We start from the raw sequence: 144179 nt of genomic DNA, 5'->3' as shown, positions 1-144179 counted from the left end.
CATTGAGACGCTGTCTACAATGTAAACTTTTGACATATTTAATTTAAAAATGTACAAAGACAAAATATTTAAAGTTAAAACTGATCATCTTAATTGTGATCATCACCATCACCTTTTATTTTAACAACGCTGAGTAAGCATGTAGGAACAGAGGACAGTAATTGTTTAAGTTTTGAAATTCTTTTCCATACTTGCTTGATTTATGAATTCAGTTGCGTAGCAGTCCAAGGCATTCGTTGTCATATTTTGCGCTTCATTATGCACCACACAGCTTCAATAGGAGACAGGTCTGGCTTTTGAACTTTGCACTGGTAACAATCTGGATGGTCCCCGGAGGACATGACTTTCCTACTTTGCATCAGAGTGAACAAAACAGCGCCGTGAACAGAGAAAAGTTCACACAATTTTTGGATGCTGTTGATATATTCACTTTACAGGATAGAGTCTTAACTTGGGTTTGTAGATGCAGTGTCCCTTAATTCTTTGCAATTCTGCATGAAGAAACATTGGGCCTCATTCACGAACCGTTCTTAAGAACAAATTTGTTCTAAAGTCCTACTTACGAAGATTTTACGAAGATTGTGGCATTTGTGAATTTTTTTCTTATCCAGGATTTTTCTTAGGTAAGAACAAATCCTACGAACACTCAGGAGTACTCTTAAGCACATTTCAGTGCTGACATGTTGGCATGGTTGTGTTGTCTTCTTTTGTTAAGATCAATAAAATACATTACAGTGAAATTTCCGTCATATTTATTTATTAATTTCATTTTTTTTTTTTCATTTTTCATTTTAATTCAATTAAATGTGCCAACGCTTTAACATGAATCAAGTAAATTGGAAATCATGCCGTCAATTAGTGATACCACCCTATTTATAGGTGGCATTTCTCAATCCACGGCCTACAAAACAATGGCATATATATTGCTGCTGCAGGAGGGCTCTGTCCGTTCTGGTTCTGTTGCAAATTGGCTGTGCAGGGCTTCATATGTGATAAAAATAAATAAATAAATAAAATCAAGCCAAGGTTGCAACCCCTCAGTCCAATACTAAAGACATATTTTGAGCTTACACACTATGGTAAACTCCCGCCTTACAGGGCACACGTTTCAAATATATATATACGGTATTATTCCACTGCTAAATATAATTTTCCTCCTCCGAGTGATCTCCTGCAGCAGAACTTCTAGTTCTGAACTGCTAAAGTTTTTTTTTTTCTTTTTACCTGTGCTCCAACGGATTTACACTTTGCTTTAGGCATTCTGTTGCTGTTTCCTCTCTGTGGCGGCCCTACAGTCCATTTTATGGGCCCTTTTATGGGCATTAATGGGCGGCTACCTATGCTAATTCTATGTTAATTAGACTCACCTGGCACGAGCACTCAATTTACGCGGAGATGGCATTCATCAATTTAAGAACACGGCTGGGAACAATTCAGCGGCTTAAGAAGACGTTGATGAATCTGACGTAGGGTCTTCTTAGAAATCTTCTTAAGAAGGACTTAAGAAAGAATCTAAGAAGATTCTTAAGAAGATATTGGTGAATGAGGCCCATTGTTTTCAATTTGGTTTTTTTTAAATTGGTGAACCATCCTTGCTTGTGGACAACTAGCATTTCAAGGAAGAAGTTGATGAAGGTTAAAACATAAATATATATTTTTTTTTTTATTTAGTATATGTCAAAAAGAATTAGCAAATTAGCAAATTCTGTTTTATTGACATCTCACACAGTGTCACAACTTTTTAGAATCAGAGTTGTATTTTTTTTTTTTGTCCTTTACATTTTTTTACTTAAATAAGCCGATTTATATTTGTAGAAAGTTGTGAGGATGGAGCATTAAGTCGTTTAATTTTACTCATTAAGCAGTTGACTCTCTTCATGCTTCCTACTCTCCACTGCTTGTTTAATTGTCACTGCAAAACCTCACCTTAGTCTGTGATTTGCCGTAAGTCAGTTTATTATAAGGGAGTAAGATAGCCTGCTACAATGGTTTAAATGGCAACAGTACACATAAAAATGGCCACCACTCTGATCATCCTGCCAAGATGATTTTAATGCGAATGTCTATTCTACGCTTATTTTACTTGTACATGCACAGAACTCATCTCAGTCTGGATCTGACAGAGGCTGAAATGTCTCCGGCTAAATGTTTCCTCTCATGGAGAAAATAGATGTGGAAAGGTACGTACATACATACATACATACATACACACGTACATATATGAGCAATATCATAGCCATCATAGAAATGGAATGCACTGAAAAAGCACTGTGTGGTGTAATTTTACTGTGGTATGGATTTGAATGATGTCTCTCAGCAAAGTGATTTAAAACATCTGATGTTTTTGTGGAATTTCAAGAGTCATTATAGATACTTTAGTTTTGCAGCTCACATATTTACTATAATTCTGTACTACTGAATCTTTTCATTAATCAAACTACTCGAAGAGATAATATATTTCCGATGTTTCTCATATCTCGGTGTGTAGCTTCACTTCTAGAGAAACAAATCCATGTTGAAGCAGTTGCTGGACTATTTCACAACATCATTTCAGTTAAAAATTCCACTGCAGTATTTTCCAATATATGAGGGCTTTATGACCTCAAGAATTGTTTTTCCTCATGGATAAAAGAGAAAGTGTTGAACGCTGCAATTTCTCAAAGGAATGACTTCTTGCCTTGCTTTAGTTGAGTTTGTTTTAAAAAAATAAACAAGCTTGATATGTTTTGTGTGGCACTTCAGGTATGTAGTATATTGGTTGTGGATATTATATCAGAGAACAACTGTAAATCTAATTTTTGTATTGTATAATGTACTGTGTTGGCAGGTATTGCATTCTAAACTTGTGCCTTGATAGTACTGTTTCATTAAAATGTTAATAAAGACACGTTTAAAAAAGATACATGCGTTGATTTAATTATTTTGCTTGGTTGAAACAATGTTAAACATTTGTTTGACTGCAAAATGCTTCAGATTTAAAAGACTTTTCAGCACTTATTGTGTCCTTATATTTAAAAAAATCTTGTTTATTTGATAAAAGCGTAGATCTATCATCAATCATAACTAAATCACTTGAAAAATAAACTGTGAATTGGACTTTTTATTGTTTATCATTAATTTTCTGTGTAATTCCTGACCTATGATAATTTTAATCCCCTTGCTTTATCTCTCTCCTTACTCTTCCTCATCTCCTTTATCTTCTTCTTCTTCTTCTTCTTCTTCTTCTTTTCCTCAGGAGGGTAGTGGTCCATGCTGAAAGCTGCCATGTTACCTAGCAGGTTGTTCAGCCTTCCTCCCTCAGCCAGGCATGTGCAGACACACACACACACACTCACACACACACTCACAGTAGCAATTATGGCAATCAGCAAGCCGACCCAATTAGTGTTTCCTGCTTGTTAAGCCCTAGGGGTTGGCTGCCCGACCACCTCACTTTGCATAACTTAATCTGCAATGACAGGGTGTGACACCCAGACTTCTGACCCTACCAGCAGCTTGTGTGTGTGTGTGTGTGTGTGTGTGTGTGTGTGTGTACGTGTCTGGGAGTGTATGTGTGAGAGCCCACTAGTTGTCCAACCCATGTGTGGTTACAATTTATATTCACCAAATTGCTCCCAGGCTGAGCCGGCCTCAGCCCGGCCTGTGAGTTCTGGATCCAGGGGAGGAGCACTCTATCTGGGAGTGATTCTGGAGCTGCCTCCCTTCTCCTGTGGGTTTCTCCTCTGTCTGAGCTGGTTAAAGACTGATCGACAACTCTGTTAATATGCAGCTTGTGAGGAGACGCAAAACATGGTCATTTCTGCGGTTGATACACATCAGCTGCGCACACACACACACACACACACACACAGAAGCCGTAGTCATCCAGTGGGTGTAGGTAGAAACTGAAGAAGAAAAAACTCCTACTGCCATGTTCAAACTCAGCTCCTCGAAGCAAGTGCCACGATAGTAAAATTTGTTTCATGGTCAAACACTTGTGCTGTTATGAAGTGTACCAGAGGCCCTCCCCTTCTCAGTGAGTAGTTGCCCCGTGACACATGTTGCTAGGCATTAAACCTGACAGAAACCATGGTTACTGAACACAAAAGAACTATTGTGGAGGTGTGTTTGATCTCAGTTTGTGTGTGTGCGTGTGTGTGTGTTTGAACTCAGTGTGAACTGCATGGAGTCTGCGGAAGCTTTCTGCGAGGGGAACAAAAGCACAGCGGAGTGTGTGAGTGTGGCCATCACCCTGATTGCCAAGAGAAGGAAGCAAAACAACAACTTATATCTCCTTCAGCTCTCCGAGTTCCTCTCCGCGCCCTCCTTTTTAATTCTCTGTTTTGCTTTCTTTCGTGCCTTGACTAATTGTTTTTTGTTGTTTTTTTTTTCTTCTTCTTGAGTTCAAAACTGGCAGAAGCGAGGAAAAGCGTAGCGGGGTGTGTTTTGTAGTATCTCTCTGGTGCCTATTCCATTAAAGGCAGACTGATAAACAGGCTAGGATAATTAAAGGGGAGTGATAAATAGTGCTGCCTTAATTAAAGGGGAGTGATGAGGACACGTGTCGAAATGTTTTGTTAGCGGGCCGACGGACAGATGAAGGAGGAGAGTAATTGCTTTGGATTAATTATTTGGATACGGGCGGCGAGAGGGTACACACATCTCTTGAGGGCTCTTTCAGGATGGAGGGATGGAGAGGAGGGGGAGATGAGGAAGAGCGGAGAGAGGAAGGCTGGTTTCAAGGAAACATCCATCTCTCTTCACGCCAAAAGCAGCACAACAAGAACATCATCCATGAAGGAGAGACAAGGGGAGAAAATCTGAATTTATGTCATGTTTACTTTGGTGTTTTCATCTTTATTCATCTAGGGAAAGTTGTCTAAGGGACTCTGTTCCAGCAATGCCTTTCTTCTCATTTATACAAGCACACGCTTTCACACCTGGAAGCTGCCCAGTACAACCACATGCTTCAACTGGTGTCTACCGAGCAGCAGTCAGAGGTGAAACTCTTCACCAGAGGAGAAGTTTCTTTCACTTTTCCTTTCCAAGTTTTCTCTGAATGTGGAAAATCTCACTGCTGTCTCTGCAAACTGGGTTAAACTTTCAATCGAAATTGCTGCAATGAGGTTCTATAAATACTGTTCAGGGTAATTGAAGTGCACGGCTAGAACGGCAAATCTAAAATGTAATGGATCATAAAATAATATCTAATGCAAGCTGGGAAAGCTAGAGCTTGACTGATACAGGATTTTTGATGTCGATATTCATGTTTGAGAGTTCTGATATTGATCAGGGGTGTCACGTTATACTGGTATGGACGATAATCGTGTTTTGTCAATAATACAAATGTTAGTGTTGTGTTACCAATTCAGCACATCTTAGATCATTTCTGTTTATGTCAACATCATTTCTGTTTCTGTTTATGGGCAACACGGTTGCCCATAAAGTTGGAATAAAACATTTTTCCCATGAAATGATTGTGACAATGTGATTTATTATATTTATATTATTATTAATGACAAAGTTTATATCTTCTCAAAACTTTCTTAATCAATCTTTACCAAACATATCACAATGACAATGAAACCACAATTAACAGAAGATTGTGTCAACTTGATGGGTGACTGTGAAGTAGGGCTGGGCAATATATTGAAAAAATAAATCAATATTTTTAAATGTGATATGGAATAAGACCATATCGCATATATCGATATAGTTAAAAGTTCTTTCTTTATATATAAATGCTGCCCTTAGGGTTTGTCATATTTAATTACATTACATTACATTATTACATTACATGTCATTTAGCTGACGCTTTTGTCCGAAGCGACTTACAATAAGTGCAATCAACCTGATGGTACTAGACATAGACCACAGGAATCAAGTAAGTACATAACTTTAAGAGCCAACTGTCATCACTATAGGAGTGCTATATGTTAAAGAAGAAAAGAATACAAAAGAAGAAGAAGAAGTAGAGCAATTTTTTTTTAAAATATATATTAATATATTACTTAACCGAGGTATTGTTGGAAGAGGAAGGTCTTCAGCTGGCTTCTGGTTTATGGTATAGTACTTTCTTTAGTTTTGCTTTCTGTTTTGCTGTGGTTTTCTGCTATATGTATGGTTTTCTGCTAAGTTTTATAGTTTTCAAGTTAGTTGTTTGTTTGCCTGCCTGAGTTAGCTGTTATTGCCCTCTTAAAAGCCTTTTGTCTCTGGTTTCAAGGGGTGTGGTTCTTAATGCCTATATAATTACTGCTATATAATTATATATATATATATATATATATATATATATATATATATATATATATATATATATATATATATAATAGTTCTTTTGTAATGTTCATTATTCTTTTCTTCTTTTATTAAAATGTGCACTTTATGGAGCTTGGATTTTTTTTAAAAGGTACTCCTGTTGATACACAGTATTTATGTTCACTTAAATAAACGGTTTCAATAAAACAACTTGTGACATGTCATATTTAGCTTTGGCCTTGATTTGGCCTTGATAACCACGTAGTGATAAATCAGATATTGTGACAGCCCTAATATAAATATATCTTAGTCGATATTGATAATCTATATGCAACATATAACACAAATAAACATTTTTGATTGATGGTTGACGGTTATCATCCACTGAGCCCAACATCATGAAAAGTAACACCATAAAGTATCAGTTCTGATCTGTCAACAGAAATCGAGTCCCCCAAATCAAGTTTGAATGATTTCAAAATAAAAGTGATTTGAACAAATTCAAGCTTTTACATAATTTGAATCCTCTATTATGTTATTTTGTGCACAAATGATTTAATCTGTTTGAATAAGTCATGCAGTCCCAGAGTCTGATATGCCTTTACAGATGTGCAGCGATAGCCTACAGGGACAAAGATGCATGATTACATGATGAATTATTTTTATTTTTCTTATTCTAGTAATTTTTTCTGATAGTGATGAAGGTGATGAGAAAGATGATACAAGAGAACTCAATATTTTCATAAAACAATATACTGGTCCAGTCAGATTTTCAGGAGTCAATTAAAGATCATAACCATAAAGACACTACAGGTGAATGGGGTAAACATCTTAACTAATAAATATTGCAATTAAAACTTCCCCAGATGATTACTAAGGGACAATATTTTTTTTGTATCACAATTTTTCAGAAATTTTCTGTTGAAATATGTAAATTTCTTTTAAAATCTGTGCTATTTTGTATTTCTAGAACAGAAATGATGAACATTGGGGAAAAAATGGTTTCAAATTGGTTTTGTTTACTTATTGGAAACAAAGTTTTTTATAGAGGGAATTTTGGATATCTCTTTTTATTACACTATAAATAGGAAAATACAATCACGAGCCATAAAAAAATACACCGACCTTCACCACTTTTTAGGAATAAATTGGTCTATAAATCAAGCTGAGAATGATATATGACCAAAGCCCTCTGTAAAAACTTCAGAATATAGAGAGGAATGAAACAGGAAAGTTTGCACATAAGTGCAACTTAAGAGGAGACTTCTGCCTCAGAGCAGACAAAAAGATAGAAAAGGAACGGTCTTTAAAAATATGTATTGGAATGTTCACTAGATTTTAAGGCACTACAGGTGAGGGTAAAAAAAAATATATTAAGACGATATTTTTTTGTGTTAGAAGCTTACTGAAACCAGTATTGGAAATTGCTGCGATACTGCCGAAAATGCTGGCATCGGTATCGGCGAGTACTGGAGTATGGACCCGGACCCCCAGATTTAGTTCAGTTGCTGTTGCACTACTGTTTTGTATACTGTTTTATTTAAAAATAAATGTAAAAATAAATGGCTTGAATCTTCTGTATTTATTCATCTTTTACAAAGTTTTTAACCTGAGCCAGGCCTTACCACAATGATAATCATATCACAGTCATGCAGGTGTAGTATAATATTTTTATTTAAACATACTGGTCTCTTTACTAGCCCAACGAGTTATTTCACCTAAGTGGAAGGACACAGCTCCTCCTTCCTATTCACATTGGCTCAGAGACATGATATCCTGCATGAATTTAGAAAAGATTAGATACACTATTCGGGGATCAGAGAATAAATTCTACAAAATATGGCGCCCCTTCTTGGTATTTTATGAGAAACCTTCAACAATAATTTCTGAGTAGCCCCGCCCCCCCTCCCCTCTTTTATTTAATTTTATTTATTTTTTTTATTTGTTAAAGATTTATTTTTAGTATTATTATTTATTTATTCTCCTCAATTCATATTTTTTATTATTATATATTTCTCCTTTCTCTCTAAGCATTGTTGTTAATTAATTTGTTTTCTTTATTCTGTCTATTTACAATCTTTTGCCAGTGGCTGTATATGTATGTCTATGTTCGGATGTTTGGTCGAGTTGTGTCATGGGTATATGTTGTACAAAAAAATCTAAAATCTTCTCCCTGTACAGTGATTGTTTTATACATACTTTGTCATCAATAAAAAGACCATTGAAAGAAAAAAAGAAACATACTGGTATCGGATCAGTACTCAGTATTGGCCCATACCCACAGCACAAGTATCGGAATCGATATCGGGAGGGAAAAATGTCATCGGAACATCTCTAGTTAAAATATGCAAATGAGGCATTATTTGACAAGTAATCTACAGACACAAATAGACAAAATGTAGTTAAATACAACACCAAAATGTGTGTTTTGGATGTTTTATTTCCACAAAAAAACCTGTTAAGAAGGCAAAAAAAACAAGATAAACACTGCTAATCACTCATTCAGCATTATGAATGGCTTGGGGGAATTAGGTTTAATGTAATTGTTTAGACAAATAGGGATCTATTCATGTTTATTTTGCCTGCCGTTTTCAATATGCCTTTTAATACTCGTTAAGCACTTCTGTGTTGATTCATTTTCTTTTGGGGGAAGACAGACTAGAATTTCTGAAAGGCTCTTCCGAAAAAATGTTGTTATTTCTGTGTGTAATTTGTCCATGTGCACACTCAAAGTTCTCCCTAACCAAGCCCAGAAGTCAAGCATGCGTGACCTCTCCTCACAGCAGTGTGTATGTGCATCCCATTGAAAGGCTTCACTTCACCATTTCCTTTTTAGCAGCAGCAGCCGGGGCACTAACGCCTCAAATGTACAGCACATACACACACACAGTTCACCATGCATACACTCACACACAAAAAGTCTACCTAACCTCTCCACCTCCAGACTCTTCGTGTGTGTGTGAGTGTGTGTGTGTGTGTGTGTGTGCAGCTAGTGTGTGAGCAGGTAGGACCATCTGTGGTGTAGATCACAGCCAGATGTCCTGGGCTCCGCCACCAGCCAGATCACCTTACATAAATACTTTACCATGTGAGGGAATCATTTAGCCATATTAATTGACGGTAAACTTGCCCTGGAATGAAGGCCCCAGACTCCTGCAGACACACACACACACACACACACACAGATACACAGACACACAGACACACAGACACACATACACACACACAGTCCTGCATCACAGGTGGGTTCCTTCACTCACAGGAGCAGCGAGTGGGTAACCAGTGGTAACCGGACTCTGATCAAAAGGAAGATTGACATAAATAAAGAGCCTGCAGGAATGCATTGTGCAAACAAAATATGAGCTGGGCCCCAAAACATTCCCTGGAGGGGAGGGCAGAGGGGGAGGAGGAGGAGGAGGAGTAGAGGGAGGGTGGGAGGGAGAGAGAGAAGGGGGGGCAGCTGAGGAGTTTTCTTTTTTATTCCCTCTTGCACTCAGCTCTCCTGTCTTTCATTCTGGTACTTCCCGACATGTGTCTCAGAACTCAAAGGTAGATTAAAGAGCGGGCCAGGTGAAAATAGCAGGAAAAAAGGAGCAAGGAAGGTAGATGTGGTAGATGTTAAATTCTGGCAGGAGCAAGGCCCATCAAATTTAAACTTGAGAGATTAAAAACATGGACTTCAGGGCATAGCGGACTAGGTTTCTCCCCTCTAGTGACAGTCTTGTGTTTTGCCACCTATTGTTGTCACTTCTAAACAAGACCAAACCTTCTTTAGCGGGGGAGTGATATTTAATCCCTGCTTACTGGTCCTTTGATATGTTAGCCTTCACCCATGGGCCTCTAAGGTTTGTGTACACAGATTGACACACACACACAGACACACACACACGTGTGTATATGCACACACAACAAAAACCTGTCTGGGGGACTTCCATGCAGCTTCTGGTGTCTGTTTGTATCCATGTAAGGCTTTAAATCTAGAGGGGAAAACAAAGTGGCATAGCCCACAAAGAGGTACACACACAGTACTGTACACATGGCCGTAACACTACCATAAGAGGAGTTTACAGCTGGCACTGCAGGGTCACTTCAACCAGTACTGGGACATTTTTAGGTTTTCTTTCCAAAACAGAACCAGAGACTGTATCACTAAAAAGAGTGTTGCTAAAATCAGCCGCCTACGCACACAAACAGAAACACACACACAGAGACATTACCGTTCACTTTAAACAAAACTTTGTGCAAGTGTTCTCTCCTGGGTCACGACATAATGAGGATTAAAATAAACTTTCTGGTCTACAGTTTTGTTTCGGTGAGTACTTGTGTATGCTGTAAGAGTGTGTGTTTCTCAGTTTTCCTGTGTGTGTTTGTTTCCACATCCCAAAGCATCCGGGGACCAGTTGACGAGGAGAAGAGAGACATAATAGAAGGTGGGAATGGATAAAAGGCAAAACAACAATAGAGAGATCACAACATCTCCCTTGACAGTAGGTTGCAACCTCAGCTCTGTGGGGAAAACACACACTAACACACTCACTTTCAAATGCTCAGCAGAGATATTGCGCTCTCAACGGGGACTGAGAGGGCAAACTGAGCGCATGTTCAGCCTGAAATTTGACTGTATGTTTGTGTTTGGGGGATTTATGTGTGTGCGTGCCCCACAGCAAGGTGTCCCATCCCTCCAGGTGGGGTGAGGGTGTTGAGGGGCAAGGGGGGAGACGGCAGATCCCGCTGGCAACGCTCTGGGTGCTGCTGTTCCCACGGAAATCAAGGAGGCAGAGGACAGGTGACGGAGGAAGGAGAGAGAGGAAAATATGGAAAAGAATGTAAGGTAAGGAAAAAAAGGTGGAGCTGGGATCCTCCTCTCCTCCTTTCCCTCCCCTCACCCCCTGCCCTCTGCGCAGGCCGCTCATGGAAGAAAAACAACTTTGATGGAGAAAGAAAGCACGAGGCAGGAAAGGGCTGAATGAAAGGAAAGAAAAACAAGGAAAGGTAAATCTAATTACAGAGGCCAGATATGGCAGCAACGTTAGTTAACACTGAGACAATAAACACCGCTCCCATGCAACCACACTCTGTGTGTGTGTATGAGTGTGTGTTTTCATGTGAGTGATAGGGACCAGAGAGGGCAACAGGGAAAGACGAGCCAATGTTTGTTTGTACATGGCTGTTTCTCAGGCCCTTGACACTGGCATTCCACAGCGCCACACACACACACACACACACACACACACAAACGTACACGTTGACATTTCATAACCAGTGGAGGTCAGATCCCAGCACACACCCTGTGGCTAACTTAAGTCCCCGCTGCTGCACATGGGCCCCAAACAGACACGCAAACACATCGACCTTATTATATACCTTATTTCTTGAATGACTTTCACCAATAATGTTTGTAGCTCGTGGTGATAGTGAGAAAACTATGAGCCTGCCAACAGGCTGGCCTTGAGATGCAGCAAAGAGCATCAGTGGAGAAGATCTAAAGGGTTTGAATTGATGCTACACTGAGTACAATGAGTAAATGCTGTCTTTACATATTATTCATCCATTCATTCATTATCCTTAACCACTTATCTGAACTCAGGTTGCAGGAGGCTGGAGCTGATCCCAGCTGACACTGGGTGGACAGAGGAGGGGTGCACCCTGGACAGGTCACCAGACTATCGCAGGGCTGACATACAGTTGCATCTCAATGCATTAGAATATGATGGGAAAGTCCACTTCCAGTAGTTCAAGTCAAATAGCCCCAACCAAGTATTGAGTATTGAGACACAGAATTTTAGGTCTTCGTTAAATGTAAGCTATAATCATTATAATTAGAAGAAATTAAATAAATTAAGACATGACATTTTTCATTCTGTGTGTAATGGATCTTAATAATATGTTATTTCCCCCTTTTGAATTGAATTACTGACCTGAATAAACTTTTCTATGATATTCTAATTTATTGAGATGCACCTGTAGAGACAACCATCACACTCTCATTCACTCCTACGGGCAATTTAGAGTCATCCATTAAACCTAAGGCCCCGTTCACACGAGGACGGTCTGAACAGAAGACGCAAAAGTGGCGTCGCGTCTTCACTTTTTATTCCTCGTTTAGACGAGCATTTTCGGGAGGAAATCTGTGTGCATACGGTGACGCAAAAGTGTGTGAAATTCGATTGTATACATGCCAGGCAGCATCACTTAAAGCGATAAGAGCATCTTTGGGCATGCAGAAGTTTTCACGCCACACATTTTCATCAGCTTCTCCTTCCACAAAGTTCTCCACCATCACTAGATCTCCCAGGTCTCGTTCACAGCCGTCTGGCTCGCCTCCGACGAATTGCTGCATCCAGAATGTGATGGAGGTAATTCCAGATCCTTCTCTGTTCACTAATACTATCTGTACATATCCTGTACATTTGGTGGAAAGACTCCTGTAAGTTTATTAGAGCTGCCAGAGCAGCTTGAAGGTCCGACGCATGGAAATAATACCACGTTTGTTTATTTTCCTGTACTGGAGCATGTATGTGACGTAAACACGTACGTGACGTGAGCAGATCTGAGCAGAGTTTTGCGCCTTGGCCGTGTAGACGGACACGCTACAGAGGAGTGGATTTAACTTTTCCACTTTATAAGGTGGTTTCAGATTTTTGCGTCCTTTACCCCTCCAAAACGCCGTCACCGTCTAAACGAAAGGCACTTCCGATAAAATATTTTGTCGTTTTCACCCGTGAGCGTCCTCGTGTAAACGGGGCCTAAGTTGCATGTCTTTGGACTGTTGGAGGACCCGGAGAGAACCCACGCTGACACGGGGAGAACATGCAAACTCCACACATAAGGCCGGAGTCGCACTTTGTCTCTGTGCCTAATCAATCCCTGGCAATCTGCCGCACATGTCCAGACATCTAACATTCATAACGTCTGAGCGGGACACCTGATCATGTGGCTACTGCTCAAAAACTTTCCACCTCCGTGAGAAAAATAATTCCTCTATAGGGTTGAGGAACTAAGTGGAAGGAAAAGTGACACCATTCTGGGATGGACTGTAAACCACTCTATGACAAGAAGAGACTATTAAAATGTCACATTATTAGGTGTGTGTTCCACTAATAATCAGAATTAAAATATGCCTCATGTAACCATCTCCATTCAAAGACTGGCCTGATAAGAAGAAATTTTCCATTAGGTTTAGCGGAGAGGTGTAAACCATTTATCCATTAATTAGGAAAATATCAACACCTAATAACCATTAAAACGCTTAATACAATGATTTCTCTTTGGTTGTGTTCTCTCTGTGTATGTTCGCTCCACGTTGGGGTAACATTAGGTGACTGACTGTGGCTGATACAACTTTTATATGAGCTGCTGAGATTGCTGCTTAAAGGGAAACTTATCTGATTATTAATCACCTTAAAATATCCAGATGAGCGGGGAGCTTCGGGCACAGTGTAACAGAGCCAGTTGAAAATTGGCAGTTTCCCTTTGATTTAGAAAGAATAGCAGAAATGCAAATATTGCTGCCTGGACACAATATGGGATTAAAAAATGTATTAACTGGTCTCATTCTAAAATCCATGTAATATAACAAATTTCCTTAATACAATTGCAAAAAAATTATCTCTTCTTCTGTAATGTTTCCAGCAGATTAGACACTTGGCACAAGTCAAAATACAGGTCCTCAGTGTCCCAATTAGGGTTTTATAATCATTATTTTAGATGCAGATGTAACAGAATGTCCCAAATTGCAGTTTAATTTACAGTAATGTTTAATGTATTTGTTGGTGGGAGAGTCCAAGTGAGAACAGTTTATACATTTTGAAAGATGTGGTTATTGCAAGCATTTTGTGTAAAAGCAATAGAAAGTGACCCACAGTTTAGTCCACATTGACTTATGTTGTGCTGACTGTGTAAGGCATGGGTCTCAAACTCGCGGCCCGCAGGCCAATTGGGGCCCTCAAGACGATATTTTGTGGCCCTCACCTTGATATGTAAGTTTAATGTGCGTTTTATTTAAATGGCACTTTACCGTGTTGTGTGTGGAAGGTCCCTTTATTGTGCAAGCTGGAGCTTTGTTTCACTTGTTTCTATGACGGCGTTAACAAAAAGAAAGGGTTTTTTTTGGTAATTTTGTGTCTTTTTGGTAATTTTGTGTCTTTTTTTTTTTTAGCAATTTTGTGTCTTTTTGGTAATTTTGTATCTTTTGTAAGTAATTTAGTTTTTTTCTGTCATTTTGTGTCTTTTTTTGTCATTTTGTGTCTTTTTTTGGTCATTTTGATACTGCCTCCAGCGGCCCCCAGGTAATTTGAGTTTGAGACCCCTGGTGTAAGGTGAACCCAGCATTGATAAATGTGTGTTTCCAACTTAAAGTATAAAGCTGTAATTAACACAGCTTTTAAACGTGACATTTCCCCATTGGTGCCCACTCTGCCTGCACAATGCTGCATGTCATCTGTTTCCCTCCTGCTCACACTCATTCCTCCCTTTAATGCGTGGATGTGTTCACAGCAGGTCTTACTCAGTAACACCTGCCTGCTATGTGAATGTATGTGAGTGTGTGTGTGTGTGTGTGTGTGTCAGACATAGGGACCCCCAGTCTAACCTAAACACTTGTGAGAGGAGCTTTTTATACAGCCAGACATTCAAAACAAACCTCTGCCTCGGCCACTATCTGTCTATGCAGACGAGTGAGGCATTTTAAAAAGGTGCTTTTACCACACATCAGAAATTGAATGCTTCACAGACTTGGTGATCTACTCTGCGCGCACTCACACACACGCACACACAGTCCACCAAACCCTGGTAACCCATCCGGGAGGTCAAAATGAGGAGGGGGAGGTGGGTAACATACCGTTGTATTAGTGCACTTTTACCGTGGATGAGGAATGGCCATAAAAGGTAAAACCATCCTGCTCGGACCTGCTTACTGTAAACAAGCAGAGAGGAAAGTGGATCGGGTGAGAGATGCCGTCTGGAGGGGTGCAGAAAATGAAGAAAGCAGCGAGGAGAGGAGAGGTGGAGAGGGAGGGTGAAGGGTGGCAGAGGAGTGAGGAGGCCAGAGTCTGAAATTGTGTTCACTACGCAGATAAAGATATTGTTTGAAGTGATAACTTAAGTTTATACTTTCCCCCAAATATAAAATGTTTTATAAAATGTGCTATTGTAAATAATCAATTATTATCTTTTTCACTTTACGCCAATCTCATTTACATACTGTATCTTTAATCATTCTGTAAGCACCATTTCCTCCCTTACTGTTACAGAAACTGTCATAAAGATCAACATCTGGAGGCAAAAACATAGAAATAAACCAAACACAATAAGGAGAAAAACCTAAACCTTTCTCTGTTGTAGGTTACCTACAAGCTTATCTGTTTTTTTTTTCTTGTTCAAAGCAACAAGAAGCTTTGCTTTTAATATATACATTCCAATAAAGTTCACTCCTTTGCACAGAAAAGATCAAAGAGAAGGTGCTAGTGGTCATTTTGAATGACATTGAATTTGTCTGCGGTCTCCACAAGAGCAGTTAAAGATTTTGAATACAGTAAGATTATCGTCAACGTCCTAAAATAATAGCCTATATCATTTTTTTTAACAAAAAATATTTTATTTTTTTGCCTAAATCATCCCCTCATGATGCTAAAAATATATTTAATAAAATATGCTTTTATGTAAATATAAAACCATTATTTTTAAGAGGGTGTTGTTATTTTAATCAACTTTTTTGCTGTTATATAACTGTAGGATTAATTTATTCAGACCCTCTACAGAGATTTTAATACTGTATATGAATGTACAATGGGTTTTTTTGTTATTGTTTTATGCATAAAACTATCACAAGCCTGCTTACAAGACACCTTTTCAGGCCTTTATTGCCAAAATCAGAGTTCTATGAAAAAAAAATATATAGTTTTACATAAATGCTAATTTCATTAATTTATTAAAAATCTGCTTCTCACCAAAGATCTCCTGCACGTGTGTCCATGTTCAAATCTCTCATCAAAACTCACATTTCAGAGCTTTTAATGTGTGATTATTGTGGAGTGTTTTATGTATATATATATTTTTATATATACATCTTGTTGTTTTCTGGGATCATTTTAACTCATATAAAGTGTCTTTGAGTACACTGAAGGGTATAGTAAATAAAATGTATTAGATGTAATTAATTCATTTGAGACACACTATTTTGTGATGTTGTAGATTTTGGGTAGATTTTCTTCCAAAACTAACTCATTCAACTACCAAGTCCTCCAATTTCTCATTTCAGATGTGAGCATGTTATTTCGTGCTCTCAGAGAGAAAGCTTTGGTGAAAAAGCAAAAATCCTGTCTTCCAAACATTCCTTTAAGATTGCTCTGCTTCTGCAAGTAGTGCGTGTGTGCGTGTGTGCGTGCGTGCGTGCGTGCGTGCGTGCGTGCGTGCGTGCGTGTTGATCAAATGTGTCTGCCGTGTAGGACGTTAGCTGCAGCTTCAGATTACTACAGCAACACCTTCCAGTTACTGGCCGCAGCACATGGCCATAACCATGGAGAACAAAAACTTAACATGTGTCCATACTTAATTTGATTTTTTTTTTCTCTCACTCAGAAATACACAATCTGTTTCTCACGCACACATGCACCAAACAATGTATCATATTATATTTGAAAATCACTAACCTTTCTAACTTTAATTTACACAACACTATATATTATTTTAACTGTTGTTTTCACCACGAGTAGTTTATCACAAAATGTGAACATTACACTTAAAAAAAAGTAAAGTAACAGATTTAATTTTTTTGGGAACAAGGTTAATTTTTCTAAGCTTTTACACGGAAAATGAAAGCATCAGCCAATCACGTTGTGTTGCATACTTATAATGAGGATTATAATTCAACAATATGGAGGCTTGGTAGTCTGAACTAGGGCTGGGCGATATGGACCAAAAGTCATATCCCGATATATTTTTGGCTGATTATCAATATACAATATATATCCCAATATTTTTATTGCAAAGTGAGAGTGTTCAGTCAAAGTCAAAGCCAAATATGACATGTCACAAGTAGTTTTATTGAAACCATTTATGTAAGTGATCATACATACTGTATAACAGGAGTACCTTTTTTAAAAAAATCAAAGCTCCATAAAGTGCACATTTTAATAATAAAATATCTTAAATAAAAATAGCCTATGAAATAAAATAGGCCAATCTTTTTCTAAAATAAATATATTTATATGAGAAAAGAATAACAAACATTATAAAAGAACTAAATAGGACAAACCCTAGTAAGGGCAGCATTTATATATAAAGAAATATATTATATATATATATATAGAAATATATATATAACTATATCTATATATATGCGATATGGTCTAATTCCATATCGCATTTAAAAATATATTGATTTATTTTTTATATCGATATATCGCCCAGCCTTAGTCTAAGCCATGATGAATAAACTTTGTTCATCCTTGCCAAAAGCACCAGATCCACTCTTTCCATTCTAACCTTTCACAATAAAAGCCCTGGACATATACACTGTATAATTGTTTACCAAAGGGAACTTAAGAGTTTTTTGATAAAGGGGAACTGAATAAAATAAATAACAGTTCACCTCAGACAGACTGCCAGACGCTGCAGGGTCGGTCTTCTGTCTGCGAACCTAATTTGAGCCTTATAACAAGTGCTGCAACAGTTACACATTTGCATCACTGCCAATTGTTTTGATGCGAAATATTCTCTGACACTTGGCATATTTGTATTGTTTTTTCCGTCACACCAGCGGCGTGCAAAGGCTTTAAGTCTGTGTGTGTTTGCCCCTCCATTTATTTTGTATTATTTTCCAAAAACCATACTGAGAAGTGCTGTGACTGGAAATGTATCAACACCTGTAAAGGATTCTTCCTCAGAGTATGTTTTTACTTGTGTTGAGAGACAGAAAGACAGGTTGACTCAGGGTGAGGTGGGGTTGTGGGGTGTAAATTTGTGCCTTTGTTCAGTTTCCTAATTCACTTCACAGGCATAATTTCACCAATTTCCCTTCTTTGAATACAAATGAATAGATAGAAAGATAAATAAATAACTCACCCTTCTAATAGTTAAATTGCATTGACCAAAAGCGTCAGATTTTAGAGTAGTAATAGCTTTTAGGGTTGGATTTTTTTTTTTCTGTCTTAGTTTTTTCTCTCTTTTAAAAGACCTGGACTGAAGATTTGTATATGCACAAACACACACATTCACTCACTCACACACACACACACACACACACACACACAGGTTGGCCAGGGGCAATGTAACAATGCAAAGTGGAAAAACATGAGTCGGGCTGTTGAGCGTGGAAAAAAAAGATGTCTTCAAATGAATAGAGTAAACCACTGCAAATGAAGAGATGCATCAAGGTGGAGACGGAAGAATGAGAGATGAATGGAAGCAAAAGGGGGAAACAGGGAGAGGCTTATTTGCGTAATCCCATCGTGGAAATTGACTTTTAAATGCAATATTCAATTCCCGCACTCCTGGAAGCGAGAGAGGGAGAGAGCACTGCTTTTTTGCTTAATAATAATAACAAAATAATGTACTTGAGACATAAAAGCAAATAGAGAAATGAGAATAGGCGAGCTTCGGAGGGTAGAGACACATTTCTGCAGCACACAAACAAAGTGCGACAGTACACGCTAACAAGGCTGAGGGAATTAGTTCCACCTTGGCCTTTCAGGTTTCTAAATCAGAGACAGAAAAACACTCAGGAGTACAACAGTCGCCACAGATATGCAGAATGGATGATGGTGTATGAATATAACCACTTCAGCCATAGATGTTCTGTGTGTTTGGCTGGCCATCCAAAGCTAAAGCTCTGCCAACATCAGCAAACAGGAAGGTGTGTGGAATAAAGCTAAAGTCAAGGTGATGTTAAGGGTCGGCTCCAAAAAATGTCTCTGAGCTGACCAATTATTGCTTATAAAATATTATCAGCTACTGAAAGTTAAACACAATCAGTCTCAGATTACTAATGTTCTTTTCTAAACACTCAGTGAGCGCTGATTATTGTTTAAATAGTGTCTGTATGGTACTGTATAGTTCCTGGTGTTGGACCGTTGCTGTAATGATTCACTTTGTTAATGTTTATTTATATAATCTGTCATAGCTAAAGACCACAAAATATTTTAGTTAATGCAAAAATGATGGGGTGTCGGCGGTAATGTCCACAGCTCACATATCAGTAGAACAGAGCGGAACAACGGTCTGCATGTGTAAAAATGTCCAGAGTTCATGTAAATACCACAGTACAGACATTCAAATGCATATTCCACTGTTAGTGGAGTAGGGGCAGCTGTCATCAGCATGCCTGCTTTCAGCATATATTTAAAAAAGGGTGAAAAAAAGAAAAATTTTATACATTTATGGGGGCAAAGTAAAGGTAATGAGGTCAGAGATGTTAAAGAGGTTAGCGAACGATTGTCCCTTTAGGGCTCAATTCAGATGGAAGCACTTCACCGGTCCCGATTACAGGACTTTTACTTATAGTAATCATTTGAATTATTTCCACATACTATGAATAAATGTGCAGTTACAGAACAGCAATTTAACCTAAAGCCAGTCCATAAAAGTTTTAACAACTGCTTTTCATATGCAGCGTGGCAAAGGTGGAAAAGTCTACCACACAGGTGATTAAAGGAATAAGTCCTGCGAGGCCCGTGGTTTACACTGATTTTGAACAGCTAAGGGGCAGACGACTTTTAGAAAAAAGTTACCACATATACGAGGTTTCCTAAAATAAACACACAGCAACAAACCATCCGTACTTCTGAAAATCATTACAGTCTTAGTGATTGCAATTTAATTCTTCTTTGAATTTGTGGACCATTTGTGTTCAATTTCAAAGTTTACAAATGGACACTGTCAACAGTCCTTTTTATTTTGTTAATTTATTAGAAGTTAATTTGCCCGAGTGTTCGTTAGTGTTCCTTTAGTAGATTTAATAAAATACAGAGAATCATTTCCTTTTTTTTCTCATCCACCCAATAACAAAGGTATGAACCAAATCACAGTCCATTTTTGCGTCTAATCGGACTTCTGTCCTTGTCCCAGTTTATATGCAACTGAGAAAATCCGATAACTGACGGGAACACGTCCTCCTCCTCAACACTAGGTGGCGATGTGCGTTGATACATTAATACAGCCACCTTTCCAGTTGACCTATTAGGTCATAATAAACAAGTAGAGAAAGGCGGGAAACCGGCACTGTCAAACAACAAGAACAACAAGATGGTAGGTGATTTTGAGGGGCAGACAAGAACGACGGATGCTTTTGGAGGGCAACAACAGTAGTCTGTCTTCAGTTCGGCACTTTGTGCTGTCGCTACTGACCGACTACTACGACCGGCTTTCTTGGATGTTTTTGTTCTGGGGTCATAAGCCAGCACAGGGATGGAGGGGGGTGGACATGCGTACATGCGTTGTCTTGTCATACATGACGGCGAAAATCCTCCAATCGCATTATCTGGGTGTCTTAACCGGAGTTAGAGAACTCCGACATCAGTCAGACTAACACGTTTACATGCACTTCAGTTGTCCAGTTATAGTCGGATTAAGGCAATAATTAGTTTTTTTCAAGTGTCATGTAAACGTACTGACAGATGAAAAATCAATGTCTGAACTGGATTGTGCATTTGAAGAATCGTTACACGCCTTCAACCAACACAAAGACGCAGGGGAAAGCATCCTTACTGGGGATTTCCACCGGGCGCGCTACAGCCGCGGAACAGCTCCGCCACGGTTTTGCTCCGTCTTCTGCCCGCCGTCAATTCACACCGGGTGCGTTACAGCCGTGGAACGGCAGTATAGCGAGCCAGCCGTATACACGCGAGATAACGAGAACACGCGATAATCCTGAACATACGGGAGACCGCAAGATCCCGTGATTACCTGTGTGTATAAAGTAAACAACGACAACAAGCAACAGCTTACTTTGCTTCTCTGACGTGGAAGATCTGTTGATCTGACCATATATCCTTATAAAAACAATATGTTATGTCATAACTGATTGTATGCTGTTCCATTTCAACAATCAGTCTCTTGTCGTCCGTGTCGCCGATCCTCTGAGATCCTTTGATTGATTGATTGCTGATCTGGTGCCCCGGTCATAACATAATGTTGATGTGAAGTAGTTTTAGGCTGCATGAACTGCATATTGTGTTTTATTTTGAAAGGGGCGGAAGTGTATTACGTTGATTCTGAGTCGGACTTCCTGTCTGGTGCGATCTGCTCTGTTGAGATTTACGAGGTTTAGCAGCAGCTCGCGGAGAAATAGAATTTCTACCTAATGTTCGCGGAGAGCCGCGGCTGAGACGTTGCTGTAACGTTCCGCAGCGCCCGGTGGAAATGCTCTCATTGATTAGAGCTAATATACAGAGAGGCTTTAGAGATTGAGGTAATTTTTTTACATTTACGTATCTGGACATCACCATTAAAATGCCACCATGAACGCAATTTTTAAAGTAGAGTTCAATCATGTTAGCACTCCTCTTTGTGCCTCTGGACAGGTGCGTGACTGTGCTCTGGCCTCTTGTGGAAGTTTTGGCAGCAGTGACATAGCAGGAATGATTCACATTTATGCCGTCACTGACACAGTTTCTCCTGCTTTCAGGCCAGTATCAGAGTTACAAAAGAGAGAGTACAGAGTACAAATTTGATTTGCAAGTAGTGGTTGGTGGAGATTGTCTTGGTGCATGCTGCTTTACAAATCTTTGGTGAACAAACTGTGTAACAGTCCCAACTTTGTTTCTCAACTTTTTTAGCTGTTTTTAATTTCTCTCTGAGTAGTCTCCTTTTTTTTTTTTTATCTATTCTGTCTATCTCTTCCCACCACTCATCCACACTTATCCCTTCACAACAAAATTTGCCATTTGACACTGTTTGTTTGGCACAATAATACTCATGTAATACAGTCACAGGAGTATGCAGCTCAATTATAAATCAAGGACAGGAACTATTTATTTTATTAAAATGCTTTTTATATTCCCAGGACCACCAACAAGCATTTTTTGTGAAATTTTTATTTTGGTGGTTTGTTAATCTTAACATGAATAGAAGAGACAAAAATAGCACTTATGAACAAAGTTTCTTTTTTTCCAAAAATTGCCATACAAATAACTCCATGGCAATTACTGCTTAGTAGCAAAGATCTCATAAAAAGATAATTGGAATTGGAAAATCCTCTTAAAACTGTATTAATTTGTGTATTTTACATACTAAACACAACTTCCCAATGTCCCTTCCCTTTAGTAATAAAGACCACCAACTCAAAGCACTTTTACACCACAAGATTCACCCATTCATTCACACACTGGTACCAAGGCTGCCCTGCAAGGTGCCAACTGCTCATTAGTAGGTTAAACATTCACACACGGATGGGTAAGCCATCAGGAGCAATTTGGGCTGCAGTGTCTTGCCCAACATGTAGACTGCCATGGGCAAAGACTGAATGAGAAACTGCACTACCATCTGAGCCAAAGCTGAAAACTCAAAATGTATTATGGAAAACAAGCTATAACTGGAACAATGATGTTTCAGAAAAAAAGTTAAACTAAGTGTCCTGCTCACAGATTTCTGAAAACATGTGCAAACTACTTGTTATGGCGTTTTTTTAGATTTTTTTTTTTAGATGGAATGAAAATAGACAATATAAAAACAATGTATTATATTGTCAGCCAATTCTATAAAGCATAACTGAGAAAATAAAGAAGAAGTAGGTAAAAAATAGTTAATTAAACATCATTTTTGTTCAGTTTCAGTCAATTGCTCACTATTTAATAAGGAAGAAAAAAACATCAATAGTTAAAAACAATTCTAAATCAAGTAACATTTTGCATTATATATTGTACAAAAAAAAATTCATAACAGCACATATTAGACAGCATATACAGCGAAACAGATATGCCTTTGATAGGCCAATATCGGTCAATATCAGTCAACCAATTTATCTGTCAAGCTCTAATATTTGCATTTGTAAATATTTTTTACTTACTATACTGACCAAGTTCTCGACAAGCATTCATTCTATGTTTGATTCTGCTTGGCACTCGGCACTGAACAGAGTAGCATCGCTCTCCATTTAATTTCTGTTAAAAAAAACACAGTGGTAGGAACAAACAACATACGAAAAGTTGTTCAGGGCAGATGTCCACTGGAGAGAAGATCTGGAGGAGATAATATTAACCTCTTCCTCTTTACTCTCTTGGTTAAACTGACTCATCTTCATACATGGGCCAGTTTGAGGTTTAGAGACTGCCTAGGAACAACAGCAAAATAAACTGTGGTACAAATATGAGTTGACCAAATTTAGGAGACAAGTTGATTGCTTTATTGAAAAGCATCAAAACGATCCGGTGAAATTCAGGTCTCTCCAAGTATGGTGATTCTTGTGTTTTCAATAAACTCGAAGGATTAAGTGCTCTTTCATGTCATCAAAAAAATCCTCCACCACTAAGGCTCATAGAAATCCTTTCAAAACACAAGGGATAATCACAAAAATGCATTATTAAGTTTGAATCAAGCCTGTTTTCATAGTTGCTAAAAAGTAGTTGATGTGCGATATACAGGGTTTTCAGCCCGTTTCACATAAACAGAACCTCCATCACTGAGGTACCCATTATCTGCAACAATAATTTGCAGTCGACAGTATCAAGAACCTTGGAAGCAAACATTCCTGCCAATCGCCTTTATTAATTGATGAAAACATTAGTTAAAAGAATATTTAAAGGCATGCACATATTCAATAGAAAGGATTAAAACATTCATTTAATTTAATGCATCCTGGTCAATACATGTGACCATCAGAGTCTCTAGAAGTAAAGTTCTTAAGGCTGGTGATGTGCCATGCAAGGGACGCCTTGTATGAACGATGAGATGCTTGACTGGATCTGTTATTGTGATTAAATCTTCAGCGTAGAACAGAATTTATTTTCTTAAGAGTAACATTTGATTCAATAGGTTTGATTCAGTTGAAAGAATGTTTCATTACACCGTTATCCAATCCATGTCCCAAGGGCATGTTGTCAATTCAATCTTGACAGTAATGGATATCAAAGGGTTTTACATCAGTGGGTGTATTTTACGCATGTCTCAGTTAATTAGACATTCTTGGAATTTAACTTGGAAAAAAAGGTGTATCTCTGCACATAAGCTGTTTTGAAACAAATGTAATTTGAATAGATGGCCTGCTGAAAGATATGGCTGGAGAGTTAACACTTAAACACAGGTGCACACTAGGCATCAGCCACTCACACACACACACACACACACACACACAGGTCCCATAGCTCTCGCTGTAATCAGAGTGTTTATACGGAGTGTCAAGAAACCTGGGTTGCTCTGACAAAAAGCACTGGGTGAAATGAGGAATGCCAAGACAACGCAGTAAATGGCGCGGACCTCATCATCCGTCTCTAAACTACACGCAAGTTGTCCGCTGCCGACCACTGACGAGGACTGATAGAGTGAACGGAGACGGGGACAGAGGAGTCAAACAAAGGAGTGAAATATGAAGACAGGAGGAAACAGAGAGCCAAAATAAGAGAGGAGGAAGCAGAGGGATGGAGCACAGGATGAAGCTGACAGATATTAAAACAGCCAAAACGTACCGAGAGAGCTTTCCCTTCCTGAGAGCTAATATACAGAGATTAGTGGGGGGGTGCGGGGAAAGAGAGAGAGAGAGAGAGAGAGAGAGAGGGAGAGAGAACGTCTTTCTTAAGGCTTAAAAAAAAAGAATCTTAAAAAAGACAAACTTCTTTAAACCCTAAACCTGCCTTATCAGGTCAGCCTTCTCTCTTTCAAAATTCCAAAACCAATTTCAAATTCTGATATTAAAAACTTCTCCTGCCTTCTAAAGTGGCATTCAACAGTGAAAACACATGATTTACTCACTGTTGAGTACATTCTAGGATGATATTGCTGCTATTAAAATAGGCAAACGTATAAATCATTGCGCTGCTATTGCAGTAAAATCCCTTTTTAAGCTGCTGTGAAAATAAGGCCTCTTTCACCCTACCTCCAGCCAACAAATAAAGGTGTAATTGATGTTCAGTGAGTTGCCAGTTAGAGGTTGTTTTATGTCTCGGAGGAATGGTCATGGCAGTGGAATCTCACTGACTATTTTGTTGTGTAAGCCTCGTGGGGGACTCAAGGTAAATTTGAGACAAGCTGAAAACGTATCTTTTTTTTCCCACTGTCTAGCTCACTGCACACTGTGACACAGATCACATACACACACACACAGACACAGACACAGAAAGGCCCCAAAAACACATACGCAACCCTGGCCTCCTCCAGAATGTGTGGGTGGGAGGAGGGAAGGTGGGGGAAACTAATATTTCTCTTGAGAGAGATTGATGTGATCTGTTCAGCACTTCATTGTTTGAGGACGATTTGAGCGAACAGCCAGTTCTCAGTAGACCTGGCCGTGTGTGTGTGCGCGCGCCTGAATGTCTGTGTGAGTCAACAGCAGACCATGAGCATTAAGGAAAGAAATTGCTCTATTATTTTAGCGACTGCAACAAATCAGTTGGTTCACCTTTGTCCCTCTCAATTGTTGGAGCGAGCATGGACAAACTGAGCCAGCACACGCGGGACTGGCTGCTTGTTCGTGCACTGCATAAGCCTAGCCGAGTGAATAGACCCCTTTCACATCCACAGATAAAGGGATGAAGGGTAATAAAATGTGTATACTTTATTCGCTAATACACTTGAGCTGTCCTTTCATGCGATTCACCCAAGCCCGTCTCCGAGGGAAACAGCAACACGCTCGCACTCACAATGTATTATGAGACAAGCGGACTAAAAATATTACAGAAAAACTTTACTCAGGGTGTTGCTTGAAATGTTTACCCAGAGTGCTGCTATTATGTAATCATAACAGATATCCGCTGTCTAATCAGAATTGGCCGCTCGCCCAGACAACAGTTTGAGAACATCATCACGGATCTAAAATTTCTCCTGATGCTGCTTCTGTGATTCTCTTTGAAATAAAATACCCTTTAGCAACTTAAAAAACAAATTATCATGTAACAATGTCATCAGATCTGGTCCATTGATGGTCTGGAAATGTATTGGAAAGAGTGGATTTAATTATGACAGTGGTTCTTAAACTTTTTCTGTAGACAGTCAGGTCAGGACTCCTGACTCTGGAGCAAAATGTTTCAAATTGATGAGAAAGGTGTTGGTTGCAGTCTTTGTTCGAAATGATGCATTATTCGTAGCCAGCAGAGAGCAAATGATCAGCTCCACATTGTGAATGTCACTGACTTTGGCGTTTTAAAGGGTGAGTTCAGATTCAACAAAACTACACAATAATCCACATAAACTAATCAATCAAGGCAGTGTTAGACCAGCAACGCCTGTGTTCTGACAGGTAAACTTACTGTTTTTGTCAATGGAGTCTGGTGGTTTGGAAGAGAGCACAAATAATAATACCAGTTCCAACCAGAGCAGGGCGTCCCTCTCTACCTTTAAAAAACTCCTGAAGACCCAGCTCTTCAGAGAGCATCTTCTCTCCTAGCACCACACGATAATTCTACTCCTCAAAGAATTGTCACTAGCACTTATTGATGCAGTAATATCTCTTGCACTATACCTTGATTGTTTGTTTTTATTCTTCCTGTAAGTCGCTTTGGATAAAAGCGTCTGCTAAATGACTAAATGTAAATAATGACTTCAGTTCCTCTAACCTTAAACAGGGCTGTCTCACTGGAAGGTGAAGTGGTGAAAAGTTGGGCAGTCCGTGGCCTAGAGGGCTTGTAACTGGAGAGTCACCGGTTCGAATCCCGGTACTGCCAGGTCTAGGACTGAAGTGCCCTTGAGCAAGGCACCTAACCCCCCTGCACAGCTCCCCGGGCGCAGTAATGTGCTGCCCACTGCTCCTTGCATGGTGTGTTCACTTGTGTGTAAAAAAGGATGGGTTAAATGCAGAGGTTGAATTTCCCCATTGTGGGATTAATAAAGTAATCTTCTTCTTCTGAAAACATTTTGTATTTAGCATACATCCAAACAATATTATGATTATTATTATTATTATGGGGATAAACTTTGTATTGCTGCTGCCCCCCTCCACAGCAGTTCATTGCTTTGCTTTCGTGGAGATGCTGTCACCTGCTTCTCCAAACTGGAGGTGTGCAGCCCGCCATCTCCTGCTGGTAATATATTGACGATGAACATACCTTAAACAACCCCACTTCAAAAAATCCAAACTATCCCTTTAATACGTTGAGCTACTGCAAGAGGAAATACCCAGGAGAGGTTCTCATGAAGGGCCAGCTGGCTCCGTTGGCAGGCTCAGCTCTTTATTTCTGACAGAAAACCATGAAGCACGCTGGCTAGTCACCTCTCTGCTGTGTCATTCGTGGCATTGTTCAAAAATGAAAGCAGTTTGATGAATAGGTATCATGGGAGCAGAGGACAGGGGAGAGATGGAGAGAGCAAACATCCCTGTGGTGTGCCTGCACGGAGTGGTTGGCAGGACAGGTCGTACCTGTGCAAACCAGGGAGCAGTCACACCAGCACCCACTTCTGTGAATATTCATTCACTAGAGGTGGGGAAAAATCAATACAGCATAGTATCGCAATATTTTGTGTGGCAATGTTATATCGATTCATGGTTGCCAAGTATCTTTTTTATGTTTCATTCAAAAAATTCCAAGCAGTGAAGCTTAAATTGAGGTTTGAGAAAATGCTGCAGTTGTTGTCGTCCATACATGTTTGATATCAGTAAAGATCAGTTTCACTGAATACTTTGTTGGTCAGTCTGTGGGTTTGACTCTCATTGTGGAGAAATAAAAAGACTGAAGTGAGATGAACAGACAGAGAATTTTCTGTTATTTGACAAACCAATTATTGATTGAATTTAATTTTGTGGACACAAAATGCAGTTAAACAGTTAAATTTACATTTACATTTACATTTAGTCATTTAGCAGACGCTTTTATCCAAAGCGACTTACAGGAAGAGTAAAAAGCAAACAATCAAGGTATAGTGCAATAAGAGCTATTAGTGCTAGTGACAATTCTTTGAGGAGTAGACTTATCATGTGGTCTAGGAGAGAAGATGCTCTTTGAAGAGCTGGGTCTTCAGGAGTTTTTTAAAGGTAGAGAGGGACGCCCCTGCTCTGGTAGGAACTGGTAGTGTGTTCCACCAGCGGGGAACAAGAAGTGCAAAGAGTCTGGATTGCCTTGGACCAACGGGGGGCAGAGCCAGGCGCCGTTCATTGGAAGAGCGCAACGGTCGTGAGGTAGCATATGTCTGAATCAGGGCGTTCAGGTAGGTAGGAGCAGTACCGGAGACAACTTTGTAGGCCAGCATTAGAGATTTGAATTTGATGCGGGCTGCAACAGGTAGCCAGTGGAGCTCAATGAGCAGCGGAGTGACATGTGACCTTTTTGGCTGGTTGTAGACCAGGCGCGCCGCCGCGTTCTGGATCATCTGAAGCGGGTTTTACTGAGCAGACTGGCAGGCCTGTCAGGAGGGCATTACAGTAGTCAAGTTTTGAGATGACAACAGCCTGTGTCAGGAGTTGAGTGGCATGTTGAGTTAGGTATGGTCTGATTTTTCTGATGTTGTAAAGTGCAAAGCGGCATGACCGGGTAACTGAGGCGACATGACTGGAAAAGGTGAGTTGGTCATCAATCATTACCCCTAAGTTTCGCACCACCTTGGTGGGTGAAAGACACAGGGAGTCAATCTTGATGTTGATGTTGTGGTGTATTGTGGGTTTAGCAGGGAGGACCAGCAGTTCAGTTTTTGAAAGGTTCAGCTGGAGGTGATGTGCCTTCATCCAAGTGGCTATGTCTGAGAGGCAGTCAGAGACCCGAGCAGAGACCGATGGGTCATCAGGAGGAAATGACAGATAGAGCTGAGTGTCATCTGCATAGCAGTGATAGGAAAAGCCGTGTGAGCGGAAAACCTCACCCAGAGAGGTGGTGTAGATAGCGAATAGCAGGGGTCCCAGCACTGAGCCCTGGGGAACCCCTGTGGTGAGGCAAGACAAAGTAGACAACTGTCCATGCCAGGATACACTGAATGAGCGTCCTTTGAGGTAGGAATCAAACCAGGACAGAGCCAAGCCAGAGATGCCCATTTTAGAGAGAGTAGAGAGGAGGATGTTGGTATAGGGTCCAATGAGCATGTAGTAGGACGGCTACATGTCAACAGTTTGGATACCTCACTCTCAGAGAGGGGTGTAAAGCCAGAAAAAGAGGTGCTAGCAACTGATTCAGTGCCGCCCAGCTGAGATACAGAAAGACAAGTAGTAGGACTTCTACATGTCACAGTATTAGGAGTCGGGTGGGGGTCAGACAATTGGCTGCTAATTGCTGCAACTTTGCTTGTAAAGAAGGATGCAAATGTGTCTGCGGTGAGGCAGGTAGGAGGAGGAGGAGGCGGAGGGTTGAGTAGTGATTTGAAGGTGGAAAAGAGTTTCCGGGTGTCAGTGACACTGTTGACTTTGTCGTTGTAAAAAGCAGTCTTTGCATCGGTGATGCTGCCTGAGAATGAGGACAATAGTGTCTGATAGTTTATGAGATCGTCGGGAAGTTTGGATTTGAGCCATTTTCTTTCAGCAGCTCTGAGCTTGGTACGCTGTGATCGAAGGGTATCAGTCAACCATAGGTGGGATTGGTTGGGTCGAGCAGGCCTTGTAGATAAAGGACATAGCCTGTTCAGACATGAGTTCAGAGTAGAGCAGAGTGAGTCAGTGGCATCATTAGCCTTCAGAGAGGAGAATGTGCTGAGTGGAGGTAGGGCAGAGGCAACAATAGAGGAGAAGTGGGCTGGGGATAAGTTCCGGAGGTTACGGCGGAACGTAACCATTGGTGCAGGAGCAGAGGGTTGCTCTGGTAGAGTGACATTAAACTGGATAAAAAAGTGATCTGACAGGTGGAGAGGCGTTACCACCAGTGCATCTGTGGCACAGTTACGGATGAGAATTAAGTCAAGGTTCTTGCCAGCTTTGTGAGTAGGAGGACTTTGGACCAGCTGGAGGTCGAATGAATGAATTAACGTCATGAAGTTATTAGAGTCTGGACTGTCGAAGTGGATGTTCATGTCGCCCAGGACAAGCAACGGACAGTCATGATCAGGTATGGTAGAGAGCAGGGTATCTAGCTCATCTGTGAAGCCACCCAGCTGGCCTGGTGGACGGTAAATGACCACAACGTAGGCTTTAACAGGAGCAGTTACTGTTATGGCATGGTATTCGAAAGTGTCATATCTGATGGAATGTAGCAGAGGAGTGAATTTCCATTTATTGGAGATTAGCAGGCCTGTCCCACCTCCTCGCCCAGAAGGACGGGGGGTGTGGGAGAGGGTGTAATTAGTGGAGAGTGCAGCAGGGGTGGCTGTGTTCTCAGGTTTGATCCAGGTCTCAGTGAGAGCAAGGAGCTGAAGAGAAAGGTGATTTGTGTAAGCCGTAATAAAATCGCTTTTGTTTACTGCTGATTGGCAGTTCCACAGGCCCATGGAAAAGGAAGTGACAGTGTGTGAGGACTGTTTGAGAGGCCGAAGGTTAGATAGGTTTCTGCACCTTTTGGCCAGTTTTCTGCGTGGACCGGAGACAACAACAGGAATGGAGTGGCACATATTGTAAGACTGGGAGGGAATAGGACTGGTTCCCGTTGCTCGGTGAACTTGCACAGGTAAACTTGCTTGTCTTAGCCTCGTCCGTCAAGGACGGCTGCCGCTGTTATTATACTGTGATTGGAATTGAATGCGGCTGTTCTCGCATTAAGGCTGATTGTGACAAGCGTAGACCGCCCTCTGCCAGAGCTGTGAATGGTTGGAATTTCCAATTGAAGTGCAAAATTGCTCACACCTGGGGGTTGTTCAGGTAAACTTGCTTGTCTTAGCCTCGTCCGTCTTACCCAAGGACGGCTGCCGCTGACGCTTCCGCTTTAGCAAACGCCCCTGTTATTATACTGTGATTGGAATTGAATGCGGCCGTTCTCGCATTAAGGCTGATCGTGACAAGCGTAGACTGCCCTCTGCCAGAGCTGTGAATAGTTGGAATTTCCAATTGAAGTGCAAAGTTGCTCACACCTGGGGGTTGTTACCAACCCTAGATGGCCACTTAATTGCTCACTTGCCCTCACAGAGATGAATTCTCAGAATTCAGAAAGGAATGCAGATTTTAGGCTGATCACAGCAAATATTCAGAGAGATTCAGACCGCCCCAGCTGAAAAACTCTTACTGCCCCAGTCAGTATAGGTTTTTTAGTGAATTTCTGTATATTTTGCCAGGATATACTTTCACTTCTCTCAGTGCAACGCAACCAGAGGACTTTCGTCCGAATTGGATGGAGAAAACTCTGATATTTTAAATCGCAATATATTGTACATTACATTACATTACATGTCATTTAGCAGACGCTTTTGTCCAAATCGACTTACAATAAGTGCATTCAACTTGTTCAAATTCAAATTCAAATTGTAACGCAATACTCACCATAAGCCAAAATGCTTAAAATCGCAATAATAACGTATCGTGACTCGAGTATCAGGATAACATCGTATTATGGGGCCTCTGCTGATTCCCACCTCTATTATAACATCAAGTGAAAACTTGCTAATAAAAATGTATTCTTAGAGACAATGCAATTTTGGATCAAGCTACGGATCCGCACCTCAGGAACATATTCACATAAAGAAAAAATGCTTCTTAATATCATTGCACCATCATCTTATTTTACAAAATGCACAATAAAAGCGGAGCAGCCTGCTTTACAGTGAAGAAACCTTATTTAAAATCACAAGAAGAAGAATTTTATCTTGTATACAGTTTTGTTGTACCACTCAAAACCTTCATAGACATCACATGGGTTGATTAAAGTTAGGTGGACTGCATTCGAATGAGACAGATGTTCAGGCAGAGGCAAACATGATTCTGGCTCAGCAATCAAGAGCGTTTAGATGTTCAAAGACAAGTGGAGATCAAGTGTAAGCCTGTGTTTAGGCACGCTGCATAATCCACAGGCAGATTGAATGCAACAACATGATGTTTTATGAGACATAATTTAAGATAGCACCTTTGCCTGTTGATTTAATGTGCTAGTGTTAAAGATATAGAATTAGATAGAAGATGTTTGGGACACGTTCCCAAATCACATGCAAGGAATAAAAGCACAAATGTCATTAGAAAATCAACCATGATTTTACAGAAGAAAAATAATGTAGGTATGAGATAGTGACCCTCTCCCCAGAAGCAAACATCCCCAGGAAGAAAACGAGCACTGCATTGCATGGAGGATATATTTAGTTTGTTGTTTCTTTTGTTTTTGCCCCTTTTATTTCTTCTCTTTGTGTAACAAAAGCATGTCTTTATCTTTGTCTTTTATTTTATCACTGCTCATTGTGTGTGATCACAGCAGCACAGCAGTCAAATCTGCTGCTGCAGTGTTTAAGGAACAAAAACCTTCTCGTTCTTGGGTCTCTGTGGCACAGCAACCACTGGATGGGACAACAACATATCAAAGCGCCATTAATTGACAACAAAGAATCCAAGAGGGCATTGTGGGTTTGTTTCTTTTTTACAAAATCAGTAACCAAGACGTGTAAACTGAATAAAGAGTTGTCTTTAAGGTGGTGTGAGGAGAAAAGCAGTTTGCAAGTCAAAGCTGCTGATACAGTAAATAATACGGCAAATACTTGTATGTGTGGGAATGTGTCTGTGACCAATCAGGTTGCATTTCTAGCTTTTGTTATAGTAGACAAGATAATTCTCAAGGAGGCGTAGAGCAGAAGAGGAGCTGCTGTAATTGTTTTCTCTCTGTTTTGACATTAAGACAAGGGGTTGGCGATTTATTTTTTACTTTTAAGTACCTGGTGACACTGTTTTGATAGTCAAATCTAAATCAAAAGCAATATTCTGTCACGATCACTTCACTCTCTGTTCAAGTACGTCAACATTCCCGGTCCAAATTGCAACAGAAACGTCATTTATCTGCACTAAATAGAACTGACGTCAGATTTGTTAGCACTTCGAAAGAATTTGAAAATGTGATGTGTCACTTTCCGTCATTGCCTTCATGAAATGTGCTTACGACGCTTCATAATGCCTTATGAGCAGTACTTCAGGCAAAGTGTTGGTACTTTTGTTCTTTTCTCGGATGTGTCACGATAATGAGAAGCGTCAGGTTCCATCAAGCAGAAGAGGACAGGTCCACATTACAGATGCATACATCACTGCTCTCATTTCAATGTAATAACACCTGTCGGGCCTGATGAGGGGGGAGCCATGATGGCTTAGTCTGAGAGCAAGGAACACACACACACACACACACACACAAAACAATGAAATCAACAGAACACATGTAACAAGCTATATGAGCCACTGAATGACAAACCTATATTTTCTGTTTAAGCTTAATACACATAAACACCAATGGGTGACGTCTCCGAGGCTACATGCACTTTTTACAGCCCATATGGATCCAGCTAGTTATATAATTCATGAAATTAATCCTTCCTTTACGAAGGTTGCAATCTTGAGTTTTTGTTGTTGAAGGGAGGTACTGATTCAACTTTCCAGCCATTGTGGCAGAGGGAGTTTGTGGTGCTTTGAATAGAACTGCACTGATGTGAGAGGTTATTCTCTCTACCTTCATTGATAAATAGTTTGGACATAATATTAGAAAACACCTCTCAATATGATGCAACATAATTTACAGTGACAGAACCATGAACTACAGACTCCAAAATGACCAAAGAATTTAATCAATATCTCTCTAAAATGGGTACAAATAAAAAACTGAACAAAGGTATTACCCTCATGAAGGAAGGCTTTATTGCAGGATTGTTGTATTAGACTGCATGTGTTTAAACTAGATTTACATAATCAACCAAGTCATAAAAGAAACAATGCACATATCAGAGATACATGACTTACACACATTTTTTTGGTATTCTCTTAGCATACGTAAATATATACAGAACTACACATTTAGGCTATACTCTGATGCAGGTACCGGAACAGATCAGTACATATAATTTAAAAGATAGAACAGTAAAAACAATCAAAGACCTAAAGGGTTACATTAGCTGCGTGTATCAAATACATGACATACACACTTATCGATGTGGAAGACACACAATAAATAGCCTACAAGGCCTGCAGTATAATGACTTAAAGCTCGGCTTAAAATACAGAGAACAAAAAAGAAATCCTCACAAGTAACTAGCAGTTTCTACTCAAGCCCATTCACAAATTACACACCATCAACAGGTTACTGATAACCAATATGTAGAACTGGGCCTTGCAAACTCAATCCATAACCCCAGCTTCAATGTCCAGGCTAAATATGACCTTTTCATTTTTCTGAAGCAGTGAAATACACACAGAAAGCCACGGAGAGGACAAAGACAGACAGAGAGAGTGTGTATTTTACTCACGTTTGTTGACGTCAGAGTCGGTTATCCTTTCTGTCATGGAGGTGAATTGTCCATAATGTCCCAGTGCACATGTTGCCCTGATGGTCAGTGTGTTAGTTGACAGGACTCTCCTGCTGCTAGCTAACGCCGGGGCTAATATCATTAGCATTACTCGAAAACAAGATATTGTTGTTTACTTCTTCTTGATACTTATGAGGCCACAGGCTTCACAGTTTACTTCTCTTCCTCCTCCAGCGAATTGTCAGTTTTTGATACCTCTTCAGTTCAAAGGACGTCGTGTCCATCTTCACTTTTCTTTACTCCAGGGGACTTTTTTTTTTTTTTTTTTTTTTAACATTTGACATTGTTTTGACTTTTAATAGCCGTGACAATCCAGGGGGCGCTGTTTCACTTAATTGAGGAGGTTGAGCATCAATGAATAAAGTGCCTGTTACAAAGGAAATTATCAGACTAATTTTCTTTTATTTAACTGATTTTTTTTTTTAAACATATGTTTATTGCACATTTTGTTAATTTACAAACGGTGAACAACATAGAACGAGAAGGCACATACATTAAAACCAACAGCAATAATGATGATGAAAATAAAATTAATGAATAAATAAAACTGGGAAAAAAAACATGGTGGTAGAAAGATAAATGAATGAAAAATTAGTAAATAAATGCCTATATCTATCTATCTATCTATCTATATATATATATAGATATAGATATATAAATATATATATATATATATATATATATATATATATATATATATATATACACACAGAGAGATACATATACATGTCTGTATTGAAGTGATTCTTTATTTTTAAATAGCCGAATATTTTGGCCACTTGGGGCCAATAATAACAGGTTGTTTTTCTTTCAGCAGGGAGAACACAAAATTGACATACCCTTACGCCTATTTACACATCCACAGTTACAGAGCAACACCATCCATGTGGAGTCTTAAATCCACCATTCACTCTTTTTGCTCCGTTTTGATCTCTACCAACTCCTGAGTGAAATATCTGACTCTTAAACTGTTAAATCTGCTAAACCCACTGGACTCGCCAGCTACTCTCTAACTGTGATTGTTTCTGTGGTGACAGAAGTACTCCCAATGTAGAAATATTCTGTTACATGTAGAAGTCCTGAATGCAAAATGTAACTTTAGTAAACGTATACACATCAAATTATAATTTAAGTACCAAAAGTAAAAGTTGTTATTATGCAGAATAGTCCATTTCAGATTAGTTGGATTAGGGATTCTTATTATTGATGCAGTGATGTGTACATCACTTTAATGTTGCAGCTGGTAGAATTGGGGCTAATTTTAATTACTAACACTCAGAGAATAAAGTTAAGATAATAATTTATAATATTTTATTTGGCTGTACATTTTGTATTATAAATCAAAATAAGTTACTGAGATGGAGTAAAAAGTAAAAATGTTCTTCTGTCATGTAGCAAAAAATGGCAACATTCAAGTAAAGCTGGAGTAAATATACTTCATTATTTCCACCACTGTTTTCTAAAGGTCTACTAACTTTTTGTAACTTTTTTCACAGGTTTCAATGTCTCATGGTCTCAATCAACAAATGTACCTGGCTCAGGTGTCATTGCATAACCTGAGTAAGGACCTGAGGTCATGTGTTAAAGAGGTCACATAAAGGAGCATAGATCAAGACATGATAACCAACTGACTGCCCGCCCATTTCCCCTCAATGCTCCAATCACAGCAGAGCAATAATTTGGACAACCTCACACCACTTTACTTTCCACTTCCACTTTTAGGAGACATTGAGCTGAAATGTGTTCAGTGTTGTTGTTACAAACTATTAATGTCAAAATATCACAACAGGAAAAGAGCTGGAACACTTAAGTCATAGATGTTTTTGAAAATGCAACAAATGCAACATACCAGACTGAATCCCACTGTGAAAAGCAAATAAAAAGCAGTCCAGTCACCACCACTTATCCAATGAGTAATTCTTTGGTTTGCCCCTCAATGTATTTCCAGCGCTGGAAATTAAGTTCAATGCCTCTCTATTTTTTCACAAACAAGGGAATGTGGTAAAATAAGTCTCCAACAAGTTAATGGCAAGTTTAATAATGTGCGCACATTTCCAGTGGCAGCGGCTGTCTCTGCCATGTGTTTAAAAAATCATCAAAGTCAAAATCAATGGAACAAACCCTGAGAAAAATAAAACACATATATACTTCATTATTAAGAGATCAGATCTTGCTGTGGTGAGTTGAAGTGAGGCAAATGGAATAAAACAGATTTGGTTTGCTAATGGACTTTGTACTGTGGCACGTTGGTTCATATCAGTCAGTCACTGCTGGCTGCTGTCACAGGGTTTAAGCTTTTAACCAGGCTGTGCACACCAGGAAATAAAAACCCCTACAGAAACATCAGAATCCAGTAAAATGTGTGCAGTACACTCACACCTTTCACACACCTTACACACACATTCACACACACGCACTCTCATATACACAGCAGAAGCAGTAGAACAAGGCATTACCATAAATTCATTAGAGTGGTTCGGCAGTATTTATAAACATGTAGAGATGTTGTTTACAATGTCTGACTGGATGGATTACACTTCTACACAGACAAGTGAAGGAAACACTCCCAATATACACACTGTTTACACTGGGAGAGAGGGAGGAGAGAGAGAGAGAGAGGGGCTAGAGTGCATCGCTCCACAAGCCTTGCTCTGCTCCTGAGTGGCATGTTTTACAGAGCGAAATAAACATCCAATAAAATAAACACCACTCTACTGAGCTCTCCTGCCATGTTCTGTGCCGGGACAACACAGAGAGACTTCTGTGTGCATCTGCCAACACTACATGTGGGCATGTGTACATGTGTTTCCACAGGTGTGAGAGGAGAGGAGAGGAGAGGAGAGGAGATGAGAGGAGAGGAGAGGAGAGGAGAGGAGAGGAGAGGAGAGGAGAGGAGAAAAAAGGGGAGGAGAGGAGAGAAAAGGGGAAGAGAGGAGAGGAGCAGAGACGAGACGAGACGAGAGTGCAAAGAAATACAAATATTTATTTACTTATTTATCAGTTAAGGGGGAATGCAATTAAAACTCCTGTGGATGTGGATTTATTTCAAACAGAATAAAGGAATAGTACACCATTCTGAAAATGCTTATTCATTGCAGAGAGTTAGAGGAGAAGACGGATTCGGAAACAGGTGGAAAAAAGCAAGGCTTGGCTGGGTGCAGTAACTTCCTGGAGACGTCAATGGTTGCCGTCTTGGTGCAACAAGACTCCAGGAAATGACTGTTCCTAAGCAAGAAATACTCTGGCTCATACCACAATGGGCCGTTTTTACACTTTTGTGCATCAAACAAACAAGACATAGTCTCCGTGACATCATCTATAGCATGGGTCTCAAACTCACGGCCCGCGGGCCAATTGCGGCCCTCATCATGATATTTTGTGGCCCCCACCTTGATATGAAAGTTTAATGTGAGTTTTATATGAATGACACTTTACTGTGTTGTGTGTGGAAGGTCCCTTTTATTACTTTTTTGGGGTAATTTTGTCTTTTTTAAATAATTTTGTCTTTTTTAATAATTTTGTGTCTTTTTTGGTAATTGTGTGTCTTTTTTAAGTAATTTAGTTTTTTTCTGTCATTTTGTGTCTTTTTGGTCACTTAGTGTATTTTTTTGGGTCATTTTGTGTATTTTTTTGGTCAATTTGGGTCTTTTTAACGTAATTTTTTAACGTAATGTAGTGCTTTTTCAGTCATTTTGTCTTTTTTTGTAATTTTGTGTCTTTTTTTGGTCATTTTGATACTGCCTCCAGCGGCCCCCAGGTAATTTGAGTTTGAGACCCCTGATCTATAGGTTTCTGAAGAGCAATAATGAAGCTGAGATTGATGACCATTGTCGTCTTAGCTATGATTCACTTCGCCTAACTCCTTGCTAATCCAAAAATCAGCGAAGAGGGAGAGCGTGGTTGAAGCTGAAGGCCAATTGCAGTGGATAGCCACCTGTGACAGCACCTGCCTGTCACTCCAAAACACTTAAATATGTATAACTTGAAGCCTTTCATGTGAGTTATAAAGAAATATATCCCACATATGGCTGTGATTAACCTGAAAATAAACTATATAGAGACCAAAACTGTTTCTGTTTATTTTTGCTGTAAAGCTGGCCATTTTAACATTAGGGTATATGGAGATTGAGTTGCTTTTGTAGCAAGCCCCAAGTCAAGGAATTTTTGGCACTTCTGCTTCAAAGGTTGCAACTTGGAAGAAACATATTTCCCGAAATGTTGAATTATTCCTAACTTGTTTTGCAGGGAAGTATTTCTCATGAACTTTGCTTTTTGTATTCACTCATAATTATATATTGTTATGACATTGTCTTGGTTTGTTGATTTATGTTTTTTGTATGTTTATAACGATTTTTGTTGACTGATTAGTCCAATCAAGGTTATATAAATAGTATCCAACTTCCTCTATGGTTGGTATTTCCCTTTTAAGCCACTGTGTTTTGCCAAACATTACTTTATTTGGATTACTGGTGGTACTGGACTTGACACGGGGTGCAATAAACCATATGAGTGCAAAGGGAGGCAGAAAGGACCTGCAGAAAAAGTGATAAGGGTGTTGATGGAGCAAAAAAGACAAAAAGATTTGGAGATTTGGAGAAGAGAGGATGGATTTATTGCTCTGTGGAGAAGAGTATATAGAGGAGATGTGAGGAGGAGGAAGAAGGGGGGAGGGATGGAGGAGAGGGAAATCAGACAGGTTGGACTATGAGAGCACACACAGACGCACTCTGTTTAATGTCTCGCTGACATTTCTGCTCTCCATCTCCTCCCCACCGACCCTCTCTCGCTGGAGACGAATGGGCAGAGAGGAAAAGCCAGGGGAGAGAGAGCGGAGAAGGAGCACAGACAAGAGTCTGGGAGGAGACGCAACACTCTGCCTGTACTTCACTCAAGGTCACAAGCTCCAGACAAAGTCAGGGGTCAGGGTTCATGGGAGGGCCAGCCAATCAGGGGGTGAGTAAGTCTGGGAGGGATCAGGTTTCACTGCCAGGGAGTCTCCCTGACGGTCCTGAAACTTGCTCTCCCGTCTTTTAAGCCCCCCATTGACCATCTTTTTCTCTTTTTGATAACCCTCTCTCACATTTTCTCCTTTGATTTCTGTGCACACAGCTCTTTCGTGCTTGTAAATGTTGTTAAGAGGTTCTAGATGCACAACAATGTTAGAAAACTGAGCAGCGCTCTCAGAGTTTCTGCAGGGCAGTTTAGAGGCTACCTAATACTTCACTCCCTCGAGTCCTTGAGTAAATTCTTTCTGGATTCCGTCACTCCATTAACCCGTGCAGTCAGGGCTATGTGTGTGTATGTAATGTGCATCATTGAGGCTCTCGTTCACTGTCACTGCTCTGTGTCTGAGTGCTCATTTCATTGCTCTAAACCAAACCATCTGTGTGTTCAATGGCTGGAATGTTCTCCCACACACACACACACATGCGGCAGCTACGTCCACACCTCCCATCCATTGACCCAGCCCTAAATGGTGGTGTCCATATCAACAGATGAAAGATGTTAGCTACCAGCTTTCGTGGCTGACCCTCATAGTTATACATTAGCTCAGTCAGCTACTTAGCTCTGTGCTCTGGAGTAGGTAGAAAGCTGCTGTTCAACTGGGCCCAGTCTTATATCAGACATCTGCAATGAGACAGCGGAAAATTCACAAAATTTTCATGACACTTGCCCTTTTCTGCCCCTTTACTGGTGATCGAGCGTTTTTCCCCAGTAACTGCACTGCTGTTTAGACAGTCCCAGAGTAGTCTGACCGGGCCAGTTGGCTGGAGCCGTGCAGTGCAGTTAGCTACAGGGACAAACAGGCAGCAGTGTGCAGACTCCTGGCCAGGCCTGAGAACACTTCACTAACCTGATCAGCACCAAGACAAATAGAGGGGTGATTGCTTCCCCGTGGCCCATCTGGCTTCTCTTAAAGTGGCGGGAGGGAGAAACAGGGGTGGGCGTATTTGTATGTGTGTGTGTGTGTATGTGTGTGTGCTTTTAAAGGCTGCCACTTTACATAGGGTAGTTCAAAACAGACCACTGACTTGCCGACCAATTACAGCCAATCGGTGCTGTCGGCCCGGCTGCTTTCTCCCGTCAATAAAAACAGTTTTGGTTGGGACTTGCTCAGGCCTCTCTGGACCGCAGCCCGGCTCCAAACAAACGGCTCACTTGGAGTTTTGACATTCCAAAACGGAAGCGGCAGAATTCCAGCGCCGGGGAATAAAGATCTGTGTAATTTAATAGCGGAAACAGAGGGGCAAGTTTAGTCCTGGAGAAGGTGGAATGAGCTGACCATGTAGGTGTGAGTGGGTGTGCGTGGCCACAGGTGGGGAATGGTTTCCATACAGTAGGTGTGTGGCTCCCTTATGTCTTCAGAGTTATTTTTAAGTGTTGGGCTGCAGAGTGATAACCTGTGGCAGCCACCTCAAAACTGAACCACTCAGGACCACCTCAGCTCCAGTGGCTGAAAATGAACTGATGAACCAAAGGCTTCAACCTCAAGGCCAACACTGGGCCAAAGTTGGAGCTGCTCCATGGACTGACTGCTACCCACACCCCCACCTGCTGGCCACAAAAAGAACGACAGCCATATAAACATTAATATCCCAAACAGATCAAGACAATTAACTAAAAGACATGTTTATTCTAATATCAGTGGCAGTTGTATCCTCTCACACATGAATCTGCTGGTCTCTCTTTCCTGCTTTCTGTCTCCTTCTTTCTGTTTCTCTTTCCTTAAGCTAATAGTAAACAGAGATGCTGCGGGCTGGAGCTGTCCAAACAGCAGGACAATAATAACTGTTTGTTGTCACCACGGATACACACTTTGATTACTGCCAACACACACTGGAGCATCTGGCTCCTGTTAACTGTATCCAAGCACCTCACAAAAGTTATGATCAATGTGTGTGTGTGTGTGTGTGTGTGTGTGTGTGTGTGTGTGTGTCTGTGTGTCTGTTTGTCTGTGTGTGTGTGTCTGTGTGTGTGTGTGTGTGTGTGTGTGCGCGCAGGTGCACACGTGTGTGTGTGTCAGATAGACTGATCACTGATACACTCTCAAACCTAAGAGTCCTCCACCTCCTCTCAAACACACGCAACACACACACATGCACGCACACACACACACACACACACGCACACATACAGGTTCATATAGGAAAATGAATGGACACACTCTATAGGAGAGAGGCAGACCTTCACACTGCCACCTGCAAATTACAACACAGCACTTAAAGAGTTAAGATTATTTCATTTCAGTGTGTGCGTGCATGCGTGTGTGCGTACGTGCGTGCATTCATGCATGCGCGTGTGTCAGAATGAGTGAGTTTGCGTATGTACACGCGTGTGCATAGGCGGAGGAATGCCCTTCCCTGTTAGGGAGCAAGGGGCCCAGGAAAGGGGCCTTTAGAGAGGGGCCCAGTGTGTGTGTGTGTGTCTGTGTGTGTGTGTGTGTGTGTGTGTGTGTGAGCCAGTGGGAGCTTAGCAAGGGGCCCTGTGTTTTGTTCTGTTCCACATCAATGGGACGTCAAGCCGGGTTTGGGCCTGACAGCACCCGGATTAAAGGTTTTCTACAGACTCTCTCTACCCCTCCCCCGACACACACACACACACACACACACACACACACACACACACACTCACAAACACACAAACACACACACAATGGGCTGAAAGAACACAGTCCTTAACTCTTGGAGTACTAAATTGTAATTTGCAGGTGGCTACAGGCAGTAGGACAGGCCCTCCCAATAACGAGAAAAGGGGTTAAGAAAAGCTTGTGTCTGCGAGTGTGTGTGCACAAATATATTGTCTGCATGTTTGTGTGTGAACACCACAACAAATGGGCACAAGTAAATCTTACAAGACATCGCTACACTAATATAAAACACAGCAACGTTTTGTTGTTATTAATCTCCCCAGCTGACTTTTCCCTGCTCCAGAAGCTGCTCATTCATACATAATTTGATTTAGGATGCACAAAGAATACATCTGTAGTTGAGTAAGTCTCATTAATAAAACAGAGACTATGGGATTAAATCAGATAAACAGGGTTGGAAAACAGAAACAAGCAACAGAATGTGTGCAACTTATGTATGTTTAAGCATTTTCATGCAGGAGTTGATGGTGCTGACAGGTGAGGTCTTCACAGAACTGCAGACAGACAGTGTAGAAATATAGAAGAAATATCTAAGAATGATGCTTACAAGAAATATAAAAGCACATAAAGGCCTGGCTAACACAAGGACAAATTACAAAACCAGCACCATGAAAAGAAATGTGAAGAGAGGCCAAACACCTTTCAACTCAGTGTGTTGGTATGTGCGTGTGCGTATGTGCATGTATGCGTGTGTGTATGTCTTTGTGTGTTTTGGGCAGGCTTCTGTGAGTGTCTGGTCAGTGATGCGACATTGCACATATTCATTCAGGATGGTCTAATGCAACATGCAAACACACAATCAGTAAATCACATTCATGCATTTTATAGGATCCTAAAATCTCACAGTACACACACACACACACACACACACACACAACACACACACACACACACACACGCACAAATACAAAGTTCAGTCTCTTCATCTGCTGAGTTCACAGAGCAAACAATAGTGATGATGCTTCAGTGGTGGCTATTCAGAGATTTATCACGAAATATGAAACATCCCACCTGAGCATAGTGAGTAATATCAGTTCTATTAAAATGACATTGGTTTGCATTTAAAAAAATTGATACAATACATTGACACTGACCTGAAAGATGGGGTCATAGTTCGACAATTTGCCTGATTTTGCAGTGAATATTAAAAAATCTAAGGGTTCTTTTCTCACTGTCTAATTCTCACAAAAATAAAAATGTCAATTAAACTCAATTCTGATTTAGTTTTCATGGCTACCTGAAAAATTAAGGTTACATCAAAGGTTAAAATGCAGCAGGCTATAGAATTTCACTTTCTCTTTCATTATTTTAACATGTGTTTAAATGTTGTATAGACCTGCCTAAGTTCATATCTTGATAGAGACACTTTATACAACTCTTATGAACATGGGACAAAAAAAAAACGGAAACACTTTGATACGCAGTCAATGGCAGTGTTTTCTTCAAACAAAGATGGTATTTGGAGCAACTTTCTAAGCTCTGCTAGGGGCAGAGAGATGGAGGGAAGAAAGAAGAAGAATAGTCAAGCCTATCAGTGCTCAGGCTAAGAAGCTGCAGCTTTTGCTTTTTTTCCCAGGTGGCTTTGCAGATCCAGCGGTTCATGCCTCAACCGGACATTCAGCTGACAATAAACACGTTTGATGCTGGCTGCTGTTGGGCTGTAAAGTTCCCACTAAACCCCCATGGTCTGGGCGTTGGGGAACACATCCATGCCGACCGTCTCGGATCCCCCATGACTTAATTAGTGCTCTCTGATTCTCCGCATTAGTTTACTGTATGGGAACAACTTTTATCCTTAACTGTAATCAGCTTGCCCAGAAGAATAGAACACAATAAGAAGCCTGTTTGAAGTTTTCTTTGTGTTATCTCGAGCACTTCAACAAAAGCCCAGTGCAGCTTGTCTCAGACTATATCACTGGGCCAGTAGGCAGCCCAGTTGTTGCAAACCTGCACTGGTGCGTATGTATGGCACCTGCAGTTTCGTTTCCCCAGACTATGCATGCAAAAGCAAGTGTTTTTATTATCTCTTAATTATAAAGCTAATGTTCTCAAGCTTATGGGCTCATTAGCTCCTAAAGGATATGTTGTTGTTTTGTTCTTAATTGATTATGCTACATAATAGATTGATTTATTAGAATTATTTAAGAGTTCCAGCAGCCTGGCCGACCAGCCTCATGAAAGTTTCCTCTCTTGATTAAAGAGATTATTCCCAAAATGAATAAATTCAACCATTTATTACCGTTTGCCCTCCTCACCCACTGAAAAAAGGTTTTTGTGATGAATTCTTGAGGTGCCATTAATATGCATAATCAGGCAAAGCTGGACATTAGCCTAGCCTTTTAGGTCTATTATCAGGAGATGACCATGACAGACTGCACAGCTTTTATGAACCCCCTTATATTTCTTATAAGATATTCTGTTATCTGTGATATCCCTCTGATGACCAAGGTGACCGCTAATTTGATGGCGGTCCTCTTGTCCTCGCAAGTATAATAATGACATCTACTAGCAGTATTTAAATGCAAAATTATTTATGTGAAAAGGAAAGTGGTTGAGTCTTTTGAAAATCACTGGTCTCTTTATAAAATAAGCTGCCATAGAATGTTTTTTTTTTGTATTCAGGGAAATCTTTGAAAAAATGTGCAGATCACACAACTTGTCTTTATAAGTGTCAAGATTGTGTTGATTTTTAATTTTAGTCACGATTAAGAAAGAAATGTGTCCTTAAGGGCTTTGGGTCATTCCGAGAAAAAAATCACTACCATGCAAATATAATTATCAATTTATTTCAGTAGTAAATTAGCTGCCTTTCTTCTGATGTAGTTCTGCTGTGCTGTATCCAGTTACCCTGACCGTGCCCTGGTAGTATTAATGCCATTAATGGTACAACTGCACCATCTAGTGTCCAGAAGGAGGAATAGTTTCTGCTGCGCCCGCTCCCTGAACTCTAAAAAAAGAAAATATAATTAGCAGCATTTCTCACAGGAAACCAGCTGTTTTCATTATGCAATACTGATAATAAGTTCCTTATTAATTTCTTGGAAGACCAGAGCATCTCTGATTGTTGCTTAATGAGGCCTACGAGTGTCGTCCAGAAGTAAGCGATTTATCTATTTATTCATTTATAAAACACCAGACAACATCTAAATTTAATCTAGGCCATTCATGTTTTCTGTTAGCATCATTGGTTTGTTTGCATGAATATTTTTGGAACACATATGAATATTTTTAATTAGGATCATCAGGGAAACACACAAATTATTTTTTCTCATCAGTAAGTTAAACATGCATATAGGGCTATGTGTCAGTGATGTTGTCTATAAATTGGATCTTTAATGTAGCAGTCTGGCATTATTTGGTAAATATTGGATATTAAATTGTAAATAAAACATTTTTTTACATTATATTTATTGATTTTTTTTTTTTTTTTACCATTAAAAGAAAATCCAGATATACATACATGGACATTTAAACGAAACATTTCTGCCAAATTGTGTCTGTTCGTACTGTCCACCTCAACCCATTCACTAACCTGAAGCAGGCTTAAATTAATCAAGACCACTGCCTGGTGCAAAGTGCTCAGAATAGATACCTAATATACAGGGCATTGCATTTAGAGTTATCTCTAAAGTAGCTATTAGTGACAGCAAATCTACTATGTTTTTCCATGACAGCTGGATTTTTAGTCAAGTCAAGTCAAGTCAAAGTTTATTTATTGAGCACATTTAAAAACAACCTCAGTTGACCAAAGTGCCGTACAGTTATTAAAATAGAATAAATCATACACAAATAGGTATGAATAAAAACAATGAAAACAATAAAATACTAAAAACAATAAAATAAAATAGAGTAAAATAGTAATAAAATCTCAATCCAAAACAGAGATAAAAAAGAGGCCTTCCCACCAGTGGTAGAATAACTATACAGATCTTTACTTAAGTAAAAGTACTGTGAAATTGCTCCACTACAAGTAAAAGTCCCGCATTCAAACCTTAATCAAGTAAAGGTGTCAGTATCAGATTGTTATACAGTCATGGAAAAACAATATTAGACAATTGTTCTTGTTCATTTTAATGCCTGGTACAACTAAAGGTACATTTGTTTGGACAAATGTAATGATAACAACAAAAATAGCTAATATGAGTTTAATTTAAGAGCTGATATCTAGACAGTTTCCATGGTTACCTTGATAATAACCAAAATCATTAAATGAACAAGGACAAAACATGACATATATTCTAAATATGTTATTGAATTGTTTCTCGTGATGCATTTATGTAAGCAGCGTTTTAATTTTTAGAATGATCATTTCAACTACTTAATTTATTGTTATGAGGTTTAATCTTTTAAATAAAATGTCTAATCTATGTTAAATCTTGACCTGAAATGTAACTAAAGCTGGCAGCTATATGTAGTAAAAAAGTACAAGATTTGCCTCTAAAATGTAATGAAGAAGAAGTATAATTACATGAAATGGAAATACTCAAGTAAAGCACACATACCTCAAAATTTTAATTAAGTACAGTGAGTAAATGTACTTAGTTACATTCCACCACTGCTTCCCGCAGACAGTGTACCAGAGTACCAATATTATCATTACATTTTTCCTTTAAAGCTGGTTTGAAGCTCAAGGTAAAGAAGTGATTTCTTGGGACCAATGATCATGAGTTTCCTCACTATATACAAGTCAGTTTTACTCAAACCTTTGGCAGGTCATTGTTTGAAATCACCATCTGCTTTACCAGGTTTATAATTCTCATTATGTAAGTGGAAATGATAATATGAAGAACTAGGAGAGTTTGGGTACACCCCCTGTATAGACATGTGCCTCATGCACGTCTTACAATGTGTGTTCTGCAAGGCTTATTGGAATAAAGGTGAATGTTTTCTGGATATGAGAATATGGAAATATTTATGAAAGGCTATTATATGTCATTCTGACTTCTAGTTATTAAGCACCAGAAAATGCCTATTTAATTTTAAAATCATTCTGATTTATCCATCCGAATGAACAAATATAAGCAGCTATCTTTTGTTTTCCTTTTTTTTCCTGTTATGTTTTTGTTAAACTCATTTTTCACTCTCATCGTCATTTATTCATTTTTTTTGCAATTTACCAAAAAATGTCTAGTGGTTGTTTTCTTCTTGGCTGAGAAATATCTACGCTTTTCTGTAGTTTTCAAGTGGTGTCCTTCTGACCGTTCCAGAATCAAAACTGAAAACCAAAGGTGACAGGGTTTTCTCCACCAGAGCGCCCTGACTTTGGAATGAGCTGACCGATGAGATAAGGCGCGCAGAGTCAGTAACTTCTTTTAACCCTTTTGTGGTGTTCGGGTCTGTGGGACCCGTTTTAATTTTTTATTAAAAGAAAAATGATACAATTAATTAATTTTTCAAACTGAGACTCACTGACTTTGGCTCATTTTCTGTGAAGAACATATATCAGAATACATATTTAATAACCACACACCATACACCCCCCCTACACATTTCTATTACATATAAGATGTCCGGGTCCACTGGACCCGGGGCTAATAGAAGTGTGGAAATTGATGTTCTGTGTACCACACACACACACACACACGCACCCACACACGCACGCACGCGCGCGCACACACGCACACACACACACACACACACACACACACACACAGCGGGCCTAGACAGGAGGAGGACAGAGTGTAGGTACACAGAACATCAGAGGGTCAAATGTGCGCGAAAATGAGAGCAGACAGTGTTGACAAACAATGTTGCAACCTTGTGTGGGAACCGCGAAGTGTGCGGACCCAAGATGGACAGGAAAACACAATATACATGCATCAAGTGCAAAAAGTATATCTGCAACACACACACACAGTAAAGCTCTGCCCCTCATGTGTTGTATAGGCTAGTGGCTAAAGGCCATGTGTTCAATGGGGCTGATGTGTTGTCTTGACTGATATATTTACTCTGTGTTCATGTGTTCAGCTTGTGTTGTGCATTATCTGTTCAGTATTTTAACATAAAAGTGTTTGATTGTGAGGCATTAAAAGCCACAAAATGCAACGGGTCCATCAGACCCACAAACGCTGGCTGAGTAACAACAATATGAACATTACACAAGGGTTAAATAATTTCTTAAAACCCACTTTTATACACTTACTTTTATGTAATGCTGTCTATCTCACCCCTCTTTTTTACTTCTTCACTTTTTACTTTTTTTAAATTCCTTTTACCTTTTATTTTCTGTGTATCTGAGAATGTCTTGTGATTGTTCCTGCTCTGTCTCTTATTGTTTTTCTTTTAATGTAAGAATTAGTTTTTAGTCTTATGGCATCATTCTCTGTGTAATTAACTGCTCTCAGTCAAAGCACTTTGTAAAATGCTGTTTCGCAATTTCGTCCCGCTACTAGTCCTACAACTTGAAGAGTTGCAGGACAAATTATATATCAAAACGTGCGGTTTTATCGGGATCGGTGTGCTATTACTTTTCTCTACAGAATACGAATTTTTCGCTACTTAAGTCGCGAAAAACTGCCCAAAATTTTGCATTGAAATGAATGGGACGGCTGAAAAAAATGAGCGAAAAAGAACAATAATTTTCGCTACACACACACACACACACAAATGGGCACGTAAGCGCGCACACTCCTCCAGATACACGTTTCACACGAACACACACACACACACACACACACACACACACACACACACACACACACATTTTGAGGTTAAAGGGCATAGTTTGAAATTTCTGAAGAATCTCATCATAGTGTACACACACTGGCAGAGGAAATTGTTTCACTCACTTGTTTCATTCACTGGCAAGAGTTATTATTATTATTTCATGTTTTTATTCATATATAAATCAATATGAAGATTCCTTCCTTTATTTGAAATCATGGAAAAACACCTTCCCCCACTCTTGACCATCTTGAGCAAAGAATCAAGATGTTTGGGTTTGTGTAACCATGATAACCACCATAATCACTCTGCCCTGAATTATATGAAAATGAAAGGCTGACATAATCCCTATTATTTATCAATCATTATTCATCAATGAATTATATCAGAACATCATCTTTTCCCCTTGCAAATCACTACAGTGTCACTACAGTGTGGCATTTAAACCCAGCTGTTTACAGGTTCCCTTTAATCATCTCTTAGGGACATTACACACATTAAGATTAAATAGAAAATAAAATCTCAAGTGTTTATGTAATGTGAAGGGAAACCAGTCTTTTTCCGCAATATACATCTGTTTGGAAAATTGGAAGCTTTATATACAGTATGTATTAATAGTGTCATTGTACCTCACATCCAGCAGAGTGCGCCAGAGTGTTCTCTCTGAGACTTTCCACCACAGCATCAGATGGTTTACTGTCAATGTGATTAATTAGCTGCTGCAGTTGCTATAGTTAAAGTCCCTGAACCAGATGTTTTTACTTATTTTTGGGCAAATTCTCAGGACTGTGTGCACATGTTCATTTAATGCTTGACTGATATCTTCCTCACTCTCCTGTCTTGTTTCACCTGTAAACGCAGGTCAAGTTAGCACATGGAGTCTTGTGAACTCATGTAATTAAAGCAAAGTTGCATCTGAATGCAATGTGCAGAAAGGTGTAATCAGCCACTATTGAAAGCACCTGTGCCAGGTGTGCAGCACCTTTAAGAATACATTTTGAGTGAAACTGGTTTTGTTTTTACGAGTGACTTTTAATTTAGTATAAAGAGATTCATTTGACATAAACTTGTAACTCAGTATCCCGAAAGTGAAGGTTTTATTGTTTGAACGATGATTATTTAATTACATACTCAAGTGTTTTTTCATTAAGCAATACGCTCTCTTTGTTTTACTCATCCCTGAAGCACTATTTTTCATGCCACAACATGAAAAGCACAGGTGGAATGAATAAGCCAAACTGAACAAGGCCATTTCACTTCAACGGTGTTGTCATTAATGTTATTAGCTGCACCTGTTCTTCCTGGCGAGGAAAAGGTTCTCCTGTTTTCTCAATAGGATAAGAGTCTGTGAGCATTGTGTCATTTAAAAAAACAATGTTGAGTAGAGCCTTGTTTTATTGCATCTGCTCCCAACTCGAGGACATCTTATCCTCACTCTTTGTCTCCTCACTTGGCAGCTGTTTATGTAAACCAGTTGCACACCTGCCCCCTTGTAGCTGCTATATGTTCCACACACCTGTCCACCATTCACACACAGCTCACTCACACAGCTGCCATATTAACCCCATACCTGTCTGCCTGGTTTCCTGTTCAGCTCAAAACCAACCCGTGTGTTAATCACTACTAGCACAATTAATTTAAGCCACTGCTTTTATAATGGAAACACAATCAGGCATAATTCTTTCTTAAAGATACTATGTGAAATTTTCAGAAATTTCTTATTATCAATGACATTGCGGCTGTAAAGTGAACTTCCCTGCTACTGCATAACGTTGGTCACATTCCTGTTTGGCCAGGTGGGCTTCAAGTCGCTTCAAGTCAAGTCAAGTCAATTTTATTGATATAGTTCAAAATCACAAATCACAGATTTGCCTCTAAGGGCTTTACAGACTGTACATGGAATGACACCCTCTGTCCCTGGTCCTTGCATCGGGCAGGGAAAAACTCCTAAAAAAAACCCTTTAACAGGGGAAAAAGAAGAAGAAACCTCACGGAGAGCGACAGAGGAGGGATCCGCCTCCCAGGACGGACAGATGTGCAATAGATGTTGTTGTACAGGACAGATAACACTTATTTTACTTGATCAAACTTTTGTGTGTGCTTATCTGGACTTTAGGCCCTTTCCAAATTTCCAGTTTGTACATCTCCACTTGCTCTATTCACCTCCTCTCCTTAAGTCTCAAGAGGAGTAAAGACATTTAACAAAATGAGACATTGTTGCTTCTGAGCTGTCATTTTAATGTGACTTCAATCAAATATGACATGTGGCACAGCTTCATCATTTATCCATTGTCAAGACACTTTTAAACATCACACTTCTACTCTCTGCACTTTAGCAAATGGGACGTCTTTCAGAATTCAGTGCTGAGACTGATTTCTGGGTCACAGGCCGGCAGATCAAGGATCGAGGAGACAAGGAGCCATGAAATCAACAAATTAAATTTGCTATATGTGTTGGTCTCTTTGTTGTGTTGGATGCTGGTCATTTGTTGGCCTTAGCACACTCCTTTTCTAAGCTAACGTTAGCGAGTTCCTTAATAATTTATAAAAGTTAAATAATTTGTACAATTACACTCCAACATTTGCTTTCAAGACGCACACATTTGCATGGGATGATAGTGTTGTTTTCTCTTTCAAGGTAACATAAAATGGTCCAAGAAGGAAGTTTGCAGACTGTTGATGCTGTAGTGAGCTGTAGAGATATTCTATTAATAGAAATGTAAATGTTACATCCTTTGGATTTTCCCGGGAAATCTGATCTAAGTAATTTACATATAAATCATTCTGCTGGCTGTTATGGGTTTGAATGTCTATTCATTTCAAGCACCTCAACTGTCTACGGCCAGTAAAAAGCTTGGGCAATCACAAACTTACACAAACTTAGTAAGTATTCTCTGATTTTGAATTCACAACCAATTGGCAACATTTGATTTCATCTTGATCACACATCACAGTTACTATGAGCTGATTGAATTTATGTACATGTTAGTGTTACTGCGCTGTGCAATGTGAGAACAGCAGATTATTCATCATCATGTCACATGCTTTATTTAGCTACTCGATCATACTGTGTTGCGTATTTGTGTGAGCCAGGGTTGGTGCGACAGGATATGATCTGTTAGACGTGTATTTTCATGTTGTTCCCGTAAGTCTCCACTTGATTAACCAGCCTTGCCTGTCCCTAGGGCCCAGAGGAAGCATATTGGAATTAATTTTCTTTTCTTTTTTTTTGCATACATTCATTATTGAGCAACACCCTGCTGCTCACATTCACTCAGTGTCTTACAAACAATGTCTGTTTCTCCTCTCAGTTCCCTTTTATTGCAGTAATCCATGTAAAGCGGAGTGTGACTTTAAGTGAAACAGCATCCAAACCACAGTTTATCCTGACCCTGACCTTTGGGTCGCTGTGGGGAGGTTTGTGAGGAAGTTATTGAATTTCACAGAAAACAACAGGCCGATCCAGCTCATGAGGTGGAGTGAGATAAAACCCAAACATGGAGCTGATGTTGTGTGGGCTTGATTTGTTATTTGGGCGGATGCTACAATTACATGTGAAAACAGGGCAAGCCACAACTATTTGCTTTATGATTTTTTCTTTCACTACCTAAATTGTCTTGTACATGTCCCAACAGCAGCAGAAAATTCTTGAGGAGGTATGCAGAAACAAATCACCGAACTTCAGTCAGATCCTTTAAAAAAAAGACTTGTTTTCTTGGTGCACATGTGAACGTTGGAGGGCTAAAACAGATCAGAAAATGTTTTTTTTGTTATTGCAGAACGGTCATATCTGACTCCTTACATGTATTTTAGGTTAAAGCTCATTTTATTTTATTTTTTAAGTTAGTCTGTTCTGGCTCTCCATCTCCTCAAGTCCAACTCATGAACTTTTAATGCACCCATAAACATTCTGCTGTTACATTATGAACCTGTTCACCTCCTAAACAAAAGCATCTTCCCTAACCTGTGTGAAAGTGCAGGAGGGCTCATAAATATTCAGCTAAAATGTCTGTCTCCTCAGTGGGAATAGTGGTGGATGAATATTATTAGTCTGCTCAGTGCATCAATGAAACTTCCAATACACTGACAGAATTCACTCCACACCATATCTGCTTGTCAGCTGAACAGTTTTAGCCATTTTTTGTGGTAAACAAAAGAAAACACGCATCTATTTACAACCCAGTAACACGGACAGTCTGGATAATGCAGATTGTAGCATCCAGACAGCTCGCTCCTTTTTGTTGGTAACAGAGAAAACAAAATGATAGACTAAATTTGCAGGATTATCCAGTTTACTAATTATACATGTTCACACAACTCCTCATTTGCTGGGCTGACACAAGCAAAGACTGCATGGTCCAAGCATCAGAATGAGGCTTAAGGAACCGAATGTCCACAAAAGAGATTATGAAAATCTGTTGTACTCTATATTATTCTAAAATTGATTAACGCTATAAATAAATGTTCCTTTAAAAAATACAACAAAATCACCAAAATGTACTTAAAGTAAAAGCACTCATTCTGCACAATGACTCATTTTTCAGTCAGTATATTTTTTTTTTTTTTTTGAACAATGTTTTTATTAATTTTCAATAAGAACATACACAACACATCAACACTCACCACACTAGCCACATAATGAAAAGCAGGCAGACCCCGCTGAACACACATACACAAAAAATAAATTAAATAAAATGAGTAAAATTAAAATAAAATAAAAAAGTGTGTGAATATAAATAACAATTACAACAAATAATAATATATTTAAAAAAAAAAAAAAATTGTTACACTCATTATGCTTACAGATAAATATAATCTACTGTTGCTTGAGAAAGTCCATTAAGGGTGTCCACACCTCTTCGAATTCTTGCACTTTACCCCTAATTACATAGGTTAGCTTTTCTAATGTAACACACATTGCCATTTCTCTAATCCAAGATTGTGTAGAAGATACTTCAGTCTCTCTCCAAGATAATGCAACCATCCTCCTGGCCTGCAGGAGGCCAAAGTTGATCAGAGTCTTACACTTAGAATTAACAGAAAAGCAATCAGGGTATATCCCTAAAATACAAAGTTTTGCTATACAAGGTACCTTAATGCCTGTGATAATTCTTAGAGTGTGGACTACCCTTTTCCAAAAATCTACCAGCTTAGGACATTCCCATACACAATGAATTAAAGAACCTTTCTCAGCCATACATTTCACACATGTATCTGGAATGTCAGGTGACCATTTGTTGAGTTTCTCAGGGGTTATGTATGTCCTCATTAACCACTTGTGTTGTAGCAATTTCATTCGAGTATTAATGGTTTGCGATTGAGCTTTCAAACAAGCTAATGTCCACTCAGCCTCTTCAATATCTTCCTTAATATCTAAACTCCATGCCCTCCTTCTATCATGACTAGATTCCTCATCATGTGATACAAGTGTTTTATATAATGTAGAAATTTGTTGTTTCCCATTCATATGTTTTAACACAATGCCCTCAAGGCAGGACAGTGGTGGCTCGTGTGTAGCCTGGTGCTGCTTTGATGAGATGAAGTGCTTCAATTGTAAGTATTTAAAGAAGTGTTTTTTTGGAATTGAATATTTCAAACAAAGGTCTTTAAATGTTAGTAAAGTGCCCTGAACATATAAGTCTCCAATTTTTTGCACCCCCCTGTCAGCCCAAGCCTGAAAACCACCATCTGCCCTGCCAGGGGCGAACTGCGCATTATCCCAAATAGGTGAAAATTGAGAGATGGGGGGAGTATCACCAATATGTCTTTGAGCCTTAAACCATATATCAACAGAGTTTTTAAGGAAGGGATTTGTTGTTTTTTTTCTTTAAAGTTTTTAAATCTGCTGAATATAAATATAGGCTTATTGGTAGCTTAGATACTGATGCTTGTTCAATATGAACCCATGCTGGAGGAGAGTGTGTGACAAAATAAAACATAGTACTACGCAGCTGAGCGGCCCAGTAATAATACTGTAAACTGGGCATCTGTAATCCACCCCTATCATAAGGCAGATACAATAATCTGAGTCTTAGTCTGGGTTTTCTATTATTCCAGATAAACCTACAAAATGCAGTATTAATTTCTTTAAAAAATGATTTTGGCAGTGGCAATGGGAGTGACTGAAACAAATATAAGAATTTCGGCAAGACAGTCATCTTAATTATGTTGATCCGGCCAATCATTGATATTGGCATTGTTGTCCATTTTTCAAGCAGATCTTGTACCTCTCTCATCAACGGGTCAAAGTTTGCTTTAACAACTGTATTAATTTGGGGGGTAATCTTAATTCCAAGGTAGGTAAAGCCCTCCCTCGCATTAAAAAAGGGTGTACTTATAACTGGATTGGTTCTTTCTTCTTTGTTCAAAAAAAGTATAGATGACTTTGCATTATTAATACTGTATCCAGAAAACTGACCAAATTTATCAATTAAATGTAGTAATGTCTGGACACTGTTTGATAAGTCCGACAAAAAAAGAATCACATCGTCTGCATACAGCGATATCCTATGTTCATGCTCTCCGATTGTTATACCCGACAAATTGGCTTCAGATCTAATGGACATGGCTAAAGGCTCGATGGCCAAAACAAACAATAGTGGGGAGAGAGGACATCCCTGGCGAGTTGACCTCTCTAACGTTAACGGACTTGATAAATTGTTATTCGTCATTACACATGCTGTAGGGTTAGTGTACAATAATTCTATCCATTTCAGAAAATTTCCCCCAAGTCCATATCTTGGTAACAAGTTAAACAAATAAGACCACTCAATTCGATCGAAAGCTTGTCTAGCATCTAGAGATAACAGCGCTGTATCCCTGGTATTATTTTTAAAGTGGATTATGTTGAGAACCCTTCTAATATTATGAAAACCCTGACGACTCTGTACGAACCCATTCTGGTCACTGTGTACTAAAAAGGGGATATACTGATCTAGCCTTTTAGCAAGAACTTTACACAATATTTTTGTGTCTACTCCCATAAGACTGATAGGCCTGTAAGAGGAGCAGTCGGTCGGTGTTTTCCCAGGTTTCAAAATAAGAATTATTGTAGCGAGTCTTAAAGTCGGCGGTAATATACCATCATTAAATGACTCGTTAAACATATTCAAAAGTGGAGTCAACAACTGCTTCTGGAAGATTTTATAAAACTCTATCGGTAGGCCATCAGGCCCTGGAGCTTTGCCTGAGTTGATACTTTTAATGGCCTGCAAAAGCTCTTCCACCGTTATGTCCTTATCCAGGTCCTCTTTAACCTCCTCTGTGAGAGTTTTAAACTGGAGCTGATCAAGAAAGGTATCTCTATAAGTGGGTGTGGGGGAGCATTCTGACGTATACAGTGTCTGATAAAATTCCTTAAATGTATTATTAATATCTTGAGGATCATTTGATATCTCCCCGGATTGAGTAGTTATGCCATTAATGGCTCTTTCAGATTGTGTTTTTTTAATTCTCCAAGCTAACAATTTGCCGGCCTTTTCTCCCTGATCATAAAAGGCCTGGTTCAGCCATCAGTCAGTATATTAATGAAGAATATTGTTTTATTCATTTTGTATCACGTAAGACCATTTTAATGAATTTGGAGCCAATAAAACATGTTGTAGATACTTTGCTATACTACTGGGCAGATTACAGTACAGTACAATATAAGATCATGTGTTTTTCATGTACAAAGAAGAGCATGAACATATTAAGCTTTTTGTGCAGACATTTTTACTCTCGTTTACATAACGACAATTTGTGAGAACTTTTCCAATACCGTCTATAGTGCAATGTGTGTGTGTTATGCCAATTTTGTCCATAAAGGTTATATATACTCTCACCTCACTGGACTGGACTGTTTATCACTCGGCACTCCGATTCATCACTGGTGACAGTTATTCCACCCATCATTGCATCATATACAACAAGGTGGGATGGGCACCTTTATCAGTGAGACGAGACATGCACTGGTTCGTCTTCATTTATAAAGTCTTGATAGGCGACATGCCACCATACCTCAGCTCTTTATTAAACTGGACACAGAGTAATTATCCCACACGCTCTAGTGATTGCTTAATGCTCAGTGTTCCTCGGACAAATACTGAATTTGGAAAAACTGCTTTCAATTTTTCTGCTGCATCTACCTGGAACATCTTACAACATTCACTCAAACTCAACACAATTATAACTATGGGCCAGTTCAAAACTATGATAATCAATAACTCTGCCTTTCACTGTAACTGTTTTTAATGTTTCTGCATGTGTTTTGTCTGTACTGTTTTGTGTTTTCTCTGTACTCTCGACATCATTGCAAATGAGGGGTTCCCCTCAATGATTCCTCGAGAAAATAAATAAAGGATAAATGAAAATGAAATGTGGCCCCAGGATGAGCAGTTGATGAAGGCAGAAGTTAACAAACTGAAATACAGGGCATTCAAGATATTTTGGAAAAAAAAGTTTATTAATTTAACAAGCATACAAAACAACAAATCATTTTTTAAACTACCAATGCAGTTTCAGTGCAATTCCAAAATATACATTTTTCAGCAGGGCATGTTAATCAAAGTTATTCACATCAGAAACAGCCATTTAAATATGTTTTCTTTTTGATTATCATGACAATTGTCCTAGCCAGAGGAAGCTCGCAAGTGATACCTTCTTAAAAGGTAAAACTGTACACATCCAATCTTTAACATACAAAACAAATCACTACATCACAAATAAAATATTAAATACCTGAACAGAAACATAAGTACTGTAGCACAATACAAACCAATGCATTGTAAACAAAGCTTGTAAACAAAAAAGGAAGTATGTGGTTATAGATATTTGGTTTGTGGATTTAATAAATACCTAGCTGATGAACTGTATCCTATCAGTTTACCACATAAACAGTATTTGGTGTGCAAGTGTAGCAGACTGTCAGTTAGAACTTTGAGGTGAAGGACATGAAAATCTAGACAAAGTTTTCTCTATGTGTATTTTTCCCCATACTAAAGGCTATAGCATAGATAAACATAGAGGCCAATAATAATTCAAATTACCCTTTCCTTTATCTATTCCTTCAGGTAAGACATTCTATGTTTGCCAACAGGCAACTCTCATTCACTCAGAGAAGGACTGTTACTTTAAGACAGGATGATAGTATCAGCAGGGCACAGCAGTGAGACAATAACAAGAGCAGAAGGATGGCACTGCCAAAAAAGGACTGACTTGAGTTAAGTCCCTTGTGACTGGAGGATGTTGAAGCTTGTGTCTGGCACAACAGACTGAGGAGAACGCCTGGTCAGTGGGTGATGACCAACTAACGCACAGCATCAACCTCGAGTCCACAGCTTAACAAAGGTTCATTGTCAGCAATCACAGCATCAGTAAGGCCAATAGCATATTGAGGGTTGAGAGTTTTATGGTCAGCTCCACTGATTTAAGATTAATTTCACAACATACTACTTACAAATGGGGAAAAGCTATTCAACAGGGCTCAACACTAACTTTCCAAAAACTGAAAATATGGTTGCCATTTTAGTCACTTTATATTTTGAGCAATTAAGATACAACATAGTTATACGTTAGTCTTGATGACGAAAATGTGACCCAAAAACTGACAATTCCTTTCAATCAGGTTAATCTGATTCTTTGAGTTGAATCAATTTGGATATTTGTATGCAATGTTTATGGGTTATTGAACATTTCACCTCTATTTCTCAACTGTAATGGTCGAGCCCTGTTCAATAAACTGGCCCCAAATTACGTAACTATCTTTTCTAGAGGGGTAGCCAGTCCATAATGATATGTTCCATGATTCTTTGGAGTTTACTTTTTCTTCTCTTCAGGTGCTACAGTTATGTCGCTACATGAAACTATACAGAAATGTTACAAAAACAGCGCATGGACGCAGGAATCTGTTTAGAACTCATGCCTTCATAATTATGCTTTCACATCCAAAGTTATGGTATGTTGCAAAAATGCACCATCTTTTCTATATCATCATCCTCATCTGGGAACGTATTACTTGATTTTAGCTCTCACCAAAAAACTTTAAACCTTAAAATTCAGCTGCTCCAGGCCTTTGTGGAAGCACACCATATGCATAAGTTAGTATGTTAGTATCAGATACTGCTACAGTCAGATTCTTCTGGGTGTTAAGCACATACTGCTTCTGTCAAATGTGTAACAAACACAGTATTAGCATATCAAAACATATCACTGAAAGAATGTCAGATCGTAACGCGAAATCAAATATGCCCTTAAAGCAAGGAACTCATATATTTTTTATATATATATATATATATATTTATATATAATCATTCAATCATTGTGCTATTCTCCAATAAACGAGATTCAAAAAGCACTCAACTTTCAGTCAGCACCCAGCCACACAGAGAGAATATAAGCCTTTAAGACAGAACTCTTATGGGAGTTTTTGCTTATTACAGCATATTCAATGTACAGATTATAACTGCCATTAAAATGAAGGTAGGCGAATTGTGGTCATCTTCTCAGAAAATTGGACTGAACGTAAACAGCTTGAAAAAGCACAGCATTCGCTGATAAGTTCCACCGACTTATCATACTACACCCTCAACTTGTCACGAGGCTGATCCCAAACCATGAGCTCAACGAAGACTCTGTGATTAGAAGTAGAATGCACTAGACCACCCAGTCTAGTTGTCTGTTATTTTCAGTCTACTTCAGCCACATGTTTTTATAGTAGCCCATGCAAATATACAAAGAAGAGAAAAAGAGAGTAAAGAATATGTGTGACGTGTGTGTCTGTGCTTTTAACAGTGAGAAGTGATGAGGAAAGGCATGGTCACAGGTTAAAGGGTAATTTTAACACTGTATTACATAGGGCCAAAACTTTTGCTGCAATGTTCTCTGTGGGTTCTTACTTTGGTGCATGTTGTGTTTCTGGTCACAGCCCTATCAATGATGTCACAGCAGGTGTTCCCGAAGGCAAAACACCTGCTGTGACATCACTGATTGGGGGTGTGTCTAGATGTGCACCATGCAGTTTTCACCCCATGCCGAGCAGTACTGCAGCACTTTTCTGCCCTATTTTATCCAGCATTAAATTACCCCTTTATAACGTCTCTTTTCTCTCTTATCTCAAGCATGGTTTGTACACTCTTCTAGCTCCACCTCAAATGTTGGCGTTCCACTTCTCTCACATTGTCCGTGTCCCTCTCTACCTGATGCACTCCTCCTCTGATGGGCTTTCTGATTCTTCATTCTCACTGTCATCCAGCTCGGGAAGATCACCCCACAGGAGCAGATTCAAACCTGCAGACACATTGGAGAACGACAAGGGTTTTATGAAACGCATTCAACAGGTACAAAACTTCAAAGAATTTCAACTTCATCGAGGGCTGCCTATACTGACCTGTCGCATCAAGTCTGTTGAGAGTAGACACGGCATCACTGTTAAACATCCAGAAATGGCCGTTGTTACAGGAGAGCAGGCAGGGTTTACAGGGGGCCACAACATGATAGCCCACAACATTACCACTGGGAGAGGGAGGGTGAGAGAATAAAGAAGAAACGTGTGTCAGCACTTTACTGGGGGCACTTGTAAAAAGTGCTAACTCCACTAGCTGGTGTCTATTATCTAACAGATGTTTGTTTTTGCCCTGTGTACAACAACAAAGGCCTGGGAATACAAAAGAGGGCCCATAAAGCCTCACTGTAGCACCTAATTCTCCTTTAGGTCAATATCAGAAATGATTAAAAAATGGCAGAATTTCATTTTAACAACAGGTGCACAGAGCTTAAACTATATGTTGACACTTCACACTGTTGGCCACACAACACAAGACTATAAAAGATTTCACTTTGAGCTCTGGGGAATTGCACCATTGATGTCTGATGTTTGATGTTTGATAGGCCAACTGATTATTCAGGATTCATCATATATAAACAGACAACAAAAACAGTTTGGAGTTGCAGCTTTACAGGTGTACTATAAAAACAGCTACATGGGTAGGAACTACTTGTTTGCTGTGCTAACAGAGGTGGCTGGGCTTTTTATCATCAACATCTCACATTAGCAGATGGTTTTTCTAAAGCAAACCCTGCAGGCTATAGAAGAGCTTTACATACCACTTGAGACATGCGATGTCTCTCAGTTTGCATTTGCAGCTTTCAGTAGAGTAGCAGCTGGCCACAAAGTCAACAGTTCTTGGGGGAGGGTGCGTGTAATGAGAAACAAACATAGCCATGAAAGGTTAAAACCAACATTAATTACATATTTTCATGCAACACACTCTTTTAATCATCATTTTGGTACCAATAGTGTGTCCTATTCAAATGAAATGTTTATTATAGAGGAGTTAGCTACGGTACATCTCGTCCTGGCAACAACAACAGACATAAACAAAGGCTAGCAGCACTGCTAACTAGCTTAGCACTTACCTATTGGGAGGTATATCAGTCGAAAAAAGCTCAACCTCGGTGTCTGCAAGGAGCACCGCTTTCATGCCTCTTGTGCACAACAGACTGTCACAAAATATGCAGTTCACCTGGGTCACACACTTGTTTTTGAAATTCGCGTTTGATGTAGACATTGTTGTCTTGCTAAAATGGAAGAACTCTCTCGCTCTTTCTGTCCCCAGATGGCGAATGCAGCAGAAAAACACACGAACCGGCGACTGATGTTGCTCACTATCCGTCCAATTCGGGATAATAATACACGATTGGTCGTTACCTTCGCAAACGTTAACGTTAGCGCGAACGTCCTTGTGCAAACGTTAGCCTTTTCCCAACGACAAAACGGAAGGTAGCTAACGTCAGTTTGATGAACAAACGCACGGAAAATATATATTTCCGCCAAACGATTTCTATATAAAACAAGACAGGGAGCTGTATTTTTGTTTACTAAACGATATCGGCGAAAAGTAGCCTGCTTTACACGGCTGGATCAGCATCCATTCAGATGTAGTTAACAGCTAACTAAATAGCTGTCAGCTTTGTTTACAACTTCCTGGTATTTAACGGCACTTCCTGAACTATCTTTAAAAGACCCTACATCTGATTCTGATTGGATACACTCCATAGTAACCGACGCTATTGGCCACCTTCATTACAAAGTCTGGAATTAATTGGTTCCAAATGCTCATTGGAACGCCCACTTTCAAAATCCTGATAGCTGATTGGTGACCTTGCCTGTCATTCAAAATCCATTTCACCAATCTTGGTGTGGGAAGTAGAGCTGTTGTCCTATAAAATCAGGCCAGATTATGGTTTAGTCTAACCAAAAAAAGTTGGTGCATTAACTATGAGGAGGAGGGTTTCCTTTAAAATAAGCTACCTCTAAATTACACCATTTCATGAAAGAAGTTGTCGTCGAAATGTAAGATAAGGTTAATGAATACCCATTGTAATATGTTCAACGATGAAATAGAGAACCCCCATTTCTTGCTAACAACCTAAAGCTAATTTTAGACTTTTGGGGCTAACGTCAGCTAGCTACATTCCTAGCTAAAGTAACAGATACTTTCCCGTTTTGTTTACAAAATACTCAGTTACGCAGTCACTTAAATTCAACATAAGGACATGTAAGACAAATTGTCTCCTATAAGTCATAAAGTTACTAAAAATAAAAAATAAACTTTACACACCTCGGAATACATTAGCATCACATTGCAACTGGCGAATCATCCTAAATATCGTTTTAAAGTAAAATATATATCATCTGGTCATAAAAGACATGCCTCATGGCGATTGTTACCTAAACTTAAGGGATTGTCTGCAAAAATGTGGTTAAGTACCCGAATGAATACTATCCATGTGTGCATCCATGCCTGTCCTGCGCACTGGGTCTGACCAGCCAGCCCCTCCATCTCCACTCGGTTCCTCCTCTCTCACTTCAGGAGGGGGAAGAGGAGAGCAGTTTAGTTTAGACAGGCGGACTGGCAGCTTCCAGACCCGCTCAGGGTAAATATAGATTTAAAAAAAACTTTTGGAAGTGCTTACTGAAACAATATCACTGTTTGTTTCTTAAGAAGGGAATGAATCTCCTTTCACTTGAAGTTGTTTGCACCATAACCGGTTTTGAGGAGGCGGTGAGGCGCGGCGGCGGATGGGAACATACAGCAACAGCAGCAGCAGCGCCAAACTCACAATGCGCCTGGAGTGAACAGAGGCAGGGAGACAATACAGATCCGCGGTTACACTGAGGAGCTGCAATCTCTCATCTGGGCTCGCTTTTTCCCCTTCAAACCCTATTCCAGAGTGGCATTTCCCCGCCGTCTACTGCTTTTTAGTTTTGATTGATTGAGACAAAATTGACTTCGCTACGAGGGCAAGTGGTTTGATCTCCAAACTCAGCCATGACGTCTCCGGCGAAATTCCGAAAGGACAAGGAGATAGTGGCCGAATATGAAACTCAAGTTAAAGGTAAAACTTTTTAAAAGCGTCTCACGTGTAAATATTTAGCACAAGCTAAAGTGGTGCGCCGTTAAATCTGTGCTTTCTTACCATATTGACTGTTTTCCTTGACTTGGCTGACTGCATGGTTTTCTGTACCCCCTCACCTCTCCTCTCAGGCGTAAAGGGTACGCTTCCCTTTTGTATTTCACCAACCATTTATGAAGGTTAATTTTCGTCACGCGGACGTGGCAGATCAATAATATATCAATGATTGCAAGCATAACTAGAACATCATGATCAGCGTGTCTTTAAGCGTGTGATCGCTCCTATTCAACGCTGCACACAGATGGCCAACAAAGACAGGAGAAAAAAAAAACCCGCTCTGAAATCAGTGTTGTTGTCCAGATGTGGTCTCTATATGGTCTCTAAAGAAAAGCCTATGTGAAGGAGGTGTGTGTGTGTGTATGTGTGCCGTGTACACTACCCAGAGGGCTGGGGTTTCGACATGGAACAAGGCAGGGCGTTTTCTCTCCCTCTCTGTCTCCTGCGTGTCTGTGCTGCTGGTGTGCACTGCCGTCCGTTCATGCTGCAAATGTGTGTGTGTGTGCAACGTGTGTATGTGTGCATGGCTTTAATGTAGATTGCAATTAAATGATCCATTTGTGCAAAGCCTTGTCCATTGATCACAGTTCATTGGTGTCGCCCCTGCCCACGATCAAGGACATGATAGAGCAGCAGGGGTGGGAGAGCAGATTGTAGTGGTTAGAAAGGGGCGTTCAGATGTTAACTGTTTACTGGCTGGTGTATGTATGTATGTGTGTGGGTGGGTGTGTGTTTGTCAGACAATCACGCTGTATTGAGCTGGGCAGTGTCAGTCAGGGCTACAGTGATTGTCTATCACATCTATGGGTTTAAGTTGGTGGTGTAGGAGAGGAAAGGGGGAGAGGGAGGTGGAAGAGAGGGGACAGGATACTGCTCTCCTCATGGACAGCATGTTTCCCTTGCTGCTGCAGTGCAAGATCACCAGATAAAATGGGCTACCACCTTCCTCCTCACCCGCTTCTCATGTCGTTTTGAGAACACACATCCTCTTCCCAGCCTTGTCTCCAAATGTGTCACCTGGTAGCCCTAAAGCTGCTGTCACCTGCAACTGGGATGGCGCAGCAAGTCAGCGGCAAACAAGGTGGTTGCCACAAATCACTATGTTGGAGAACTGATGGTGATATTTAGATGGGTGGCAAGCAAACACTGACATAAAGTGTGGGGTCACCAAAAAGTGCCAAAATGGCAAAAAGGTTTCTTTCTTCCAAAAGATTTTCTTGGGGGTTCAAACTGAGTCGTGTCATATAATTGATGCCAGTTTCATACCTATCAATGATCATTGATTCCCTGGTACCCTGTGTGGAAGCATCTGAATCTATGTTTCACTGCTCCAAATCCTTTCATTTGTAAATCACACAAAAGCTGTCCTGGTGTTTGATTTGGCCACATATTCTTAAAGGTATTTAAACTAATGAGCAGATGAATCCAGTGTAACTCGACTCAGCTCACTGTTTACCACCTCTTATTAGTCACTTCCCCTTGTTTACCTGCGCATCTGCAGACTCCTTTAGCTGTCACCACAGTGACATTAGCGCTGTTGTCTCAGTGTCCCGGTAGACTGTTGTTTATGCTTGGCAGCCTGTGTAAAGGCTTTCCGTCCATGCTGCATTGTGAGGGCTGTCCGCTGTGTTTGTCAGCTTGTGGAACTTAATGTTTGTCCATCGACCCTCTGCATCGATTCCTCCTGTCAGTTACTTCACTGCTCCCTAGCGAACAGCTTTGTTGAGCTACCTCACTCTGTCCACATGCTTTTTCCACTTACCATCTTTTTCTATCTGGAATGAACAGATGAAAGGATAAAGCTGTGCATCCTCATTACTGTTTTGGTGTGGTGTGTGTGTGTGTGTGTGTGTGTGTGTGTTGTGTGTGTGTGTGTGTGTGTGTGTGTGTGTGTGTGTGTGTGTGTGTGTGTGTGTGTGTGTTTTTCCATCTGTGTAGAGGCGTCTACAGGTGCTGTGTGTCTGCTGTGACATTCCCAGCAGTCTGCCTTCTCTGGGAGACACAGACAGTCTGTTATTACCCTGCACTCTGCTGTTAGATATTCCCTAATGAAGGGTATCAAGCAGCAATACATAACGCACCTACACGTCACATCTCGGTCTCACTCTATTTGATAACAAGTGTCTGTCTTGTTTCCCAGAGCTTTAATAGGTCCGCTATTGCAGTCCCCCTAGCCTGTATGCCTCTGAACATGAACATTCTTTTCACTCTGCAGCCATACACTGCAGCATCATGAGGGAAATGAATGTAAATCCTCCCATGGCTTACATTCATACGTCTCTGCAGCAGTGGAGGAAGATGCATGATGCCCATTTTAACAGACACACAGGGGTCTACAAAATAACTGTTGTTGAATGCATTGGTTCTGATTATTTTCAAAACCCTCCCATGACATATTAACTACTATAATTAGCATTTTGTTTGGCCAATGCACCAACAGTTTGGTCATCGATGGAACACTGGTGCAGTGCTATCATACCCTACTGTAGCATACTCTAAGACACACCATGGCATTCATGCTACAGACTCAGGAATTTTTCTTGAGATAATTTAGCCTAGATGTCTGCTGCTCCATATTGCTTCATGTTTTTCAAGTTTGAAAACATGCATCAAGCGCTGACAAATGCTGCTGTTTGATCTTAGAGCGGCATTGCTCAGGAGGCAGAGCGATTTTAATAGTCGAAAGGTTCCTGTGTCAACCCCCGGATCCTGCAGAGAGAGTGTCTAAGTGCCCCAAAGCAAGACACTGAACCCCGACTGCTTGCATGGCAGCCTTTGCCATCAGTGAAGGAATGTTTGTGTGAATGTTGGCATGTGCTATGAGGCACTTTGAGTTGTCGGTAGACTAGAAGATCGCTTTATAAATACAGTCCATTTACCTTTTCACCCAATGTGACCTGTCATTTTTCATGATGTGACTGTTATTTTGTCTACTTTCTGTAACTTTGTGAAGCAATTTCCTACGGTAGGAATGAGATATCATGGACACAGTCATCACACCTTTTGAAAAGCGAGCTAAAGAAAATTGCTTTTATAAGTCGAGCTGCAATACTGCAGAAAATGCTGTTTTCAGCATATTAAACTGCGTGTGTTTGGGTTATTACTGACAAAAAAAGACATCTAAAGACATCACCTTGAACTTTGAGAAACTTGCATTGACATTTCATACACCAAACAGTTAAAAAATAATTGGCACATTAATTGATAAAGAAACTAATCATTAGCTGCAGTCTTGTGCACGCAGACACACACATGTACATCAGTGCTTGAATACCACCATCCTTTTCTCAGCCTGCGTTATTTCCCACAGGCAGAGTGCTGATACTCTTAATATGGGATTCTGGCTGATGCAAGGAATGTTCCTACTGCTCAGGAAGGGTGTGTGTGAGTGTGTGTGTGTGTATAAGAAAGAGTCAGAGTGACTGAGACGCAGAAAGAAAGAGAGAAAGATAGCAGGGAAAAGTGAGCGAGACACTTTTAAAGGGGGATAAGAATGTTCTAACACAGATGTAAATGGTTATACAGAGCAGTGAAATGGAGTTGAGGAATGAGCTTATCACCTAGCACTTGTAGTTCACAGAGCACTTATTCGGAATCAAATCCAGAAAGCTACTTTGCCTTTAGAAAGACTCCAAATCACTCTGAGGTTTGTCACTATTATAGTCAATGCACATCTAGCAGCTATTCCCATCTCTCCAGGATATTTAAATGGAAAGCTTTAATTCAGGAAAAGGGAAACATTTTAGTGGAAAATTAGGGAGTGCTGAGTCTTTAAAAACACTTGACAGATGTTTCATTTTTCATGTACATTTTGGCTCGGTGCTCAAGCATCTGTCAGTTTTACACATCTGGGAATGTTAATAAGTGGCTACCACTGCTGCCACTGATAAAACCTATTGATTGTGGTGGGGTGTTTTTGTTGAGAAATCCAGAGATGGCCAGCTAATTTGATGATGTGCTGAATAACTTTTATTGGTATGCACACAGGCTGTATCTCCAAAACAGATGTAGGCTATTATACTTTTCCAGACTTGCTAATAAACTCATTCAAACTCTGCAGATAGGATTTTTTGATCTGTCTCTCCTGAGGAGGGATGAGAGCCTGTGGCCGTAAACTGAAAACGGTGTGTGTTTGTCTGCCTACGTGTACGTTACTAAGCTGCCTGTTTACAAGGCAGCCAGAGAAACATATGATTTGGGATAAATGGCTGCTTTCACGAGCACACAATAGGAAAGGTGGTGACACAGCAAGAGGTTTGTCTGCAAGCAGTGATTGTGGCGTATGTGGGGCTTCTGCCTGAGTTGAGTATTTCTGTTTGTGTGTGCACTGAGGTTGATTGATGCTTCTGATCAGGATACTGCAGAGGGGTCCTCTGGCATACATTTAAGGAAGGTTCTGTTTTCTTTTCTGTTTTTCATTTATTCACTATGAAAGAGTAAGAGGCAGAAGGAATAGAGACAATGGAGAATGTTATTGTAACTGTGACCTCTTCGATGCAGCTTTCACCTCAGCAAACATCACATGGGTGGACTGATGTGAGAAGACATCTTCAGGCCAATCAATTAGTGGTTGTTTTAGGGCTTTATGTGTGTGTTCTCCTTAACAACCCCTTGTCAATTAGGGCTGGACTGTATTGAGTGAGTCCAGTGATGCACTTACCAACCACAAGAAGTGTGTGTGTGGATGTCTTTCAGAGCGTGGCGGTGAAATGGAAAGAGGGGGGGCTCTTGGATCTGTGTGTTTGTATTGTGAGCTGAATTAAAAACGGCAACAGAGCTTAAAATAATCAGTCAGGAAGGATGTTTGTGTGAAACTGAGGTTCAGGAGTCCGGCCCGAACACACACAGATTTTAAAGGGAGACTGTGTGTGTGAAGCTTCCTGTTTGGGCCCACGGCTTTGTGTCTGGGCAAAGGAATCAACTGCCTTTCACATAACACACACACACACGCTCAATGCTACCGGGCTCGGTGTGTGAGGATTTGTATCACTGCAGTCAGCACTCTTGCTTCTCAGAATAGAAAGGAACTGAGAAATAAAGGTATTTTTTAGGAGTGAAAATCCTCTATTCCCTTTGATGAGTCACAATAGAACAATGTGTTCCATAGCGGGTGTCCCACCATCGTTTTCGGTTTGTGTGTGTGTGTGTGTGTGTGTGTGTGTGTGTGTGTGCACACTGTAGCGACCGCCTTGTGCTGTGTCAGCACCAGACACGACGTGGCTGAAAACACTCATTGATTTTCTGTTCCCTTCTACCTATCCCCCTCCTCATTCTTCAGTATTCGATATGAAAATTTACTACTGGGGCTGCTGCAGCACCTGCGAGAAAACACACAGCATTAAATTTACCAACACTACAAGTGCTGAGCTGGCCTCCTTCAGTGCACACAAGCAGCTTACAAGTCGCTGATTGTGTTATTGCCATTTGGATTGAGATGTCTAAGTCATCCCTCCCTGCATTCTGGATGCAAGCCGTGGCGAAGCGATAAAAGAAGAATGTCTGCTATCATCATATGATATGCAGATGAACCTGTTCTTGTGTAGAACAACACCAGACTAAGACAAACAGCTCATCTGTGCCAGTGACCAAGAGATGAAGGGATAGATTAAGAGAGCTGGAGAATGAATGAAAAATAGGCAGCCGGTGAAGCCAAGTGGGTAAGGTCAGAGTTCAGCTGCTGTTCATTGGGGCCAGATGTTCCAGATGCTCTGATTGGGCAACATATGCTCCGTCTGCACTGGTTGGCTAATCCTACCGGTCTGGCTACCACCCCTTTATGAGGCCTGTAGCACTAAGGCATGTTGGGATTGGTTGAAATCTCCCCTCCCTCTTTTCAGGTGTTCCCATCTTTGATGTAGAAGCAGTGTGTCTAAGGAGTGTGTCTGCATCTGTGTGTTTGTGTGTGTGTGTGTCTTATGAACCTGAATTGAATGCCTAGTCATTGGATTACCTTGTGCCTTGACACCATGTAGCTGAGATTTATTCGTGCCAAACACACACACACATACACACACACACACACACACACACACACGCACACGCACACGCACACACACACACAGCATGGAGGACTTTGTTGTTACCTAGCTGGGATATTTGCATAATGTCAACTGTAGCATTCCACTCAGATAGTTGGTTTCCCGAGCCAGTGTTACTACTCGCCCTTGTTTGTGTGTGCGTGTGTGGGAACAGGGATTGGCAAAATTGCTAAAAGGTTTTATTATGATAAATAATGTGTAATGTAATGTAAAATTGATTCAAGAAGTCTTTCTACAGATAAAATAACAGAATAAAACTGTCTGGCTTTGGATTATGCAATGGATTTAATACTTTGACATGAATCTATTATCTTTATTTAACTGATGTGAAACTCCTTTGGATCCAATATATATTTTATCATTCAAGGGATTATTTAGTTTACAGAAAGAGCCAAGGTTGACACAAAGAAATCAAAGAATATTAGGAAATAATCCTGTTTTATAAACTGGAACCAGACAGTTTTGGGGATATTTGCTTGAAAGATTAACAATTGATTTGTCAAAATTGCTTCTAGTCAATGGAATAATCATAAGAATTTAGAGTAACATGGTGTGAGTAATTGATAAAACAAATTGTAATTTTAAGGGTGAAGAGTTTAATCATCTAATTGATCCAGCTCTATAAGTATATCTGTCTCCATTGCCTAAGCCTGTGTGTGAATGTGTGTGTGACCTGAAGGGGCCTTGACCCCTGTTAGGGTGCCTCATTCAAATTTCTTTATCTGACTGACACACACACACACACACACACACACACACACACACACACACACACACACACACACACACAGCAACAGCAGAGCAACCGGTGTGAGGGTGTAAAAATGTAAAAAGCAGAGCAGTGGTGTGGCCTACCCCCTCACACACACATGCACACACACATTCTGTCCGTCAATCCCAAACTCCCTCTCCCTCTTTTAAATCTTTTTCTTTCTGTCAGCCTACAAAGAAAGAACAATCAGACCATTGTGAAAAGAACTGCTGGTCTTCGACTCAAACTCTCAGTTTTTCTCACTTCTTTCTCCCCCTCTCATTTTCTGTCTCACTCTTTTCCTCTCTGAAAATGATGTTTGTCAGTTGTCATGAAATGTGACACACACTTTCGACACGCCTCCCATGGCAGCTTAAACCAATAATCATCACTTTATGATTTCAGCATATGTGACACACACATATTGTGCGTGCATGCGAGAGCCCCTCACACCGGACACTGACTCACAACCAGCTGAGAGAGAAGGAGAGAGAGAGAGGATGTTGTGTGTGTGTGTGTGTGTGTGTGTGTGTGTCTGTGTGTGTGTCTGTGTGTGTGTTGGTGAGAACATGTTAAAGCACAGTAGGATCTATATAAAGCCGAGCAGGGCAGGAGACAAAGCCCACTCATATCCTCTGTAAAACAATCAATAGGAGGACAGACATCCAGCTGTAAATAAATAGGAGGGAGGCAGAAAGAAGGGAAGGAGAGAAAACACAACAGTAGAGAGGTTGGATAATGCTCTCGGAGGACGCCAGAGGAAACAGGTTGTGTTTGAACAGCCCTCATACGTGGCCAGAGAGCTGGAGAAGAAAAAGCAAAGGAGTCTGACCAAGAAGGGAAAAGGGGAGGAAAGGGGGCAGAAAGAGGAAAGAAGGAGGAGGGGAAAATGTGCAAGAGGAGGCTTGAATAGAAGAGAAATCCTGAGGTATATAAAGGAGGCAACTTCTCCCAGACTGCATGATCCATCTGCTCAATTCAATATGTGTATGAGTACAGTATGCACTTGTATTAGCCTTTTCACTCCCCATCTCCGTCTCCCCCCCCCCCCCCCCTCCATCAGCAGCTTCTCTCTGCACGTAGGCAGAGTTGGTTGCTAGGGTTACTGAATTGCCCCCATTTTTCTGGGTTTGTGAGGAGCAGAGGGAAAATGAGAAAGAATAATGTAGATTTGTCTCCCCTGTAGGGTCTGGCTAATCAGGTTACACATAGACACACACTTCGATTCCATTTCGAGCCATTTCTCTTTTCAGGATTCTCTCTCCCGCCCGCATTCCTGTTCTCCTTTTTTGCTGTCCTCCGACTCCTGTATTCCTCCTTTCATCGCTTCCTTTATTTCCATGGTGTCACTGCTGTTTCCTCATCTCCCTCAGGCTTTCTTGGGGTGGTATGCTCTTTGAGAGTGCTATGAAGGGAAGCGTGGTTTGATTAAAGGAAACTCTGAATTGTTGTTGTTGTTTCTTGAAAATAATTTGGCTTATTTGTCACTGATGATTAAAGCTTGATAATTTATGAAAGCCCGAGGTTGCATCTTATACTCGCGACAACATCAGGCAGTGTAAGTGCCACGAGAGGGTTTCGCTGCTATCAAAGAGAGAATTTTAGGATTGTGACAAGTTCATGTGTGTGTGCTGATACTGGGCAATCAGTGCACGCTGGCACTCGCCATTCGGGTTCACACCTCTGCTAATGCCGTTTTAATGAAGCCATTCATCACTTGAGCTGAATCTGCATCACTTACACACACACACGTGCAGCCTCTCTCTCTGCACTCTCTTCTGCTGTATGAATTTGAGCGAGGACACGGTGTTCTTCCCCCTGGTTGCTATGTGGATGCACCAATTCTATTTTAGTTGTTCCCAGCATCAAAGCTGCTCTGGTGGAGGTTTTTCCCGTTTTTTCTCAGTGTTTGTTGCCGCACATACTCAGGCTTACGGAGAGGCTTGTTTAAAGTGCTGAGTCCGAGCTTTACTTTAAACCTACTTTGAATACTGTAGTTTTCTTTCCCACAGTCGTCACACACACACACACTGTTGTATGGGTGGGAAGCCGGAGAGCTGAATAGGAGCATCAACTGCTCTCTGATCCTGAAAACAGGGAGAGTCAGCCCTTCTCTTCCTGCTTCAGGCCCCCTCACTTCAAACTCAAACCAGATCCACACTCAACCCACACACACATCACTTAAACAGCGTGTCCGCTACGCAGACGATGTGTTGCTAATATGTTGACCTTAAGTGGAGGTTATGTTGAGGTCACCAGTTGTGTCACAGCAGGAATTAGATGTAGAGATCAGACTTCCTTATGGCGTCTTCCTTTCCACTCATCCATGCAGGACAACTCGTGATGGGAGGCCCCCGCTGTGTACAAACAAGGAAACAGTGCTGCATGTGTGCTGCAGTTCAAAAGCGAGAAAGGCTAAATGTCACACATGCTACCTGACACAACGACACGAGTTAATCCTGCGTCGACCTAAACAGGTTTTAGACCTTCTCAAGTCTCAAAGTTTATTTGTAGAGCACATTTAAAATCAACCTCAGTTGACCAAAGTGCTGTACAGTTATTAAAATACAATACGACAATACACAAATATCGTAATAAATGAAAAACGATGAAAACAATAAAATCATACTAAAACAATTAAAGAAAAAACTCAATTTAAAAACGGAGTTAAAGTTAAAAAGGGAATAAAGGAGTGAACAGCCAAAGATTCTTCTCTCATAACAATCCGCCCAGTTAAACATGAGTCTGGTAAAGAGGTGAAACTGAAAGTGATGCTAGTTTAATCAAATGTTTTTTCACATTTAAACCATGTTCTCTCTAAAAATAAGGAGTGTGCGAGTTTGTGGACAGAACTGAAACTGAAGCATATATTTATTGGGTACTATAAATGTATGTAATAAGCGAAGTGTAGGGAACCACATTTACAGATATGAGTCACGTGACAGCTAGAAGTCAACAAGTGACAGCAGTTTCATAAGAATGTGGTCAAACACAAGTTAAATGCACATTCTGAGGACGACGTGCATCATCTCCAGACTCATATCAGTACATGCTGGAGGGTGTGGTTGTATGAGAATGATTGCTTCCTGAATGCCTTTATGTAACCGTGTGTGTGTGTGTGTGTGTGTTGGGGTGACCTATCAGTGCCAGGGACCATGCCTGCCGTGGATGAACCCACCCTGAAACTGTGGTTTACCTGCAGCAGACATTGTGCTGCGTAGAGGCAGCAGCACATACCTCAGGCCTGCCTGATATTTATCTCACTGGTTTCCAGGCGCCTGTTCTTAGCCGACTCTTTCTCTTGTTCTGCCTCTCAGTGAGCGTGGCCAGGGGGCAACGGTGTATGTGTGCGTGTGCATGTGAGAAACGTGCTGATATGTGCTCCTCACTCATGCATGTTTAAGCGTGTCCTGAGGCTGTGGAATATGTACTGTGGAAAGTCTCTGAACCTGTCATGTACAAACACAACTGATAGAAAGCGTTTGGGTGTTTGTTGTCCTCCTGCATAATGCATTACATTTCACCCACACACCCATCCATTGAGCGTGGGAGGCTTTTATGACAAGATCAACATGGCTCAATTGATACTGAATTAGCAGGTTTAAGTATACCTGTACAACCTAATGTAATTCAATACAAAAGCCTTGTAATAAATCAAATCTTTTTTGCGCTTTTGATGACACCGCGATAGAAGTGCACATACTTTGTGTGCTATTGTTGCTTTACTTTAATTGGGAAAGTTGTTAAGCGACACTTATATGCTTTTTGAAAGTTAGAGCTATAGTAAGCTATATACAGTGTAGGAGTTTAAAAATGTCATTGTAGAAAGAAATTCCAGCACTTCATATGCTTGATATACTATGAACATGCAGTTTGGTAAAAAAAAAAAAGAAAAGATATTTATGAAACATTTTTATGACAAGATTCATGCACTTTTTTTTAGTTCAATCCACTTGTAAATCATATGTCATGGGAATGCTATACTAAAGTGGTCAGATTGATGCATTGGCTTTTTTTTAGTGTTTGAAGGTGTCTGCATCATATTGCGATCCAATCTGTGCAAGTAAGCCTGCAGTCAGTCAGTACATCCTCAATGTGTCACATTTTTGAGAGGCACAAGTACAAGCTGTGGTGGTGCAATTGCAAATGATTAGCAGTGTGAGTCAGATGGCGTTTGTGAGAATCCCACAAAACACAATACAGTGCTAAAATGGTCATTGTCAAAGTATTTCAATCAGGCAATACTTGGAGAGAACTTAATGAGTTGCAATTCAGCAGGATTCCATCATCGCTGACAACACATTGCAGTAATGACTGTGTGCTGAGACATTTCTTGAATAATTGGTATATAACTGGACCACAAAGAACAAAATGCTGCTGCAGAGTTTAAGTTTAAAGCTGGGTAAATACTGTAGGAATCAGCTGTGTTACAGTGCAGTGTGCATTGCAATTTCATCAGCTGAAGTCATGCCACTGTCACACGTTCTTATTGTCAGCAATGGAGCTTAGGTACATTTTTACCCTGTTTACACTGTTTTAAAATGTGTCTCAGGCGATCGGATCATAGGTGGACAGATGAGACACATCGGCGTTTACACCTGTGTGTAGGCCTGTCACGATAAAACATTTTTTAGGACAATATATTTTCCTAGAAACTATCACGATAAACGATTGATCATTGTATCAATGTTTTAGTTTTATAACAATATTGGAGCATAATAACTAAATCCTTTTCCACAGCAATCAATTTTTAAATCTCAAGAATATTAAACATTGGAATTGAATTGTGGAAAAGAAATAATAAAACATCCTAGATAAATAAAACATAAATAAACTACAACCAAAACAAATAAAATAGACTGTCAGGCTCTGTTAACAAAAAAATGCACTGAGATAGACTTTATGGATTATATTTTATTACTAAAATAACATATTAACAGCTGGAATGGCTGCTTGGGAAACATAGTTATTTTTCGGCAATTCGTACTGCCTGTCAAACGTGCGCCATTTTAAATACTTTAAACGTAACACAAAAAAAGCACAAAAAGTCACATGTAAACGACAATATATTGAGTCCAGGAAAAAATAATCGTTCGTCGATATATAGTAATTATTGTGACAGGCCTACCTGTGTGTATCATCTATGATATCACCAAGTTTGTTTAGCTGACCACTTGTGTTCAGATTCCGTTGCCCCGCGCACATTTATTACGCTGGATAACAACAACTCGGGTCACTAGTTGCTATCTTGCTAACAATACCCTCGTAAATAGCCCAGTTACGATACGAGTCGTCAAGTTTTCTTTGGACTGAATCCTTTGCCTAAATCGAGGTTAAACATCTGGTTTCACTTGCATCCCAACAACCACGTACATCACTGCTCCTCTCCATTTTTTCTGTTGGTGCTCTGTAATGAAAACGACCACCACATGGCCGGCATTGATGAGGTATTTTCCTGTTACGTCCTTGTCAGGGACGCACCAGGATGCATCAGCGTTTATAAAATATATGTGGTCAAATGCGCTCCAAACCACCTCAGCAGGTGGTTTGATGAAGCTGATCACAACGCTTCTTGGAGCCTGCTTACACTTTTCTTTGTGCTGACCACTTCTGATTCAATTCCAAAACTCATTTTTAAACCAAGTGTAACAGGTCTTTGATATGGCCACGTTGCCTACCAGGCCCTATAGTGTTGTTCTCCTCAGGTCTGTGATTGAAAAGGAAATCTTTTCTGTCAGTGTCCCTCTCCCATTGCGCTGGGCCCACAGTAGAGTGCATTGACCATGTGCTGTCCTGCGCTGTGGGATACCCCTCTCAGATTACCGCCTTAGCCTTTCCCCTCACCCTCCCTCTGCTGCCCCCCCTCCCCCTTCACATTCCGACTCAGTCCATGTGCTTCAAACAGAGTGGAAATGGGAACATCCCTCTCCATACATGCACACACACATACTCATTCCTGTTGTGCAGTGGCCCATACAGGACAGGAGTTAGTGTTGTGTAGTTGATGGGTGCTTTCCATATAGATTATACACAATGTTCTGTCTATGTGCTGAGATGAAAGTTGGGTAACACCAAGTTGTTTTTCTTTGAAATAAACAGAGAAGAGCCGTGAGTGTTGGGGTGATGGAGAGGTTGACAAAGAAGAAGAAGAAAGGGTAAAGAGGGGGTATACCCTTTAGCACAAAGAACCTTCCCATCAATCACTTCATCACATTTGTGGCATTGCAGCCTGACACAAGCATGTTCTGGTGCCCCCTCATCACTCTTTTTTTTCTCCAAATCTTGCCTCACCCACTCTCTCTCTGTCATTTCTTTCTGTATGAGGGCAGCGTTGCGTGTTAAAGGTTGCTGTCCATGACACATGTGCACATACAGACAGGCATTCTCTGTGTGTAGAGGTTGCAGTGGGAGGCTGCGGGCTAAGTGGCTGAGTGTGAGTGGGGCTCTTGTCATGTGCTGATGGTATTCCCTCAGAGGAATGTGAAGGAGAGAGTTTCCCAGTCTATAGAGTGGTGGATTCCCACTGCATCTTAGCATGAATGTAAGCCTTTGGGAGCCATTGTGGTCCCATTTGTTTTGTACCATCAGTTGTATACAAGTTGTAAAATTGTTTCTGACTTCTGACTTCAAAGCTTTGGAGTTTTGTTTTGAAGCTGTTAGATTCCGCAAAATTTCTGCCCTGATTGATTTGGCAACATCTGATGTTCCTGGTGATAGAAGCACAGCATTTTGATAATACAGCTCTGAAGAGACCTACTCAAGATGATGCATTGCATGTACTGATCACTGGGGGCAGTAAATGCACCTTGAATGGCCATGGCCACCCTGAGCGGCCAAACCAACACTGAGCTAAGAGGAAGTCAACATTGTCTGACAATGTAAACTCATGATCATACATCTTTTACAATGTGTGAAATATGCACATGTACTGGCTTTTGTGTTAAGGATCATGTCCAACATTTGCATGTGTTGTTTCCTTTGAATCCTTTGTGCTTTGCTATCACAGATTGCATACAATATGGATGTAGGCTCCATGACGTCACCCATACCTTTCTGAAGAGCCAAAATATAACTCAGTGTGGCGGCTCTTGCCATTGCCATCTTGGCAGTGCCTGACTCCTCCTTAGGCTGCCTTCACATTAGATCAGGCTAACCTAAAAAAAACGTGCAAAAAGGTGGATGGTGAGCTGAGTCAGGCCAGATAAAGGCTGGATGCAGAAACGCACCACCTGTAAGAGCACTAAAAACTCACTCAGTGACTTTTTTAAAAATCCACCCCTGGACAGTTGTCATGAAGGGAGAAACAAGCTGGAGAGACCAAACGTTCTTTTGTACCTGGCTGTACACAGCTTTAATCTGCAAGAAAGGCTGTAACAATAGAAACTACTTATAATTACAGAGTGCTATTATATTGAGTGGTTATTGCTGAAAAATGCCAGCCTATGCAACATTAAATTGGTGTTTGAGCGGAAGAATTATTTAAAACTTCAATATAAGAAAAGGCCAATTTATTCTTTTTGCAGGAATTTTTCTGGGTTTTCAACAACGTGTCAATGCTTTTGTGCAACTGACGCTTAACTCCTGGATGTTCGAGCATCTTTGTGCAGTGTTTACTTTAACAAATGTCTGAGAGTAGTTTGAGATATACACAAACTGTAGTTAAGGGGCTTGTTAAAATCACACTGAATTCCAGTAGAACAAAACAAACTTGCAGCCATGTTTTGGCAAAACCTTCCTCTATTAAAGCCACCATTGTATCTCCACACAACACGTTGACACTTAATGCCCATTGTTTTCAGCGTCTTTGTTACGGAAAATGGCCAGGAAGGCTTACAGTATGTGTGAGTCAGGTCCCTGGCTGTATCCCTCTCCATTGTGTCCCGCTCTCACTAGGGACCACAATGACGGCCACTGTCCTCTGAGTGAAATACTACATCGCTGTCATAGCTTACATTCTACGTGCTCCATATGCACACAAGCACAGCTGGCCTTGGCACAGCTTCGACGGCATCGAAGCCATTTTGAATTCATGAATTATTTTGTTGTCTTTGGTACATCAGGGGGAATGTGTCTGATTTCTAGCGTGGAAGGGAGGGAGGGAGAGCCTGTGATTTCTCTGAAGAAGTAGGAGCGAAGAAAGAAAAAGCAGGAGCTCTTTCGTGAGTGAGGGAGAGGAGTGTGCGCCTGATGTCTTGGAGCTGGAGAGTCAGAACAGCAGGACTCCGCTAGATCAAACAGGCTTCCTCTGCGGATAAGAAAGAGAGCCAGCCAGGGAGAGAGAAAAACACAGGCAGGGATCGGATAAAGGAAACCAAGAGGAGAGCTCTTTGTAGTCTTTCAAACTAGAGAGAATTGTTAAACAATAAATGACACTAATGACTCTCTCTCTTTACCTTGTGTCTGGCTCGTGATGATCTGTCCGTGTGAGTCCGCTGGGGCAAGTTTAGAACAGGTGTGGGCCACATGTCTCCCTCTGGTTTACTTTGACCTTTGACCTCCTCCCTCCCCTGCCAGCCACAGACACTCAATTTATGCTTTCGAAAGGGGACGATCTTTGTCTATATATTTGCTCCAGCTCGACAGCTCTGCATATGTGAGCGTGCATGTTTACGACGCGGAGATTACACTGTGTGTGAAAGTGCTCCCTCTTCTCGCCCTTCAACACGAGGCAGCATCAATAATTCAGCGACACATTGCAGAACACAATGCTACAGACGGCATCGCTTTTTCTCTCCTTCCCTCCCTCTAGATTCCTCAATATTTTTCTGTCTCCTGTTAGACTGTTTTTATGCCCCCATTTTCTTTCTCTTACCCCCTCCCCCAGCCCACTCACTTCTGCCCACTGTGTCTCTCTCCCTTCTCTGTCATGTTTCCACTACTACAGCTGAGAACCTGTCAAACCCCTCACTTTTCTTGCATAAGTGGCTCTTTTATTTTTTCTCCCCTGTTTTCGTTCGTCTTTTACTCTCACTGATTTGTTTTTTCATTTCTGTGTGTCCATTCCCCTCTCTCCTCTGTCCCTTTCTTTTAAAATCTCATCAAGGCAGTTTTGAGGGCCCGGAGGGGGGCTGTGGAGGGGAGCTGGGAGGAAAGGGTGTGGCCGCCCACACTGCAGCACTCTATTGTGTTGCACTGAGTCCGACACGTCCCCTCTCTGACACGCACATCACATCACATCACACACAAAATAGGACACACACGCTGTGTAGAGTCATCGACCCCTTGTTGGCTCTCCTCTTACTGGAGGGGTGTATTCTCTTGGTATCAGGACTGTCCATTCCTGAGTACAGATAGCTTTGTTTTCCATCATGCGTCTGTGGCTCACAAGACGCCAGGCTCCCATGGTGTCAAAGGGCAGGAAGACTGACGGAGAGACTTGAACAGTAGGAATGATGTCAGCAGGAAGATGCTAGACTTTTAATCTAAGAGTTTGGGGCCAGTAGGAGAATTGGGAGATTAGGGAAAACAAGATGTGTTTTTTCTTCATGTATGATTAAAACTTTTTTTTTTTTAAAGCCATGCGGCGATAAAGATAGTCAGAGGTACATTAAGTTTTTCCTCACTGCGGTTGCTAAAGTCTTTTTTGCAACTAACTTTAAGGGATTCCTTAAGTGTAAAACCAAGGTACTCCTTTCCTTTTTAGGAAAACCTTAAAGAGGAGACTTAAGGGTTTTTGTGCACCCTGCCACTGATGCTTCCAGAGGTTTGTCTCATCATTGACCTTCCTCTTCTGGAAGGTCAAAGGTCAGGGTAAACTAGAAAGCCGCTACTGCTCATGCACCATTCAGTCCTCGCTTGCTTACTGTTATTGAGTCTTTCTGAGTTAACACCAACATCTGCTTAATCATTTAGACAGTTCAAACTGACAAACAGCCCTCCGTCAAATAACCGCAGGAGCCTGCGTGGGTGTGAACGTGTTGTTGCAGGTACTGATGAGAAGAAGAAATACAAACCAGGAAGTCCAGTTTAAATAATGCCTCTGTGAGTTTGAAGGCTTATCAGATGCCAAAAACCACTGCTCAGCAGGTTGTTCTTCTTTTTGAGACCGCCAGATTTTACAGCTAGAAATCAATCATCAAAGCAACAATTTTCTTCTGTCTCTATGCGTAGGAGGTAAATGGCAGAATTGGCACGGTACCACAAGGTATTATAATTGCACTGCAGAGAGTTGCCTGGATGACGTCAGCGCTGTGCTTTGACAAAATCTGAGCCAGGATCATCAACAAATGATGACCTTGCATTTTGTTTAATGGATTTCTGTGGGGCGGGTAGGTGCTTAAGCATATCCAACAAACTGGGTTGTTCAGGCAAGAAGACTTTGTGAAGCTTAGGGGACGAATATCAGGGTAAACCAATCAGAGGCAAAGTAGAGCTTTCCACTAACTACGTTTGGTGGATACAATCTAGAATCCACCTGCCCGCTGAGAGTCCTTCCTTAGCGGACTGTAGTGATCATCAGGCTGTGAAGATGCTTGTTATAACCCATGAGATGGTGATATTTGAGCTGTAGGGACAATCATGTGGCATTGCTAAGTAGGCAGTTATGTGTGAGAAAGCAAAACAAAAGCATGTATGTGTGTTTGAGCAACACAAAGACGGTGTTCATTGTGTCGCGGTGTCCTCACGATGACCTCAGGTGAGTGTTCCTCACCCTGCAGAGGTTACAAACACATCTTCTCAGTCAGACTGAGAGAGCGGTGAGAATTCTGGGAAAAGACACTTATTTTGATTATTACAGATTCCTAATCTTTTTTGTTTTTACCTTCCAAGTACTGAGAAGATCTGCCCAAGCCTTACTTGAGTTTTTCTGCACTGCGGAACCATGCAGCCAGTGCTAAGGTATACAAAGTTACAGTTTTAATTGGGCAGCAAGTTCAAACTGACCCTTGCTTCAGGGAGATTAATTTATTCCGATAGACCCGAACACTAAATGAGTGTACAGCAAATCACACACCTGCCTCACAGGAGGCTCTGCTGCTCCATATGCATTGATCTGCATCAAATTACAAATGCATGTATCAGCACAAAATCAGCTCCAACTCAGAATTGAAAACACCTAAGCCAGTCCCCTTGTCTGGTTTTGTACTTTTTACTACTATTTTACTGCCTCCAGGCTGTTACAGGACACCAAGGTTTAAAGAAGTGTGAAAAGTGCTCTGTGTCTTTACACTGCCGGTCAGGTCTTTGTACCAGTTCCAGGTTTGGAGCTTTTTTTTGAATGATGTCAGGCTTCTCCGCGGAGGCCTAATCTCTGTCTGATACAATCTCGTAAAGTTTAATAGAGTGTCTCTATGCTGCAGCTCATCCTGTTGAAAGGAATTAGAAAACACCGTAGTGCTGCTCTAATTCTAAAGCCTCTACCAGCTGCTGCATTAGCATCATAGAGTGCTGGAAACAAAGTCTGCCTAATTTAAAACAACAGTTTTATGGTCACATAATTAACTGAGGTACACCTCTTATGTAGGAATGCGTTATTGAATTTCCGAACAAAACGTGCGAGTGTACAGGGAGTTTGTACAACTAGCATGCAGACAGTGATTAGTATAATCTGTTTCACTCTCATATTAAGCCTGCTGAAATGAAAGACCTGTCTTATGCATAAGCTCATTTTCCTACTTTGTCTAGAAGCCCAAAATATTCATTAAAGGGCTAATCTCTAGTGTGAAACGTCTGAATAGAGAGTGAGCTGGTAGTAGTGTGGTGAACTGAACAATAACCTGAGTCCTCCTTCGGACCCCTTTTATACCAGACGTCCATGTTTATCTCATGTGGATCTGATGGCTCATGATATCCCAGCATCACAAGTTGCAGAGACTGTTACACACAGCTTCACCAACAGGCTACAACACTTCCTCCAGTAATTACTTTGGTCTGAGGATTACTGTGATCACATTGAGTGGCTAAATAGGATCTTCACAGCTTAAGACCCCTCTCACTATTAAGATGAAGGACACAGTCTTGCTATTTAAAAAAAAACTAGCGTGTTAAAGTACCCACAATCTTAACTAGAACAAATGTGTTTTATTTTCTGCCTGTTAAGTCTCTTTTCTAAACCCTTATTGGTGATTGGATAATGCCGTCCGCTTGATGCTGCATGCATCTCATTATGCCTTCATAATGAATGAATCAGTTGGTGGATAGGTCACCCACTGATCAGATAGTTGGTGGTTCGATCCCTGACATGGCAGCCTACATGTTGAAGTGTCCTTGGGCAAGATACTGAACCCCAAACTGCTCCAAATGCTGCGTTCATCTATCTGTAGTGTTAAAATGCTTTGGTTGCTCGCACAGACTAGAAAAGCGCTATACAAGTCCATTTACCATTTACCATATGTCAACAATAAAATGATGTAATATGAGAGGAGAGATGTGTAACATGCTTTGTCTTTATCAGCCAATTAATCACTTCTTCCATTGTGTTCTTTTCCATCAAGAACTGACCTTGATCTCATGACTAGGGGACAACCCTTTGGTGTAAACTGTGCTACCCAATAGAAGAAAGTAGGGCTGGGTGATTTGACAATATAAAAATGTCTATTGTATATTGCTTTTATTGTGTTATCAAAAAACAGCAGCAAAACTGCATTGCGGCAATATTTACACCATTTGGACGATGCTTTTTGCTCTGATCCAAGCTGGAGTGAACCATAAATATGGTGTTTTGCTAACATGCAATATGGAGTAATCAAAAATAAGCTTTACATATGACTTTTCATACTTCTATTGAATCACCAGAAAACATGCTATATCATGATAAATTTCATTATTAAGATAAGAAATGGAAGATTTTTGCCTTTATCGTCTAGTGATAGAAAGAAACACTTTTTCATCTTTACTTGCAGCTCTGGTTGGTTTACCTCGAGAGAGCCGGGTTGTTTTGTTATATGAAAGAAACTGTGATGTAAAACAGCTTAAGACCCAACAATGCTGCAGAGAAACAGAATGAGGGTTGCAAAAAAAAGAGTCTTTTTCTCAGCCATCGTCCCTGGCGCTGGTCTTGTGCTGTTCAACAAAATTCTGTTGTGCTGAGGTGTTGAGTTGTCCTCCACTCTGGGAGCTTCTTCATTCAGATTGGCCCACTTTCACTCTCTCTCTCTCTCTACTCCCCCATGTCTCTGCAGCTCTCAGACAAATGCCTAGGTGGCTATATGAGAGGGTTGGAATGCAAGTGATGAAGAATTTAACTTGCTGGCTGAATGTGATCTCCACTGTGGGGAACAAAACAAAACATTGATGAGTAAACTGAATAGAAGCACTGGAATCATACTCTGTTTCACCAGTGATAGCAGAGTATACTGCAATGCTACATTCTCCACGGGGTGAGGCGTAGGAAGGGTGGGGCTCTCATCATCTCACATGCACACCGTAGCTGTTCCTCACGTAGCCAGGCTTGGTTATCTGCGAGGGTTTTTGTGACAGACTGTCGCCTGGTTAAAATGGTGGCCATATTTCATTGGGCAGCCTGTCACTGCCGGCAAACACGGGCTCTCTGAGCTGTTGCCTCTGCAGGAGTCATTACACAGCGAGGCCACTTCTCCACGGTTTGCAAACACACACACGCACACGCATGTACACGTACACACACACACACAGGCGTGAGAATGAGTTATACCTCTGGAGCAGCCGGTTGGAGGGAAGGGTGGGATGGATGCAGAAAATGGGAGAAAGGAAAGTGGTGTTTGTGAGGTGTGCTGCATAGGCTGATCCTGATTCAGCTTTTTTTGCTGTAAGTGATGAAGGGATGAGAGCCAAACACTGTACCTCTCTGACTCACACGCTGCTCCCTGATTGTGATCTACAGCTTTTACCTCAATGTAACCTTAGCTTTCAGAGCTTAATTGTACAACTTATTGTCAGAACATGCAGGCAGGTTTTAACGGATCAGGATTTTTAGTGATACAGCTTAGGGCTGCAACCAATGATTAGTGTCCTTATCCGTTCATTTCAAGCAAATAAATGATTTTTTAAGCCTATTCAATTTAAGAAAATATTGCTGGTTTTGTCTGATGTAAGAAGAAAGAAAGAAGAAAGCCAAGAGCTGGAACCATTAAATGTTTGACATCTTTATGCCTCTGTGTTGGTGACAGCTCTGTCGGGAGGCATTATGTTTTTGGATTGTCCATCTGTGTCCCATTCTGTGAATGCAAATGGAATTTCTTTAAATTTGGCTCAAACATTATTTGGCTTCAAGGAGGAACTGATTAGATTTTGGTGGATCTTCCAATATTTCACACAAATGTCTAAGGATAATATGAAAAGGTGTTGTGCATATTTAAAATGCCAAAGGTCAACTTCACAGTGATATCATAACATTCTGCAAGAGAGATTGTGACCATATTTAACATTTAGTGGAGTTTTGAATTGGTGACACTAATGTGTGAAGCATCCATGTTTTTAAATTTGTAGCTTCATTGCAGCGACATCCATATTTGAAGCATTGCCCACTTTCATGGCTAGATATGAATCTGGAAAGGCTCGAATGTAAGCTGCATACAACCGTAAGGTCGTATTTCAAGTTCTTTATAAACAACCTTAAGCAATTCATCAAAATTGTTGTAAAATTTCCTGTAAATTAACAAATTGATTATTCCACTAAGTGTTATACCTTCAACAAGCCCATGATGGGAGCATTTTTTGATAAAGGAGAAATATAAAGTTGTGAGAAGATAACAGAGGACATTTATCAGGATAATAAAACACATGCACACAGACTGTATATTTTAAAGAGCCACATCTGCATTTGCCTGACACTCCCTCCACTGCATCACTCCATCTCTTGCCCCATAAAGCCTCTTTCCTGCCCCTCCCCTCCTCTGTCTGGAGAAAAAGGTTGTCGCTGTAGCTGGATGTGACCTCAAGGTGGATGCGGCGATAGTATCTCATGTTATCAACTGCTGTTCTCTCTCTCATCCTTTGTCTGATGGAACATATTCCCCTGCTCTTTTCCCCCCAGCCTCTCTGCCTTGCATTGGCACTCAGATAAGGATCGGCAGCCATCAGCAGATACAGCCTTTAACTTGCGGTGCCGCTGCCCGCCCTCTCCTCTCAACTCTCGCTATGATCCTCTATCTCCATCTCTCTACCATTTTTTTTCTCTCCTTCGGACATTTTCGGCATGCCACTGATGTCTCATGGAATGCAGTGATAAGAGCGTGCTGCGTACATACCCGTCACGTACACATGTTTAGCATCATGCATCTTTTTTCCACTGGGGTTTATGTATGTGACTGTGCAGTTTGCTGTGTGACAGAAGCTGTCATGCACAACTATTAGGTGACAGAGGGAGGCTATTACACACTGTGTTAGGCTTCAAAGCGCTGATGCTTCCCCCAGGGGGGCCTTTACATGCATGCGCACATGCACACAAAGCCATAAAGGTCTCCATGAGTCATTGGTGCTGACCGGACTAAGTCTGACAGAGGAGTGAAAGAAAAACTAAAAACGGGGATGACGGAACGATTGATGAGTGTTTAATCTGGAAGTAGGGAGTCATTACACGGCGTCACTCATTCAATGGAATTTTGACAGGTGTTAACCTGCTAATAAAGACGAGAATGAACCTCCACACACCCCATGATGTGTCTGCACATGAAAGGAGTCCCACACCCATCTGTCGCTGCTTGAATGTAGTCCCGCGTCTTGGATGATTCTTGTAATGCTGGATGCTTCGAGAGAGCGTCGTCCAAGATTGTCGAGGTTGATTTAACTTGCTACACACACTGTCAGACAGAGCACTAGCGCAGACAGACACACACTCAGCGGGCTCCCTCCCATGCTTGTGTTGTGGATTAGTCAAATCCCCTGACTGGCTGCTAAGCTGATTAAGGGGGGTGTTCTGCACTGGTCATTTGGAAACACTGGAAAGACACTGCACACACACTGCACACACACACCCACAGTGGGACAGCTCAGCTTAATATTGTCTCTCCTGCTGGTCCACGATGGCATAATATGGGTGTGCGTTTTTGTCTGATACCTATCCATACCTCCTCAGACAGATGGCGTAGGTCACTATACTGTCATGCTTTTCATCCCTATGGCGAAGCATGTGTGTGAGAGAGAGAGAGCCAGTGGAGAGATGGAGCGAGAGAGAGAGAGCGAGATGAAGGCTGTTGGAACAGACTGAGGCCCAGATGGCCGTGTCCAGCAGAGACAGGAAATAGAGGTGACACCAGGTGGATGGTACCCTTGAGGATGAACTACACGTACACACAAACACAAATTAGCCAGGAGGCCTGTTTCACATCAAGTGAATTATAAGATAGTAAATAACCTCATTTAGTACTGAAACAATTAGTCAAGACTTTTGAAAATGGATTATTGTTCAGCAATTTCTCAAGAAAATATGCAAAACAATCACAGGCTCCAACTCCCCAAATGTGACGAGACACTGCTTCGCTCAGTTATATGCTGACGATGCAAATTCACTCATGTCTCTCCAACACAAGATATGAAGACATCAGCTTGGCTTTGAAAACATTTTTTCTATATATAAAATATATATAAATATTTTTTCTACTTTATGACTTTTGATTAGAGTCATGACGTAATCGTAATCAAAAACTGATCAAAATAAGCTTAAATAAGCTTGTAAATGTCTGTCGATCAATGGCATAGCTCTCAGTGCTGAAAAAAATGTTTCAATTGAAAATTGAATCAAAATCTCACCCTCAGATTGAAAGTCAAATTGAATTGTGGATTTGGAGAATCCCAACATTCCTACTCTTTATAGGCTCAACTACGGCTGCATTGCAAAAGCAAAGAAAAAAAATAGGTTGCACAGAACAATTGTTTTGTTTTCATATCTTGATGAATCAATAATTCATTCCAAAGATTGAAGTTTATTAGAACATAATACAAAGAGAAGCAGCAAATTGTTAATATTAAGAAACTGGAAACAAAAATCTTTTAGCATTTTGGCTTAAAAAGTGATTTGAATGACAGCAAAAAACACAACAATTATCAAAGTTGAAAACTCGAAGGGCCCTCTGAGAGCGCAGACCTCCACCAATTTCTTAGGATGTTAATGAAAGTGAGAAATAACTTGCGCATCCACCCTGTGATTTGTATCCACACAAAAATGTGATGGGCTCCTCCTCGCACATGCTGCACTCCTTCATCTCCTAAGTTTACTGAAAATCAGGCCTAATCCTGCCGATTAACAGACAAACAAACAAACAAACGTAAAACATAACCTCCTTGGCAGCGGTAATAATCATTGGCTGCAACCCTAATCTTATTTGAATCTCTTCCCTCCCCAGTCTGTGTGAGCCGTACCCCCCTCCCCCACCTCAGTCTGTCAGCGCCTTTCCCAGTCTGGGTTAGTAGAGCAGGCATGGGCTGTAAATGGGTGAGGAGCTAGTTAACTTTTGATAAGCAGCCTTTTTCATTATGCATAGAGAGCCCAGCCTCTGCCCCCACCGGAGAGGAATCAGAGCATGAGGTGGCAGGAAAGGGCTGCCGGTGTCAGGAGGGCTAAGTGTTAGCAATAGAGACTTTGAATAGTCTCCTTTATTCCAACGTGGAGAGAAGAGTAGATACATGCAGTAGCATTAGTTAAATCTACTTTAGCATTAGTCAGAGGGGGAAATTGATACTTCTATTGTTGTAGGTGTTTTCCACCAGTTGGTTGACGTGGGAGACTGACTCCCTCCGGTAACTTTGCTGACCCCTGACCCCTGACCTGTGCTCCCAGCTCACGGAGTGCAAGGAACCCTGACGAGAGCCCACATGGCTCAGACTGTGGCCCACAGATGCATTAACACAAACACACAAACACACAAACACACCCCTCTCATCTTCCACAAGGAGTCCTCTCTCCTTCCTGTTGCTGCGAGCTGTCATCCTGCTGCAGATGAAGCATCTCGCCTGGCTAGTAAAGGGTTAATGACTTCCTGATCTGAGTAGTGGTGCAGAGGAATGTACCCCCGCTGAGGACTACCCCCCACACTAACTTCACCACACTCCCTCCCTGTCACCTTCTTTTCTCTCTGCTCTCACGGAGCCTCCTGCTCTCCCGCTTTACTCTCTCACAGCCACCATGAAGGGTGCAACATTGACAAGTAATGGTGATTTTCATGCACTAATACATCAATGCCACTCTCATGTTTGTCAGAGCCAAGACTCCATGAAGCCACTGAGCCATCCAAGATGTATTCCGGCACGCAATTTGATGTTTTTACATGGTTTCTGTTCTGAAATAAAATCACAGTATGTAAGTTTTTGCTGCTCTCTCAATCAAATCAACAACAAAAGACAGATGTGATAATGGGAGTTGTTGTTTCCACCACTTAGCATTGTAGTCAGCTTCTCCTGTTTTTTTTAAATACCAGGAACCAAATTATCTAAGAGTTCAAGTCTTCAAACACTGAATAAAGCAGTTTCATGTTAGAAATCAGTATTTCTCCAACGCTGTTTAGTCAAAGAGTTCTCTAATATTTAAGATCCAGATATCTGATGACTGAAATCATCAAGTTAAAATATATAGTTTTAAAACAAGCCAATATCTAAAAGGTTTGTAATTCTAAATGTGGCTTGAAAATGGAAACAAACTCAATTTATGACACATTCTGGCGGGAAATCACAATGCTGACTCATGCATCCGAATGAAATGGGCCATTATCTTGGATTTAAAAAATGATTTTTCTAGGTTATAAAACTGTTGGAAAGAGTTGGGATATTGTAAGAATACATCTCAACAAAATGTTTTAACATGTGTCTAACAGTTTTAACACATTTTAAAATGGAAAAGTTATATATAACACCTTAAACAAGTGAGTTGTAATGTGTTAATTAGTGAGATTTAGGGCTGGCTGGTAGAGGACTTTAGCTACCCTGTTTCCTTCACTTCCAGTTTCATCTAACTCCAAGAGCATTTTCTAAAATGTCCAACTCTTCCTTTAAGGAGGCCTGCTTCTTTTTCTACAAACTTTGCTCATTCATTATTAACAAAACGTTTACTAATGATGATGGGAAATATTTCCAGAAAGCTCAGATTTTGGGCTTTTATGTCAGTGCGCCCTACTTTCATAATCCATTTTTGTATTTCCTGTGTCATCAGTGGTTAAGTTGGTGTATGGTGCAGAGTTTATTTTTGTGGAAGTGAAAACTAAAAGCTGAGAGGGGTCAGAGGTTTAGTTCCCTGCCTGGCTGAAAGCATCCTACTTTGTTGTTCTCAGTTCTAAAAGTTGGGCCAGAAGAGAAATTTACCAAAGAGACACCAATAACTTTTACCCCTAACATCTTCTGTTCTTTACTTATTAATGCTGAAGAGCAGCAGAGAGTAGCTCTTATATCTCTGGGCTCTGCATGTCTGACGCTCTGCTCTCCTCTGCCACACAGAGCAGGTCTGCCGTGGTTTGGATTCGGCATGGTTTTCCATGTCTAAAAGTCACTAAGCCAGTTAACTTGCCTCCTTAAGACGACACTGCTTTTCCTAAAGGTTTCAAGCTCTTGGTGCGAGAGGAAATGCCTATATAGGTTTGAATGTGTATGTGTGTGTGTGTGTGTGTGTGTGTGTGTGTGTGTGTGAGTGTGTGTCCGTGTGTGTTTGTTTTCAGAGGAAAGTCAAGACCCAAGGAAAAGACATTGGCTGGAATCTTTCCATTCCTGCAATAGTTTTCCCTCCAACACTTACTGTACTGTAATTCTATCTTTTCCTCTACTCTCCTCTGCACTCACTTGTTCTTGTGTGTGTGTGCGTGTGCATATGGTGTGTGTATGTACAGCGAAGCAGTATTAGGCAGGCATGTCTGGAACTAATAGATTCCACCCTGCTGAAGAATCTTATTAGGAAATACTACCTGCAACCTGAGGCTTCAGACTACCTTCTCGTTCAACCGCCGAAAAATCACATCTCCGCCATCCAATTTTCGCTACACACACACACACACACACAAATGTGTGCGTAAGCGCGCACACTCCTCCAGATACACGTTTCACACGAACACACACACACACACACACTTGCCCCCCTTCCAACCTGCAAACCTCTGGCCCAGTTTCTCTCTTTCTGTCTCTCTCCCCTCTTTTCCTGGCTGGTTTCAGGTTCGGAGGTTTATATTGGTGAACTCCACAGCTGCCTGTTTTTCTTCAGGCCCTTTCATTTGAAGAAACAGACGCACACACACACACACACACACACACACACCTCAGTCCAACCCCCCATCCTGCTGCACACACACACACACATGCTTCCTGTAGTTGTTTTAGTATGACCCTCCCCTCCCGTGTGCTCCCTACTGGCAATGAACTGGTCCGACTGACTTCCTGTCTCTCTGTCCTCTCTTCCTGTGTGTACAGGGATGAATGGACATATTATTCACAGTGACGCAGTGCCCCCCTCGCCCCCCTTTACTCCCCCCTTTACACTGCTTTCTGTTCTTTCTCCTTTTCTTTCTGCTTCTTTCATTCTTCTGAGGACAATAGTATGAGCTCACAGTGGTACAACTCAAAACCATTACCACCCCCTCTTGCTCCCCCTCCTCTTCTCCACCGCTCTGTACTGCAGTATCAGCCCCCCGAGCAACAAAGACCAGGCCTTACTGCATAAACACAGCGTGCTCACACGCACACACACAAAAACACAACAGAATGGGTGATATTCTACCTTGCCGATAGCTAGATCTCCTGGTTGGAAGTCTTGGATTTCCTAAAACTAGTTACCAGTTGTGTGTCTGTGTGCGTGTGTGTGTGTGCTCCTATGTTACCGCTGTGTTCACTGATTACCTGGCACAGGTTGCGGGCACTCAACCCCCAAAGCTGGCAGACAGACTTGTGTTTAAAGGATTATCCCAGTTTATACAACCTGGGCCTCATTTTTCCTGTTTTTTACCTTAGTTTCTGTCGATGATGACAAAAGAGGACTCGCCAAAGTAAATTCTGGGAACACGACACGTCTAATGTTTCTGCCATCACTAACATTCATTCAGTCAAAGTAGGTGGCAGACTCAGTTTTAGTGCCACAGTACTGGTATTGCTTCATTGTTGGGTTCTGAAGTCTTTATCAGGAGAGAAAAAGTTGTAGTATTTGTAGTTGTAGTTGTAGTTGTTGTATTAGCAAAAGGTATCATCGTCAAAAACAGCGTGATTTGCTAATTTATCTTTCCTCTGTTGTTTGTACCTAAGCCTCTCCAGCCAGTTCAAGCCTTGTCACTCACATCTACTTGTTAAACAGTTGCCGTGTGCGTGTGAAACATAGATGGCATATAAGAAGTTGACAACATGTTGTCACCCATTGGTTTGTGGGCTACTATTCTGAAGCCTTGAGTTTGACATTTTGGTCGTTGCCACTCACCATCTTGGTTCTTAGAGCCAGAAGTGACCACATTAGATATATTTCACCGGCCTATTTTAATTTAAACTACTCTTGATCGTCAGGGCCAAAATTCATAAATGAAAACACGGACCACTGTAGCAATCTGTCGATCACAAGGTTCCCATTCCCTAAATCATATCTGCTTTAGATATTCTTTATCATCTATTTTACTCTAAATGGGACCATAATTTTATAAAAAATTAACATCATGCTGTATTGAAAAAGACATGAAACTAGCAATTGAGAACAAAATCTGTGTGTGTGTGTCTGTGCGTGTCTCTGTGTGTCTCTGTGTGTGTCTGTGTCCAAATATCAGTCCAGTAATAGAAGAGGACAGGTCTGGGGTGGGGTTTCCAAGTGCAGGCTGGAGAGCTGCCGTCAAAACAACTCAGGGTGACAGCTTGGACTCACGGTGTCACATCGCTGTGTGTGTGTGTGTGTGTGTGTGTGTGTGTGTGTGTATGTGTGTGTGTGTTGTGCCAATAGCCCAGGGTGTTTTCAGGTATAATGAGTGCTAGCAGCAGTATGTGTGGCTCCTGTATTTAGGCCAGCTCAGAACAGCATCCAGGACCGCCATCACTTCTGTCAGCTTCCAACCAAACAGCCTAAAGCTGGTGGTATGTTTGCTTCAGAAACTAACTTCAGCTATAAAAGGTGATGTTGCAGAGAAAGCATGACTTTCAGGCTCCACATTGTGCTTGCCAAAATGGGACTATGTGAATGGTTGGCTTGGCTTTTGGCAGCATCTTTATTTCCCTTTCTAGTTTTATTCCCTTTAGAGTATCCATCCACACATTTGTATGCAGCAACATGTCTGCACACTGCAAAATTAACAGCAGGCATTGACCACGCTGGTAATATCATTCTACTCTGGTTACGCTGTCTCCATCCATCATCTCACTCTATTTTAATCTTCCTGTTTCTGGGTCAGGATAAACAAGCTGATCAATAATAGATGATGAGGAGGGGCAGGTTTGGGTGAAATGGTTTGAGAGAGATTTCTGCCATTTCACGCTCACACAGTTTCTGCATAGAGACATATGGAGGCTATACATTTTTATCACATGATCTCACCCTCTCACCTACACTCAGTGTCAAAACAAGATAACAGGTGGCTGCTCTGACTGGGCTTCAGTAACAGAAGGGAAACAAACAAAGATCTTGACTAAACAAAAGGCCATCAGAATCAACAATGAACTGTTTGACAGATGAGGCTGTCAGCTGTCTGTGGATGTTTGAGTTATGGCCAGAAATTGAGTCACATGACACATGTGTAAATGTATGTAGCTGTAGAATGTATATATTTAGTTCTACACCAGGGAACAAATCAGGAAGGGGCGTACATTTTAAAACAGGATTTCTCAGTTTGATCAGTTACTTTACATATGAAAAATGTAGAAATTCCAATTCAACACACAGTTTCGTTGACTAATCACCAGATCTGTAAAATGTAGTTTCCTTGAAAAGAATCATGCAAAATACCACTTTATGTCTTGTGTTTTGCAGAGATTTGCTCATACATTTTTGTCAAAAAAAGTCATTCTGCATGAAAAAAACAAACTAGCCTACTAATCAACAAAAGAAATATTCAACCGAGACCATAAAGATCAATTAGTCAGCTAAATTACCAGTTAAGAGTGCTGTAATAGCTTCAGGTAGAGGAGGAGTTGATTTTCTTTCTTGTTGTTTCATCTGTGCAGCCTTGGGATTAAAATATGATTGTACAGGGTTCATACAAAGTCTTGACATTTCATAAAATGCACAATTTTAACTGTTGTGTCCTTAAGGTTAGGAATATGCTCCTTAAAAGTGCTTCTTTTTTTTTTTTTAGATAATCTAGTGTTATCATCTACACATCCACTCACGTAAACTTCATTCAGTAATCATAGTCAAAACATATAATCAAAGTTAATATGAACAATTTTTTAAATAAACAGTGACGTTGCTGTGGGTATAAATGAATTCTGTAAACTTTTTGTAATTGCATTGAGAGTAACAATTTAGATGCGATAATAGGCTACAGGAAGAGCTGTTTTAAAGGTTTTGCACCATCTCCTTGTGTAGTCTAGTTTCGGTTGTGGTTTTAGTAGGACTGGAGGACAGTGAAAGTGAAAATTGTACAGACAAGGCCCCTGCAGACAGAGCCAGACAGCCCTCAGCACTACAGACAGAGGAAGAGGAGGGGGAGGAGGATGAGGAAGGCAGAAAAAAGAAAGAGAGCATCAGTAAAGTAGAATCCCAGAGCCCGATTACAAGACCTGCTCTCATCTGCCTGGAAAATGTGACTGGGCTGTCTGGAGGGGGTGGAGGCGTCACATTCCAGTTCACATCCCACTTCTTACTGGCTCAGGGGGATGATGACCGTTACAGAAGGATGAGGCTGAAAGGAAGACCTGCATCGATCTTTTCTGACGGCATCTCTCCTCTATGCTGTACCAAGCTCCCCGTCTCCCAGCCAACACTCCTCTCCTGTTTGGGCGATAACACTGGCTGGATGGATGAAGACTCTTTTTTTAGATCCCTCAGGGAAATCAGTTTAACAGCCAGTATCAACAAGCTATAGCGTGGAGAGCTCAGGGTTAGCTCTGGTTGAGCCACATAGCTGTATATTCTGTAAATGGAGCGTGGTGCCAGAACCACTCTTCATCCTAAAGTGACTGTTACCCTGGACCCTGTTAAATTAATCTTACCCCCATTAAACCTGCTTTCTAAACATTGGGGTCACATGGGAGTGATGTCAGTATCCTCCAGCCCTGAAGCGACCCCCCTGCTGAATACTGTATCCTTTCTATTACCTTCATACGCTCCTAATGGATGGGAGGTCTTTATTTTTCATTTAATATGTTTGTGCATGCTGTGTGTGTTGTTGTCTTGGGTCGGCTAATTACAAGGCCGCCATCTCAAGGTTTTGTGTCGAGGCCTTGAGAGGCGGGACACTGACTCACTCCCCATCATTGACAGTGCTGTGCAATGAGGAAATTACATACGAAAACACACAGAGACCACGAGACAATAATACATGTTGTCAAAGCAAATATTCGCACCAGGTCATTAGCGCCGACGTCAACTGTGTCTGTGCATTTATTCGTTGCATATTCGAGTGTTTGCGCCGTACCGTCAGGCCTTTTAATCAGTAAAGAATGACTGTGAGCAGACGCAGCCGCTGGCTAGCGGCACAATGTTTAGGTCTGTGTTTATGAGAGAGAGAGAGGGAGGGAGAAGTGGGGAGACGAAGCGGGGGGGAGGAACGGGGTAGTCACAGACACATTTAGATATCCCACTTCTCTTTGTGGTAATGACAAACTGCACTCTCAGCTGTTAAACACAAAGGCAGCATCAACAGCCGCTGTCGGGCCGGACGGACGGCTGACTGTCTGTCTGCTCGCCTGTGATGGTGTGTGTTTGAATTAGTGTGTATGTAAGGGGACTCTACAGCGCACTGAAGCCAGGATGGAAGCCAAAACTGTCCGTTTTCTCTACAGCCAGCGTTGTAAAGGTAGGACGGCTGTGGTAAACTAACCATGATGAAACTGCTGCACAGGCCGAAGATTAGAGAAGTGTGTTGTTTCTTAACTCTTTGAAAAGGATGCATGTACTCAGCATTGGCAGGCAGCTATGAGAGCATAGCATTAATCTGTCAGCTGTCAGCATTGATCCAGCTTATCACATCATAGTGTGTGTGTGTGTGTGTGTGTGCGCGTGTGTGTGTGTGTGTGCACGTGTTGCTTCAGACACTTTGTGTGTACCCAGTCTATAACTGCAGTGGGCAGGACTCTCCAGAGGACTTTTTTGTATCCAGTGATTGAATATGGTTACTGAGTGTGTCTGCACTGAGTGCACTCTATTAATTTGAGGCCAGAGTGGAGAGCAGCATGGAGGAGGGAGAGGGAAAGGAGGCAGGGGGAAAATGAAAAGTGAAAAGCTGGGATAAATGACTGCCTCTGGAGATCTGTGCGTGGAAGAGGAAAGCTGATCGCATATACACAAATGCACACATGCGTATAAATGTGATGTTGAACACACATGCACAGCGGTCTGTGCTTTGCGAGCTGGTGGGAGGGGGGTGGATTTCAGCCAAGACTCCGGGCTGATTGTCAGGTCTCTGCCAGGTGTTTCACTGGAGCTGAGCTTCAACCACATCAGCTGTAAAGACTTTAGCATCTTACACATTGTTTTGGCATTTATCTTAATGATACCCCTGCACTGTCAACTGTAATGTATGCACCCTGCTCCCCCAGCTGTATGGATAATTGCATGTACTTCACATTGTTTAGAGAAAAGAGGCCTTTAATTTCAGAACAAGCATTCTGTGTAGGCTGTCCATTGTGGGCTTGATGTGTTGATTACACCTCGATTGTGGTTGGTATAGTGAAGTTAAGAAAGAAATTAAACTCATTTGTCTCTTTATCCTCCCGGCAGAGATCCGTGCCCAGCTGGTGGAGCAGCTCAAGTGTCTGGATCAACAGTGTGAGCTGAGGGTGCAGCTGCTGCAGGACCTGCAGGACTTCTTCAGGAAGAAGGCAGAGATCGAGGTGGACTACAGCCGCAACCTTGAGAAGCTGGCCGAGAGGTTCCTCACCAAGACCCGCAGCACCAAGGACCATCTACTCAAGTATGGGACGGACACACACACACACACACACACACACACACACACACTGACTTACTGACTTTTTTACTTGACTCAATTAACTTTTGGTATCAGTTATTTATTTATATATTTTTTGGTATCCACTGAATATAGTACCCCCTCAGCACAGGTGGGATTGTCAGCTGATTGCCATAGTAATGTCACATGAAACTGCCATGACATCTTCTGTAATGCTACACCTGCTGAATCCTTACATCAACAACCACTTTATCCAATGTACGCTGTAGTGATTTGTAGGGTGTAGTATCTATAGTGTAGGGGGTAATTTATGGCATAGAATATATAGTGTAGGGTATAGTATATATAGTGTAGGGTGTACTATACATAGTGTAGGGTGTAGTTTATATAGTATAAGGTATAGTATATATAGTGTAGGGCGTAGTTTATATAGTGTTGGGGGTAATATATGGCATAGTATATAGTGTAGGGTGTACTATATATAGTGTAGGGTATAGTATATATAGTGTAGGGCATAGTATATATAGTGTTGGTGGTAATGTGGCGTAGTATATATAGTGTAGGATGTAGTGTATATAGTGTAGGGCGTAGTATTTATAGTGTAGGATGTAGTATATATAGTGTTGGGGGTAATATATGACGTAGTATTTATAGTGCAGGGTTTAGTATATATAGTGTACGGGGTAATATTTGGCATATTATAGTGTGTAGTTTATATATAGTGTTGGGGGTAAATATGGCATAGTATTTATAGTGTAGGGTGTAGTGTATATATAGTGTAGGGTATAGTATATATAGTGTAGGGTGTACTATATATAGTGTAGGGTATAGTATATATAGTGTAGGGTGTACTATATATAGTGTAGGGTATAGTATATATAGTGTAGGGTGTACTATATATAGTGTAGGGTATAGTATATATAGTGTAGGGTGTACTATATATAGTGTAGGGTATAGTATATATAGTGTAGGTTGTACTGTATATAGTGTAGGGTATAGTGTATATAGTGTAGGGTGTACTATATATAGTGTAGGTAGGGTATAGTATATATAGTGTAGGGTGTACTATATATAGTGTAGGTAGGGTATAGTATATATAGTGTAGGGTGTACTATATATAGTGTAGGGTATAGTGTATATAGTGTAGGGTGTACTATATATAGTGTAGGGTATAGTGTATATATAGTGTAGGGTGTACTATATATAGTGTAGGGTATAGTATATATAGTGTAGGGTGTACTATATATAGTGTAGGGTATAGTATATATAGTGTAGGGTGTACTATATATAGTGTAGGGTATAGTATATATAGTGTAGGGGGTTATATATGGCATAGTATTTATAGTGTATGGTAGGAGGTAGTGTAGGGCTCAGTGTACGTAGTTTTGGTTAAGTGTACTGTGTGGTGTAGTGTAGGGTGTAGTTTTGTGTGGTGCTATTTTTTAAAATCTGGTTCAAGTGAATCCAAAAATAGCGTTTCCCACCTTGTATCTGCTCAGTTTGCTTGGAACCTCAGCCGAGGTGTTAAAAAAAAACACTCACTACCGTGCACTGCTTTTGTTGATGGAAAAAAAAGAAGTTGAGTAGAGTATAGTGCAATACCAAGCAGGAATTTGACAGCAATAATCTTCCTTTTTGAAGATTCAAAATAAGATGAAAAGATTGAAAATCTTTCTCTAAGTTCTTTATTTAGCCCTGTAAACTTTGTAAAGTACTTTTAAGATTAGTGACTTCCTTCCTGAGAAAAGAGAAGTAGAGACAGGCCAAAAATGGAACCGATGAGGAGGCCAAGAAGGATGGTGTGCTAGGACATTATTCGTGTGTTCCAGTCTAGCAAATACTGACTTGCATCACTCACTGCTTCCCAGTTTGATGTAATGAAACAGTAATAATTTATGCATGCACATTTCATTAGGACGCTCTCTTCTGTTACCAGCGAGGTCCTGTAAGTGTGTGTATGTGTATGCTTGTGCGTGCTTAACTGTTAATTTAGCCAGAAATGGCCAGGTGGTGATTTTGTGCTCTGACTATTTTTGCAGTGTCTTGCTGTGTGTGTAACCTTGCCCAAACGGGGATTCTCTCTGACCACAGAAGGTCGATCTCTCTCTTGTTTCCCTCTATCTCTCTCACTTGCTTCATCACTATACATAAGATACATACAAATACACACTGGAGCTCAACAGCTTCTCTTTTATCATTTATTTGGTCATTTTTGGTTTCTCTGTGGGTAAAACCACACTGGACTGCAAGCTAATCATAAACCACACACACAAATTCAGTGGAGCTGCACCACAGATAAAAGGAGGCTTGAAGGGTGCTTTCCATTTAGCTAAATATGTCTGACTTGGAAATTACCCAAGATCCTTCATCATTGAGGATGTTTTAATTCCTTAAATGCGGAGCAGTTTTGAGCAAGAGGACACAGGTGTAATTCATGCAGTGGTGTCACCACCCAGTCGATGAGAATGTCTTTAATGATTGATCGCTGCTGCTGATCTGAACGGGCTGTAGGGCTCTGTGATCATTACTGCAGTATCATTAATACATCATTACTGCAGTACTGTGGGGTTTTTTAACCCCCCAAACAACCCACAGGGACACGAGTCGCTGCATCAAGTCAAGTGTGTCATGATCAGTAGGACAGCTGTGTGTTATCAGTAATTGGTTGCTATTTAAAATGGTGCCTTGTACAAAGTTGACCCCTTCAGTAGGTACCACTCCTCATTCTTCCATGTTTTAAGAGCCAAGATGCAACAGAAGGGGGAGACACTTGAGCTAAATGGGAAGCACCCCTAATATATTTGTATTCTTTGTCACATCTACATGTCTTAGGACCCTGCTCTAGTGTCTAGTTTTGTTAAGGTTATAAAGACACAGCATGTGTTTTACTGCTGTTTATAAAATTGGTTGGAAAACCCATTAATGTTTGTTAAAGAGAACCATTAGGAAAAACTTTCTTTCTTGTAATTTTATTTGACTTTAGCAGTGTTCTAGGTGTTTGTCATAGCCAACTTTTTTTGTGTCTTTTTTTTTTCTCTGCCTTCCTGTTAACCACAACCTCTTCTGCAGCCACCTTCCTCTTTTTTTCCCCTCACCGTTCTTGTTCTCTTTTCTCATGCATCATGCACTTTTCCAGAAACATTTATTTCTCTGCTGGGGGCAAATCCACATCCATGCTCTCTCTCTCTCTCTCTCTCTCTCTCTCTCTCTCTCTCTCTCTCTCTCTCTCTCTCTCTCTCTCTCTCTCTCTCTCTCTCTCTCTCTCTCTCTCTCTCTCTCTCTCTCTCTCTCTCTCTCTCTCTCTCTCTCTCTCTCTCTCTCTATCACTCACACTCACACTCACACACACACACACACACACACACGCAGGCAGGCACAGACTAAAAGGGATCGATAGGGCCTCTAAACGAAACCCAATTCCAGCCAAGAGGACATACCCCACCAACACACACACTCATTTACAACACACACACCCTCCAGCTTAGATCAATACAGAGACATTTGCAGAGTGTGTGTTTCCCTGTGTTGCATATTGGGGGAGGGAAAGAGAGTGGAGGAGAAGGGAGGGCAAGGGACGGAGAATAAAAAAATGTTGGCGAGCAGGTCAGCTGCTTCTGCAGGTCTGTTCATGTCATAATCTGTCAGCATGTCAAAACCAAATAAAAAAATGCAATTCACCAACTGAAAAGTGTTCAAGCTTTGCTTTTCATTTCTCGTTCTGCTCTTCTCCCTCTCGCTTTTTTGCTTTTCTCTTCATTCAACATCTGTGTATTTAACAGTCTCCATGCATCTGCTGCTGCTCAGTCCGGGTGCCACGCTGGAATTCCAGCTATTTTCCGGTTATGCATGTGTATTTTTGTGTGTATGAATGTAGGTGTGTGTGTGTCTGTGTGTGTGTGTGTGTGTGTGTGTGTGTGTCTGTTTCTCCGTAAAGCCAGGCGTTGATGGTGCTCCAAGCAATGTGGGGTGTGAGGGTTGTGTGTGTGTTGATCCCGTGGAGACCCCTGGTATTCCTGCTATTTGGCAGTCTGCATACAGCAGTGGTGGTGGGGTTACACGGTTTAACCATATTTTGTGTGTGTGTGTGTGTGTGTGTGTGTGTGTGTTTGGCCCTGAGGCTGACAGGCTGATTGGTCACATGGAGAAGCCCTCACAAGTTGCACACTGATTCAAAGCCTATCCTTATGCTAAATATTAGGTCAGCTTCACTGTTAATATGCAATGTGGGTTCTGGGTTCTGATTCTAAAGACCACTTGGTTGTATGACCACACGTGGACTGGAAACAGCTACATCTGTTGTGTAAATATGTTTAGTACAAATACAATACATCTGGGATGACCCCAGTCACAGTTAAAACATCCCAGAATTAGCTAATGCCTTTATTACCAAGTCAAATAAAGACTATTGTAAAAGACTAAGCAATTCGAGTATGGCAAGATTGAAAGCATTTACTTTTTTCTTGATCCACAAACTGCTGTTCATCAGATGTTCCTTCCACATTCTGAGGTTTCTTTTATTATTAAAATAGATTGCCAGGAATTGAAACCAAAATTCAATAAAACCATGATACATTAGGAAAATCAGCATTTGAATTGGACTCCTTGTATCTCATTAGAAAAGCTGAATAGAAACAAAAAATGGATAAAACTTCCTCAATTGCACAAAAAAGGTTTTACGCTCACATGAGGTGGTTTTTGTCTCTGTGAAAAAAGAGTTGATGCCCTAAATGAGATATGGAAATGTCTTTATTAAATACGTTCTGGTGAACATTAATTCACATGACTGATCAGCTGTTTCCGCTGTGGGTGTCTTCCTAATTTGTCAGCAGACTGCATGAAACATGACCAATAAATACTAGCTGAGCTGCAAGAACAATTGCTACCTGCCAAAACTATGCTGGAGCTTAGTTTATTTGCATTTTTTAAAACTAGGAATAGAAACCAAGTAATGCAACGATATGATATCATGTAAAAATATAAATATAAATCGTTCCCCTGCTCTATTTTTTATGTTTTATTTATGGATCGGAAAAAAATAGATTAAAATTAGAAAAAAACATATGCACAAAAAGAAAAACGACAACAACAACAACAAACAAACACAGTCTCCTCAAAAGTCAAACATAAAAACATTTCTGACAGTGTATTCTGTATGTATTTTGTGCAGCCAGACCTGATTCTTCATGCATCCTTGCGTCAATCAAATTCTAAAATTCTTCTTCAAACCACAAGTGTATCTCCAGGCTGTGGCCTCAGCAGAGCAGTTGAACCTGATCTTTAGCTCAGCCGGCTCATTTAACTGTTCCATTTGCATCAGTTTTACTAACATGCCGACAGCGATGCCCTGCTTAATGCCATGCGTTTTTGATCCTGAATGTAAAATGACCATTTAGCATTTTCCTCCCAATGTGAGTCACTGGCAGCACCTGACCCGAGGCCTCACTATGTTCGCAGCATGCACCATGGGACCTTCGAAAGGGCCGGTGACATTTCAGTGTTTACTTTGTGATAGCTTTGGGTCAGAGAGAGTGAGGTGATATTTCACCTGGTGCTGCAGTGCCATTACCATGGAGATCACTGGTGGGCTGAGGGTGACATGTCACATGCAGGCTTAGAGGCCAGTTGCTTGAGTAAATAGAGGAACTGCAGCCCTGTTTTGTTTTTTTTTGTGGAGAAAAATGTTGTGCAACCGGTGAAGAGAGACACACAGGAAAAGACACAGACAGCAGAGAGAAGTTGGAGCAGAAAGTGGTACAAACACACGTGTGTCCACATGACCAACGTTCAAGTTTAGCACGCGGCATGTGGAAAGTTTCAGCATTTGGGCTTTGTAAAATATGTGTAGGTGGATTTTTTCCCCCCTTTCCTTGAAATCATTGTTATTACACAGTTAGTCATCTGACCATCTGACCAGTGGCAGCCAGTACCAGCATATCACATCACTGTCTATGACTCATCTCATCAGGCCCCACTTTCCCACACACACACACACACACACACACACACACACACACACACACACACACACACACACCGCCCCCACTTTATACCCCTCGGTCAAAGACTTTCTCTGTCCGTCTGACCTTGTGGATGCTTGGGTCACTGCTCTACTTTTCCTGACCCCCGTGTGTGTGTGTGTGTGTGTGTGTGTGTGTGTGTGTGTGTGTGTGTGTGTGTGATGTGTGATGTGAATGCCTTGCAGCTCTTTGCTGTCTCTATCCAGTTAAAGCTGCTCTTAACGGCACAAAGGCCTTCTTTCATCCACTTACACTCACTCATAATCCATTTTACCCACTAGATCATCCGTGGATCATCCATCACACATACTGTACACACACACACACACACACACACACACACACACACACACACACAAACCACACTAGGGGTTGTGTTGTTGTGTAAGCAGGGCACTGAAAGCGTTGCATTTGTGAAATGGCCTTATGGGCACTGGAAGGAAAGACAATGAAACATTATTGAGCTATTATACTGTTGGTGAAATCATTACTATCTTTAATTCTTGTTCTTTCTGTCTTCTTTCTGCCTTGCTCTTTTTTTCTTTTATTCCTCTGCGACAGCTGTGCTTGTGGGGGAGTCTTCCCTCTTCCTGCTGGGTTTTGTACCCTGGCTGAATCTCCTGTTTGGGCTGGCTCGCGGATTTTGTGTGTGTGTGTGTGTGTGTGTGTCTGTGTGTGTCTGTGTGTGTGTGTGTGTGTGTGTGTGTATTAATCTCTCCGGGCATTCTCTGCCTTCCCTGTCTTTTTTATCCCAATGTCTTGTGCCATCTTTGTGAAAACAGCGTGTGAAAAGTTTGTTTTTGTCAAGTATGCTTGTCGCTACATTTAACAGAAAGTAGGCATGTGTGTGTATATGTGTGTGTGCACATCTATCAGCAGGATGAAAGGGGAAATTAGAAGATGAAAGAGACTTAATGCTAGTCATTTATCTGAGAAGATGCTCGGAGGCCCTTGAATACATTTTAAGACTCTGTGTTTTTTTCTATTTCTTTGTGTGTGTGTGTGTGTAGGAAGGAGCACAGCATTTTATCCCCAGTGAACTGCTGGAACCTGTTGCTGCTTCAGGTGAAGAGAGAGAGCCGCGACCACGCCACACTGTCTGACCTTTACCTCAACAACATCATCCCCCGCTTCGCACAGATCAGCGAGGACTCAGGACGTCTCTTTAAGAAGGTAATGCACACTCACAACACACACAAACGATATGGTGAATCCATGTCAGGTTTTTGCCCTGTCCATCCATCTCTGCAGCATCTGTTTTCTGTCTCGGCTGATGTATTGACTGACGTCAAGTCAGCTGAACCTCGGGCCAGGAGCGTTTATGTTGTTTCATACAGTAGCCTTGTTCTTGTCTCCTCTGATCTCTGCCTTCCTAGTGTGAGAGCAAAAAAAGATGAGGCAGAGTGATGCTGAGAGAAAAGAAATGTGGAGGAAGAACAGAAAGAGGGAGAACTGAGGGGAATTAAAAGAAAAAAAGGGAGAGGGGGGGCAACAAGAGAGGACAAGACAGAGGGGATAAAGAGATTTCTCTGGAGATCAGAGCTTACTGTGACCTTGTAGAGAAAATACCAGGGCTGAGTCCTCCGCTGTGAGACAATCGTTCATCTCCTGACTGAACATATCAGACCAAATACACAAACTCAGTGCATCACACTGAGATACAAGCAGGGATTCAGTGTGTGTGTATACAGCGGCTTCAGAGAGTATTCAGACTCCTCACTTTTTGCACACTTTATTTTAGAGCCAGACAGATATATCAGTTCACTGATATTATTGGCTGATTTTGGCCTATCAAAGGCCTAACATATCAGTGTGTCTGCTGTCCCATATGTGCTGTTATAAAAACTTTTTTTACACCGTATATGTTCCGTTTTCTCCCCACGGAAAGGGCAACCCGGTGCACAAAGGATACTACTCAGTTACAGTATTCCACTTTTGTTTGTTTATTTGTATTTCTGAAAAGGGATAGCAGTAACAGGTAATAAACCTAAAAATTAAAGAATGCAATGTTTCAGTTATTTGCATAATATGATCATCACAGCTCACTCACCTCAATCACCCAATAACAATAAGCAACAATAATAAATAACATAACCCATATTTCAAAACAAATATCAAAATATCAATCAACTATTAATAATTAAACTAAACATCACATGTATTTATCAACATTTTATATTTATATTTTCATATTTTAGAATTTCATGAATATTATAATAATAAATGTAATAGCAATAATAATAATAATAATAATTAATCCTTTTTTCATGTACACGCTCCATATTCAAAGCCTAACAAAACGGCTATGCAAAAGGTGCATTAGTCTTTATCTGCATTAAAAACTACAACTACCAAAATGCCCCGCGGCAAACCAGGAAGTACAGCGCTCGCATCAAAAGCCAGTTTCATAACGCTGCAAATGTTGCTTGATGTGATTTAAAAATGGTGTTCACTTTTCATTTTTAATCAGCAATTGAACAATAATTATGTTTATTTAGTTATTTATTTTATTCCTATTTATTCTTTATTTTGCCAGTTATCATTTTTTAGAATTGGCTGACGATTTAAGAAATGTGAAAAAGTGAAAACATTTATTTTTTGACATCCAAAACTGGAATCTCTATGCAGATTCTTTTTGCTGTGGCATTCCAAATTGTGCCCAGGTGCGCCTGTTTGCTTTAATTATCCTTGAGATGTGTATAGAAGTTGATTGGAGTCCACCTGTGCCAAATTGAATTGATTGGACATGGTTAAGGAAGTCAAACAGCTGTTTTTTTAAATAAAATCCATCAATTCACACTGCATGTCAGGACAAAATCCAAACCATGAAGTCCAAGAAACTCTGTAGAGCTCTGTGATAAAGTTGTGGTGAGGCATAGATCAGGGCAAGGGTACAGAACCATTTCTAAAGCTTTCCCAGGCACTTTCACAGTACTTCCAGAAATTGAAGAAGTCTTGAGTTGGCTGTTCTGCCAAACTGAGGACAGAGTGACTGGTCAGAATTGAGGAAAGCAAAATGAATGCAGCCAAATAATTCAGGGAGGTCCTTTAAGAAAAGCCGATCCAGAGCTCACTCAACCTTATACTCGGGAGATGGTTCGCCTTCAGCAGGACAGTGATCTGAAGCACACAGGGTAGATGATGCTGGAATGGCTTCAGGACATGCCTTTGACTGTCCTTGAGTGAACCAGACTTAAACCCCCATAGAACATCTGTTGAGGGACCTGTAGGTGGCGGTTCACCAACGCCTCCCTCCCAGTCTGACAGAGCTTAAGAATATTGGCCAGGAAGAATGGGATAAACTCCCCAAATCCAGGTGTTCAAAGCTTGTAGAGACTTTCCCATGAAACTCAAAGCTGTAATTGTGCCAGAAGGGCCTTCAGAATTAAGGGTCCGAATGAGGGATTTCAGTTTTAAATTTTTAATTAATTTTCAAAAAATTCTCAAAATGTTTTCACTTAGTTATGATGTGTTATTGAGTGTAGATTGGTGAGCAAGAAATGGCAATTTCAACTATTTTAAGAAGAAATTTACAACAGAATAAAATGTTGCAAAATGTTGTAAAAATGCAAAAACGTGAAGCAGTCAGTGAATGTTCCTTATATCTCTACCTCTTGAACTGTAGATTTAATGGCAAGGTTTTACAGCAAATTTCTAAGAAGATAAAACGTGCCAAGACTACTTTTTCTGTTTGTTCTGCACAGCTTCCAGAGTAATATTTATAGAAGTAGAGGTCATTTTTGCTGAATATTACCTCTTCAAAGTATGAGTGTGCAGAGCCTCAAGCTGGGTCTAGGTTAAAATACTTCAGGTTAAGTTTAAAGTAAGGATCAAAGTGAGGAGGGCTGAGGTTAGGGTGTGAGAAAAGAATTTAATCAGAAGAAAGCCCTCACACGTATAGTCAGATAAGTTTGTGTGTCGTAGCCAAAGTGAAGCAGTCTGTGCCTGGAATGTCATGGCAGCGGCTGCTGATTCCTGACCTGATAGGTTGTCTTTGAAGTACATGTACATTCTGATCACAGGAGATGAGAACACACACACACACACACACACACACACACACACACACACACACACACGCACACACACACGCACACACGCACGCACACACACACACACACACACACACACACACACACACACACACACACACACACACATACCGTCATCTAATACAGAAAATCTCACTTTCTCTACTTTTTTTTCCCAGAACTTTGGTTGAATCATGGGCATCGATTTCTATTTTCATCTTATGCTGCTTCTTCTTTTGGCACGAGGGTTGCTTCCATCATGTCTAGGTCATAAACAGGCTATGCACATACACACAGAGAACGCTCTGATGGCTAATTAAGTAGATAATTAGTTCATTTATAACATTTCCAGTCAGTGGCATGAGAACCAGTAGAGTTGTGCCAGGGGCCATGACACACACATCTCTCTCTCTCTCTCTCTCTCTCTTTCTTTCTCTCCCTTTCTTTCTCTCTGTCTCTCTCTCTCTCTGTCTCTGTCTCTCTCTCTCTCTCTCTCTCTCTCTCTGTCTCTGTCTCTGTCTCTGTCTCTCTCTCTCTCTCTCTCTCTCTCTCTCTCTCTCTCTCTCTCTCTCGCACGCACACACACACACACACACACACACACAGCTCGAACATGATGATCCATATTAGAGAAGTCATCACATTCATCTCAGCCAGTGTGGAAAAGTGGTGCAGAATGATACTGTTAGCACAGCGGGAGTGTTTATAAGATCCCGTCAGTGCAAGAGAGGAAGCACTAATGAGTCAAACTGTATTAATGAGTACAAAGTGTCAACCTGGACCACAGACACCGGAGGCTAATGGAGCATGCTAGTTGCTAGTTTGTGTTGCTGCTGTTGTCGAGCCAGACGGACGACCACAGGCAAGAGACGTCCAAAGGTCAAAATCCACAGTTGAGAGATAGGAGGACTCGGCCATGGATGATTGCTTTTTGATTGGCTGTGGTCTGGCTTGTTGTCACCTAATATAGCCTCCTACAGCACTTTAAAGAGCGAGGGCGGGACAACCACAGTCATCCTGTGACCTCTCTGTTCTCTTTAGTTCTCCCAGTTTAATGATTCTGTTTCCTTTTTCTTTTATATTCCTCTGCCTTTATTTCATGAGACAACTTTAACCTTACCACCACCTTTTTTTTTTAACCGGCTTACCTCTAAACCCTCACTACAGCCCAACCCGCCCCCCGTCTGTGCCCTCCTCCAAGACTAGACAGATGCTCAACATGCGCTGGAGAAATCTGTTCTTGCTTTTATTCTGCATTCCTTAACCTATTTTTTTTTTCCAGTTGACTGTATTTGCTTTTAGCTGTCTCCTATTTCCCCCCATGCTTGTCCTCTGCTTTCTGTTAACTATCTGCTTTCAAGTTAAAGCTAAGCTTTGATATCTTTCAATCTGGACCCTATTTTTTTGCGTCAAAGTGACTTATAGGGACTATTTTTGAAATTGGTCCTGTATTCAGGGCAAACACTTCAGCTTAGAAACAGACTGCAATGTAATTCTTGGTACAACTACACAATGTCAATGCATGTCCACTAAAATGCTTGTTTTTGGTCACTGACAGGCTCAGATGGTTATAATAAGTGCCTGACAACCTTATGGAAAAAGAGCCCTACAAAAAATAAAATGTTTTTCTTTTAGCCTGTTTTTTATTGTTTGTAGTTGAGTCTTGCTCATGGAAAAGTCTTTTTCTGAAATCTTACAAGGTGACTTGTTGCCAGAAGACAATGATAAAAATGTTGGAAAGGAGTGCCAGGAAGAGTTTGTTAGAGTAGAAAAAGTGTAGTTTAACTAGTGCAATGACTGAATATTTGGCATGTGGAAGATGCCACAGAACGAGATTTCTCATTGAGCGAGACTCGGTTAACAAATGAATAAAAAACAATCATCAATCAAGTGAGAAGTAAAGATTTGTCAGACACTTATAATAACAATCAGAATTTTTCAGCTTCGGTGCTCTCACTCAATACTGGATCAATGCAAAATTGTCGACCCCCATAAGTCACTTAGACACAAACTGGGGAAAAAGGGTTCAGGTTGAAAAATAACAAAGTTTCCCTTTAAGTCGATTCTATATGTGTACGTGTGAATCTGTTCATACTGTATGGCTCCTCTTGTAGCTTTCTTTGCGTCATTGTTTAACCCCAGTCTAAATGGTGTCCTTTTAAAGCACAAGAAGAGCCGTTAATGCAATTATGTGTTTGCGTGGGTTGCTGTGAAATCATCAGTCAGTCATCAGTCGTGGCTCGGGGCAGTAATTTGTGAAGAATGGTAGTGCCTGTATTACTCCCTGTCCTCCCACTTTTGTCTCTTTTCATCTCTTGCAACTTTATCATCATCGTCCCTCTCTGTCTTCCTCTTTTTTTTTTTTCTTTCTGCCAACATGTAAAGATCGGTATCTGCTGCTTCCACCTTAAAGTCCACATCCTTCGGGTCCATTACTGCCTTGCTCATTTATCTGGACTTGCGACTCCTCCACTTCCATTTAGCCAGATAATCTAGTCTTGATTGATGATGTGGCAGTTGGTTGACCACATGACTGAGCGGGTCTGGATGTCATTAGCTGGCAGACAGATGAGCAGGTAGATGGACAGTCAGTAGAAGCTGTTAATGACGCTGAGCTACATTAATCCGTCTTTTTCTCTCTCTATCCCTTCAGAGCAAAGAGGTCGGCGTGCAGCTGCAAGAGGACCTGATGAAAGTTCTTAATGAGCTTTACACGGTAAGAGAAACCACTGACATTGCATTTAAAATATGTAGATCCATAATTATGTGTTGTGATCTCTTGCATCCTGTACAGCTCAATGGAGAGGGAGTTGCACTGGCAGTGTCGGGGTTAGCAGTCTTTTCCTCACAGGTGTTATTAGTTGCTAAAATTTAACAGCATATTGCAAAACCAAGGAACGGTTACAAGGAGAAAAATCTTATACAAATATTGAGATACATCAATAAGCTTATAGACAACACAAAACATATGGAGATTAGGGAGGGAAGCTGCTAAGGATTAAGGATTTTTAAGCCACCATCACAGTTTAAGGGAAAGCTGTTGTTTGGTCTGTCCACCACTTTTCAATCCAGTCTCAACAGTTTAAGTATTGATGGATTCAATTGTGTACTGACATTCATGGTCTCCAGAAGATAAAGCCTTATGATTGTGGGGATTCCCTGACAGTTCCAGAAGCACCCAGCAGATGGACATTTATGGTTTTGAGTGAGTTCTCAAGCTGTAAAGACTGACAACTACACCTTGAGGTGGACAGCCAGTCCACGCCTTTACTTGAAAAGTTAACCAACTTTTTTCTGCGTTAACAGTGTCACAGCTCTTTGTCAATCAGATGTATTTGTCTTTGATGAGATGAACTCCACTATGCTACAAATCTCTCTGTAAAAGTCTGGTTTTTAGACTAATCAGAAGACATGTCTTATTTTTATACATTCCTTTAATGACAGATGTAAGATTTTTCTGCATTTACTGCAGTCAGAGGCATTCATTTAAATCCAGTGACAGAGGAGACTTCAGTCTCTCTGTTTTAACAAACATCACCATGAAGTATAGTGGTAGCAAATCATCTGATGTCAAAATCATGTCAGAGAAGAGATGAGAAGTTTTGTTTTGAAACAAAATTTTGAACTGAGCCATGTTGGTTTTGAAGAAGCCGACTCTTCAGAATGAAGAGAAAAACTGAAATCAAATCACATCGAACAGTTTCCTTATTGCTTTGTATCTCAATGTTACTGGCATCAATAAAATCATTGAGATGCTATAAAGTTTGCTGCACACAATCATGGTCTTCTTGAGATTAACTGTAACAGCTTTGTTGAACTTTGAACGCCATCATCGCCACTCCTACCACTTGAAGTTGCCACAGAACTCAAAGTTTCTCAGCATCTGTATGTGACGTTGCCGGAAGATACAGGAGGTTGAGAGTGATCGAAGAAAACACTCATTAACCTTAACTTACACAGCATTAACAACACACCAGGAAATGTTAGCATTAGGGGTGTAACGATCCATCAATATTGATCATTATATCGATTCATCAGTGAATTATCCGACTGCATTAATGCATACCGTCGTCTTATACGATTTTATTTTGACAATCTCCCTGTTTTGTTTTGAGTAAGTAAACTGAGCACACAGATAGAACATATCCTGCGAATGGTCTATGTTCATAATTGAAAGATCATTACAGACTGTATAAGTTAACCCATAAAAAACATCTGCACCTAAATGCAATATGGCACTTTCTAGTGACTCGTTAAACATCTGGAAGAGCGCAAAAATAAAATGGTAAACTCATATTTTAATTGTTTTTTTGTGAGTTGATATAAATGTAACAGTTTTTTTTTTTTAAATGTCCATATTGTCTCATATCGATCGTTTGCCCCTGAATCGAACCAAAACAAAGTCATGCTGCAGCACTTGTGATATCTGCAAATATTGTATAATTGTCCAATGAATCAATCTAATATTGTGTGGTGATGCAATTTACAACCCAGGTAGCATTACGTTGGGGATCCCAGGTTTGTGAGAACTTCACTAAATCAAATGCTAAAGTTAGCCCAGCTTTTTTTTTTCAAACTTTTTAATGATCCATACCTGCACTGTGCTTTGTCTCTGCTGCTCTGCACCCTACCTCACTGTGAGTGGAGTTCTTATCAACTGAAGGCAGCTTAAAGGCAGACTTTATGGCAGAGCTGTTGAATTGGATCACATTAGCTTGTATACTGTACACTCGTGCTTCTGAAAGGCACTGTTGTGTATTTCCTAACTAATTGTACAGTTTGATTGGATCATTGATATTTCAGACATCAACACTGTCTGTTGTTTTGGTCTTCTCACGCTGTCAGGAGCGTCATAGCGTCTGGTTACACATGTCCATGGCACTGCCAAGGCAATCAGAGTGTGTTTCGCTGTCTGTGTGTGTGGGCAAAGTTTCCTCCCACAGCACAGTTCTGAGCAGTGAGCAACTCCATAGCTGCAGCCCAGCCAGGCCCATAAAAGCAGGTCTTATGCTGTAATTAAAATATATAGTAAAGATAGAAATAGATCTGGTTTGAGTGATGCTCCCGCACATGCTCACATGCATACTCATAGACGCTGTAGTGTGTCTGTCTGCAGTGTTGTGGACGGGTTTGAGCAGTATAATGATGGCTCTGGTGGTGGTCACTGGAATAAGGCTGACACTGCACACACACACTCACTTTCATGTGTTTAACCCTTCATGTCAGTCGTACCACCATGTCCTGGCGCTTTAGTGTTGTACAGTAGAGGAGGCTGGTTGTGTGACTCATTCGCAGCAAAATATTGGAACTTCAGTGCAAAAACCATTTGTCAGTGTATGTTTTGCTGTTTGTGTATTGAGCCTCAGTGCTCCGCTATCCTCCTCATGCTGACTCACCCAGAGCCAAAAGCCGAAGTAAGACACACACTGGGAAATCGCTCACTTATGTTTACCTGCAAATCTAAACTCCTGCTCCCAGGTGATGAAGACGTACCACATGTACAACACTGACAGCATCAACGCAGAGTCCAAGCTGAAGGATGCGGAGAAGCAGGAGGAGAAGCAGATGGGGCGATCCGGTCGACAAGATGACCGACAGACGCCGCGTTCCCCTGATACTTTGGCCGCCATCAAGACCGACGAGAAGCCCGTCCGGCGCTCCAGTGTCAAGAAAATCGAGAAGATGAAGGAGAAGGTGAGTGGGGCTGGGGGAGGGGGAGGGGGAGGGGGAGGGCGGGCAACGACTGGTGAGAGGAAAGCTGTTTCAGCGTGCCCCACCTGTTGTCACCCTGACTTACGATGTGTGTCTCATGAATGATTTATGAGTGCACGACTGGCTTATTGCTGACCTTGTCTCCTCCAGCTGGGGCCTGTCACAGCAACATGGTTCTCCACTTCTTATTATCCATAATCAATACTGAGGTGTTTCACTCTAACACCTATTATCTCTCTCTCTTCCTTCCCTCTCTCTACCTGTCATTACAATTCGTTCTCTATTTCCTGATTTCTTTTTTCACTCCTTTACAATAACTCTCCCTTTTCTCTCTCTCGCTCTCTCTCGCTCTCGCTCTCGCTCTCTCTCTCTCTCTCTCTCTCTCTCTGTCTCTCTCTCTCTCTCTCTCTCTCTCTTATCAGAGACAAGCTAAGTACACAGAAAACAAGCTGAAGGCCATCAAGGCCAGGAATGAATACCTGCTCGCTCTTGAGGCCACCAACAGCTGCGTCTTCAAATATTACATCCACGACCTCTCTGACATCATTGACGTGAGTATAAACACACCTTGTGACTCCATGGTAGCAGATAACATTTGCAGACATGATGTGTGCGTATATGTGTGTATGAGTGTGTCCCAGTGTTGCTGTACTGTAGCCTGCAGTGGCCCCTCAGTCGGTCTCTTCACATTAGCTTCAGTTCTCCTAATGAAGGCTGTAGACTGGTCCCCCTCTGTGTGGTTTCTCCTCTTTGTCTCTTTGCTTCCCAGCACTCATATCAAAGGGTGTTGTACATGTCTTTGTTTGCACACCATGCCGTGTGTTCTAATTTTTTTTTTTTTTTTTTGTGCTGACAGTGCTGTGACCTAGGCTACCATGCCAGCCTGCACCGCGCCCTGAGGACCTACCTGTCTGCAGAACAGAACGTCGAGACGTCCAAACACTCGGGCCTGGAGACACTGGAGGGCGCTGCAGAGAGTCTGGAGGCCAACGGGGACAAACAGAAACTGATGGAGACCTACAACAACGTCTTCTGCCCTCCAGCTCGTTTTGACTTCCAGTCCCACATGGGAGACACGGTACAGTTCTCGTGCTCGAGTCGTTCTTATTAGTCAAGCTTAGTGCTCCGATCAGACACAGCGATTATTGCAGGTTGCAAAACGCAAGGTGCAATCCACTGCCTTTTCTGTTGAAACCTATAATTTAAGAAAAGAGCAGCTTGTTGCCTCTCTTTTTAAAAAAAAGTGTTGCTAGGCAACCACCAAAATCACCTGTCCTTAGCATAATTGTAATTATGCTGTCTCAAGTACCGAACTCATGTTCCTATTGGCATGCTGTTTTCTGTTCAGATCATAGTGATATTGGTAGGTAAAGTTGTATAGATCCCTTATCAAAACACGTCACTCTAGCGTCACACACTATTACACATGCATGTCAGTTGCAGAAGGAATCAGAAGTCGGCTTAAATACACAACAAAACTAAAAACCTAAAAGGTACGAATAAAAGTCTTAGTCATCTTTATACGTATGCATTACATTATTATTTTATACATCTACATATACACCTATACTTGCCTATCCCCGAGTGACAATTTGTGATAATATCGAGACAGCATTTCAACAGTAAAATCAAGAAAAAGTCCCCTGAGAAATTTGTCTTTATTGCTAGCCAGTTTTCTTTGCAATCACGATTTTATACAAATAATTGATCTATAGCTCTGGATATCCAACCACCGCTGGTTTGTCCTCCATGAGTGTTGTCTCCACTACAGAAACAAAAACAACCGATTGGACAAAGAGAAAAAGACACAGATGACATTGGGCGCTTTTCTGTTCTTAGTTCAGGGCTCTCCTGCAAAAACACAATGCAAATAATGTGAAAAATAAAAATGCTAGGTGCTCAGCAAGAAAAAAGCCTCACTCTCATTAGAATAATTACAAAAAGCTGCCCTAAGCTGCTAAAAACAATCTGTCTGATCGGGGTTTGCCCAATGGGAAAGTTGTTTTTGTGATGCTGTTATCTCAAATTGTTAATGTCACACTTTCCACTGTGTTCTGTGTTCTGTGTGTGTGTGTGTGTGTGTGGGTGTGTAGATGGGAGTGGTGTGTGCACAGCAGCCGCTGGAAAGCGAGCTGCTCCAGAGGTGTCAGCAGCTGCAGTCCCGCCTCTCCACACTCAAGATTGAGAATGAAGAGGTCAGACATCTTTCTGTTTTCTCTCATATTTTGAATTAATCTTTTACCCCTTGTAGCTGTGTGTTAATCACAGTTTTCGCTTTACATATTTTCTTCTCTTCCTCTCCGCCCATCAGGTGAAGAAAACCATGGAGGCCACTCTGTCCACCATCCAAGACATGGTGACAGTGGAGGACTACGACGTCTCCGAGTGCTTCCATCACAGCAACAGCATGGAGTCGGTCAAGTCCACTTTCAGCGAATCTTATCTCAGTAAGCCCAGCCTGGCCAAACGAAGGGCCAACCAGCAGGAGACGGAGCAGTTTTACTTCACGGTCAGGGCTGGTTACGGTTAACAATGATTTGTGAGGAGCATTAGTGGAGTTATATACCAGCATTGTCTGCATCATTGTGACCCCAGTGTGTGTGTGTGTGTGTGTGCGTGTGTGTGTGTGTGTGTGTGTGTTGTAGAAGCTGAAGGAGTTTCTGGAAGGCAGGAACCTGATTACCAAGCTGGAGGCAAAGCATGACCTCATCGACAAGACCCTGGGAGAGAGTGAGTGGGACGGTCATAGCGTCCTTCGTATCTTTCAAACGTTGTCCTTGTCTCCCGTCTCTGTAAGTGTGTGTGTGAGTGTGTATACGCACTGGGAGACCCCCCAGTAGGAGGAAGATAGATTCAGGAAAAGGTCTAGTGCCCCAAGGCGGAGATGGGAACAGATCAGAGGGAGATGAGTGGTTTAGTGGGACACATCAGGACACATGCAGGGCAGCAGAGTGGATTTAATATATCTAATAATCACACGCTGTCTGTGTGTGTGTGTGTGTGTCTGTGTGTGTGTGTGTGTGAGAGAGTGAGTGGAGGGCTAGGTCACAGGGACAGTGACCATATGTGGATGCAGCTGTGCGTTTAAGTGTGAGAAGGGGGGGTTCCTCAGGGTCGAATGCATTTCCACAACCTTACAGGAAAACCTATGTGTGTACAGCTTCAGTGGGAAGTTTGTTTTTCCTGTTTCTGTCCATCTGAAGCCATTTCCTCCTCATGTGTCCTGCCTCTACTATAACTATCTCTCTCTTCCCCCCTCCCCCTCTTCCTGTTTCTCTCTCCTTTAGGTCAGAAGACTGACTGTTGCCTTGCCAGGTAGGTGTGGTGAAGGAAGGAAATGCACACACACACACACACACACACACACACGCTCACATATACCATAGCAGCATTTAAGCTTAATTTCTTGGCAGCCAGGGGTATTATTTTCCCTCTCACTGTTTATAGATATTTTCAACACATGTGCATATGTGTCTGTGTATACAAATAGAGCGTTACCAGAGTTGTGTGAGTATAAATAGACTTTCTCTGGAGACATAATGACAAAGTGCCGTTTCTTTCTTTCTCTCTCTCTCTCTCTCTCTCTCTTTCTGTGTAGTGGACGGAGAAACTCGGCGGTACGGAAGCAGGTAATTATCTGTCATAAGTGTCTTTGTTTCTGAGTGGATGTCAGCTTCTCAGTTCAAGCCACTGGAGCTTTGTTTTTAACTTGAGCCACATGTTTTCTCCCAGTATCCTCCCCCGCAGGGTGTACGGGCACCTACAGTTTGACAGCACTTTGATTATCATCGCAAAACTCATTAATATACCCAATACATAAATGTATACATGTGTATGGTTACAGTTGAATCTGTACTGTCATGCAATTTGAAAATACACATCAGTGATCAAAAGGAAGTGCTCCACTGGGGAAGCTCATGTTTGGGGCTCCCCCTTGTGGATATCTTGTGTTTTGGCCACCAGCTCTGACTTAAAAGAGAAATCAATTTATTATTTATTTCAAATAATAGTCAGGTTTTAAACATATTAAAACCACAGTGGGATTCACAGAACAATGGGCACATATATTGTCCAAAATTCCTGTCCAAAGCCTTACCTCACAGAGATTTCTGGAAACCCCAAACAAACAAAGGGAAAAGGAAAAAGCGCCGTATCCTAGCAACAGCTGGGTACTGCTCCCACCCCCCCAACTCATAAATGTGTGCATGGATGCATGTGCGTGTGCAGACGTGTGTGCGGAAATCCTCCTGACAAGATGTGCGCTGTGTTTTTCTTCCACACCGGTCTCCTGTCTTGTGTCCCTGTATCGGGAGTGATTCCTCTCTCCCTCTCTGATTTTAGGAGTCTGGTGAGGCCATTCCTCTGATGGTCGAGAGCTGCATCCGCTTCATCAGTCGCCATGGTGAGTGAAATTCTCCAGTGAAGTGATAGGTTTAGCATCAGATTTTCCTGTGCACTGATTGGTTGCGTTGTTGAGTCAAGTGTGATTGGTTCTGGATCAAATGAAACTGGGGATTTAACTAGAACAACTTAGCTTGAAAGCTTAAAAAAAAAGCAAGATCTCCAGAAGTATAAAATCCTGAGAATGAACAAAGGGGCTTGATTTAAACATGATGTGTGTTTATGTCTGTGCAGGACTGCAGCATGAAGGCATCTTCAGAGTGTCAGGCTCTCAGGTGGAAGTCAACGACATCAAGAATGCCTTTGAGAGAGGTAAGACTATCACCCAGCAGGAAACCTGAGTTTTTAAACAAACTTTTTCAATTGTTTTCTTTCTGACGCTCCTGATGGGAAATTCACCGACATCACTACAGTTTACACACAGTGATGGACAGGGAACAGCTGTGGGTGCAGCCTGTGTGTACTGTCATGTATTTAGTATTTGTATGTCATCCAATAAACCAAGATGCAGCCTTTCGAGTTGGTGCGAAGGACAATTTTGCAAATACGCATTTCTTTTCTCTCTGTGTCCTTGTCCTGATGAAGGTGAGGACCCGCTAGCAGGGGACCAGAATGACCACGACATGGACTCCATCGCTGGTGTGCTGAAGCTCTACTTTAGAGGCCTGGACCACGCCCTCTTCCCTAAGGAAGTCTTCCATGACCTCATATCCTGTGTCTGTAAGTCTCTCATCGTTTCGTCTGTTTGTGTGAGTGTGTATTTATGTGCTTGATTGTGTGAGTAATCCCCCGGGTGTCGTGGCTTCTGTTATTTTCCAGCGATGGAGAGCCTCCAGGAGCGGGCAGTCCACATTAAGAAAGTTCTGCAGTCTCTGCCAAGCAAAACTCTCATCATTATGAGATATCTGTTTGCCTTCCTCAACCAGTGAGTAACAGGATACACACACACACACACACACACACACACACAAACACATACTCACACACAAGCACAATCCAAGACACTAAAGTTAACCAGCGGGAGAAATAAGCCATTTGTAGTTGTTATGTCAATAAAATAGGTAGTTTTTGGAATAAGGCAGATTTTTGTTCTAGGTTAGTAGTTATTACTGTAATGTTAAGTTATATATTGTGAAGTTAAGTTATATATTGAAACCAGAAAACAGTAAATAATCAATCGTCATTATCTGAACTTAATGTATTGGACGATCATTTACCATGCACCTTTAAATCCCACAAACAATTAATTTCACTTTCACTTTTCACTTCATTAGGTTTGCAAAAAATACAGCACATAAAGAGCACTAAATGGTCTCAACTGAGCACCCTACATATATAAACTTCTGGCTACTGTAACTCTGACACTAACCACTGAGAACAAACTGCATAATTGGAGGTGACAGGCCTACTCTGAGACTTTTTCAATAAATGCTAATATGTGTCACAAGATGCCACCCTCAAAGTCAATCACCATAAACTGCAAACTAAAGCAACCATCACTTGTATTTGTCATATCAACAAGACAGTTCTCCTCTGACCTGCAAGCATTTCACTCAACAGTTTATAAATACCACAGTGAGGTTAAGACCTTCAGTTGGCCTTCTCACATCCAATCTAAACATCCTTTAACCTTTCAGTGGGAAGTCAAGTACAGACCCCCAAAGTCCAAAGAACATTTCTGCCTCTTCGTTACTCTAGGGGAGAATGATTAAATTCTCCACTTCAAGTTTATTTGTATTTCCCAATATTAAATACAGAATCTCAATTGGCTCACAACACCCAGGAAGCCAAGCTCTTTAAACAGACGAGGACAGACTGCACCATAAAGCTCTGGGCGATGAGGGAAACTTTGCTTAATGGCAGCTAATACAGCTCATTCAAAGTTTGTTGTCTGGGCAATAAGAAGCAATAGGAGGGCTTGTGTCAAAGTAAATAGTACAGGTGCATATCAATAAATTAGAATATCATACAAAAGTTTATTTATGTCAGTAATTCAATTCAAAAAGTGGAAATAGCACATCATATAGATCCATTACACACACAACGAAACATTTCATGTCTTAATTCATTTAATTTCTTCTAATTATAATGATTATGGCTTACATTTAATGAAGACCTAAAATTCAGTATCTCAAAAAAAATTAATATTACAAAAGACCAGTTTTAAAAAGTATGTTTAATATAAATATGTTGGCCTCTGAAAAGTATGTCCATCTATATACACTCAATACTTGGTTGGGGCTATTTGACTTGAACTACTGGAAATGGACTGTTATATGATATTCTAATGTATTGAGATGCACCTGTAGTTTATACCAAATATAACTTCACAAAAAGTGTACTTTGTTTGATTCAGTATTGGTTGATATATGGTTTTCCCAGTACACACTAGAGATTGATCATAGAGACACACATTCCACGCTGTCCAATCCATCCCTTAAAAACCCTAACGGAGCCTTTGACTAACTGGAGGTAGCAAAAGGGAGTAACAGACAAAAAGAAAGGGACGTGGGAGACATGTAATGTGAGACTCCTGGGTAAATCAAGTGGAGACAGAAGGGGAGCTTCTACTTTTACTTAAGTGATTTACGGTCACCGTGATGCTCCTGCTTCTTCTCACACGCACACATCATCAGAGCCTCCGTCACCACGGTGCACAAATGAAGTGATGCTGGCTTGTTTTACTGTTGGACTGAATGGATCCAGCACACAAAGATATGCAGTCGAGGGATGTAGATGTAAATGATGTGTCATGGTTGTTTGTGTGCATAGTCAATTGTATATATATTTAAGAAGTAAGGATGAGGTAATACCTTCTTAACAATTCTGCTTTCCCTTCCGCGCAGCCTGTCCCAGTACAGCGAGGACAACATGATGGACCCCTACAACCTGGCCATCTGCTTCGGCCCCACCCTGATGTCTGTCCCCGAAGGCCACGACCAGGTCTCTTGCCAGGCCCATGTCAACGAGCTCATTAAAACTATCATCATCCATCATGACACCATCTTCCCCGGACTGCAGGACCTGCAGGGCCCCATCTACATCATCCCTGGAGCTGGAGATGACTTCTGGTGAGGGGGCCAGAGTGTGTGTGTGTGAGGGGAGTCTGATAAGTCATGCAGGGCAGGAACTTGAACCACTCAGGCGAGTTGGACAGCAGGGAATGTCTTGTCCGGTTGTTATCCAACTAAGAGGGGACTTGGAGATGATGAGGAGGCCAGAAAGAGAGGGGGGGGCAGGCGGTTGATTTAGGGGCTGCTGTGGAGTGATGGGGGGCTCAGCCTGTCTGCTCCACTCGGGGCCAGGGGGCCACGAGGATCAGCTTACCCTCCATCACACAGGAGATTAAAGTACCGCCTGACCACATCGGCCTGACAGAGCACAGCATGTACACACTCACACACACCACAATGCATACAAGGGTCAATTTTACTGTAATGACAAGCTTCAGCAGCAGTTATTATGATTGCTGCCAGTCAGTGCAGTTGTTTAGACTATTAGTCACGCTGGAGTCTCAACTGTAGAAAGTGTAGACAGAAAATATTATCACCCTGGCATGGATGGGCTTTGTTGTAGCATAGCTACCATTTAGGTCATGTGATCGATAGTGTACTGTTACTGGGAATTTTGAATTTTTTCTACTTTAACAATCACAACATAACATATAGTAGGTATTTAATTGGTTGTTGTTCTCAGACATGGAGAATCAGTTTAGCAGAATTGTATCACTTTAAAAGGATTGTTCATTCATGTGAGGTTGTATGAGGCTCTTATCCACAGTCAGTGTAGCAGGTAGGAGTACCATCACCGTTGTGGATGAGGGCAGCAGCAACACTTATCTCAGCCTCCTTTTAACGAAGGCCCCACAAGCCCAGAATATTTTCACCACTTTACCTTGCAGTCAGACAATCCTTTTTTGACGGGAAACTGTCTTCAAAGTCACCAGCCTCCTTTGACGGAAACAACAATTTTACCCCACTGAACATGGGAGTTTCTGCTCCACTGCTGCCTCAATCAACACAATAAAACAAATAAACTAACTTATCACGGCAGCAGTAAACCAGAAACTCCCATGCTAGGTAAAACTAAATTTTATTTTCAAAAGAGTTTGGTGGCTGTCCACAGCAGTACACATTGCTTAGCATCTGTGCCCCTTACTCCTGCCTGCTTTTCCAAACTGTGGGCTGATGTACTATAGGTAATACACTGACATCCTTACTACTACCTCAAACAATTCCACTTAAAAAACTATCCCTTTAAACCAACAAGGCAAATTAATAAGTTTCTACCTGAAACCTTCAGCATTTCCCCGCCAGGATTTTATTCCTGGCAGTGTACAGTTAACTGCACACATAAAGAAATGAGCCAAAACCACATTAAATTATGTGTATTTATAATTCTATGTTTCTGGCACTGTAGAGGATATTTGGGAGTCAAATGAATAGAAAACGTAATTGAACAATTTATTGTTTTCAAGTTTGTTTGTTTTTATAATTCAAAGAAATTTCTTTTTGGTGTCTGGTCAGTTTTCTCAGTGGAGTGAGTTGGAGTCACGTGGCCCTGTATGCACCTCAATTCATCTCCAGGTCTCTTTAGACGTAAAATCTAGACATTTTGAACATAATGCGCATTTGAAGGAGTGTAGAGGTTTGTAACAGGGTAATAATGTTGATGCTTCGCAGTGGTGTGGTGCATACAGCATGAGCTTATGTGCTTTAAAAAGAGGAATATGAGGTCAGGCTGTGAGTCATCAGCACATGTTGTCAGTCTGAGACTTTTGTGTCCTCTAACCTCATCTGCTCTCTTCTGTGTCCACCTCAGTGACAGTCCACACTGTGAGCCCCCCCTTGTGGAGGAGCCGGCGCCTGACACCGTCTCTGTGATCCATAACAGCGAAGATGGTGCATAACAAACACACACACACACACACACACACACACACACATACACATACACTACTGGTCAAAAGTTTTAGAACACACCAACTTTTCCAGAATTTAATTGAAAATTATGCAGTTTAATGTCTCACTGTACTCTGAAATTAATGCACATTTGCAACATTTAAAATTCTTCATTGAGCATGATAGTGTTTTGAAAGTAAAAAAAAATTCAAAATCACATTTTATGTTGGACTAAAGGACTAAAAAAAGACACCAAATGACCAAAAAAAGACACAAAATGACAAAAAAAAGACACCAAAAGACACAAAATGACTAAAAAAAGACACAAAATGACCATAAAAGACACAAAATGACGTACAAAGACATGAAAAGAAGTAAAAAATGGACAAAATAGCCCAAGACTCCATAGAGTTAAGTTGTTAACCCATTTCTTGTTCCCTGAAAAAGGCCTACTTGTATAATTCTGAAATGTACATTATTTTTCAGTTTTGGTTAAGCTTACCTTTTTTATTTACCTCTGGCAGTTCACCACTTACCTTTGTACCCTTTCAAGCTGTTCATTTGACTTAAACTGCTTGAATTTCAATAAAAAACTGGAAAAATTGGGGTGTTCTAAAACTTTTGACCGGTAGTGTATGTATGCCATTTATTTTATATATTGTAGTGTAATGAAGTCAGTTTGCTCTTGCCACCAGTTTATTAAATCTCATCCTGCTTTTCTCACCAGTTACTAAGGCTTTAACCATTTAAAACAGCTCACATCTTTCTCCCAGTAACATGTTTATTATGCTGCTTTGTTAATGCTCAGCAATTTTAACATTTGTGCAGTCACCAAACACAGCTGCACTAACCTGCTCTGCACTAATCTGCTTCCTCTCTCTTCCACCTCTGTTTCCTCTTTCATTTGTTGCTGCCCCCTGCTTCTCCGTCACGTCCCGTGTCTGTCCACCCTCCTCTGAATCTCAGGCTCATTGGCTGTTTCAGAGTCAGACGCGTTCGAAGCCATCGCTCGGTTCGACTACTCCGGTCGGACTAGCCGGGAGCTCTCATTCAAGAAGGGAGCGTCTCTGCTTCTGTACCAGCGAGCCTCTGACGACTGGTGGGAGGGACGGCATAATGGAGTGGATGGACTGGTGCCACACCAGTACATTGTGGTCCAAGACACGTAAGATGTGTTCAAGTTGCTAGTCTGTATGGAAAATATCTGATTAAGAGAATGGAAATTTTTATTATACTTAGGCCTGTCACCATAACACTTTTTTTAAGACAATGTTTTTTCCCAGAAACTATCATGATAAACGAAAGTATCGTTGATGTCATTTTAGGACCTTTTTATGCCACTGATATAATGAAATTAGAGCATAATAATCCAAGTACAATTACAAACAGCAATTATTTTTTAAATCTATTAAACATTGGAGTTCAATTGTGGAAAATAAATATCCAGGTCAGAGCTGCACTTTTAAACATTATTAAAAAACTATTTATTCTCCCTGGTGTTCAGTCCCAGCTAGGCAAGAATCCTTGGCTTTTTTTTTTTTTTACTTTTTATTCTTTTATGTCCTTTTTTAACTGTAACTCTGTTTGAAGATTTTTATTACTATTTGATGGTTTTCATTGTTTTTATTTATTACTATAATGTGTGTATGATTTTAATTGTATTTTAATAACTGTACAGCACGTTGGGGTTTTTTAATGTGCTCTATAAATAAACTTTGACTTGACTTTGAATTGAATATTAAAATATCCTAGATAAATAAAACATAAATAATTAAACTACAATCAAAACAAATAAAATAGACTGTCAGGCTCAGTTAACAAAAAAAAGCACTGTGATAACATTTTTTAATTATACATATAAACAGCTGGAATTGCTGCTTGGGAAATATAGGGGTTTTTTTTCGGCAATTCGTACTGCCTGTCAAACATTTCCACAGTACTTTAAACAAAACACAAAAAATTATGCAAACGACGATACATCGAATCCAGAAAAAACTATCATGTCCATTTTATATATTGAACAATAAGTTGATATAGAACTTATCGTGAAAAGCCTAATTACTCTGATCATGATATGCCTCTGTTGTAGACTTTTGGGAATTGTAAACTCGAAACAAAAAAGCAAACAGCCTTTTACAGAAAAACATCAAGAGAAATTACACTTGTACTTTAACCTGACCTAAAGTAAACACACAAAGTATTCCACTGGAAATCCCCGTAGCTAAGGAAGTTAAGGAAGTCATGATGCGTAGTAAACTGCATATCATAGCAGCTCAACTTCCTTGTGAGTGTGAGGATTCTTAATACATTTGTGGCTCCAGGGAGTTAGAGGGGAATACTTTCTGTGACTGCAGTAAAAATCTACAAAGACAAGCGTGTGAAGCTCATGCTTATTGTTTTCTTGTCCACATTTCCCAAAACACAGAGGTGGTGAGTAAAAAGTTATCTAGATCAGTAATCGACAAGATAAGAATGTGAAGAATTTCCCTCTGCCGTCACTTTTCTTTGTAGTTTGGGGAAAAAAAGTTTGTTTGGATAAGTGTTTATTACTCACATACAGTTTGCATCATTTCTTGTGCTTCGTTAAGTCACTCCACTGTGGCCTGTTTGTAAATGAGTCAACAGCACAACAGTTGATTAGAAGCAAAGTAGCCCTCAAGTGTCCCTTTGTGTTTCAGAAGTAATGAGTCAGTGACAGAGACAGTTCCCCCTCTGTTATCTTGGTGAGAGCACAGCTTACAAAAGACCCGCTTGATTGTTTCAGGACTGACGGGGGCAGGGGAAGTCCGAAGCCTGATGTGGACAGCAGGGACCTGCTGGAGGAGAGAGTGTCGACTCGAGGCAGCGCTGCCTCTCCTACTGGAGCTCACGTGGCTGACATCTACCTGGCCAACCTGAACAAGTGGGCAACTTTTTAGCTTTTAGCTGATATGAAATGAATTGTACGGAAATCAACTTGGGGCCAAAAAATGCAAAAGAGTAAAAAAAAACAAATCATAAACAGGAAAGAAGAATAGTTCTGTTTTTTTCCCCTTATGATTTTAGTTTTCTGTTGTTTTCAGACTTTTTTGCCCTGAGTTGGTGAACCCTTGAACACTAACACACTTCACGTGTGTTTTTTTCTTGTTCTGCTTAACTATCATGTTTTTAAGGTGTCAGCACTGCTACTTAACTGTGTGCCTGGAATGTTTTTGTTTTTATTTAAGTGATGGACAGTTTTAAATATGTATTACTGTCTTTTAATGCACTGTTTGGAGCTGGGGAGACGCAGTATTTTGTTTCTTCTGTGTATGAAAATACGAAATGAAATGCATCACAACAACACAGCAAGTGATAGAAAAATATAAGTAAAACACTTGTCCCACTCAGGTTAAGAAAACGTCCGGAGTCCGGGAGCATCCGAAGAGCGTTCCGGAGCTCAGAGAGCGACAGTACGAGTCCAGGAGCTAGCGGAGGGGGAGGGGGAGGAGGAGGAGGAGGGGGAGGAGGAGGGGTGAGAACCGCTTCTCTTCCTGTTGGCAGCGCTCTGGTGAAAGAGACTGGAGACAAACGACCCGTCAGCGCTCACAGCATCCTCAACTCAGTCACTCGCCACTCCTCTCTCAAGACCAAGGTACTGTAACATCTATTTATTAAAAATAAATAAATAATAATATCATTAATTCAGTGAGTAGACCACTTTTAGTTTTGACTTGCAGCTCTATAGGCCACTTTATCTGCACTTTTTTGCACTCTGCAGAGAGTTTCTCTGTAGTTGGTTTAGTTTAGCCCCACCCCCTATCATGAACTGCTTCTCCTGCACATTTGTGGTAGCAGCTATTGAGAATTTGCACTTGTGTTTAGTTTAGCGGGCATTTAATTGAGGGGTTTGAACATTTCAGGTGGAGAGCCCACAGTTACGCAAGACAACTTCAGCAGGGCGCTCTAAGAGCTTCAGCAACCACAGACCACTGGACCCTGAGGTCATAGCCCAGGTGGAGCACAGCTCACAGGTACAACTGCAGATCACTTCCTTCCCGTCTGCTACTTTTGGATATTTGTATGCACAAGGTCATATTTTTTCTGTCTACCTCTGGTGTTGCAGGACATTGAGGCTGCGATGAGCTCTGCACTGACTGAGCTCAGTAAGCTGGAGAGACAGAGCACCTCTAAACACACACACACCCCAGACGTGGTCCTGGACACACTGGAGCAGCTGAAAGGTGTGGGTGGTGGTGGAGGAGGAGGAGGAGGAGCCTCGGAGCCCTCCAGTCCACTCCACTCCCGTCTGTTACGGGACAGCGAGGGGGGCTCCTCGCATGGCCACCCACTTCAGCGCAGCGCCTCCTCCGCCAGCGACGTGCCCTCCTCCTTCCGCCCAGCCAAGAGCCAGCCGCGGAGCCCCCTGCCCTCTGCCACGTCGCCCTGTCTCTCCTCTTCCTCTCTCTCCTCATCCGTACCTTCCTTTAGAGAGCTGCGCCCCCCAGCAACAAGGCCGAAGCCGGTGGTGTTCCCAAAGAGCGGAGCTGGCAGTCCAGCCATGGGTTCCCCGACTTCTACTGTGCCCCCTACACCTCCTCCTCCACTTACAGGCCACACACACTCTCTCCCTCACACCCCGCCTCCTCCACCTCCACCCCAATCTAACGACAAATCCTGCCCGGCTTAGGACTTCTCAATCTGACCCACAATGCTGATCCTTACAGACTCTCATTCTTACAGCTCTTCTACCAGGTGCAGAACGCACTTCAAGACCTAACCCACTACTCACGTGTAGCATTCACTTCTCGGTGTCCAGGCCAGTTCTTAAGACGCCGTGTTCCCTTTAGAGCTTTTTCAGCCCTCTCCTGGCAGCTCTGCTTACTACAGGTCAACTATCAGAGGGCGTAGATTAGTGAAAACCCTTCAAAGATTTTTTTTTGCCACCGCAGAGATCCCAGGCATCACTGGATTTTTAAAAAATGTCTTTTTACAAGGGAACAGGACTCAGGATGGACACCTGAAGACCTACAGCTTACATACACTAGTTTGTGATGTTTGAAATTGTGTTTGAGTGGGCGTGCAGGAGTGTTACTTGCCTTTTACACACAGATCTAAGTGAGGAACAAAAAGCACTGTTTGATTTTTGTATAGTAGACATGACAGTTTTTCTTTTCTTTTTAATGACCCATGACTAGCGGACTGGAAGGGAGTGTTTGATTCCTAAGAATAGACTGTGAAATGCTAAGCTCTCACTCTGTGTGAAATGAAACACACTGACTTGCTGCTTCAGAAGTGGAAGACTGGCAGATAAAGGTGGACTTGATGAAAGATGACGATGAAAAGAAAGAAAACTGGGCCAAATATCAGTGTAAGTCATGTGATCGAGAGCTTTATTTTATCTCTTCCTCCAGTGTTTGATATGTTGGTGATTTTTTTTTTTTTATTATTACTGTTCAGTACCACAACAGGAGCATAGCAGGAACAGTGTTCTCCAAAAGCGAACATGGCCCACAGTAATTCTAAATACACATACAGCAATACAGCTGGTAGTTTGAGGCATTATGCTGCTTCTCTCCTGCAGCTCTTTTATGTGTGTAGGGGACCACTGAAACCCAACATTTTTATAGGCAATGTTGGACTGTACACATACACACACATTCTCTCCAGATGTGTGTGTGGTGGTGTTTTGTGGCAGCTAAACGCCTTTCAGGTTTTCCTTGCATGCTGGGGCCATAGACAGCAGCCACTATGACGCGCTGGCTGATTGCATCAGTTTATATATCTGCAGGCCACAGGACAACTTCAAACAGTTACAGCTTGCTCCTTTAACTATATACTTCAGACTTAACAGTAAAAAGGGTTATATTATTCTAATGGTGTGTATGTATGTTAATAATCATGATGATAACTGGAAGCATGGAGCTGAGGATCCTCTTGAGTGTGTTTAGATAGAAGCACAACCAACCACCTCATCCAATGCGTTCTTAAGCAAGTTTGCTTTTTCTTGTTACTTTATGTTTCCAGTTGTTAATTAATGCTCAGAATCTGTAATGGTAAAATATTGAACTGTGTAGCTGTCTGGGTGTGTGCATGTGTGTGTGCGTGCCTGTGTGAGCATGCGTGGATGTAGAGTATGTAAGCACCTCAACCCCACCCCTTGCCCACCCATCATAAAGGGATGCCACCCAACAGCAACTGGGTGGAGACACACAGAAAAAAAAACACTTCTCCCATGTTCTGGAGTACCAGCAGCCTTAGTGAATAAATATGCACTGAGTGACCAGATAAAAAGCCTGCAGGTGCAGGCATGATTTGTTGTCCTGTCTTCAGTCTGCTTTAAAGTTGTTGTTTGTGTTTTTTTAGAGGGGTTGTATGAGGTTCTTATCCATAATGTATTACGTGCAGTGGATGGCGCTGGGCACACCTGCATTTTGGAGAAGCAGACAGGAGTACCAGCACAGAAGCTCAGCAATGTACTAAGCTGGCGAGGGCAGTAGCAAAATGTATTTAGCCAGTTTAAATATATGCTATATTTAGAATGATTTCAAAGCTTTACCTTGCAGTCAGATAGCTCTTTCTGATGGGTAACTCAAGCCGTTATCTGTGCTCTCTCCAGAGCCACCAGACTCCATTATCAAAAACCGCAATTTTACCTCACAGAACACAGGAGTTGCTGCTCTACAGCTGCCTCAATAGTTTAGTTTGCTTGTGTAATTGTTTGACTTTGGTGTTTTATCTCAGATTCACCAAAGTCGAACAATAACAAAACAAACCAACTTATCAAGGCAGCGATAGATCAGCAACTCCTGTGTCCCATGAAGTAAAACAATTGTTTTGGCCAATGAAGTCTGGTGGCTTTGAAGACAGCATAGATGGATATAACAGCTTTAATTCCTCATTGAAAAGGCATGTCTGATGGCAAGGTAAAGTAGTGAAAATATTCTTAATGTAGCGTACACTGATATTGATAGTCACTGCTGCCCCTGCCCTCGACAGTGCATTGCGTAGCTTTTGATGGTACTCCTGTCTGCTTGTCCAAACTTGACCGACCACCATCAAACTGTCGGCAATACACTCACTAAGGACCGCATGAAATCCTCCTTAAATAAGTCCAAACTATCCCTTTAAGTAGAAAAAGGACCAGAAAACCCAAATCAGAAGATTAAAAAAAAGTATTTTTATTATATTATTTGCTAGAACGTTACTTTGCAGAATAAGAGCTGATGATGAATTAAGGAATATGTGAACAATTTTGCAAACACTGACTTCAAAAGAAGACAAATGCCATTCAAGGTGAACTGAATACTTCCTTTTTTGTTTTATTTCACCTTATTGAAACAGTATTGAACTATTGAGGCGTCCTTATATTCCCCACGCCTTTCCCTTTCTCCCAGAAATACAGCACATGCTGCATTCCTGTATGCTCTCTACCAGGTAATGAATTATACTTGTTATTTTTATCTCTGTATACTGTTCGTGTATACCTGGTGTATTTGTGTTGCTCTTACCTCATCATGACAACTGGAGGGACTGTGACTGTGTGTGTGCACTTGTGGTGAGGATAGAACTCCCCGTATCAACACACACACTCTCACACATACAGATGTGCATGTGGTTGGTTGGTGTGTTTTGTCCTGGCTGTGCCGTTAAGGGGAGCTGGGACCCTCTTCGATCTCAAATCAATCATCGTGCACTTGAACAACTTGGCTTGCGTGTGGACTAACTGTGTGGGGATGATTTGTCAGAATTGAATATTGTTAAATATGCATTTTTGTGTCCATTTGAAAACAGCAGAACTAAAAAAAAGACTGTAATGTCAAATCTATTTATAGTTGTCTCTGTATTACTGGAGAATCCTGTGTTCAGATGTACTTTGTATATACAATGTTGTACATTACAGAGGTACACTCTTTTTTGGTACAATATTGTACAGTAATAGCAATAGTAGTTTAATCAAATAGGCCTTATATAATTCTATGTGTAGTTCTTGTAGTAGATCTGTTTTTTAATAAACATTGCTTGCTATAAAGATTCTTGAATTATTTGAAGTTTGTACTGATTAAAAAATGCACATTTAATCTTAAAAAAAAAACAGCCCTGAAAATATTGTTCAAAATAATGACAGAATACATTGAAATGTGTGTCTGTCCCAAGTAAGTACAGTGAAAATTAAGCATGATGCGGACAAAAAAAAGTGAATCACTAACAGGGATTTCTATGACCCATTGGAAGCAAAACTTTCTTAAACTGTGTAGAAAAGCCACAAAGTAGTGAAGTACTCCAATTGGTAGAAATTAGTTGGAATTAAACTTCCACAAGGTTTGAAGACTAGAAATTTAAAAAGTCAAAAAAAGAGGAAGAAACTCAGATTTTTTGCCCCTGGTAAAGTGTCTTGCTCCAAAAACATTAAATTCTTCATGTCCCATAATGCAACTCAATAGTATCTTTCACCAGACCCTCCTTGTCTCGTAAATGCTCACTTAAAAAAAAACTCTTGTGCTGCATTCACATGCTCGTCATACTTTCCACTTCCATTTGTGGATGGGTGCTACAAAAAATATGTTTTGTATTTTATTCCTCCTTAAACAACCCATTGGTGAGCTGAACATTGTTTTACCTGACTTTATCAGGGTTTATTCTAATAAATAACTAATCTATGTCAATTAGCAATTAATAGTTATAGAAGAATACCTTTTTATAAATTACATGTTATCAGAAAAAAAAAGTAACATGTGAATAGAGGAAACGTCTGCGTAATAAGACGTCAACTCAGCAAGGTGTGTACCAAAATTTGGCCAACTTTCTGAGACATTGTTTCTGACATGAATTTTCCAAGTAGGGAACACATTGTTCCAATTCCAACACCACATGAATGCAGCATAAAACCCAGTCCAAATTGCATCATCTGGGTTATTTTTTGTAGTTTTTTCTTTGGACAGCTCCCACCACAGCCACAGAAGACATTGTATTTGATTTAACATCTTTTTATTTAGAAAAATGGGGAAAGGAGTCACTGGTATCAGATTGGTTGGCCATATCAGCAAATATTTGAGGTAAGTAAGGTATTAAGTAAGGAGAAAAACTTAAATTGGTGCATCCCTACACAATGAATTTAACAACCTTGGAAAAATAGGCAACTACAAATCCCAAGGCCACATCTCCAGTCTGTGTATTTTCTGATTTCCTGCATAAGGTGCACATATACCCACCTTCTGTCTTAAATATTCTTGTCCGTCCAAATCCATTAGTGAAACCAGTCAAACTACTATGGTGATCCATGTGATTCATAACTGGGCTATAAAGCTTTTTTAAATTTTATTTTATTTGAATATCACCCAAATTATTCAGCGTTCATCAAATTATATTTAAGAGGTCAGATTGGTGAATTTTCTCTATCTAGTGCTGAACAGCAGAGAGAAAGATGGACAGCAGTGATCCAGCCACAAACCCTGGATAATGACAGGACTCTACTTCAGGGACATGGGAACACAATCACATCTGCACATTTATAAAGAAGTAAAATAATGGGTTATTTGCAAAAACTTACATCCTTGTTTTTTTTTCTTTCTTCCTAAATCATGCTTGTTGTGTGTGTGTAGGCAAGCCAGATGTTCAAAGTGGTGTTGGGTCGTTTTGATAAGACATCTTTAATAATCACACTCTCATTGAGTCTGTATCTATGTACGTCTGCGTAATAAGACGTCAACTCTGCAAGGTGTGTACCAAAATTTGGCCAACTTTCTGAGTCATTGTTTCTGACATGAATTTTCCAAGTAGCGAACACATTGTTCCAATTCCAACACCACATGAATGCAGCATAAAACCCAGTCCAAATTGCATCATCTGGGTTATTTTTTGTATTTTTTTCTTTGGACAGCTCCCACCACAGCCACAGAAGACATTGTATTTGATTCAACATCTTTATATATTAGAAAAATGAGGCAAGGAGTCACTGGTATCAGATTGGTTGGCCATGTCAGCAAATATTTGAGGTAAGTAAGGTATTGGCAGAGAAAAACTTAAATTGGTGCATCCCTACACAATGAATTTAACAACCTTGGAAAAATAGGCAACTACAAATCCCAAGGCCACATCTCCAGTCTGTGTCTGATTTCCTGCATAAGGTGCACATATACCCACCTTCTGTCTTAAATATTCTTGTCTGTCCAAATCCATTAGTGAAACCAGTCAAACTACTATGGTGATCCATGTGATTCATAACTGGGCTATAAAGCTTTTTAAAATTTTATTTTATTTTAATATCACCCAAATTATTCAGCAGAGAGAAAGATGGACAGCAGTGATTCAGACACAAACCCTGGATAATGACAGGACTCTACTTCAGGGACATGGGGACACAATCACATCTGCACATTTATAAAGAAGTAAAATAATGGGTTATTTGCAAAAACTTACATCCTTGTTTTTTTTTCTTTCTTCCTAAATCATGCTTGTTGTGTGTGTGTAGGCAAGCCAGATGTTCAAAGTGGTGTTGGGTCGTTTTGATAAGACATCTTTAATAATCACATTGAGTCTGTATCTATGTGCCCTGCGATAGTCTGGAGACCTGTCCAGGGTTTACCCCGCCTCTCGCCCAATGACAGCTGGGATAGGCTCCAGCCCCCCGCGACCCGAGTGCGGATAAGCGGTTAACGATAATGGATGGATGGATCTTTAATAAATAATAATGTCATGTTTTATTTTCTTTATTGTGCACTGGGTGGAATGTTAATCAAGCTGGTGTTGGTTCATTCATTTAAAATTGACTTTGATCAGAATCAGAAATCTGCTTTATTGGCAATGCACTCAGGTACAATAAATAAAAGGCAAACAGTTAAACACAGAATAAACTGAACAAGTTGAAGAAAAAGTGCATAAATAAGCAATACACAGAAATGTATATTATAAACAATTACTGACGAAATAAATAAACAATACAGGTAGTGGATGACTGGTCCAGTATTTTATGGTGAGATGATCTGTTTGGATCACTGTGTTTTAGGGTGATTCAAAAATAAATTCTCCTGAGTCTCTCGTGGTGGAAAAAGTCAAACAACTGGAATAGCAGGGTGCAAGTTCTGCTGCTGTACTTTCCTGTTTACGCGGAGATGCCCAGTATGAACCTACGGCCCTGTTGCACTAGTTCGCTAGTCTTTCGTTTCCAGTTCCAATTTGCTTCAAGTAAAAAGCAGATTTGTTAAGAATTCTTTCTTTAGATTTCTCAGTATGCCCCAGTCCTACACACACGGAAGTTCAGACAGAGAGTAAAACTGTCAAGTGTGCACTTCGCTTCATTTCCGCCGTCATTTATAACCAGACACAAGCACACACTTCCTAAAGCCGCCTCTGTCATACAATGTTGCCAGCTGCTGCCTTTGAAGAAACTCGTTAACCACGGGGATCCACGTAGATGGAAACATAAGGAAGCTGTCATCATACCTGTATAGCCGCAGGTCCTTCATGTACCTGTGTTCAGGCAGCAGCCAGCCATGCAACTGTTTCACAACGGAAGAACTTTCACACGTAGGCGTACTTTGTTTTCAAGTTTGTTGGATTTACCGTCAAGCTACGGAGCATTCTGAGCTGTGACTGACGTTTATTTCGAAATCATATTTCAAGGGAAAACAGCTGTGCAGCGACAGCCTGCAGAAGCGGTAGAGATACCAGTTTACTGATTTAACGTCGTTGGAGCACGGCTAACAGCAGCAGCAGTCCAGGTAAGCTAACAGTAACATTTCAGCTCACACTCTGGTTAGGTAAATAGACGTGCTAAACAGTTAGCTAAAGTTAGTAACTAACAGACTTAGGCAATAGCTAAATTGTCTGTTATTGAAGGAAACAGTCAACGATCTGGCTGTTAGTTACATTAATTACAAGCTAAGGCAAAAATAAACTCACATGAACATAATTATGTAACGTTAGCTAGTTAACGTTAGCTAACTTAGATGGAACTAACGTTATGTTACTATGCCAACTGTTAACGTCTCTTTAACGTAAATACTTCATAGCTACCCAGAAGTATAAAAATAGCTCATCCTTAACCAGATGTATCATTAAAGACATGAATACATTAATGTATAATTCATTATAAAATAGTGATATGATATAGCCATATATGGAGATATTTGCATGATGACTTCTTTTACTTTTGACACTTGAACTGTATTTTGATGTTTATAATTGCGATTTAAGATGTAGGTTATTCACTTGTAACAGAGTTTATTATTACTATGTTATGGGGGGGGGGGGTTACATTTTTATTTCTTTTTTACTTAAATACGTTTAAAAAAAATCGAACTCATTTTAATTTCTTTTTTACTTAAATAAAAGATATGAGTACTTCTCCCAGCTCTAGATATATTGTTATGTATATGTATTGTCCTGTGGTATTGTCCCACTGCCCCACTTATCTTATTGTACTTTGTTCTGTTTTCAATTATTCACAAAGACAAAAATGGCTTTCTCTGTCTCAAGTGTCTGTAAATATTTTTCTAGGTCTCTGTCTAATAATTCTGTCACTTTCCTCCAGCATGTCCGGACTGACAGCCAGTACAGCAAACTACCTGTGGTCTCTACAAGATGTCCTCGGTCAAGGGGCTACTGCCAGTGTCTTCAAGGCACGAAACAAGGTAGCCAAACTGTGTTAAACTTTCTTTTTTTTATCATCTTTTATCATCAAGTTTGTTTTTCACTGAGCAGCTCATTCACATAGCTGTTGCAATTATCTCGGCTGTTTTAGCCCACTCTTTAACTGAAAAGCGACACCAGGATGTGTGATAAGTAAAGGTTGTGGTTGCAGTGCTGACGGTGTGACATTCATACATTGTGTTGTGACGTGCTGTGCTGATTTCAACGTGTTTGTGTTTTTGCAGAAGTTGGGTGAGCTGGTAGCCGTGAAGGTGTTTAATGTGGTGAGCTACAACCGCCCCCATGAAGTCCAGATGAGAGAGTTTGAGATGCTGAGGAAGCTCAACCACAACAATATTGTCAGGCTGTATGCAGTGGAAGAGGTAAGGCTACTGTGTGAGGATGACAGTCAAAAACAAGGACAAGGAAAGACACAGCGTTGTGTTGGAATGAATAATTAGAAACAACAGTAACAGTTTTATTGAACAAGAGAGCTTTTATAAACCTGGTCCCACACTGTTAGACAATATTAGCAGCTTTCTAGGATCTATCATGGACTTCTTGATGAAGTAAGTTTTCCTTAGATCTTTTTAGAACCTGTGAAACTAATTGCACCTTACCTCTAATGTCCCTCCATAGCTGCCCTCTAAACAGAAGGTGCTGGTGATGGAGTATTGTTCAGGCGGAAGTCTTCTCAGCCTGCTGGAGGAGCCAGAAAATGCCTTTGGCCTGCCTGAAACTGAGTTCCTCACAGTTTTGCAGTGTGTAGGTGGGTGTATAGTCTATACTGTAACTTTGTATTTCCCAGTAATTTCATACACCTTAACTGAAGTATACCTCCCTTTCTTCTCTTCAGTGCAGGGGATGAATCACCTGCGGGAAAACGGAGTGGTACACCGGGACATTAAGCCAGGCAACATCATGCGGCAGGTTGGAGAGGACGGGAAGTCTGTGTATAAGCTGACTGACTTTGGGGCCGCAAGAGAGCTAGAAGATGATGAGAAGTTTGTGTCTATCTATGGAACTGAAGAATATCTGGTAAGAAATCAGTCCAATGAATAACCTTTGTTAATCAGTTTCAATCCCACAATATTTGGGGGCATCTATAAAATGTACAGAATGTTATTAGTTGTGAAAAAGGTGTTTTACAAAAAATCTAAATACTTTAAAATCTTTGTAGGCATAAATTGATGGGTCTAGATCAAGAAATCCAGGAAAATAAACAGTTTCCCTTAGATTTCACCAAATTTCATTGAAGGTTTTTGACATATCTTGCCATCCAAACAAAGACACAGATCTGAGAACATAATATGCTTGGTGAAGGTAATAAACTGCAAAAAAAATTCTTCAAGAAATTACATTTTCATAAACCCCTTTGTTGTCTCAGCATTTGGGTTGTGGAGATTTGTCTCCACCATGATTTGTCTCCACCATGTGGCGAGCACAGAGTCCTCTTATATCACCTTTACTACTGGTTAGCCTGCAGCTCATAACATAGTCTGTAGTGGGGCGGATTAGCTGAACAATCGTTCATTTTGTGATAAAAGCATCAAATTTGGTACACTCATTGCTGAATACATGTTTAATGAATCTGGATATTGGGCCATTGCAAAAAAAAATTCTGATGGCTGTGGCGGCCATTTTTAAAAATGGCCGCCGGTGGTTACTGGCGTGGAATGCTTTGCCTACCCTACAGCTGCTGTTTCATGTTTTCAGCACCACAAATATAATTTAGAGACATGTTAAAGTGACAAAAGCTTTATTACAGTCTAATAGAAAAGAACATTAACTTTGTATAACATTTTATTAGGTCTTGATATTCACATTCACAGGCTACGGCCTCCTCTTTGGCTTGTATTCTTCTGTTAGTGGAGCGGCTAAGTGATATAATCTTTCAGTTTATGATACAAGCGTGAAAATTGGCATGAACACTCTCCATGGGTCACTTGACAAGAAAATTGTCTGAGACATTTAAAATTTTAAGATGGCGGCCATTTTTCAAGATGGCCGACACCCAAGTGGAGCGGTTAAGTGATATAATGGTTTATTTGTGTGATACAAGCATACAAATTGGCATGAGCAGTCTCTGTTGGTCACTTGACAATAACCCACCCACAGTTACTTGAAATTCCAAGATGGCGGCCATTTTTCAAGATGGCCGACACTTTAGTGGAGCAATTGAATGATATAATGGTTTATTTGGTGACACAAGCATAAAAATTGGCATGAGCAGTCTCCATGGGTCACTTAACAAAAAAATTGTCCGAGACATTTGAAATTGTAAGATGGCGGCCATTTTTTTAAGATGGCCGACACCTTAGTGGCGCAATTGAATGATATAATGGTTTATTTGGTGATACAAGCATAAAAATTGGCATGAGCAGTATCTGTAGGTCACTTGACAATAAGCAACGCACAGTTACTTGAAATTCCAAGATAGCTGCCATTTTTCAAGATGGCCGACACCTTAGTGGAGCAGTTAAGTGATACAATGGTTTATTGGGTGATATACGCATAAAAACTGGCATGAGCAGATCTGTGGGTCACTTGACAATAAGCCAGGCACAGCTACTGGAAATTTCAAGGCGGCAATTCTTTTTTTCAGGATGACTGCCACCTGCCATGTGGACCTTTAAATTATGAATTTCCTCATAGAAATGTATTGGGTTCCTCAAGAGAGGTTGTTTGACTGTGCTTTGTCTGACTCCTTGTCCACAACCTGTCCAGTTTGGTAAAACCTGACAGGAGTTCCCTCCCACCGGCGTAGCTCTCCGGGTTCACCGAGGTATACAGGCTCCCTTACCATGAGGGCTTTTTTAAATACTTTTTTAAATTACTTTTTTTATAACTAACCATTACTACTGCCATTAAACATGCCAAATAAATACTCAGGGGTGGGGAAACACAGTTGTGGTGCTGAACGGACAGTGCTCCAAAATAATAATTGAGCAATGGTTAATACTGAATGGCAATAATGACAGATTCAGAGGCAACAGCTGCTCTGGCTGACACGGAACCATGACAAACAGTATCTGAAACTATACTAGGGAACTAAACTGAAAATGTGAAAGCAATGTTACAAAGTAAAAACTGAACATGTCACAGTAATAGGCTGGTGACAAAATAGAACATAATGCGCCAATGTGGCGAGGGGAAGCCGAGCCATAGGCCTACACTTGAAAACACAAAGGACAACAAGGAATAACACTGGCAAAAGAAACAAGCAAATAAGTTCTAGCAGGGGCAATACATAGGCATGTGCAACTGAGTCCATATCTGTAGCACTTACACTTTCCAGTACAAGCCTTGGTGCACCCACATTTTGTCAACTCCCAACAACTCTCCGCAATAGGTGGAAGTGGAGTCCAGAAGACTTTCCACTCCTTGTCCTGTTTAACCCATCCCCAGTCGGACGGGCTCGGCATTTGTGGATGTCTCTTCAATGCCTGTCCCCACACATATCCAGCCTCATAAGAAGTCTGGGATCTTCTTGACCTCTTGACATGGATATCTTTGGTATCTTTAGTGTCTTTAGCAGCAGTAGATGCTCTCTTTTGGGCCCTTTCCAGCTGTGTGTTGTTGAACATAAGTTTACAGCTTGAATGATATTTTGCTCTGTTTCTTGTCAATGTGCTTTCTATGCCATCACCTTCATCTAGTCGGGTTGGACTACATAAGATAGGCAGAGCATTTATTTTATGAAATAATGGAACATTTCTTGCAATGGTATCATAACCAGTATGATCTTGGTGTCCTGCTGTTTGTTTTCTCAACTGTTATGATGGCTTCTGCAATGTCTGCAGCAAATTCAAAGGCAGAGGCCGAGGGTTTATCCTTTTACCACCTTTTAATAAGCACTTTGATGTATGGGATACAACTAAGTTCATGCCTTAACCCTACACTTAGTCCAATCGTTCATCCAATGCCATTTTTACCCTGTACGATCTGTACACCACCCGGTTAACTCAAACTACTCAGAGAGTTGTCGTCTCTTCTTTGACCAACTTTACAATTGGCTGACACTGAACCCCACTCTGAGTATAACAGCAGTGATATATCACCAGTGTGCCCTGGTAGTGCAGATACTCACTCTTGTCTAATCTGTCCATGATGGGCAAATCAACACAACTGTATTATGATGTGTTAAAACTTGTTTTCCAGAATAATCTAAATCCCAATACACTCTATGAGAAAATTTATCTTTTGAGGATCCAGGGGGCGGCCATCTTGAAAATAGAAATTTCAAGTGGCTGGGAGTGTTTTTTTGTCAACCCAAGTAACTGTGGGTGGCTTATTGTCAAGTGACCCATGGAGACTGCTCATGCCAATTTGTATGCTTGTATCACCAAATAAACCATTATATCATTCAATTGCTCCACTAAGGTGTCGGCCATCTTGAAAAATGGCCGCCATCTTGGAATTTGCGATGGCCTAATATACAGATTTGTTTGAAACAAATCCACCAACACATCCACCAAATTGTGTGCTTCTATCACAAAATAAACAATTCTGGTGATGTATTGAGCTAATCCGCCCCACAGGGGATGCACATTTTTGGGGGGTGCTACCCACACGTTTAGCCCCGTTGCTCATTCCATGAATGCACGATCCTCACAAGCTGTACCTCGTTGTAAAGGTGACTAATCAGGCTTTCCAAAAATATACAATTCATCACCAGTTGGTATTATTAAAAGGGCAGTTTTTATTCATCATTGATTTATTCGTATAACAAATGCCTGCCACGGCCACTAGGGGGTGCTTTTGAGGTGGCCCAATATCCAGATTTGTTTGAAACATATTCACCAACACATCTACCAAATTTCATGCTTTTATCACAAAGTGAACGATTGTTGTAAAATATTGAGCTAATCCGCCCCACTACTGTCCCATTCATATTCCATTAACCGCTGCCTCAAAGAACAGCAGGTGAGCTTACAAACACAAATCTTTTTACTGCCTCAGTGGAGGGGGACATTGCTGCATTCATGCTCACCTGATGCCCTGAATAGAGTAAAGTAAAGACACAGAAGTGAAATAGAAGAACATGACAAAATAATATTGCAACAATAAAAAGTATGTTCAATGTTCCCTATTGATGGACAGTTTATACATTTATTACACATTAACTACCTTCTCTATCAGTTCAGTGGTCGTCCAGGGAAAGCTCTCAGGGCTTGGTAGCATTATCCTCCATTATTGTAATGACAACTTGTTCTCGAGAAAAGGCAGTATGTATGTTAGTAATACATTTCTTCGCAGTATCGATTTTCACAGTCAAGAATACAATCAATGTAGTCTTTATTATCCCCCCGTTTCAGTTGCTTCTCTTTATACCCTAGTTGTTTGCTTAAAGTCTGTTACCAGTATTTTTCCACACTAAATCACATCACCTGTACTGCCATAAAAGCCACATTTCCCCATTAGAAAAGCTTCCCCTCAAAACTCTGGTCTGAATTTCTTTGTGTTGCGTGAAATTGGTTTGTTCTGAATCCTGTCACTGCATGCAAATCCGCTTCAATCTTGATGTCAAAACCATCCTGTGTTATCAGTGTTATTGACTATGTGGAAATGACTTTGTGAGACTGCCCCTGTGGAGCCAAGCCCCTCATGTCTCCCCTTGAATATCCCCGATTCCCTTCCTTGCCTCCTCTCCTCATGTCTCAGTTCCTCTCACCTGAGATACAAGTGGAGGATGAAACACGAGGAACCATCATTTTAAAGCAACATCAAATATGAAGTGTAATGCCTCTTTGATATGCCACGTTGATGAAAAGACTGACCGCAAAGTGTACATCTGTGCATCCTGGCTAATGCTGGCAAGCCTCTTCTCTCCTCAAGATGCATTTTATAAAATGAGACATCCTTCAAGATGATTGATTTTCAGGCCACAGGCAGGTGGAGGGAGGAGACGAGAAAGCACAAAGTAGAGAAATGACATAAGCCATAGATCTTTATGCCCCACAGCAACTTGTATTATCCAGACTGGGTGGCCCTCTAGTGGACAAATGGGGTGTAGTTCTATTCATAAAAGCAACTCCACATTTCATATTTTACATTTTTGCCTGCTACTAAGTTCAACGTGATGTTCCCTGATTAAAAGAAAGAGAAATTCTTGGAAAAGAAAACATGTTGGAGCAAAACACTGTTTTCACTTGACACTTCGATGACACTTAAGATTAGATGATAATCTAATTTAAACTGCTATCGAAGGTACAATGACTCTTTATCGACCTATGTAGACAAGCTTGTCTCTTCTTACTGTGGTTAAGCGTGCGTGTGTGTGTGTGTGTGTGTATTTGTGCAGCACCCAGACATGTATGAACGTGCTGTGCTGCGTAAGCCTCATCACAAATCCTACGGAGTGAATGTAGACCTGTGGAGTATTGGTGTGACATTTTACCACGCTGCCGCCGGGAGCCTTCCCTTCGCACCGTATGGAGGCCCCCGCAGGAACAAGCCCATCATGTAAGTTAATACATTACGTGTGGTCTCAGTTCACACGTAATGAGATCGCAACATTGACTTCGCAACTCCACCCCTTCAACCATACCAAATAAAGTAATTAAATTAGTTTCAAGTCATTTTTTTTACATGTTTATATGAAATTATGACATTAAGCTGGATGTCAAAGTACTTGTCTTAAGCTCCATCTTCACCAGCCAAGTTCAGTATTGGAAAGCATACCACCATGAAATCAGTAGATTACATTTTCTCAGCCTTAATGAAAACACCACTCAGCCATTTTAATTGTGCTAAATGCTTAGATTTCCCCTGAGAGAGAGAGAGAGAGAGAGAGAGAGAGAGGGACGTTTGCTATTTCTTCAGGAGTCCCGGATATCTGGCTGAACCTGAACATCCGTCAACAAACCATCAGCCTGACTTGCGTGTTTTGTTGTGTAGGTACAAAATGACTACAGAGAAGCCTATGGGGGCGATAGCTGGAATACAGCGGGCGGAGGAAGGCCCTATAGAGTGGAGCTACCACCTACCTCACAGCTGCCAACTCTCACAGTATGTAAAGAGCATTTGAACATGATCTCAGAGACTTTTTGATGAGAGCATGTAGTGCTAACTTTGTCTTCTCTGTCTGTAGGGGTCTGACGGTGCAGCTGGTTCCAGTACTAGCAGGTATACTGGAAGCTGACCAGGAGAGGTGTTGGGGTTTTGACCAGTTCTTCAAAGCCACCACAGATATACTGCAGCGACAGCCAGTTCACCTCTTCTCTCCGCAGCAGGCCATGGCACATTGTATCTACATACACCATCACAACACGTAAGCCTGCATTGGTGTACCGTCACACACATTAAAAACACAAACACGCGTTCCCGGTGGCACACCTGGTAGAGCGCGTACCATAGAGGCATTGTCCTCTTAAGCGGGCGGCCCGGGTTCGAATCCGGCTCGGAGCCCTTTCCCGCATGTCTTCCCCTCTGTCTACCCCTTCACACTGTTTCTTTCAATAAAGCCCAAAAATGAAAAAAAAAACACACAAAAAAAACACACAAACACAAATAAAACAGATCATAGGACTGGTTAAATTGTAGAAGGCTAAAATAAAAAACATTTGTTCTGCAGCTGAGACAGCCTTTAAGAGTCAGTAAAACCTAAAGGAACGATGAGGATGTTTTGTATTTTTTTCTCCATATTTGCCTCGATTCAGGTTTTTAATGGTGGAGGTGGAATTGGTGCTTCACCATGAAAGGAGGGAAGTGGCTTGTTTTCGTGGCTGCACACAAGATTATAGTGTTATGCAAATGTGTGTTCTCCTGGCCTTTAAATGTGCTTTGACTGTTCCTGTTATTTGGTGTTTGTTTTTTTATTACTTTGTGGTATAGCCCAAGAGTAGGCGGGGGTTTCAAGAGAAGGTGCAAGGTGGGATGTTGTTATTTTGTAGTTACTGACAACATGACTCATTAGGCAGTGATTCAACCAAAAACCTGAAGTTGTAAAGCAATTTGAGTTATGGGTGTTATTCTGAAAAACTAAAACAAAAAACCTTCTTAAATTATAGGCATGTGACCGTAGATTCAGGGCTGTAAATAATTGTATTAAGGTTTTTCAGGGCGAAAAAAATTCTACAACTGAATTTGGCTTGTAAACTGCATTATATCTAATGGTTTAAGCAGGCAATATTTTCATTTAAATATTATAATATTAAAATTACTATCTATCACCGAATTAAGTTAGACAAAAGTCACTCTTAAGTCACTCTTAAAATGTAGTCAGGATGCAGAATCAGATCTGAAATATGAAAAGATGACTAGAAGCCAAAAATGCTCTCTGTCCCCTCATTCCTCTCAGGGTGTCGGCTTTCTATGAGGAGCTGGCGTCTCAGACTGGTATAGCAGTTGAGCTGCAGCATCTGCTGTACCTGGGTCACGAGCTTCCCCTGGAGGGCAACATGAAGGTGGTCAACCTCCCGCGGACATCACCTGCCCGGCCCCTCATTCTGCTCAGCTACGGGCCTGAAACAAATACCAGCCTGCCTTTCAGAGAACGTAAGACAATCAAAGACATGTACACCTTTGATATGTTTCTGTGAAGTCTTTGGCTTTCCTCCTTCTTTATTCTTTGACATTCCCCTGGGGAGATATGAAATAGTTTTTGATATGAGGTGTATTCCAGCTTACTCAGACAGCTTTGTGAATCAGCTGTTTTATTTTGTTTATCCGCGGACCTGGATAAGTGAATGAAATGGATGGAAACATAAAAATGGATGGGCTAATCCCAGATAGAAGTAGAAAAGATGAGTGCATCAAGGGAAAGTAATCTAATTTGACATAACATATGCATACTATTATTAATGACCAGGAACACACACATGTACCCACTATTGTGTGTTTTTTTTTTCTCTCTCCTTTATAGCAGAGACTCCAGTCATTCCATCCAGGTTTGATGTTCTGGCAGACTACAATTTCTCCAAGGTACTGAGGCTCAGTTGATTGTCTTTGCCAGCCAGGCCTAATGTTATGTTCATTTTTTATTAGAATTTAATGTATTAATAAGCACTCAACCCATTGTCTGTCATGTACTCTGTCTCTGCAGGTAATGGTGGGAGTGGTCCACCAGTATCTGAGGATAGTACAGCTGCTGCACACACACCGAGAGCTGCTGCTGCAAGGATACTACAGCTACATGTGAGACACACACGTGTTGAATCAAAATTTTTTACTACACTTGCATGTTCTCACTTAATTAACAGTTAATTATCTCTGTCAAACTCTTCTCACCCTTTCCATTTTCCTCGTCTCTCACACTCTGTTTGTTCCCCAGGATGAAGCTGCGAAGGGATTGTGAAGAAGCAATGCACAGTATCACCATGATCACCGTCAGACTGCAGTCCTGTCTGAACGTGGATCACAGGACCCACACACCGTGAGTTTATCTACACACTTTTTGAGCTCAATAAAAACAATCTGAGATTTCACACTTGGGGCAATAAAATGCACAAATACATGTTTGTCTGGCATGCATAATGATGATTCCCTGTAGATAAGGTGGATGGAGCTGTAGTTGCTTTTTCAGGTTGAATTTGCCACTGTGAGTGCGATGCTCACTGTATGATCTTAACCTTGTGAACATACATTGTTGATTCTGAGATGTCATTTGCTGTTATAATTCAGCCTACAACCTCCTCCTCATTTTGTCCTTTCTCCTGCCATATCTGTTGTATCTATACTTTTCTTAGAGGCACTTCAGAAAACCATGGGTCAGCTGAAAGCAGGCAAAAGCTGCATCAGGTGAGTGGCATCAGGATGAAGTATCACAGCACAAACAATGTCAGGAATGTGGTATTTTATCTGTATTTTTATGCCATTATTAATGAATTACTGAGTACATACTGGAGAATCAGTCAGTAGAGTGTAGATCTCCACCAGGCATGTCACTCTCTCACCTCCCAAAATGACTTAAATCACACTTAAAGTCCCTCCTGACTCCCTTGGGCCACACCGTGTGCATGAGGGCTTCCTTGCTGAACTGCTGCAGCTCATCAACAAACTGAATCACTGCAACTATGAGAGGTCATTGGGCATCCAGTCATAAATGTGCACAAAAGGTTGTAATAGAGCTTAGCTGTGGATAGACAGACGGACAGATGCACAGCACACGCACAAATGACTAAATGCTGACATTTACTTATAGGGGATAAATTGCCTCACTATTGATATATGAAGGACTATATGAAGGTAGGACTGGGTATTGGGCCTTTTTATACTATTACCAATGACAAAAAATTATACTTAAGAATGTTTTACTTTGGAAACGATAAACCTTTTTTCTACTTAACCCATTTTCCCAAACCAAGCCAAACGTGCCCAAATTAAATAGTATTTCTGTGTATATACACTAC

The 144179-nt window shown here is 40.9% G+C and overlaps 4 protein-coding genes and 1 pseudogene across 6 annotated transcripts in view; 2 read left to right on the top strand and 3 right to left on the bottom strand.

Annotated features, from left to right (window-relative positions):
- Positions 1–34853, bottom strand: part of foxp4 (forkhead box P4) — a 244184-nt gene extending 209331 nt beyond the window's left edge. The window contains exon 1 of the mRNA XM_059328894.1: positions 34642–34853. The gene's annotated coding sequence lies outside the window, so the exon portion shown is untranslated. The remainder of the gene's footprint in view (positions 1–34641) is intronic.
- Positions 28157–34925, bottom strand: LOC131969198 (uncharacterized; annotated as a pseudogene).
- Positions 34926–59078: 24153 nt separating this feature from the next.
- On the bottom strand, positions 59079–62123 carry fam72a (family with sequence similarity 72 member A). The gene is made up of 4 exons (XM_059328161.1): positions 61406–62123; positions 61094–61171; positions 60378–60502; positions 59079–60277 (listed from the first exon to the last, which is right to left on the bottom strand). The coding sequence occupies exons 1-4, from the start codon at positions 61555–61557 to the stop codon at positions 60183–60185; spliced, it is 450 nt and encodes a 149-aa protein (XP_059184144.1). The 5' UTR covers positions 61558–62123; the 3' UTR covers positions 59079–60182.
- A 176-nt stretch (positions 62124–62299) lies between these two features.
- srgap2 (SLIT-ROBO Rho GTPase activating protein 2) lies at positions 62300–129229 on the top strand. 3 transcript variants are annotated; one of them, XM_059328141.1, is made up of 23 exons: positions 62300–63388; positions 95988–96180; positions 103205–103367; positions 108879–108941; positions 111704–111919; positions 112360–112488; positions 112794–113015; positions 114031–114132; positions 114249–114446; positions 114583–114667; positions 115225–115252; positions 115536–115566; positions 116279–116339; positions 116573–116650; positions 116924–117058; positions 117158–117263; positions 119185–119409; positions 121160–121239; positions 122224–122404; positions 124004–124141; positions 124609–124852; positions 125121–125231; positions 125324–129229. In XM_059328141.1, the coding sequence occupies exons 1-23, from the start codon at positions 63322–63324 to the stop codon at positions 125885–125887; spliced, it is 3420 nt and encodes a 1139-aa protein (XP_059184124.1). In that variant the 5' UTR covers positions 62300–63321; the 3' UTR covers positions 125888–129229. The 3 variants fall into 3 exon arrangements, with proteins under 3 accessions (XP_059184124.1, XP_059184117.1, XP_059184131.1); XM_059328134.1 differs by having other exon boundaries at positions 122206–122404; XM_059328148.1 differs by lacking the exon at positions 62300–63388 and adding an exon at positions 94854–95064 and having other exon boundaries at positions 122206–122404.
- A 3298-nt stretch (positions 129230–132527) lies between these two features.
- ikbke (inhibitor of nuclear factor kappa B kinase subunit epsilon) overlaps positions 132528–144179 on the top strand; it is a 15767-nt gene continuing 4115 nt past the window's right edge. Inside the window, exons 1-14 of the mRNA XM_059330123.1 lie at positions 132528–132723; positions 132820–132917; positions 133730–133829; positions 134073–134210; positions 134467–134596; positions 134684–134865; positions 140132–140292; positions 140728–140838; positions 140921–141100; positions 142130–142326; positions 142694–142752; positions 142874–142965; positions 143102–143203; positions 143517–143568. Of these exons, the coding sequence (XP_059186106.1) occupies positions 133731–133829; positions 134073–134210; positions 134467–134596; positions 134684–134865; positions 140132–140292; positions 140728–140838; positions 140921–141100; positions 142130–142326; positions 142694–142752; positions 142874–142965; positions 143102–143203; positions 143517–143568 (1503 nt within the window). The 5' untranslated portion in view covers positions 132528–132723; positions 132820–132917; position 133730. The remainder of the gene's footprint in view (positions 132724–132819; positions 132918–133729; positions 133830–134072; positions 134211–134466; positions 134597–134683; positions 134866–140131; positions 140293–140727; positions 140839–140920; positions 141101–142129; positions 142327–142693; positions 142753–142873; positions 142966–143101; positions 143204–143516; positions 143569–144179) is intronic.

Source organism: Centropristis striata, chromosome 3 (assembly GCF_030273125.1).
Source record: "Centropristis striata isolate RG_2023a ecotype Rhode Island chromosome 3, C.striata_1.0, whole genome shotgun sequence".
In the NCBI taxonomy this organism is placed as follows: domain Eukaryota; kingdom Metazoa; phylum Chordata; class Actinopteri; order Perciformes; family Serranidae; genus Centropristis; species Centropristis striata.
This window is presented reverse-complemented; position numbering and strand designations above follow the sequence as displayed.

Bases quoted from the DNA above. Each gene is read 5' to 3' on its own strand.
- fam72a (XM_059328161.1), bottom strand. From the start codon at position 61,557: ATGTCTACATCAAACGCGAATTTCAAAAACAAGTGTGTGACCCAGGTG. The intron at 61,172-61,405 runs GTAAGTGCTAAG...CCCTCCCCCAAG, and splicing joins ACTGATATACCTCCCAATAG to AACTGTTGACTTTGTGGCCA. The intron at 60,278-60,377 runs GTCAGTATAGGC...ATGTGTCTGCAG, and splicing joins CAACAGACTTGATGCGACAG to GTTTGAATCTGCTCCTGTGG.
- srgap2 (XM_059328134.1), top strand. From the start codon at position 63,322: ATGACGTCTCCGGCGAAATTCCGAAAGGACAAGGAGATAGTGGCCGAA. The intron at 108,942-111,703 runs GTAAGAGAAACC...TCCTGCTCCCAG, and splicing joins TTCTTAATGAGCTTTACACG to GTGATGAAGACGTACCACAT. The intron at 112,489-112,793 runs GTGAGTATAAAC...TTGTGCTGACAG, and splicing joins ACCTCTCTGACATCATTGAC to TGCTGTGACCTAGGCTACCA.